General features: G+C 43.3%; 4 protein-coding genes across 8 annotated transcripts; 3 read left to right on the top strand and 1 right to left on the bottom strand.

Annotated features, from left to right (window-relative positions):
* Positions 1–14,002: 14,002 nt before the first annotated feature.
* On the bottom strand, positions 14,003–17,691 carry LOC125902164 (uncharacterized). The gene is made up of 6 exons (XM_049598325.1): positions 16,490–17,691; positions 16,028–16,116; positions 15,708–15,790; positions 15,354–15,551; positions 15,009–15,256; positions 14,003–14,450 (listed from the first exon to the last, which is right to left on the bottom strand). Exons 2-6 carry the CDS (start codon positions 16,031–16,033, stop codon positions 14,161–14,163), a joined length of 825 nt encoding a protein of 274 aa, XP_049454282.1. The 5' UTR covers positions 16,034–16,116; positions 16,490–17,691; the 3' UTR covers positions 14,003–14,160.
* A 30,343-nt stretch (positions 17,692–48,034) lies between these two features.
* Positions 48,035–52,295, top strand: LOC125902159 (uncharacterized). Of its 3 annotated transcripts, XM_049598320.1 has the most exons (11): positions 48,035–48,049; positions 48,588–48,624; positions 49,080–49,135; positions 49,409–49,544; positions 50,279–50,502; positions 50,621–50,696; positions 50,793–51,064; positions 51,200–51,301; positions 51,700–51,782; positions 51,943–52,008; positions 52,082–52,295. In XM_049598320.1, the coding sequence occupies exons 5-11, from the start codon at positions 50,371–50,373 to the stop codon at positions 52,293–52,295; spliced, it is 945 nt and encodes a 314-aa protein (XP_049454277.1). In that variant the 5' UTR covers positions 48,035–48,049; positions 48,588–48,624; positions 49,080–49,135; positions 49,409–49,544; positions 50,279–50,370. The 3 variants fall into 3 exon arrangements, 2 of the variants coding, with proteins under 2 accessions (XP_049454277.1, XP_049454276.1); XR_007451062.1 differs by lacking the exon at positions 51,700–51,782 and having other exon boundaries at positions 52,082–52,161; XM_049598319.1 differs by lacking the exons at positions 48,035–48,049; positions 48,588–48,624 and having other exon boundaries at positions 48,911–49,544; positions 50,621–51,064.
* A 5,944-nt stretch (positions 52,296–58,239) lies between these two features.
* On the top strand, positions 58,240–121,639 carry LOC125902008 (uncharacterized). The gene is made up of 8 exons (XM_049598091.1): positions 58,240–58,862; positions 59,700–60,786; positions 60,880–60,933; positions 61,198–61,275; positions 112,586–112,665; positions 115,434–115,763; positions 118,441–118,578; positions 121,306–121,639. The coding sequence occupies exons 2-8, from the start codon at positions 59,755–59,757 to the stop codon at positions 121,637–121,639; spliced, it is 2,046 nt and encodes a 681-aa protein (XP_049454048.1). The 5' UTR covers positions 58,240–58,862; positions 59,700–59,754.
* Positions 61,514–70,838, top strand: LOC125902165 (uncharacterized). 3 transcript variants are annotated; one of them, XM_049598326.1, is made up of 7 exons: positions 61,541–61,563; positions 61,912–61,959; positions 62,044–62,122; positions 62,205–62,269; positions 64,781–65,027; positions 65,155–65,286; positions 69,904–70,838. In XM_049598326.1, exons 5-7 carry the CDS (start codon positions 65,017–65,019, stop codon positions 70,406–70,408), a joined length of 648 nt encoding a protein of 215 aa, XP_049454283.1. In that variant the 5' UTR covers positions 61,541–61,563; positions 61,912–61,959; positions 62,044–62,122; positions 62,205–62,269; positions 64,781–65,016; the 3' UTR covers positions 70,409–70,838. The 3 variants fall into 3 exon arrangements, with proteins under 3 accessions (XP_049454285.1, XP_049454283.1, XP_049454284.1); XM_049598328.1 differs by lacking the exon at positions 61,912–61,959 and having other exon boundaries at positions 61,514–61,563; positions 62,066–62,122; XM_049598327.1 differs by lacking the exon at positions 61,912–61,959 and having other exon boundaries at positions 61,542–61,563.
* Positions 121,640–121,896: the final 257 nt, after the last annotated feature.

Below are 121,896 nucleotides of genomic sequence, written 5' to 3' on the forward strand. Positions count from 1 at the left end.
AATACTAGTACAGTGACTATGATATGAGGGTATCTTCACCATAGCGAGGGGCTTTGCTGGGGGGAAATGGTGCACGTCTGCGATGTTTTGCTGCCTGAAAAAAGCACATGAAGCAGATTTTTTTAATCAAGAGTTACTGAAAAAATTGGTCACATTTCAGAAGTACACCAGAGGAATAACTCAACACTCACAGTTGCACGCATTGTTGAAGAATGTAGCTGCTTGAGCTCATCGTTCCTCTCAATCTCAATCTGGAGCAGGTTCTTCACCACCTTTAGTTCAGCAGAGAGAAGCTGGCAGTTCCTGCACCCAGGATCAGGGGCCCTCAGGACAGAACGCCTTCTTCTTCGCTTGGCCTGTTGGTCAACTGTTCCTGTGTAGCAGGAAGCCTGGCTGGTTGAGGGAAAAGGATCCAGCATAGCTGGTGCTTCTGGGTCACAAGAAGCCTGGTTGGTTGAGGGAGAAGGATCCAGCATAGCTGGTGCTTCTGGGTCACAAGACGCCTGGCTGGTTGAGGGAAAAGGATCCAGCATAGCTGGTGCTTCTGGGTCACAAGAAGCCTGGCTGGTTGAGGGAGAAGGATCCAGCATAGCTGGTGTCCCTGGGTCACAAGAAGCCTGGCTGGTTGAGGGAGAAGGATCCAGCATAGCTGGTGTCCCTGGGTCACAAGAAGCCTGGCTGGGTGAGGGAGATGGATCCAGCATAGCTGGTGCTTCTGGGTCACAAGAAGCCTGGCTGGTTGAGGGAGAAGGATCCTGCATAGTTTTTGTTTTTGGGTCACAAGAACCCTGGCTGGCAAGGGGAGAATTAGACATGGGGCCCGAAAGAGGAGGCACAGTGGTAGAAGTTGCAGCATGGGAAGCAGCCTCTATCACCCTCCTGACACCCTCTTCGATTGCCGCATCATCCACCTCATCAAGATGTGAGACCATTGGTGGTGTGGGTTTCGAGGCACGTAGGAGGGCCAGTTCTCTCGCAATGTATCTGTCCTTCGCTTTCTGGATGTACAGTTTAACCATTGGCTTCTGCAAAAAAAGCAGAACGTACAATTAGTAAATCATTTCATTCTGTCTGAAAAAGTTGCATTATTAATATCTCATTAACTTTAGCATCATGCATGTATTTAACCAGCAATATTCTTTCTGTGGGATGTGTAGCACTAAATAAATACAGCATTTCTGAATCTATATTAACCACACAAGGATCAAATGAAGACCACAGACCCACCACACAGCAAGGAAGAACAAGAAACACAACAAAGACCAAAGTTGCTGGGCTTAAGATCTCAACCTAACTCAACAATACACATAAATCACACAGAGGGACTACCTTCAGGCTGTGGATCCTTTGCAGATGCTTGTCAAGTCGGTTAATATATTTAGACTGGCAGAAACGCACTGGGCAGTCCAGATTTGCGCGAAAACTGGAGAAGCAAGAAGAGTCTTTGATTTAGTTGGAGAAAACATGTTTGTAAGAAGTGTGAAATGAAACAAAGTACTAAGAAAATATGCACACATTTCTTTGTAACATGTGTGACCACTTAACACTTAAAAATGTTAAAAAAAACATTTGACACTTGCTAATACAGATTATTCATGACCTGCCTTGCATCTATTTTTGAGAGACTTTTGCAAAATCAGTTGTAGCCTCATACATCACAGACCGATATTTACATTTGCATTACGTTATTTGTTACTGAAAAAAGCACTTTTAGTATAGTGATTTATTTAAAAGCAACAACTTACTATACAACACTGATTAACAATATTGTTTTGGACCCTATTTCATTGATAGTGAAAAAGAACCATAAGAAGCGTCTTTAAGAGCATCCTTAAGAGGAAACAGGACACTTACTGTCGATGAGAAAACTTGCTCAGAAGACTCAACTCTGTTTTGTTGACCACCTTTTCTGTGCTTCTCAGGTGCTGGACTACATCAGCATACAGTTCCCCACAAATGAGACACTTGTGCTTGCACCTCTCATACTGCTTGCTTGGAGGGCTGCAGTCAGAAGATTCCTGCTGCTGTGGTCCTGCTGTCTGAGGCTCCTCATCAGGTTCCTGTACATGGACACAAAAATACTGTTCATCAAAGCCCAAAAGTAGATATTGGTGAACCAATTACACCGACAATCTGTGACCTGTTTCCATCATACCCCATGATATTTGCCATACACATACATTCTAGAGTTTAATATTATTACTTTAATTATCTGGGTGTAAGTTTATGCTTTCTTTGCTTTATAAAATAATATTTCCCACATTCCTGGGTAAATTAGTAAATTTAGTTTCCTTTTATTCTTGTTTATCTTATGCAAACAATGAATCGATCCATAATGTCATGATTTGGTCGTTTTGATCTTTTGTTTAATAAACGTATTTAAGTTTTTTATTCTTGCATTTGGGTCCTGCTCCATTGTGTTTCCTTAATCGGACATGACACATCATCTCAACTGAACCCTGAATTTTGTAACCCATTGCACAACTAAAATGATACACTTATTTTTTTTTTTAACAAATTGTATATTTTCTCTTCCTGTGAAAAAAAATAAAAATAAACTGACATATTAAGTTACATTTTAAAAAATTTCAGATCAGTAAAATCTGCAAAAGTAATTCCTGCTGTTCTAATACCTTTGAAACTCAAAAGCATGCTGTGATCTATCAGGGAATAATCAGCTGATAAAAACAACAATTTAAAACCCAGCCTGTTTAGAGGGAGCCTGGGTATATTTAAATTCAAGTAACAGGTTGTAAAATGTTATTTAAGCTATTTTAAGCATGTTTTAGCTAAGCTTATTTAAGTAAAACATGCTAATGAATACTAATTAAGTGCAACAAAAACAACAAGCAGGCATTCATTGCCCAGACTGCACAGATATCCAACATGTCAGTATTTTTGGATTTTACCTGATTGCTGGTTGCTGCGACACCTCTGTCCATGATTCCTTCACAACTTTTCTCTTCCTCTCTCTCTCTCTCTCTCTCTCTCTCTCTCTCTCTCTCTCACCACTGTCTTCCTGCCCTTCACACACGGAGGACATGGGTCTGCTCTGATTGGCTGAAAAGTTAATGACTGCACTGATTGGCTGCTCCAGTGTGTTGGTGATGTTGTGGATTTTCTTCACTTTTCTGAACTGGCCTCAAAGTTTCTGCATCATCCTGCATTGTGTTCTGCTAAATCTGCACAGGGTTTGAAAGGTTTCAGCTCTTCTCCAGGTAAGAGTCAATTTCTGCTTTGTAGCCCACTTTCTGTTTCCTTTTCCTGTTACATTGCTGTAATGCTGCACAATTACACAACACTTTTACACTTTTTCTTGCTAAAATGCTGTTCAGGTGTGGATTTGTGGCACACTTTGGTCTCTTTTGTAGATAAAGTTTTACTTTAGTTGGAAATCTCTGAGCTAAAATTGGCGGAGGTGGAGGTAAAAGTTCCGCAAGTGAATCTGTCCATTTTGTCTGTATAGTAATAACTGAGGACCCACTTTTGCAGTAAAAGATTAAAACTTGTAAAACGTCTGATACAATGTATTCTGCTATCAAGTAGCACAGTACTGTAATATTATAGAGCTGTGGCAATTATGAACCCAACTTACTGTAAAGCTGTCTCTCCATATTTAACAGCGGTCAAATAGATCTCATTTGACATAATCAATAAAACATGTATTACATCATTTACAGAATATGCTTTGCAATATTTTAGATACTTTGTGTATTGATTACCACTCCCGGGGATACTGTGGACTTTTGGTGATTGTTGTAGCTTAAAATGCCTGATTTTGTGGAACTTTTCAAAAAAAAATGTGTTGAAAGTTGTGATATTTGTAGGCTTTATTTCCTTTACATCACAGGAGAAAGGGTATTTTAAACAATCTCACATTCTTGTAATCAACACCATATGACATGAAAATAATATTGTGTACGTATGGGGTCTGGGGGCTAAGAGGATATCTTTCACTCTCTCACTCTCTCTCAGCCAAACTGGTGTGCAGAGGTCTAATATGTATGTTCCCATAAACAGTCCTGCCCTAACTGTAACCCTTATGATTTACAGTGAAACCCAGGCAGTGCAACCTGAATCTGCAGCCGACCTATCCAAGTACATCGTTATGCTTGTGCATCAACATTGCTGCCTCCCAGGATATTTCACCGAGCTATGGATATTTGCCATGATGATATTATTCGCTCTTACCCCAGAACAAGCTTATTCTCTAAAAATAACATCTGACAATAATTACTATTATGGAACTAGAGATCGAAGTGTGTCTCTTAACTGTCAGTTCACCCTTGATTCTGAGGATTTGGAAAATTTGGACATAGAGTGGAACATTGTGCCACCAAACAGGCAGGAAGATTACAAACTTATACTCTGGTATACTCAGAGTATCATTCATAATAACTTATATGCCCCTTTAAAGAACAGGATCTACTTTACATCTCCTGAGCCCCAAGACGGTGATGCTTCTCTAAGCATCACTGACCTTAAGCTTACAGATTCTGGAACATACCAGTGTAAGGTGAGAAACCTAGCAAGAGAACAGATTAAAGACATTTTTCTGATTGTAATGGAGAGGCCAGACAAACCGGTATGTTACATGGATGATGAAGCTGTGTTAAATACAAATATAACGCTCAGATGCAGATCCTCACAAGGCACTCCACCGCTTAAATACAGATGGGCAAAGCTCAGCGTAAACCGGATGCTGGATCCAGATGCCTTTGTTGATGCTCCACAAGGGGACTTATACTTGGATAAGATCACAGAGAGGGACTCTGGAACATACCGTTGTACTGTCCAGAACCTTGTGGGTATGGAAGACTGTGAGCTTATACTCAAAGTCACATCTCCATCAACAGTGACTGACGAACATGGACCTACAGCAGGAACTACAGCTGAAATTACAGCAGGAGTGGGTATTGAAGACTGTGAGCCTGTACTCAATATCACATCTCCATCAACAGTGACTGACGAACATGGACCTACAGCAGGAACTACAGCTGAAATTACAGCACGAGTGGGTATGGAAGACTTTGAGCCTGTACTCAATATCACATCTCCATCAACAGTGATTGACGAACATGGACCTACAGCAGGAACTACAGCTGAAATTACAGCAGGAGTGGGTATGGAAGACTTTGAGCCTGTACTCAATATCACATCTCCATCAACAGTGATTGACGGACATGGACCTACAGCAGGAACTACAGCAGGAGCTATTGTTGCTGTGATTGTGGTCATCACTATAACGCTCACCCCAGTCATTTACTACCGCCTCAGAAAAAGGCGTGAAATGTTAAGGAGGAACGCTTATATATGGGCTCAGAGAAACTCATGCATCTCTCGGCTCATAAGAATAGAACAGGTGAGGAAGGTTCAACTAAAGAAAACTGCATGTGTAAGAGTGTTTTGGTCTTTTGTGCCAACAGAATATTCTTTCATACTGCGCTCATCATTGCAGCTCAGGTGTGAGGAAGAAGACAACCCATATGAGAGAACAGAGACTACCGACCCTGTGAGTAGCTGTCAGATATTCATGTCTCTGTTTTATGATTAACTGCATGCTGTTTAGGATGCTGTATATCACTGTAACCTCTGGAGTAATCTAGTCATTAAGGGGCAAAACCAGTAGTTAGTATACATTTCATAGTGTGGCAGCTGGAAACCTTTGAATGTAATTCTGTTGAATAACAGGACCATCTTAGCATTTAAAGTGTGAGTAAAAACCCAACATCTATCTATCTGTCCCTTGCATAAAAAAATCTCATGACTTGTCTCCAGGTACTGTCTTCCTCTGCAGAGGACAATGAGAAGAATGCATCTATTGAGGAGGGTCTGACAGCCTGTGTTGAAGCTAAGGTGAGGAGTATTAACCTTGGTTTAGTGATGTGTATATACAGTATAGTTATTTTTTAAAGGATTTAAAAAGGACAGGTGAGTGGAAGTAAACTGGTTTGACTTTGTGTGCATGAAATCAAGTCATACATTAACCAATATCTGCCTGTGCCCCATCTTAAGGAGCCATGTTCCTTGCACACAGAAAATGAGAAAAATGCATCCCACGAGGAGATCATGACAGCATTGTGAAACAAAGGTGAGCAGTATGATGAAGGTTTTAGTGCTGTTTACTACATTACAGAAATATTGAAAAACAACATCTTTTTGCATCCTTTCAGGAGCCATGTTCTTCAGAGGAAGAAAAGTCCAAGGATGAAGAATCCCTTAAAGTTCTGTGTTCAGTTTAACATAAATATAAGACCGGTTTATATGTGAAACTTTACAGTAAAGGATGTCCAGGAGCCACATCCATTAGGACACAGTGAAGTTCCTAAATATGTTTTTGATGATTTCATGTTTGTTCAGAGTTTGTCTCAACCTCTTTACTCAAACTTATGTGAAATGTGTGGACGTGTCCCTAATTGATTAAAGACTCAGTCAGGAGGACAGGATATCCAAGTGCCACATCCTTAAGGACAGAATAAATGTTCTTGAATACACATACGTTTTTGAGGGAGAATTCATTTTTGTTTAAAGTCTTTGAAAGGGTCTCCAAGGTAAAAGTTGGGTGTTTTAGCCTTTAGATACTGAGAAAGTGGTCTTCAACGATCTCATGAATGCTGGAGTCATATTTAAGTCACTTCCTGTTGTGTGAGACAAAGGAGTCATGGCTGTATCTCCATACACCCATATTTGGCCAAACAGGTCTCAGTCATTCTCCAGCCAACTTTGTATTTTTAATAAATAAAGAGTCTCCAAGGTACAAGTTGGGTGTTTTAGCCTTTGGATACTGAGAAAGTGGCCTTCAATAATCAATCAATCAATCAAATTTTATTTGTATAGCCCAAATTCAGAAATCACAGTTTGCCTCAAAGGGCTTCACAATCATCAAGAGATGACAACCTCTGTCCTTAGACTTTCGGGTCAAGTGAGGAAAAACCTGCCCACAAAGAACCCTTTTATCGGGGGAAAAAAGGTAGAAAAAACCTCAGGAAGAGCCACAGAGGAGGGATCCCTCTCCCAGGACGGACAGACGTGCAATGACTGACACGTGTACAGAACAGATCAGCAAAATCACATTGCATACAATTATAAATGGTTAACAGTAAAGGTGTAAAATGAAGCAATACATTAACAATAGTGAAACGCATATGACAAGAAAGTGATTAGCACTAACATCAGTAAAGGTTAGCAGTAATGGTAGTGCATAATGTATATCAATGATAAAATATGGTTGATGGTAATAACAGCAGTAGTGGGAGTCAGGCAGGGCCATGGCAGCGGGTGCACAGCCGTGATCCAAGGAAACCTGCAGGACGAGAAAGCACAAGGACTCCGGGGAAGAAGTCAAGTCAGTAGTATACAGCAAAGTGACATGACTGATGCAGTTAGAGAGGAAGATGAGGAGGAGAAGAGAGAGGAAAGGAGAGAGGCTTAGTCTGTCATTTGTCCCCCGGCAGTCTAGGCCTATAGCAGCATAACTAAGAGCTGGTCCAGGACAGGCCTGAGCCAGCCCTAACTATAAGCTTTGTCAAAAAGGAAGGTCTTAAATCTACTCTTAAAGTTGGAGAGGGTGTCTGCCTCCCAGACTGAAACTGGAAGATGATTCCACCAAAGATGAGCTTGATAACTGAAGGCTTTTGCTCCTATTCTGTTTTTTAAGACTTAGTAAGTAAGTAATCCTGCATTCTGAGAGCGTAGTGCTCTAGTCAGATAATAGGGCACTATGATGATAATCTTTGATAATAATCGCATGAATGCTGTCATTCTCGAGCCAACTTTGCATTTTTAATAAAGGGTCTCAAAGGTACAAGTTGGGTGTTTTAGCCTTTAGATGCTGAGAAGTGGTCTTTAATAATCTCACGAATGCTGGAGTCATACTTAAGTTACTTCCTGTTATGTGAAACAAAGAGGTCATAACTATATCTCCATATACCCATATTTGGCCAAACACGTCTCCGTCATTCTCTAGCCAACTTTGTATTTTTAATAAATTAAGTGTCTCAAAGTTGGGTGTTTTTGCAATAAAATATGGGGATGTTGTGTGGTCGTGGTGGAAGTAGCTTTAGAAATAACTAAGGGTCTAGAATCTGGTTTGGACATGTAATATAAGTGCTTCCTGGCAAGTTCAGCTCATTTGGAGCTATATTGGCCTGAAACTGTTGGAAAAATTCAAATGTATTGCAGATGAAAAGACTGAGAGGCTTCAAAACACCACAGGACTGGAGTGCAGAATCACTGACAAAACTTTCAGCCTTCTAGCTTGAGAGGAAAAAAACTCCCCTCTGGCGGGGGAGTACATTTGGAGAAGTAATTATCTCACAATAGTGTTTTCTGTGTATATACATTTCATTATAATCACTATATACTGTCCTTACCATAGCTCTCCGAGGCAAACTGTGATTTGTGAATTTGGTCTATACAAGTTTGATTTGATTTGTGCTATGTATATCATTGCTTTGGAAATTAAAGACCTTTCTTTATTGAAACACCTCACAGGAAGTGAGTGGTGCTTTGTTTCAAGCAAAGCAGGCCCACTACATGCAAAGGCTGAGAGAGTTGAGGGCAACAAACCCAAGGCCACCAATGGTGTCCAGGCTGGACCTTGACCTTAAGGTCAGTGACAATTTATAATGTACACAGTGTGCCAAGTGCACTTGATTCTGTTCATGTGCTATAAGAGTACAGGTGTAAGTACTACTGCACCTAGGTGAGGCACCCTTTCTCTGTGCCCCGTACTGAGGTTTCTTCCATTTCTGTTCCTTGTTAAGGGTTTTTATTTTGGGGGGGAAGATAGAGGTCACCCTCTATGTACAGATTGTACATGCCTCCGAGGCAATCTTTCAGTTTGAGCTATCCAAATAAAGTTTGATTGGAGGTTGACACCAGTGACTTGACTTACTTGTTGCAGTGGCCCAGGTTGGTGTATGACTCATATGTTGCTAAAATGGTTCTCTTCGTTCTTTAGTTGGCCAACTGCATTGAAGACGGCTGGGTATAAACCAACATCAGTCAAGAATATGCTCACCAACGCGAAGACCTTCCTCTCCCACGTAGAGCTCTTTCACCGAAAAGAAAACCACCTGACAGCCACCCAGATTGGCCAAAGACTGCATCAGGGGACTGCAGTCGGACTTTCTGGGGGAGGTGGTGGTTCATAGGCAGTGGATCAGAGGAATAAGAGCCGTAAGTGAAGTAATAAGTAGTTGACGTTTTAAATGCCTAAAAGGTAAATGCCTAATGGTTTGGGAAGAAAGCCTAGTAAATTTGTAAGCTGAAATTGGAAGGGTGATGGCTTTCGAAGGAACACTGCTAAATCTGGAAGCTGAAATTGGAAGGCTTACAAGTCTTTTCATTAAACATTTCCCCAGTTTGCGATCAATAAAGTCAATCTATCTATCTTTCAAGGCAGCGTATTTCATTTACAAAAAACAAAACAAACTGAAAAATCTTCCTATTAATGTCTGCTCAGTGTTTGTCATGTGTATGTCCAGGGGAACTGGTCAGTGCCTCGGAGGAGCAAAAATTCATCATGGTGGCAGCGACGAAGACCCCTGCTCTGCTGAGTAAGTATCCTCCTTATCCTTTGCTTTATTACGGATGGGTTTCTCTTTTGGTGAAGGACAGATTGTAAAGCCCTCTGAGGCAAACTGTAATTTGTGAGTTTGTATTTTGAAATTTGATTTCAGTCAAGCTAATGCACAACTTTAACTGTGGTCCCAAAACACCCATTAACAGTCTTAAGAGCTTTAGGAGATCCCAAAGTATGACAAAGGTAGAAGAGGAGGCTCCTTTCTTGCTTTCGTGGGCCATACAAAAATGGACAGACTTAGATAGTGCCTTTCTCGTCCTTGTGACTATTCAAAGCGCTGTCCAACTCTAGTCAGCACTAACCCCATTCACACACATTCATGCATGTACCAATGGCTATGCCACCAGGAGCAGTTGGGGATTCAGTATCTTGCTCAAGGATGCTTCGACGCATGGACTGCAGGGGCCCGGGAATCAAGCCACCATCTTTCCAGTTGGTGGATGACCACTCTGCCTCCTGAGCCACAGCTGCCCCTAATGAAAGACTAATCATTTTTTTTCTTTTCCACAGTAAATGCAGGAAAAGGTACAATGGGTCACCGTAGAGCTCCTGCAGGGTTACCTTGCCATCGTCACTGGACACTGGCCAGTGGTGTACTGCAGCCTGACAAAGAAAGAGGTCTAGGAGGGAGAAGAATAGGAGGGCTTTTACATGGTGTGGGTGAGTTAAACATGATGGCCTGTGGCAAGGAAAGTGAGTTGACCACAACTAGACTTGGTTATGTCTTTGAAGATGTTTCTCCTCTCATACAAGTTTTATCATCATCATATATGATCATCATCACCAAGTCAAGTTGCATTATTTTTTATGTGTATTTTAGATCGAGAGTCACAAGACCCAGGCCACATATGGGCACGCCCAGATGGTACTTGATTCTTCTGAGCATCGGTGGCTGTGAGGATTCATCAGAGTCCTCGATTGAGTCTACCCAAAAGTGCCTCTTGTTTTCCATAATATGGAGAGAAAAGAGCACCGGAAGCTGGGCCTTCTGCTGAATGCAGCGTGGAGCAACGCAGGCCTCACCAGTAGTGTGACATTCAACCAGATCCACTCCAGCGTGAGCAGTCAGGTGAGCAGCACCTTTCACCCTAACCCACCACCCTCCACCATCAATCAGGGTTAAGTGTTAGCATAACCTTACTCATGTCTAAGGAACATTACTTAATCCAGGAGCTGAAAGTGGAAGTGTAATGTTTTTTGAGGGAACCAGAAGTCTTTGAAAGACTTATAACCAAGTCCATTTGCGTTCGATTGAATTTCCCTAAATCTTTGAAAGAATTCTTAACAAGAACAGTTGCATTCAATTGAATTTCCCTGAGGTTCCTTTGTGTCGGTCCATGCTGCCTTCAACACCAGGCCCAGTCTCCGGTGCACTTTTCCCTCATTGTTGGGAAATATCACAGGTATTTTTGAATATGCACACTAAAGGAGTCTGATGAATCTCCGGAGCCATCCATGCTCAGTAGAATTGAGCACCATCTGGGTGTGCTTCGTCTTAGTCTTATGACTCGCGATCTAAAAAATAGCTTAACAATAGCATAGCATAATTTGAGTGGTGTTGATGATGATCATAATAATAATAATAATAATAATAATAACTTGTATTTATATAGCGCCTTTCAAAATACCCAAGGCGCTTTACATGAGAATTAGCAGGGGTTTGGGGTGGGGTTAAAGGAACAGATTAAGGGAGAGAGGGAAAGAAACACTAAACAGACAAAGGAAAGGCTGAGCAACAGACTGAGCTAAGACTGATGGGGAAAGGCCATGGCAAAGAGGTGGGTTTTGAGGAATGATTTAAAGGTGTCCAGGGTTGGGGCATTGTGGAAATGGGGAGGGAGAGAGTTCCAGAGGGTTGGTGCAGCCACACTGAAGGCTCTGTCCCCGAAGCTTTTAAGTCTGGTGCAAGGGATGGACAACAGGCCCATGTCCAAGGACCGCAGGTTCCGGGATGGAGTGTGTTGGTGGAGAAGGTCGGACATGTAGTTTGGGGTGAGTGCATGGAGGCATTTGTAAGTGAGGAGGAGAAGTTTATAAGAAATACGATATTTGACTGGGAGCCAGTGGAGATGGATGAGGTTAGGGGTGATGTGCTGCCAGTGCTTGATGTAAGTGAGAACCCTGGCTGCTGAGTTTTGCACAAACCGGAGCCTGTCCAGGGTTTTACTGGGAACCCCGACAGGACTCCATGACAGTAGTCCAGACGGGAAAAGATGAAAGCGTGAATCAGGGTTTCAGCAACAGAGTCAGAGAGTGAGGGCCAGAGACGGGAGATGTTCCTGGGGTGGTAGAAGGCAGACCTGGTGATGGATTTGACATGAGACTGGTAGGAGAGGGTGGAGTCCGTGATGATGCCCAGGTTGCGTATTTCGTGGGATGGAGTAATTGAGCAGCCGTCAATGTGGAGGAGGAGATCCCCAGTCTTCTGCAGCACTGGATTTGGGGCCACGACCATGAGCTCTGTTTTGGGGACAAACTGAGATTGGTTGGCTAGATAGGACTGAAACCATGTAAGGGCTGTACCGGTGATGCCAAGGTAATGGGATAGGCATTTGAGGAGGACTGTGTGGGAAACAGTGTCAAAAGCTGCGGAGAGGTTGAGGAGACTGAGGATACTGATTTTGCCAGAGTCTGCAGCGATGAGAAGGTCACTAGTTATTTTGATGAGGGCGATCTCTGTGCTGTGGTGTGCTCTGTAGGCTGATTGCAGGGGTTCGTAGAGCTCATGGTCAGACAGATGTTGGTGAAGCTGGGCAGCCACTGCTTTTTCCAGAACCTTCCTGAGGAAAGGCAGGTTGGAGATCAGCTGGAAGTAGCTGAGATCATCAGGGTCCAGACCAGGCTTCTTTAAGATGGGAGTGATGGAAGCAGTTTTGAAACTGGGGGGAACAACACCAGATGCTAGGGAGGAGTTGATTATGTCAGTGATGAAAGGGCAGAGGGCAGGGAGGCAGGCCTTCACCAATGGAGTTGGCATGGGGTCCAGCAAACATGTGGAAACCTTGGCCTTTGATATCAGACCCGAAACTTGTCATCATATATGATGATGACGATGAAACTTGTATGAGAATCAAAGACTTATAACCAAGTCCAGTTGCGTTCAATTGATTTCCTTGAGATAACTATGAACTGGATGACGGAGAATATTCACAGGCTTGCTTTTGGAAGGAACATTATTAAATCTTTAAGCTGTAGCCTAATTGAAAGCGTAATGGTTCTGGAAGGAAGACTACTAAATCTGAAATATGAAATTGGAAGTGTCATGTCAGATCCACCCCAGGTGGCTTTTAACGCTAAAAAATGAAACAAACATAAAATTTTGACGACTAATGTTCACCCTCTGTTTGTCATCTGTATGTGACAGTGAATTTACAATCCATTTCCTCCTTCCAAGGCACAGAGACAGCTGTCCAAGGATGAGTTTGGTCGGGTTGTGGCCGCCATGTGCCATGACGTGGCGATGGCAGAAAAATATGACTGTGCTCTTCCGTTCATCAAGGAGGCCGTGGAGGTTTGCAGCCTGAGGATGAAAGCCCTCATGGAGGAAACGGAGGACCTGCATCCTGCCTCCACCTCAGACTCTGGGGGTGAGGAACCAATGTATGCTGACAGCATGGACTCTGTGTCTGAGCTCTCTGAAGGAGAGAAAGAGTTAATGAAGATGAGAAGGCGGCTTTTTGGAGCAGCAGGGAGGGAAGAAAAGCAAAGGAAAGAAGGACAAGGGTCAGAAGGATGAGGAGACGTGCCCAAGCCTTTGAATCAGACACCAATCCTGAGCGCCTGTTGATCATGACGGATGCAGCGGAAAAGCAGGGATCAGAAATGGAACAATTTGACTCAAATGAAGAGGAGGGGCAGTGTGCACACGGACCAAGGGAGGCGAAATTGTCCAGGTTCCCAGGCATTAGACAACTGAGGGTTAGCCTTAAGAAAATTGAGGATTTGTAGTTCATGTAGTTAAGCATTGCTGAGTGGAGTTATATATTTTATATCTGTAGATATTGTACTTATGTATATTTTATATCTGTAGATATTTTATATCTGTATACATTATCTATTATTTTATATCTGTATATATTTATTTATTTTATATATTTTGTTGTGCCTGTGCTGCAGGGGCTGTAAGATATGTGGAACTGGGACATTAACACATGCTGCCTCACCTCCTGGAGGTGAAAGGTCAAACTATATAGAAACTTAGTAATCATGTCATTAGAACTTCTCATCTTCGTTGCATGTTAGACCTTGTCAGTTGGGAGCAAAAAACCCACAGAAAATAGTAACAATATGATGCCTGGAAATGTGGACTACAGTCAGACAACTGAAATTACAGTTAAATGAAACAGCTGCAAAGAGTTTTTGGTTTTTTTTAAAGAAAAGTTTTTATTTCCATCAAATTGTAGGAGCAGTGACAGTACAAAAGGTCTCACATTGTATAAATGGAAAAATAGATTAAGATTATGATCAAATTAAAAAAAATCAAATAAAACGCTTGTCGCTCACAGTATTTTAGCAAACAACTGTGTTCAAACGTGTCCTTGTTCACACAGGTCACAAACATTATGACCGATAAATTAGGGGTCCACCATGTTGCTGTTAAGTGATGGGCTGGAGTCAGCTTTGTTATGACAAACTAAGGCACTAATGCCAGACCCATCAGCCACACGCTCACTGTAATTGTCAGCCTGTGTTTGACGTTTTGAAATTGATTCAGTCTCTCGGCTTCTGTGTAGTGCTGGATGGTTTGGTGAGGTCATCGGTCTTTCTTGTAGATGGGAATACACATGAGTTTTGCCTTCTCCTGAATGATGACGGTCACTTAGAGCAGTATCATCACTTGACTTCACACAGCAGAGGGTGGACGCTGCAGTGAGAAAAAGAGAGAAAGTTTACAACACAGAAGAAGAAGACGACTGATTTTGCCTAATCTGAGGCTGGACTGTCACACACAGAGGAGTCATTAACCACAACAAAACATGTGTAACACATCTATTGTTTGTGCTGGGATGTAAGAGCACCACTTCTTTCCCTCTTTCACTATGATGCACATTACATGGAACACAGAGGGAGATCTCAGTGTTAGCCTGAAATAAAATTAGTCATAAAAATCCTGTCTTGAGGCTACTGTCCATGTGATCACTGTCGGACAAAACTCATAACTCTGTATTTATAGATAATTTTCATCTTTTAGTACAAAGGGTAAAACAAAGGACAAATACAAAACACTGAACAATTATACATATTCAAGGTCAGGTATTCAAGGTCAAGGTGATCAGTATCCAAAAGACAAAATATTATACACAACACGTGGATGTCTTGAACATTTGGCTGTCAAACACAGAACATTCAATTTCGAGTTCTTGTCCATACTTGGGAGTTCTACGCGTTACTTTGGATTGTGGAGGAAAGTATTGTCACTTACACAGGAGATGTTTCTCCCGTTGGCCATACTGAAGAGCCCTCCACCTGTCATAGAAGACTGTGTCAGTAGGAAAGCCAGCATCCGCCCTCTGCTTCTTGGTTGGTGGCTGGCCAGTCAGATTAAGTGGAAAGGCCTGTAGGAAAGCTGCAAGGTCCTGTTCAGCTCCAGTCTCCCCGTCGTCTGCATCTTCTCTTCCTCGCTTCGGCGCCCGGTCGCTCCTCTCCTCACCTGAATCCTCAGAAGAGGAGCTGTAAGATTGAACAGGTCAAAGGTTGAACATTGACAAACACCTGCACCAACAGACAGAGTGGTCGACTGACGTGCGTTTCAGATGATGGCACATACTGTCTGAGGTTCCTGAGCACGGTGCAGGTGTCCACGACGTTATCTATGGTCTTCATGCAATAGTGCACATTGGCCATGGGTGTGGAATGGGCCATGTAATAAGCCACGCCAGCTTTCTGCTCCTCCGTGAACTGGGAAGCCACCTGAGTTGCCACAACCCTCCTGATTTCCTGGCTGGTCACATTCGGGAGTTTGTAGCTACAATGCAGAAGACATCTCAGTTGACTCTCACTTACAAATCTGAATTCTGAACTGTTCACTCTATGTGCAAATCAGGATGTCAATTTTGTCCCATTCTCTCTCTCTCCACAGTGCATATAGCAAGGTCATTGCTGGCACTCTTAACGGGCCTACCACTTGAGGCCAGAAAAAAATATCCCATCATCATTGACGCTGATGTAATCAGGGCAGATCCATTGATAGTAGCCCTCCAGCATCTGCAAAGACAAGACATGAGCCAAGTTAATATCTGTGTCGTTAATAATACTGCAATTCACAACGAGCGATTTCAGCCTATTAAAGTACTTACTGCTGCCTCCTCCATACTGAGGGCAAATGTGGGAACCTGCATGGTTGCTTTTGGTTTCAGCATGCAGACCTCAATACTGACTACATGTTATACTGTACTGCAGGCTACGAAACACTCCTGCAAAGCGTCAGGAAAACACACTTACTGCCATTCCTTCCACTGCATCGGGTGTTTGGAAATAACTGAGGATGATGATGGTGTTGCTGCAGTAACAGTGAAACAGCGTCTTCTCCTCTGGAGCCACATAGAATAGAATAGAATAGAATAGAATAGAACAGATTTACTTAATTGATCCCAAAAACTGGGAAATTATCTTGTTACAGCAGCAGAAGTATAAACGTAAAAGTGCAGGTAGTTTAAATAGAATAAAATAAAATAAAATGAAATAAAATAAAATAGAATAAAATAAATAAAATATAAAATAAATCCTAATATATACAGAATATAAAAAAATATCAAATATACAGAATATAAAATATAAAAACTATAAAAACAGGAAAAGAGTGAGAGTGGAAAAACAATGTGGCAGTGAGCAGGTATGCAAAAACAGGACTATACAGCGGAGAGTTGTGAGTTGCCTCTGACAGACAGATGTGAGTTATTGTACATTGTGATAGCTTGTGGCAGAAATGATGACGACACCCAGGTACTTGTAGTCCTCAACCTCCTCCACATCCTCGCCCAGAACACACAGTGGCCGTAAGGCCGTCCTCTTCCTCCTGAAGTCAATCACCATCTCTCTGGTCATGTTGACATTCAGCCTCAGGTGATTGCATCCAGCCCACTCTACAAAGTCACCCACCACTGCTCTGTACTCCCCTTCCCCCACTTATACACCCGACAACAGCCGAGTCATCAGAAAATTTCTGTAAGTGACATGACTCAGAGTTGTATTGAAAATCTGTGGTGTATAAGGTGAAAAGGAAAGGGGACAGCACAGTCCCCTGTGGAGCTCCTGTATCACTGACCACCGCATCAGACAGTACACTGCCCAGACAGACAAACTGTGGCCTGCCTGTCAGGTAGTCAGTAATCCAGGAGACAATGGAGGTGTCGACTCCCAGTACCCGCAGCTTCTCACCCAGCAGCAGTGGCTGGATAGTGTTGAAAGCGCTGGAGACATCAAAGAATGTGATTCTCACAGTGCTGCCACCACTATCCAGGTGCGAATGGGCTCGTTGCAGCAGATAGATGACAGCGTCGTCAACTCCCAGATTGGGCTGGTAAGCAAACTGTAGAGGGTCTAGCAGCTCCTTCACCCGCAGCCTCATGTGGGCCAAGACCAGCCTCTCGCACCTTCATCACATGAGATGTGAGGGCAACTGGTCGGTAGTCATTGAAGTCCGATGGAGTTGACTTTTTCGGGACAGGAACAAGGCAGGACGTCTTTCACAGCACCGGGACTCTCTCCAGACTCAGGCTCAGGTTGTAGAGATGTTAGAGAACAGGAGACAGCTGGCTAGCACAGGTCTTCAGGATCCTGGGGCTGATAACATCAGGTCCTGCAGCCCTCCGTTGGTGGAGTCTCTCCAGCTGTCTCCTGACCTGGCCTGTAGTCACAGTCATGCTGGGGTGGGTGCTGGTGTCAATAGTGGAGGAGACGGGGGGTGTAAACAGTGTGGGTGAGTGGGGGGCTGGAAGGCTGCGAGCTAAACCTGTTAGAGAAGCCATTCAGCTCGTTGGCTCTCTCCAGACCGCCTGATGGTTGGTTGCCCTTCACTTTACATCCAGTGATCTGTTTCATCCCAGTCCACACATCCCTCACATTGTTCTGCTGGAGTTTGGCCTCCAGGTTCCTCCTGTAGCTGTCTTTACACCCCTCAGCATCTCCATGCCTGCATGCTGCACTCTCCTCAGATCCTCTCAGTAACCAGACCTGAAGGCCCTCTTCTTCTTGTTGAGGAGTGCTTTCAGGTCACTGGTAATCAATGTCTTGTTGTTGGGGAAGCAGTGAACAGTCCGGGTTGGTGTGGTGGTGTGTTCACAGAACCTGATATATTCTGTGATGCGGTCCGTCATGTCGTCAATGTCCTCCCCGTGTGGCTCACAGAGTACATCCCAGTCTATTGTCTCAAAGCAGTCCTGCAGTGCCCCTGCAGCCTCCTGAGTCCACATCCTTACTGTCCTTGTGTGAATATACATAAATAACATAAATAAAAAAATTTCAAGCAGCCTCCCATGAATGCCCAGCATGTCTTTCTTTGCCACACACAGGACTTTCTGGCAGTCATCAAGGCTCCTCTGATCCCGAATGAAGCGGTCATACCTAGAATAAAATACAAGACAACAGTGAGCAGGAGAGTTACACATGTGTCTGTATCACATAATCTTGAAATAGCAGCAGTTAAACAGAATCCATGAAAAAGGAAAGAAATAGCAGGCAGATTAACAACTGATCGGACTTTACAGGTAACCCTGCTGAGAGACATTGCCACGGGTTTCCTGAAGACTGCGAGGAGGTCAGTCCGCCTGACACCTCAGGCCTGTGTTAGTGATGCTTTATAACACCTGGCTGACCAGATAATGGACATAGAGCAGAAACATCCAGACTCCCTGCTTATTGTTCTGGTGGATTTCAACAGAGCAAACCTCAGCCATGACCTGCCTAAATATAGACAGCATGTTAAGTGTCCCACCAGGGACACAAACACTCTAGACCACTGCTATTCAACATTAAAGAACGCCTATCATGGGGCGGTGTTTAGCTCAGTCGGCAGAGCGCCGCCCCATGTGCAGAGACTATAGTCCTCTCTGCAGGCGACCCCGGTTCGAGTCCCGCGCCGGGCAGTCATTTCCTGTGTGTCGCTCCCCCCTCTCTGCCTCCCATTTCCTGTCTCTCTCTCAGCTGTCCTATACATTAAAGGCTAAAAAGCCCCCCCCAAAAAAAAAAAAAAGAACGCCTATCGCTCTGTCCCCCATGCAGCCTTGGGGCGCTCTGATCACTGCTCTGATCATGGTTCGCCTTCTACCAACTTACAGGCAGAAGTTAAAATCTGCTACACCTGTAGTAAAGACTGTCAGGAGATGGACCACCGATGCAAAGCTGGAACTACAGGCCTGCTTTGACTGCACAGATTGGAATGTTTTGAGGCTGCAGCTTCCGACCTGGATGAACTCACTGACACTGTGACATCGTACACTATCTTTTGTGAGGACACGTGTGTGCAGACTAAAGCCTTCTGCACATACAAAAACAATAAACCCTGGTTCACTTCAAAACTCAAGCAGCTTCGCCAGGTCAAGGAGGAGGCCTACAGAAGTGGGGACAGAGTCCTGTACAACCAGGCCAGAAACACACTGACAAAGGAGGTCAGAGGAGCAAAGAGGCATTACAAACAGGTTTTCAGCCAACAACCTTGCATCAGTGTGGAGAGGTCTGCAGGGTGTCACCAACTACAGGAGACACACACTGCAGAGAGTCCTCAACTGGCCGTCGAGCTGAATGAGTTCTACTGCAGGTTTGAGAAATCATTCACACCCATCACCGCGTCGCCCCTGAGTGGCAGCAGTTGCAGCAGCTCCTGCTCAATTTGAGTTTCTTTCACTTTTTTTTTTAGCAGTTTTTAGTGACTAATCTTAATTTCTTTTTGTGTGTTCGTTTTCTGTTACAACAGTGCACCTAGGGATACCAAAGTTGCTGTGTTTGCTCTGGTCTTTTTTTGTTTTTTACACTTTCCATGACCGGAGGGCCCTTGCCCAGCCACGGCCCTATTGTTTACAGTCGGGATCAGCTGTTAGCCCTCCGTAACACAGCGGTGCTGCCCCAGGATGGACCAGCGTTCCCTGTGAGTTGAAGAAGAGGAGACGGGGACCCGTGCCGAATTCAACGCCCGTAGGAAGAGTCACTTCTGACCCGTCCTTCCGTCCGTCGTTATGGGGAATGTGAGATCTCTTCCCAACAAGATGGGCGAGTTAACGGCGCTGACCCAGCACCTGAGGGAATATCGTGAGTGCAGCATCATGGTGTTTACAGAGACATGGCTGAACTCACTAACACCGGACACGATCATTTCTCTGAGGGATTTAATTTGCGGCGCACGGACAGGACACGGAGAGTGATAAGAAGAAAGGAGGGCTGGCTGTGATTGTCAACAATAGACGGTGTAACCCCAGGCACATCACTGTCAAAGAGCAACTGTGCTGTAAGGACATTGAGCTGTTACTTGAGTTAACATGAGACCGTACTATCTGCCCAGGGAATTTTCACATGTTCTGGTGGCAGCAGTGTACATTCCCCCCTCTGCTAATGGTGACGCAACCTGTGATGTCCTGCACTCAGCTGTGAGGAGGCTGCAGACACAGCACCCACAGGCCCTCCTCCTCATCTCTGGGGACTTCAACCATGCCTCTCCTTCCTCCACTCTGCCCAAATTTACCCAGTATGTCACCTGCCACACCAGAGACAATAAAACACTGGACTTATTTTATGCCAACACCAAGGAGGCATATTCATCATCACCTCTCCCTCCCCTGGGGAGATCAGACCACAGCCTGGTTCTTCTCCTGCCTATGTATAAACCCTTAGTGCACAGGCATCCAGCTGTGACCCGCACAGTCAGAAGATGGTCTGAGGAGACTGAAGAGGCTAAAGACTAAAGACTGTTTTGAGACGACTGTGTGGGAGGAACTCTGTGATCCTCATGGGGAGGACATCGACAGCCTCACACACTGCATCACGGACTACATAAACTTCTGTGTGGAGAACACTGTACCCACCAGGACTGTACGGTGCTTCTCCAACAACAAACCCTGTATTAACCCCGACATAAAGGCTCTACTTAAGGAGAAGAAGAGGGTCTTTAAGTCGGGCAACAAAGAGGAGCTGAAGACTGTACAGAGGAGCTGAGGAGGAAGATCGGAGAGGGGAAGAACCACTTCAGGAAGAAGATGGAGGACCAGCTGCAGCAGAACAACATCAGCAGGGTCTGGAAAACAAATCTCCGTGCACAAAGAACCAGACTCCCAGCCATCCACCCATCCCCCAGCCCAGCCATTCCTGCTGCAGCTCCCCTCGTCGACACCTCCACCCCTTCCCCCTCCTTGCCTCCTCCAACACTCAGCTCACAGCCACCCCCCACTGTTTCTGCATCTCCTGCCCCATCCACACCTCTACCTTCTCCCACACCTCCTCCTCTCACACCTCCAAATATACAGCCCCCTGGCTCCAATCTGTCCCTCTCTACAGACCAGGTAAGAAAAGAGCTCAGGAAGATAAAGGCGAGAAAGGCTGCGGGTCCAGACGGCATCAGTTCCAGGCTCCTCAAGTCCTGTGCAGACCAGCTGTGCAGGATCGACCTGAGCCTGAAGCTGAGGAGAGTTCCACAACTGTGGAAAACATCCTGTGTGGTACCGGTGCTAAAGGCGCTGCACCTGAAGGACCTCAACAGCTACAGGCCAGTGGCGCTGAAATCGCATCTGATGAAGACACTGGAGTGGCTGGTCCTCGTCCATCTCCGCCCCCTGGTGGAACCATTGATGGACCCGCAACAGTTTGCCTACCAGCCTGGCTTCGGGGTGGTTGATGCCATCATCTTCCTCCAACATAGAGCTCTTTCTCACCTGGAGAAGCCTGGAAGCACTGTGAGGATCATGTTCTTCGATTTCTCCAGTGCTTTCAACACCATCCAGCCTGTGCTTCTGAGGGATAAGCTGGAGCTCACAGGAGCTGACCATCACCTCACATCCTGGATTACAGACTACCTCACCAACTGTCCACAGTATGTGAGGTCAAAGGACTGTGTCTCAGACATGGTGGTCTGCAGCACAGGGGCTCCACAGGGAACAGTTTTGGTTCCTTTCCTGTTTACCCTGTACACTGCAGACTTCAGACACAGTTCAGCCACCTGCCATCTCCAGAAGTTTTCTGACGACTCTGCCATCGTCGGCCTCATCTCAGAGGACAATGACAGGGAGTACAGAGAACTGACCAAGGACTTTGTGGACTGGTGCCAGCGGAACCACCTCCAAATCAATGCAGGAAAAACCAAGGAGCTGGTGGTGGATTTCCGCAGGCGCAGCCACTCCCTCCCGACACCGGTGAACATCCAGGGAATGGACATTGAGAGAGTGGACTCTTATAAGTACCTGGGTGTTCACCCAAACAATAAACTGGACTGGACTGTAAACACTGATGCTCTCTACAAAAAAGGCCAGAGCAGACTCTATATGCTTAGAAGACTGAGGTCCTTTGGAGTGCAGGGAGCTCTCCTCAAGACCTTCTTCGATACTGTGGTGGCATCAGCCATCTTTTTCTGAGTGGTTTGCTGGAGCAGCAGCATTTCCATCGCTGACAGGAAGAGACTGGACAAGCTGATAAAGAGGGCCAGCTCTGTCCTGAGTAGCTCCCTTGACTCAGTGCAGGTGGTGGGAGAGAGGAGGATAATAGCAAAGCTATCATCAGTGATGGAGAACGACTCCCACCCCATGCAGGACACTGTTACCGCACTGAGCAGCTCCACCAGCGACAGACTCCTTCATCCCAAGTGTGTGAAGGAGAGGTACCACAGGTCCTTCCTTCCTGCTGCTGTCAGACTGTTCAACCAGCACTGCTCCCAGTAGACCACTCATACACTCAGACTCAATAATAAACTGTTATGTCCAATAGATACCCAATTTAACATGCAGATTTTTTAATTATCCATTGTGTACTGTTGCCATTGTCTTGCCGTTGTTTTTTTCTCACTGTATGTCGCTCTGTGTCACTGTGGTTGTTTTTTTTTCCTGTTCATATTGTATATACTGTAATATTTATTTATTACTATTCTATCCTCTTGCTGCTGCAATAAGCGGAATTTCCCCACTGTGGGACGAATAAAGGATATTCTATTCTATTCTATTCACCCGCTCTGACCCTGACACCAGACAACCATCACCACCCCCTGCTCCACCCTCACCCCTCCCCACTCACCCCCCACCATCAGCACTCCCTGCTCTACTCACCCCTCCCCACCCACCCCCCACCATCAATGAGGATCTGTGAAGGGGATGTGTACCAGCTCTTCAGGAGACAGAAGACCAGGAAGGCCCCAGGTCCAGACGGCGTCTCACCCTCCTGTCTGAAAGTCTGCGCTGACCAGCTGTCCCCCATCTTCACACGAATCACTGGAGATGTGTGAAGTCCCCTCCTGCTTCAGACACTCAACAATAATCCCGGTCCCAAAGAAACCCTCTATCTCAGGACTGAATGACTACAGACCCGTCGCCCTGACGTCTGTAGTCATGAAAATATTTGAGAGACTGGTGTTGACTCACCTGAAGGACATCACAGGACCCCTGTTGGACCCCCCGCAGTTTGCCGACTGCAAACAGGTCAGTGGAGCATGCAGTCAACATGGGACTGCACTACATCCTTCAACACCTCGACTCCCCAGGGACCTATGCAAGGATCCTGTTGGTGGACTTCAGCTCAGCGTTCAACACCATCATTCCAAAAGTCCTCCGCACCAAACTGACCCAGCTCACAGTTCCAGCCTCCACCTGTGAGTGGATCACAAACTTCCTGACAGACAGGAGGCAGCAGGTGAGGCTGGGCAAAATCACATCCAGCACCTGGACAATAAGCACTGGAAGCCCCCAAAGATGTGTGCATTTCTCTCTCTACACCAACGTCGTCAACAGATCACTTGAGTGCAGAATCACTGACAAAATTTTCAGCCTTCTAGCTTGAGAGGAAAAAAGTTTATACACATTATCTAGGCCCACCAAGGACAATGTCCTGTGAATTTCAGCTTTCTATGTATCAGGACCAACGAGCTGGGGGGCTCGTGAATCAGCCAGTGTAGTTTTAGGTTAAAGGGACAGAGTTGCAGAGGTTGTTTTTTTTTTTTTTAATGTATATACTGAGAGGATGGTCTCCAATGACCTTTGACCTTGACTGAGGCCTCCCCAGACCAGTTGCTCTTTTGACCTCATTTGGTCACCAAAGCAGATGGAGGCCTGAACCTTGAACTAGGAGATCCCTGAGATGTGTAAAATCATGTTATCCAGGAAGCATGTTGATTGCTACTAATAGACTGGAAGTATCTTTAGAAATAACTTAGGGCCTCCAAAGTCTAGAACCTGGTTTGGACATGTAATGTAAGTGCTTCCTGACATGTTCAGCTCATTTGGAGCTATACTGGCCCAGTTATGTGCCTAAAACCGTAGAAAAAATTCAAATGGAGCGACCCCTCATGGGCAGATGAAAAGACTGAGAGGGTTCAAACCACCACAGGACTGGCCCACGTGGACTGCAAAATCACTGACAAAACTTTCAGACTTCTAGCTTGAGAGGAAAAAAGTTTTTCTGTTTGAACCAAGAAAGATCCAGACCCTTAGACCTATACACCTTGAACTAGGAGAAATAACTTAGAAATAAACAACAAACAAACTGTGATTTGTGAATGTGGGCTACACAAATAAAATTTGATTTGATTTGATTTGGTATTTCCTACAGGTTTTTTCCACAAAAGGGTCTAATATGGAGATGTTGGGTTTATACTGCAGATGTTGGTTGTTGGACCCAACATCCCCACATTTTATTGCAGTCATGACACCTCTGTTTCACACAACAGGAAGTAACTTAAGCATGACTCCAGCATTCGTGAGATTATTGAAGACCACTTTCTCAGTACCTAAAGGCTAAAACACCCAACTTTTACCTTTGAGACCCTTCATTAAAAATGCAAAGTTGGCTGGAGAATGACTGAGACCTGTTTGGCCAAATATGGGTGTATGGAGATACAGCCATGACCTCTTTGTCTCACACAACAGGAAGTGACTTAAATATGACTCCAGCATTCATCAGATTGTTGAAGACCACTTTCTCAGTATCTAAAGGCTAAAACACCCAACTTTAACTTTGAGACCCTTTATTAAAAATACAAAGTTGGCTGGAGAATGACTGAGACCTGTTTGGCCAAATATGGGTGTATGGAGATACAGCCATGACCTCTTTGTCTCACACAACAGGAAGTGACTTAAATATGACTCCAGCATTCATCAGATTGTTGAAGACCACTTTCTCAGTATCTAAAGGCTAAAACACCCAACTTTAACTTTGAGACCCTTTATTAAAAATGCAAAGTTGGCTGGAGAATGAATGAGACCTGTTTGGCCAAATATGGGTGTATGGAGATACAGTCATGACCTCTTTGTCTCACACAACAGGGAGTAACTTCAGTATGACTCCAGCATTCATGAGATTATTGAAGACCACTTTCTCAGTATCTAAAGGCTAAAACACCCAACTTGTACGTTCGAGACCCTTTATTAAAAATACAAAGTTGGCTAGAGAATGACTGAGACCTATATGTCCAAATATGGGTGTATGGAGATACAGTCATGACTCCTCTATTTCACACAACAGGAAGTGACTTAAAGATGACTCCAGCATTCATGAGATTGTTGGAGACCACTTTCTCAGTACCTAAAGGCTAAAACACCCAACTTTTACCTTTGAGACCCTTCATTAAAAATGCAAAGTTGGCTGGAGAATGACTGAGACCTGTTTGGCCAAATATGGGTGTATGGAGATACAGCCATGACCTCTTTGTCTCACACAACAGGAAGTGACTTAAATATGACTCCAGCATTCATCAGATTGTTGAAGACCACTTTCTCAGTATCTAAAGGCTAAAACACCCAACTTTAACTTTGAGACCCTTTATTAAAAATACAAAGTTGGCTGGAGAATGACTGAGACCTGTTTGGCCAAATATGGGTGTATGGAGATACAGTCATGACCTCTTTGTCTCACACAACAGGGAGTAACTTCAGTATGACTCCAGCATTCATGAGATTATTGAAGACCACTTTCTCAGTATCTAAAGGCTAAAACACCCAACTTGTACGTTCGAGACCCTTTATTAAAAATGCAAAGTTGGCTAGAGAATGACTGAGACCTATATGTCCAAATATGGGTGTATGGAGATACAGTCATGACTCCTCTATTTCACACAACAGGAAGTGACTTAAAGATGACTCCAGCATTCATGAGATTGTTGGAGACCACTTTCTCAGTACCTAAAGGCTAAAACACCCAACTTTTACCTTTGAGACCCTTTATTTATTAAAGATACTAAGTTGGCTAGAGAATGACTGAGACGTACTTGGCCAAATATGGGTGTATGGAGATACAGTCATGACCTCTTTGTCTCACACAACAGGGAGTAACTTCAGTATGACTGCAGCATTCATGAGATTATTGAAGACCACTTTCTCAGTATCTAAAGGCTAAAACACCCAACTTTTACCTTTGAGACCCTTTATTTATTAAAAATACAAAGTTGGTGAGAGAATGACTGAGACCTATATGTCCAAATATGGGTGTATGGAGATACAGTCATGACTCCTCTATTTCACACAACAGGAAGTGACTTAAAGATGACTCCAGCATTCATGAGATTGTTGGAGACCACTTTCTCAGTATCTGAAGGCTAAAAAACCCAGCTTTTACCTTTGAGACCCTTTATTAAAAATACGAAGTTTGGGGGGTCACGTGATGGCGGTGAGCTGAGCAGACGCTTGTGCCAGAGCTCTGTGCCACTCTGTGCCAATTTTCTCATTATCCTGACAACAACCGGCAATTTTTTTTATGAACATAACAGGCTATGTCCTTGGAATACCTTTGGCCACAGTCTTTCGACAATATGGGAAGAACCAGAGGAAACAAAGACAAAAAAGACGTCCCGACTGAACCTGGCGGCGACACACAAGATGGCGACCAGGCTGAACTTGAAACCGCAGATGGGCTTGACCCTGCCCTTGCTAAAGCTCTGAGCATAATGACCCGCAACATTATTCAAGTTATTGATGATAAACTCTGCCCTCCGACCGAGACCATCTACAAGAATGCCACGGAGATCCAGGCTGCTAGCAAGCATCTAGATGAAGCAGAGGCTAGGCTATTAACAGTTGAAAACTCTGCCGCGACACAAGAGCCGAGGATTGTGGAGCTGGAAAAGCAGGTCAGCGCCCTCACGGAAAGTCTGGACATGGCCGAGAACTATAGCCGGCGCCTAAACATTCGTGGTCGGCCTGCTGGAGGATACGGAGACTGGGCAGCCGGTGGAATTTTTCGAATCATGACTACCTCGCGTCCTAAAGATGACCACAAAAGCCGGCCGCATAAAGCTGGAGAGAGCCCACCGCACCCTCGCACCGAAGCCGGATCCGAACAGGAGCCCCAGGTCGCTGCTGCTATGATTTCATGCATTCAGAAACATTCAGGGTTATGGAAGCGGCGCGCCGGGTGAGCCAGGATGGTGGCTTAATCTACAGTGGAGCCAGGGTCTCTTTTTACAGTGATTTCTCCTTGACGGTGATAAAGAAACGCAAAGCATACAATGCGGTGAAACAGCGGCTGCGAGAGCGAGGGATACCATATGCTATGGTGTTCCCAGCTGCTCTACAGGTGACACACGGGAGCTCCAAAAAGGAGGTTTTCCACGCCGGAGGAGGTACGTGCTTTCATTGAATCCTTGCCCGGATGACAACTTTGCGGAGCACCGAGCTTCGTTTGTCTGGTTTGGGACACTTCTGTAACAGCCATAGTTTTTCTACTTATGCTGGTAGGTCATGAACACCCTGGACATTCTGAACATTTTCTAACCGAGTAGCATGACTGCTCATAACGTGAGTATTATGTTTCCACCTTATTTCGATCACTCCCACAGGGAGGACGCTTTTAGTTTTCTTGGCACGCTATTCATCAGCTGTTAGTTCGCTCTTGATGAGTTTGAAAGGTGCTTGTATGGTGAACAGTCCCTGTTTATTTGGGGAAAGACCCTCAGTTTGTTTTTCTCTGTTGTACATTTGTTATGTTTGTTCAGTGTAGTTCATGTGTTCAGCTCAGGACATGACATGTCAATAAGTTATATGTGGGCTATCAGTGTGGCGTTTTCTGTCCCTGCTAAGTGTAACTGTCCTGTGTATTTGATAATAGTATCTTACGGCCATGTCTAATTTATATAATATCAAGTTCTGCTCTTGGAACATCCGTGGCCTCCAAAAACCCGCCAAGAGGATGGCGGTATTATCATTTTTGAAAAAGGAAGATGTATCTATCGCCTTCCTCCAGGAGACTCACCTTTAGGATAAGGATAATGCTAAGTTGCAAAGGAGTTGGGTGGGGCAGGTCTTTGCTATTTCATATTCTTCTTTCAGTAGGGGCATAGCCATTTTGATCGGTAAAAATCTGGCATTTAGGTCTGTTGACTGTGTTAAAGACAGCCAGGGCTGGTATATAATTGTTAAAGGAATATTCACAGGAAAAGAGGTAAGATTTATGTATCTATATTCGGCGCCACATAAAAGCTATACCAGAATTGATTACATCTTCATCCCCTCATCAAAAATGTCTCTTACTTTATCATGTTCCATAGGCAACATCGTGTTATCAGACCATGCCCCTCTTTATTTGGTATATTCTCTCGCTGAGGACAGGGCATTGTCACGGCGCTGGAGATTTCAACCTTATCTCCTCAAAGATGACAAGTTTATGTCTTACTGTACTTCAGAATTTAAGATTTTTTACTCTGTCAACTCACCATCCACAGATAATCCCTCTGTTCTCTGGGAGACATGTAAATTATACTCCCGTGGACTGATTATGTCTTTTGTCGCATCCAAAAAACGTGAGAAGAATGAACAGCGTAAACGTCTTGAATCCCGACTAGCTGAATTGGAGAAAAATCACACATCTAGCCCAAGTCCTGATTGACTCAAGGAACTGTTATCTGCATGTGCTGCATTGAATACTTTTCTGATTCAGGACTCTGAGCAGTCCCTTAAATTTGCCAAGCAGAAATTATATGAGTTTGAGGACAAACCTGGAAAATACCTTCCCAGTCTTGTCAAAAAGAGGGCAGATTCTCAAAATATAGTCTCTATTACTGACCCTAATGGTGTTAGATCATTTGATACTAGAACCATTAATAAACACTTTGCATCATTTTAATCCAATCTATATAGTTCTGAACAGCCTGACAATGCCCTAACCCTTATGCGTCAGTTTTTTGCAGATTTGAGACTCCCCAAAGCTACGGATGATCAAAAATTACAACTAAATGCCCCAATTACTAGAGAGGAAGTGCTACTTGCTGTGAAATCTATGCCGTCCAGTAAGGCCCCGGGCCAGATGGATTTGGATGTGAGTTTTTTTTATAAGGACTCCTCCGAGAACCGTCACCTTATCGTGGTGGAGGAGTTTGAGTGCCCTAATGACCCTAGGAGCTATGCTGTCGGGGGCATTTTGCCCCTGGTAGGGTTTCCCATGGCAGATTGGTTCTGGGCGAATGGTCAGACGAAGAACGGTTCAGAAGACCCTTCATGATGGAGACAATCAAGGACACATGTACCCGGCCCGGAGGGTTACCGGGGCCTCGCCGTGGAGCCAGGCCTGGGGTTGGGGCCCGTGGGCGAGCGCCTGGTGGTCAGGCCTTCGCCCATGGGGTCCGGCCAGGCCCAGCCCAAACCGGCTACATGGGCTCATCCCCCCTGCAGGCCCACCACCCGCAGAGGGATCCAGAAGGGTTCGGTGCAATGTGGATTGGGCAGCAGACCAAGGTGGGGGCCTCGGCGGTCCGATCGTCGGTTACAGAAGTTGGCTTTTGGGGCATGGAATGTCACCTCTCTGGTGGGGAAGGGGCTGGAGCTTGTGGAAGAGGTTGAGTGTTACCGGCTAGATATAGTCGGCCTCACCTCGACACATAGCTCCGGGTCTGGAACCCTAGTCCTTGAGAGGGGTTGGACTCTCTCCTTCGCTGGAGTTGCTCCGGGTGGGAGGCGGAGGGCCGGGGTGGGCTTTCTGATAGCCCCCAGACTCTCTGCCTGTACGTTGGGGTTCATCCCGGTGGACGAAAGGGTTGCTTCCCTGCGCCTTCGGGTCGGGGAACGGGTCCTGACTGTTGTCTGTGTTTATGCACCGAACAACAGTTCAGAGTACCCACCCTTTTTGGAGTCCCTGGGATGGGTGCTGGACAGTGCCCCAACCGGGGACTCCATTGTTCTGCTGGGGGACTTCAACGCTCACGTGGGCAATGACAGCGGGACCTGGAGGCGTGATTGGGAGGAACGGCCTGCCCGATCTGAACCCAGTGGTGTTCAGTTATTGGACTTCTGTGCGGTCGCAGTTTGGCCATAACTAACACCATGTTCAAACATAAGGATGTCCATCGGTGCACGTGGCACCAGGACAGCCTAGGTCGCAGGTCAATGATCGACTTTGTAGTCGTATCATTTGACCTGCGGCCATATGTTCTGGACACTCGGGTGAAGAGGAGCAGAGCTGTCAACTGATCACCACCTGGTGGTGAGTTGGATCAGATGGTGGGGAAGATGCGCGCGGACCTGGCAGGCCCAAAGCGAACAGTGAGGGTCTGCTGGGAACGCCTGGCAGAAGAACCTGTCAGATGATCTTCAACTCCACCTCCGGGAGAGCCGACCGGCGTCCGAGGCAGAGGGGACATTGAGTCCGAATGGGCCTTGTTCCGCTCTGCCATTGTCGAGGCAGCGGTTGCGAGCTGTGGCCGCAAGGCCGCTGGTGCCAGTCGTGGCGGTAATCCCGAACCCGCTGGTGGACACCAGAGGTGAGGGGAGCCGTCAGGCTGAAGAAGGAGACCTACAGGGCATGGTTGGTCTGTGGGTCTCCGGAAGCAGCTGACAGGTACCGGCGGGCCAAGCGGAGCGCAGCGGCGGCAGTCGTTGAGGCAAAAACTTGGGCGTGGAAGGAGTTCAGTGAGGCCGTGGAGGAAGACTGTCGATCGGCTCCAAAGAGGTTCTGGCAAACCGTCCGGCGCCTCAGGGGGGGAAGGCGGCAACTTCCTCACACTGTTTACAGTGGGGGCGGGGAGCTGCTGACGTCAACTGGGGACATTGTCGGGCGGTGGAAGGAATACTTTGAGGAGCTCCTCAATCCCACCAACACGTATTCCAGTGAGGAAACAGAGACGAGGGTCTCGGGGCGGGTCGTCAATTTCTGGGGCAGAAGTTGCTGAGGTAGTGAAACAACTCCGAGCGGCGGAGCCAGGGTGGGTGAGATTTGTCCTGGATATCTCAAGGCTCTGGATGTTGTAGGGCTGTCCTGGCTGACACGCCTCTGCAACATTGCGTGGACATCGGGGGCAGTGCCTCTGGAGTGGCAGACCGGGGTGGTGGTCCCCATTTTCAAGAAGGGGGACCAGAGGGTGTGTTCCAACTACAGGGGGATCACACTCCTCAGCCTGCCCGGTAAGGTCTACTCCAGGGTGCTGGAGAAGAGGGTCCGGTCGATAGTTGAACCTCGGATTGAGGAGGAGCAATGTGGTTTTCGTCCCGGACGCGGAACCGTGGACCAGCTCTTTACCCTCACCAGGGTGCTGGAGGGGGCATGGGAGTTTGCCCAACCACTCCACATGTGTTTTGTGGATTTGGAGAAGGCTTACGACCGTGTCCCCAGGGGCATCCTGTGGGGGGTGCTCCGGGAGTAGGGGGTTGGTGGCCCCTTGCTAAGGGCCATCCAGTCCCTGTACCGAAGGAACATGAGTCTGGTTCGCGTGGCTGGCAGTAAGTTGGACCTGTTCCCGGTGAGGGTTGGACTCCGCCAGGGCTGCCCTTTGTCACCGGTTCTGTTCATAACTTTTATGGACAGAATTTCTAGGCGCAGCCGAGTGGTGGAGGGTGTCAGGTTCGGTGACGGGAGAATCTCGTCCCTGCTTTTTGCAGATGACGTGGTCCTCCTAGCTCCATCGAACAGAGACCTCCAGCTCTCGCTGGGGCGGTTCGCAGCCAAATGTGAAGCGGCTGGGATGAGAATCAGCACCTCCAAGTCTGAGGCCATGGTCCTCAGCCGGAAAAGGGTGGATTGCCCACTCCAGGTCGGGGGGGAGGTCCTGCCTCAGGTGGAGGAGTTTAAGTATCTCGGGGTCTTGTTCACGAGTGAGGGCAGGATGGAGCGGGAGATTGACAGGCGGATTGGGGCGGCGTCAGCAGTGATGCAGGCGCTTAACCGGTCCGTTGTGGTGAAGAGGGAGCTTAGCCAGAAAGCGAAGCTCTCGATTTACCGGTCGATCTACGTTCCAACCCTCACCTATGGTCACGAGCTCTGGGTAGTGACCTAAAGAATGAGATCGCGAATACAAGCGGCCGAAATGAGTTTCCTCCGCAGGGTGGCTGGGCTCAGCCTTAGGGATAGGGTGAGGAGCTCAGACATCCGGGAGGGACTCGGAGTAGAGCCGCTGCTCCTCCACATCGAGAGGAGCCAGTTGAGGTGGTTCGGGCATCTGGTAAGGATGCCTTCTAGACGCCTCCCTTGGGAGGTGTTTCGGGCATGTCCAACCGGGAGGAGACCTCGGGGCCGCCCCAGAACACGCTGGAGGGATTACATCACCCGGCTGGCCTGGGAACGCCTCGGGGTTCCCGCGGAGGAGCTGACGGAAGTGGCTGGGGAGAGGACTGTCTGAGCTTCTTTGCTGAGGCTGCTGCCCCCGCGACCCGGACCCGGATAAGCGGAGGACGACGAGTACGAGTACGAGTACGAGTTTTATAAGGAGTTTAGTGATATTCTCTTAGACCGTTTGTTGTCTATGCTCAATCATTGGTTTGAAAATGGGATCTTACCTCAGTCCTCCAGGGAGGCCAATATTTCTCTCATCCTTAAAAAAGGAAAATGCCCCGAAAGCTGCGCCTCATACAGGCCAATAGCCCTACTCAACTCTGACCAAAAACTACTCTCCAAAATTCTGGCCTCACGTTTAGAGAAGGTGCTGCCCCATATTGTCAAGGAGGACCAAACCGGTTTTGTCAAGGGCCGGAACTCCTGTGATAATCTGAGGAGGCTCCTTAACATCATCCAACTAACCCAGAGCCGTCAGGACCCGGCCCTCGTGCTGTCTCTCGACACTGAGAAGGCATTCGACCGGGTTGAGTGATCGTATTTGTTCTATGCTTTGGAAGAATTTGGCCTAGGCGATTACTTTGTGAATTGGATTAGGGTTCTGTATAATACTCCGACGGCGGCGGTTCTGACTAACGGGCTGAGATCTGACAATTTCCCCCTCCACCACGGGAATAGACAGGGCAATCCCCTCAGCCCCTTGTTATTTGATATTGCTATTGAGCCGCTGCCCCAAGCAGTAAGGCAAAACACTTTAATTTCTGGTATTTTTGTTGGTGAAAGGGAACACAAAATCACCTTATACGCTGATGACATTTTGATACATCTATCGCAACCCCAAACTTCTGTTCCCTACTTGCTTAAGGTCATTTCGTCCTTCACCGTCTTTTCGGGATATAAAATTAACATTGCAAAATCCGAAGCTATGCCCCTGGGATTGTTAACTTGTGTTCCAGATATGACTGAGCCCTTTCCGTTCCGCTGGTCTTCCGCCGGTTTCATTTACTTAGGAGTGCATGTGTCGCGAAGCTCTAACTTCACGAACACTCAAAATCAGGTTCTCAGATCCCCCAAATCACACAGACAGTAGTTGAGGTGAGGTACCAAAAATATAACAACTTTATTAATATTTCAGTGTATTAAAAACAGTTACACCTAACCCCCCCCCCCCCAGCTCTCGACCAATAACAAGACAGGTAAGTCACTATAGCCACTCTAAGTCTATTGTATCCCAACTCTCCCCTTTCTTCCTGACTAAGGGTGCTAGAGGAGTAGCACAAGAAACAGACACTACAAGAAATTAACCCACATTTTTCCACTACACACACTCATTGAAGAGAGGACATTTCACAGCAGACACTTCCTTTAAATTAATCACTGCACACGGTTGTCAATTTTATAAACCCACACAAGGGGTTGGACACCCCCTTTTTGCACAGCAAACAATACCCAGTAAAACACCCTTATGGCACCCCCTAGCCACTATATGGAAGTATAGACAGTTACAAGCAAAGGGTGAATTTAGCAAGAGGTGGCACTAATTACCTAGCATATAAACATTGTCATGACGAGGTGCATGGGTAGCAGCCGCTGGCTACACAGCGGGATAAAGAAATTAAATGTCCGCTCTCGGTCGCTGGCCACAACCGAGAGAATCTACACAATACTGTCTCTCACCACCCTGGGGCACCACCGGCGGGATCCGGAATGACAGGGCGACAACACGGCTGTCCGTTGGGGCGCAGCGTCTCCACAAGCGGGCCGTTCAGCGATGCTCTTCCAAGGCGTCCCGAGGCCGACGGCTGCCAGGGACAAAGAGGGAAAATCAGCAATGATTTCTTTATCAACAGGGTTTCACTCACACACGCCATGGAGGTTGACATTTCCACTTTCCTTCACCCAGGAACTAGCGAGCTTCATAAAAGGGTCTTTCGGGCCTCGCCACGTTCGCCCCCCGGCTGGTCGGAGTCCGTCTTCGGTCCTATTATTCCAAACAGGCGAACAGCGATCCCTCGCCCCCGCCACCTGCACCGATCAGTCGATGACTTCCTTCGGGCACTCGACTCCTCGTTCCTGTCGTCACCGCTGGCCTGCCCAAAAACACACAAAAAAAAACCCCTTGCCGCGTCTCACGTTGTCCCTTTTTCTCCTCAGGTGAGCCCCTGGCACGCCCCCTGCTCCGCCAATCACCATGGTCCCCTGGAAGGCCTGTCCTGCGGCCGACCAATCAGCCCCCAGTCCTAATCTTTAGGCTCATCCATATCAGCTGTGAACAAAGAAGAGGACACACCACCCCCCACAGTCTCAACAGTCCCCATGCTTCCTCAGTGAATGAGTTCAAGTCCCAATCAGCATCTGTCCATGTACAAAGTTATTTTAACAATGCCAGTCCACAACAGGTCAGTCCATAAAACAGTCGCTTTCTCATTTCTGTACAAAGCCCCAGTCTACTGGTGACACATGTAACACCTACTTTTGGTCAGATGTTTAAGTCCAACTTCCACCCCCTTTTGGATGCTATAAGGGCTGACTTAGACCGCTGGGCCCCTCTCCCTCTTTCCTGGCTAGGTAGGGTGGCTCTTATAAAAATGAACGTCCTGCCCAGACTGCTGTATCCACTGCAGATGATCCTTATATTATTGTCAAACAAGGTTATTAAGGTGCTTGAAGGCTGGCTAACCTCCTTCATTTGGAGCAAGAGGAGGCCCCATCTCAAGATGACAAAACTTCAAATGGCAGGTTGTGATGGAGGGCTGGATGTACCAAATCTTAGATTTTACCAACTGGCTTCACACCTGCGGGTGATTACAAGCTGGCACAACTATGATCCAGCCTCCATTTGGCATGGTATTGAGTCCTCTCAGTCAAAGTGTCCCTTGGTAAATCTATTGTTTATGAATATCCCTGAATCTGTCAAAAAACTCTGCTCTAACCCTATTACTCTCAGTACCATCAGAGCCTGGAGATCCATTCACTCTATAGAAAGCTGGGCTCAGTTGACATCTCCTCTCACTCCCATTCTTGACAACCCGGACTTCCTGCCAGGCTGTAAGGACCAGGGCTTTAAAGTATGGAGCACCCAAGGGCTGAAGAAAATAGGTGATCTATTTAATGGCCAGATTTTACTATCCTTTCAGCAGTTGCAACAACAATTTGGTTTATTTAATCAAGGTGACTTTTACAGATATTTACAAATTAGAGATTTCATAATTAAAAACACCACCTTAATGACTAATAACACCACTTCATGTGTTGAGAAGGCCCTGTCCCTACAGATTAGTAAGAAATGCATTACTGTTTTTTACAGAGCCCTAAACTCTAATTCTCCTCATACCTCACAAGCCACCAAGCAAGCTTGGGAGAAAGATCTTGGCATTGCCATAGATGATGCTGACTGGCGGGAAGTCTGGTCTCAGGCCATGAAAATCTCTTTGTGCAATCGCACCAAATCCATACAGTTCAGAATTGTACATCGCAAACACCTGTTGTCAAGAACAAAATGGACACTAATAATTTCCTGCTTTGCTGGAAATGCAATTCTGAGACTGGTGATTACTTTCACTGCTTCTGGTCATGTGTGAAGTGACAAATGTACTGGTCTAGTATTGTGAATGAACTAACTGCAATCTTTGGTGTCTCAATACGGATGGACCCTATGTGCCTGATACTTGGTCTCCCGGATGATCAGATCACTGACAGTAAACACAGGAGACTTTTCAATATACTAACTTTTGCTGCTAGAAAGAACATTCTGCTCATCTGGATCAAGAATGTTGCTCCAACAAAAAAATCATGGCACAACATCGTTATAGACTGCATTCCTAGTGAATACATCACATGTATGTTTCACTCCAAAATAGATGCTTTCCATAGGGTCTGGAACCCTTACTTGCAGCATATTGGGCCCACGCTGTCATCCTGCTTGCTTTGTGGATTTCCCAAATCAGCCTAGCCTGTTTTCATATCATTGTTCTAAGTGCTCACTTTCTAACAAGCACCTTCCTGCCTTGTTGTGCTTGTATGCTCTGTATTGATTGTCATCTGGATACTGCCGTGTCTTGCTGCAGGAGATTGATGGGGAGGGGGCTGGTCAAAGAATGTGCCCACTGTCACTTATTTTTATTTCCATAACATTTTTCTATTTGCTGTACCCACATTCTGTTTTTTCCTCCTCTTTTCTGTCATGTCTGAGCAGTTCTGTGTGTTTTGAAAAAATGCAATAAAAATATTTTTCAAAAAAAAAAAAAAAAAAAAAACAAAGTTGGCTAGAGAATGACTGTGACCTGTTTGGCCAAATACAGCCCTCATGGGCAGACGAAAAGACTGAGAGGGTTCAAACCACCACAGGACTGGCCCACATGAAGTGCAGAATCACTGACAAAACTTTCAGACTTCTAGCTTGAGAGGAAAAACGTTTCTCTAGTTGGACCAAGAAAGATTCAGGCCCTTAGACCATCTGTAGGTGTTGGTGTTGGATTGTCTTGTTAAGTGAATCCTTGGGGCTACATCCACCAAAGTTTATACACATTATCTAGGCCCACCAAGGACCATGTCCTGTGAATTGCAGGTGCAGATTTTTTAAATTATCCATTATGCACCGTTGCCATTGTCTTGCCGTTGTTTCTGTTTGTCACTGTATGTCGTTGTTGTTGGTTTTTTTGTCTTTTTCCTGTTTATATTGTATATACTGTTATATTTATTTATTATTCTCCTATTCTCTTGCTGCTGCAATAACCAGAATTTCCCCACTGTGGGACGAATAAAGGCTATTCTACTCTATTCTATTCTATTACTGGACTTATGAACTGCGGAAAAATAAATTCCACTATTTTTCAAGTTGAGCAGTTCTATTGAACACATCAAATTCAAGGATCTCTGTATGGTGACTGAACATTTTAATGTTGCATACATTCTGAACAGTTTCTATTTCCTGCCTTCTCCTTTCTTCCCGTCATTCTAGAAATTTCCTTCTCTTCAAAGGCATCTTCCAGGTTTGTGCTGCTCCACTTGATTCTTCTCCACTTTCCCTCTCACTCTTCTCCAGATGCTCCTCTTCTATCTTTCTCTTTTGCACTTCTTTAACTTTACTCCTCGTCATCACCACAGGCTCATCTTGAATCTTTGTTTCTCTCTTCTTTCCCTTTTCACTCTTACTTTCCATGTTCTCCAAAGTCTTCTCTTGAATCTTTGTTTCTCTCTTCTTTCCTCTTTCACTCTTACCCTCCATGTTCTCCAAAGTCTTCTCTTGAATCTTTGTTTCTCTCTTCTTTCCCTTTTCACTCTTGCTCTCCATCTTCTCCAAGGTCTCTTCCTGAATCTTTTCCTTTGTCTTTTGTCCTTCTCTACCATCACTGTGGATCTTTTCCTCTGCCTTTTGTCCTTCATCACTGTCCATCTTCTCCAAAGTCTCTTCCTGTGTCTCTTTCTCTGTCTTTTGTCCTTCTTTTAGCTTGTCTTCTGTCTTATTTCTGTCTTCACCTTCAATCTTTGACATCTCCAAATAGCCCTCATCCACTTCACCTTCTTTTTCTTGTCCTTCATAATCTCCTGGTCTTTCTTCAGGCAGGCTCTTGTGCAATGTTGTGTCTCCCACTGAGACTTCATTCTCCAACAGCCACTCTTTGGACACAGTTTCCCCCATGGATCCTTTATGTTAAGTAAATAATGATTGGTTACTATTGAAAACTGTACCAGTATTATCCTTTGCATTGTACTTTGTATTTACCTGAGGGAATCATCTGTCCAACTGTGGATCCAGCCTGGTGTTTAATGTTGTCACCTTAAAAGTGTATAATAAATACATAAATGTATTACAACATGCAATTTTTCTTGTCCAGGCTCTATTACTTCACTTTGCCATATTTTCCCATAATTACCAGATATTGGCATGATGACTTCAAACAAAGATGACTGGTGGAAAATCATCTTATTCACCATATTGACTCGGTCACACACAGATTTTCTTGAATGAGTTGTCAAAATTTTTGCTGTTTCTGGGCTTACAAAAGCCTGCTGCATCTAAAAAAAGAAAAAGAAATAAGGTGTGAAAATATATTCTAGATCATGTAGTTCGTCTAGCTCGGATGTTCAGGTGTGTTTTAGTGCAGTGCTCTTACACCAGGACGGACTTTGACTGCCACCTTGTCATTCTGTGGGAAAAGGTCAAAGCATGTTGGAAACACTTTAATTCAATTTTATTTATAAAGCCCAATATCACAAATCACAATTTGCCTCACAGGGCTTTACAGCATACGACATCCCTCTGTCCTTAAGACCCTCACAGCGGATAAGGAAAAACTCCCCAAAAAAACCCCTTTAACGGGGGAAAAAAAAACGGTAGAAACCTCAGGAAGAGCAACTGAGGAGGGATCCCTCTTCCAGGACGGACAGACGTGCAATAGATGTCGTACAGAACAGATCAACATGATAAATTAACAGCAATCCATATGATACAGGGAGAGAGAGAGAGAGAGAGAGAGAGAGAGAGCGAGAGAGAGATATGCAGGTAATGACAGTATCTTACAACAACATTAATGGAAGTAATAATATTATAGTTATAGTTCTGGTTACTGCGGTACAATATGTTGAAAGTATGTATTAATACCTGGCAGTATACATGTGTGACAATAATCATATGTGTATAATAACAGAAGAAGTATGACTAATGACTAATGATGGCAGCAGCAGCAGGAGGCATCTGGCGGGACCACGGCAGCAGCACAACCACACACGTCACGCTGTCCAGGCACCGCTGTGATATGAGTTAATCTGAGAGACAGTGGAGCACAAAGGCTCCGGAGAAGAAGCCAAGTTAGTGACATCCGGAATGGCCGGGTTAGCTAGATGCAGTAATAGGATACGAGAGAGAGAGAGAGAGAGAAGGAGAGAAGGGGCCCGGTGTATTATAGAGGGGTCCTCCGGCAGACTAGGCCTAAGTCAGCCTACCTAAGGGCTGGTACAGGACAAGCCTGAGCCAGCCCTAACTATAAGCTTTATCAAAGAGGAAAGTCTTAAGTCTAGTCTTAAATGTGGAGACGGTGTCTGCCTCCCGGACCGTAACAGGAAGATGATTCCACAGGAGAGGAGCCTGATAGCTAAAGGCTCTGGCTCCTGATCTACTTTTGGAGACTTTAGGGACCACGAGTAACCCTGCGTTCTCAGAGCGCAGTGTTCTGGTGGGATAATATGGCACTATGAGCTCTCTAAGATATGATGGAGCTTGACCATTTAGAGCTTTATAAGTTAACAGTAGGATTTTAAATTCAATTCTGGATTTTACAGGGAGCCAGTGCAGAGAAGCTAAAACAGGAGAGATATGATCGCGTTTCTTAGTTCCTGTTAGTACACGTGCTGCTGCATTCTGAATTAGCTGGAGAGTTTTTAAGGACTTACTAGAGCTACCTGATAATAGAGAGTTACAATAATCCAGCCTTGAGGTAACAAAAGCGTGGACCAATTTTTCTGCATCTTTTCGGGTCAGGATAGGCCTAATTTTCGCAATATCACGCAGATGAAAAAATGCAGTCCGTGAGGTTTGCTTTAGAAAGCCACTAATTATTAACAAAAAGCGAGCAGATCTACCTCACAGTCAGAAGTTATCATTTCGATTTGTTGGCCTCATAGAAACAGATTTTATCTGTCTAAGCAAGTCTGTTTACTGTAAAATACTTTTTCTGACATGAGTAACAGCTTTTCTTGTTTGTGTTATATGTGGTATATGGTGGTATATGTTGACATTATACTTACTACAGGTGTCTTGAGAATGACAGGACTCAGTGAAACCAGGGCTGTATTCAGTTTTAGGTCTGGAGATTGGCTCATCAGTGCTCGTGTATCCTGTTAATTTAGCAATATGAATTAAAGAACAAATGAAATAGACAAGTGTGGGTTTTAAAAGCCAAGATTCAAGTTTTTATTTTGCTAATGTGGTAAAACTTTAGTTTTTTGTGATATGATTATTGCTTGTTTGATGTACTGAGGTCACCGTCTGTTTTTTAACGAAAAGTCAAAAGAATATTAAAAGCTTTGTACTATGTGGAAGTACTGAAAACTGTCAAAACTCACCATTTGTTGGTTCAAAGGCACAGATGCCCTTTTCTCACGCAGCTGGTAAGTCCTTTTTGGCACATGTTCCTCATCAGGATCTGGTACTGTTTCAGTTAGTGTGGTTTTCATATCACCTGTATCATCCTCATCAGATGAGCTCACCATCTTTTTTTAAGGAAAAATAAAGTATATTAAGCTCATTTTAGAATGATGTATTTTAATTTGTGTGTGGAAACGCTGCAGCTAGTCACATGTCTCACCTGCTGGTCTGACAGCACAAGGGTCTTGTTGCTGTACAGCTGGTTAAGCCTTTTTCTCACACGCTTCTCTTGGCCCAGTGGTTCCTGCTCCTCCTCTTCAAACCCTTGATTGTCTTCATTTGGTGCAGGTTCGTTGTCCTCCCTTTCATCCTCCGAAGAAGCAATGGTCATGGTGTTGTCTTTCTTGTGTTTCTCTCTGCGTTTCCTTGTCTTTGCAGCATATGTAGAAATTGCCATCATTGACAATCCTCTACACTGGAGTGTGACCTCTGCTGGGTCCTCCGCTGTGCAAAGAAATGGATAAAATGAATACAAGTTGATGGATACTACAAGAAAAAATAGGTTTGGCATTGATTTAGATTGTTTAAAAAACCTTGATAAAATCTTTTGGCTGTGTTTGCATCATGGCACATAAAGGTCGCCACTTTCTGGTAGGTTTTATGGCCCAACTGCCGCTTGGCCTGGAGGAATGAATGTAAAAAAGAAATACACACAAGTGCAAAATTCATTAACTTTTCACCACACTTAATTGTTTTTAAGATACAAAAAAAACATGAGAAGTTATCTCACATAAGTGGCAACAGAGGAGCGCAGCATGTTGAAAGTTGGGGCTGTCCCCAAGCCCATCCCCTCCCAGGCCTCCTTGAAATATTCAGACAGCTTCAGCAGGATGCCTCCACTGGTTGTGTGAAAGAAGGTAGAAGCCTCTTTGCCTCCTTCAATTATGTTTCGAAGCAGGTTGTAACGCTGCAACCAGGAATACTCGCTTGGCTTGAGGGGTACAGCTGCTTCACCAAAGTACCTTTGAGTCTTGTGCTGTCCAACCTAATAATTCAGGAATGCTGACTTTTCACTCTGACCAACTGATATAACAATGTGTATGTCTCTTGTGTCCTTTCAGTTTCTGTAATAATGTTTGCACTTACACGGATGATGCGGGCACCCTGCTTAGTCTTTTCTGCTGCCTTGACCTCCTTTGTGGTCATGTTGATCACAACACCCTTTCGGTGGCCTGTTGTTGCAATAATATATCCACCCAGCAGTCCAAAAAACTCTTTCAGACATGCTCGGTCCTCCGGATGCTTCTCAAGGTCAACTGTAAAAGCAGAGGAAGGACATTGTATGCATTCACTTGCAATGATGATGTTCTTTACCTAAGTACCACACGTTGGCCACACAAAAGCAGCAGAGACCAGCCCATATATAAAAACCCAGTTTGTAGATGCTAATCCCTGTAATGTAAAATCTGCAGAACGGTATCTTCACCCAAAGTTTGAGTCTGAAGAAGCCCCATAACATTAAATAAACCGTATTTTTACAAATCTGAAACTCATGCTGAGCAATGATCCATACCCAGTACTGCAGTGATCTTCTTCGGAGCCTCATCTATAAACCATGCATGTTTCTGTGCCTTGACCAGTCTCTCTGAAATTTTGAATAGCATTTATTATATGCATGTTCCCTGCTTTTAACGATGTGATGTTAATGTTTGGAGGTGGGGTTATGAATGTTAAACATACCAGATTTACTTCGCCTCACACTGAGCTGGTGCTCGACCACATCCCGGCCAATATCTCTGATCCGGGCCTCAGCTCTACCAAGATGGCGTTGATATTTTTTGTTCCGAGTCTGACAGATGGTGGTGCCATGTTTGAAATATATTTCATAAAGGCCACAGCATCCATCAGATAACATCTCTGGGTTGTTGGTTTGAAGCCTTTTTCTTGAAGGACTGCAACAAAACTTGAAGACAAAAATACAAATACAGTCATGTCCTCTACCCTTCGACGCACTGATGCTTCTTACAGTGTAATACTTACCCACGGATTCTAGCATGGTTACTCAGGAAAAGAAGGTCAACATTTGGGATTGCTGAGTCTGCCATGTACTCTAGAAAATCGACAACATGTTTGGCTCGCTGCTTCGCATTTTCAGAAGTTTTTCTACCAGGGTTGGCACCTTCTGTGTGGCCCCTAAATTCCTCGACCAATCTTACTGAAGAAGAAAGAATATAAAGCAAATCAAATATTTTTGCATGGATCTGCACATTAACACAACATCCCCTATCTTTCAAGTTCAATACTAGTACAGTGACTATGATATGAGGGTATCTTCACCATAGCAAGGGGCTTTGCTGGGGGAAAATGGTGCACGTCTACGATGTTTTGCTGCCTGAAAAAAGCACATTAAGCAGATTTTCTTAATCAAGAGTTACTGAAAAAATTGGTCACATTTCAGAAGTACACCAGAGGAATAACTCAACACTCACAGTTGCACGCATTGTTGAAGAATGTAGCTGCTTGAGCTCATCGTTCCTCATCTGGAGCAGGTTCTTCACCACCTTTAGTTCAGCAGAGAGAAGCTGGCAGTTCCTGCACCCAGGATCAGGGGCCCTCAGGACAGAACGCCTTCTTCTTCGCTTGGCCTGTTGGTCAACTGTTCCTGTGTAGCAGGAAGCCTGGCTGGTTGAGGGAAAAGGATCCAGCATAGCTGGTGCTTCTGGGTCACAAGAAGCCTGGCTGGGAGAACAACACATGGGGACAGAAAGAGGAGGCACAATGGCAGAAGCTGCAGCATGAGGAGCAGCTTGTGGTCTGGCCTCTATCACCCTCCTGACACCCTCTTCGATTGCTGCATCATCCACCTCGTCAAGATGTGAGACCATTGGTGGTGTGGGGTTCGAAGTACGTAGGAGGGCCAGTTGTCTCGCAATGCATCTGTCCTTCGCTTTCTGGATGTACAGTTTAACCATTGGCTTCTGCAAAAAAAAGCAGAACGTACAATTAGTAAATCATTTCATTCTGTCTGAAAAAGTTGCATTATTAATATCTCATTAACTTTAGCATCATGCATGTATTTAACCAGCAATATTCTTTCTGTGGAATGTGTAGCACTAAATAAATATAGCATTTCTGAATCTATATTAACCACACAAGGATCAAATGAAGACCACAGACCCACCACACAGCAACAAGAAACACAACAAAGACCAAAGTTGCTGGGCTTAAGATCTCAACCTAACTCAACAATACACATAAATCACACAGAGGGACTACCTTCAGGCTGTGGATCCTTTGCAGATGCTTGTCAAGTCGGTTAATATATTTAGACTGGCAGAAACGCACTGGGCAGTCCAGATTTGCGCGAAAACTGGAGAAGCAAGAAGAGTCTTTGATTTAGTTGGAGAAAAAATGTTTGTAGAAAGAAAATATGCAGACATTTCTTTGTAACGTGTGACCACTTAACACTTAAAAATGTTAAAAAAACATTTGACACTTGCTAATACAGATTATTCATGACCTGCCTTGCATCTATTTTTGAGAGACTTTTGCAAAATCAGTTGTAGCCTCATACATCACGGACCGATATTTACATTTGCATTACGTTATTTGTTACTGAAAAAAGCACTTTTAGTATAGTGATTTATTTAAAAGCAACAACTCACTATACAACAGTGATTAACAATATTGTTTTGGACCCTATTTCAATGATAGTGAAAAAAGAACCATAAGAAGCGTCTTTAAGAGCATCCTTAAGAGGAAACAGGACACTTACTGTCGATGAGAAAACTTGCTCAGAAGACTCAACTCTGTTTTGTTGACCACCTTTTCTGTGCTTCTCAGGTGCTGGACTACATCAGCATACCATTTCCTACAAATGGGACACTTGTGCTTGCACCTCTCATACTGTTTGCTTGGAGGGCTGCAGTCAGAAAATTCCTGTTGCTGTGGTCCTGCTGTCTGAGGCTCCTCATCAGGTTCCTGTACATGGACACAAAAATACTGTTCATCGAAGCCCAACAGTAGAGAATTATTACTTTATTATTACTTTAATTATCTGGGTGTAAGTTTATGCTTTTTTTTACTTTACAAAATAATATTTCCCACATTCCTGGGTAAATTAGTAAATTTAGCTTCTTTTTTCCTTGTTTATGTCATGTAAACAATGAATCGATCCATAATATCATGATTTGGTCTTTTTGATCTTTTGTTTAATGAATGAAGTTTTTTATTCCTGCATTTGGGTCCTGCTCCATTGTGTTTCCTTAATCGGACATGACCAGTGTTGGGCACATTACTTTAAAAAAGTAATTAGTTATAGTTACTAGTTACTTCTCCCAAAAAGTAACTAAGTTAGTAACTGAATTACTCTACTATAAAAGTAACCAGTTACCGGGGAAAATAACTATTGCGTTACTCTTTCTTTTTTTTCAAAGTTTAAATATGTCTAAGAATTTGGCTGCGTCGTTCACCGAAGATTCACGAGTGAGTCACAGAACAGTTCCACTCCCGGCTGGCACGCTCGCTGCTGAGCTCAACTGAACTAAGAAAGGAATGAATCAGTTCATGAAGTGCAAAAACATCTAAAATGCCATACCCAAATTAAAATGATTGTAACTTCTGAACTGCTCTGGCTACATGTACGTATGAGGTCTTGCTAGAAAGAAAACTCTCTGTAGTTTCTTGTGCAATTGAAACTGAAACTGCAACAGAAACACTCTAGGTGACACAGAGACAGAGTAATGGCGCTCTGAAGTCAGTAAAAATGTAAAATTTTGGGCCGCCTAAAATCAAAAATGTTTTTCAGGATGAATAACTGTCTGTGGTTTCATCTGAGGGGATAAATGACAGTATGGGGCTGTAGGCACAGTATAAGTGAACACATGTTTCAAATTCGAAGAAGATAGCACAAAGTGTGACCATTCTACAGTGTTTTTCCATGAAGACATCCAGGCCGAGCTCCAAATGGACACATGGTAACCAAATGATATTCTGAGACAATAAAGGTGTTTTTTATTTACATTTTGACGTATTTTATCAGATGTTGTTATCACAAACCATATACCAATGTCCATAACTGCTCTGCGTTACTGCGCATAGGCAAGACTGAACGGCCACACCGTTACGCTCAGGTATACACTGCTCTGGCGGGGGGTCAATTAGCACATTCCATACGTCATTCGAAAGGTTGAAACCTCGTCCAGAAGATGGAGATGACAAATCTAAACTCTTCATGACAGTCTAGCAATGAAATGCAGTTGAACAAAAGCACCCCAAATTCGAGAAGAGGAGTTAAACAGGAAAACAAGGATTCAAGGATTCTTTATTGTCATACCAGACATGTTCACATGGCATGATACGAAAAAACTGTTCTAAGGTCCCGGTAGTGAGCAATAAATAAACTATGCTAAAATGTAAAAAATATATAAAATATAAATAGAGCAAGAGCAATAAAATAAAAACAGGAAATAGCAATACTACAGTAGTTCCGGGCAGCCTAATAAGAGAGACATTATTGTGCAAATAGAGACATTTTTGTGCAAATGGAGACATTATTGTGCAAAGTCCAAGGTGCTGTACGCAGGTAAAAATGCAAGTGTCCATGGCATGAGACAAGTGACACTGTGCAAAAGGTCCGTGGGGTTGTACAAGGTGACAGGTGTGCAGTGCAAGTTCTGAGATATTGTGCAGTTTGTGTGTCTGCTCCTCCTGTCCACGATCATCTCCTTCGTCTTCAAGGAAATGGAGGTCATAAAACTGCGAAAACTTTCTCATAAGGAATGAATGGGAGGAGGTCAAAAAACGAACAAATCATTGGACTTTTTGTACTGCCTACTGCTGTCTACTGCTCCGGCATACTTTCACCTAGAGACTCCATTTAAACTTTAAACAGTAGACACAAGTCTTGTGTATTAGTGTATTATTCCACGTTTCGATGGGTCATATAGTTTTTGATCAATCACTGTTCAATGACCATGATCATTTTTGGAGAAATTTTGAGATTATAATGGGTGTGTATTGCGCGGAATGTTCGTGTCAGAGTGCGTGACATCATCGGTCAGAGGGGGAGAGAGCCCGAAAACATTCCAGTTTTTTTCTCTTTCCACACTCCCCCCGGCCGCAATTTACACTCTACACACATGATTTTTTCCAAACTTGTAGACAAACTTGTTCTGTCTCTCACAATCTGCTCAAAATATCTGAGAGACATACAGAATTTGAATTGGCAGCCTCTAAGTGCGGCCACATCTGTCTCTGCTCCTCATTGACTCCAATACAAAGATTTTCTGAGAGAAGCAGAACGGACCCCTGTTTTAAACTCGCAAGTGTCTCCAAAACATTTACTGTAGAAACATCAAAATCATACCAAATTGTTCAGGAAGTCCTTACGGCGATGATGGTCTGTTTTTTTTCTGATTGGAGCTACCGTTTTGTCAGAGTAAGCCTAAATGTGAGACCAGTGTTCAGCTTTTTTGGCTCTTTCAGCCTTGTGCTTTTCAGCTTTTCAACTCTTCAACTTTTTCAGAAATTCAGCGTTTTCAAAAAATAATTTAACATTGATGCTTATGGGAAAATCTTCAAATCCTCTTCAAAACTCACCGCCTTTCAACCTCTTGTTGTCCCTCATACTTTGAGCTAGAGACACCATTCAAACTTTAAACAAGTCACAAGACCTTGAACTATTGGACTTGTATTCAGTTTTAAAAAATCTTGGACTGTTTTGAAAAAATAACAGTTTTAGTTTTAAGGATTTTTAGCTCGTCTTCTGAGTTTATAATGGGTGTGAATTGCGTGAGCTAGAGTGGGTGATGTCATCACTAGAGTGAAGAGAAGCTGTAAACTCATCAAGAAATTTTCTCTTCAACTCGCTCATATGGCCACAATTTTCACTGTACATACACAATTTATACCACAAAACGTACGAAAATTTGTCCTGCTCACAGAAATGTTGACATGGAATCTGTCACACGTACACATATTTGCTGAGTGGCTCCAAAGTGAAGGGAGCGTTGATTTTTTCCTCATTCACTCCCATGTAATCTGAGAGGAGAAATGGAAACAGCTGAGGTGCAACACATTTGTAACTCGCTCTGGTGACCCCATTTTGGACTCGAGAAACATAAAACACGACCTGTGCGTTCACAAGAAGTGGCTGTCTCTCAAAATCACTTTATTTTCATGATGGGCCCAACAGTTTGGGTATGGGAAGAATTTATTAGAGGAGTTAAATCTCCTCTAAAAGAGCTCTCTTATCTGTGTTCTGTCTGTCTCTCTCTGCTCTTCTGCCAGGTGCACCTAGTTTATTATGGAGTTAATTTTGTGTCTTTAATATGCAATCAAAAAGAATGGATTTGAAAACAAAAAAAAATATTTTGCAAACAAAATTATGATTTCAAAAATACAAAAAAATGCCCATGAATGAATGAAATCTATTTGTGATTAAAATTGTATCTTGATAAATCCACAAGTTTTGTTTACAAACCAAAATATTGTTCTCATGAACCACAGATTCGTTTGTATTTCCTGAGTTTTCGTTTGCGTTTCTTGAAGTTTTGCTTGCGTTTCTGCATGACTCTCATGGGCGGGACCTCCTCTGAAAACTGTAAGAAGCCTCCTGATTGGTCAGTCTCACTCAAAGAGACGGGGTGACAACTTCCGCCCTCACAGTGAGCTGGCGGTAAGGGAGACACGGAGAGTTAGCCGACGGTGACAAACATCGATCATAACAGGTATGTTTTGCGTAACTTTACTGTCTTATTGATGCTATTAAGTTTACACTTGTCGCTCTTCTGGTGCTTTTTATTCCTAACCAGTAGAGATAGCATTATCAGACATTAACACTCATAATTCAGACAAACTAGCTTAGCGCTCTGCGCTCGTCAGAAGTGACTGACAAGCTTATTACTGCCCTGGCTTCAGTGACAGTTTGATTCATGTCACAGATAGCGGCTTATTTATGTATAAATAAATACACTTTAATTAGATATACTATCAGAACAAATCATCAGGTGTGTGTGTGTGTGTGTGTGTGTGGATCGTTTAGTCATTCCTGCAATACATTAAGTAAAGAGTTATATAACGGGGCATACTTTCACTGATCTTCATCCATTAGTGTTTGATCATAATCCACTTGGTCTCCTGAAGTTGCATAAATGACAGACACTGTATTAATCACTGTTACTGGTACCTGAAAGCAGTTCGGTTACTGAGGTACCTGTTACTATAACAGTTTTTACTCATGGAGATTAATTTTCCTTGTCTTCACAGGAGGATGGAGAACCATCCTGATGGACCTCAGGGTCAGGTAGTTTTTTTCCCTCCTCAATTTCATGTACATTTTATCACAGTATTGTCATTGTGGGTGGTGGGGGGTGGGGGGTGGTAAGAAATAAACTATTACCTTCTCTGCATTGTTGCCCAGTAGTATAACAAGCACGGCAGGAATAGATCCTTCATGACACATGTACTCTGCATGATCACATAACAATGCCATGTGTAGCAGGGAAACTCTCAGGCCAGAGGCTGCAGACTGCAGCCTCTCCAAAACTAGGTCAACTCCTCCCCTTTCCTAACCCCCCTAATTGGGCAGGGCCTATTTAATGCACCTGTGGCATGAAGGCTGCCTCTCTCTCCCTTTGTCTGTGCCTGGTCTCTGCCACATGGTCATGTCTGAGGTAGGTAGTGGGGCTGGAGGCTACTTTAGCCGATTTTAACATTAGTAGTGGCCGTGATTTTAACAGGAGCTGCATTGTCTGTTAGGTTCCTTTCCTGTACTGATGGCTGGTCGTTTTGATGTCCACGAACATTGAGTTGAGGTTTGTTAATTTTTCCAACCAACCCTTCACTTCCCCATCCCACAATTGTGTTAAAATTGTACTTGCCCTTTTTAGCGGTGAACTGTGCGGAACGGGTTAAAGGACATCTGGTTTCGTTTATTTTTAGTTTACTTGAGTTAGCCACCAACTTTTAATCCTAGCATTTTATTGAAATTGTTATTAAAAATCACTGTTTTAGCTGAACCAACTGGTTTAATACATCTTACCTGTTTTCTTTGTTTAACATTTTCTTTCTTCTCCTTTACCGTGCAGTGGTTGCTGGCTAGTGGCGAAGGCTAGGCACTCTAGGTGGTCCCCCATACCTTGTTTTGTTGTAGTGATAAGGGCACTGGGACACGATTTTCTGCACCTGTTTGCCGTGTGTTTGCTGTGAGTTCACGAGTGGTGGGTAAGTGCACTCCTGGGACACATCCTCTGGTAGTTTGCCTCCCCCTTGCTAGCTTCCACTCACTCCCCTCCCCCTTTTTTTGATAGTTTTAAATAATTTACACTGGAAGTGTGTTTACTAAAGTTATTGTTAAAGAATAAATTGTAATAAATTTTCTTATACATTCTTCCATAACTTGAACTTGCAATCATTTCCAGTTACTAATCTTTTCCCTTTACCTCCACAGACACTTCCAGTTTAACAGTCATTTCTTTTGCTCAAACAATTAATAAATAAATCTTGCTTTACTTTGGAACCACGTCTCTGCCTGTAGTGTTTTGAACCTGTGTGTGCCTTATGGTTTAACATTGGGTAAAACTCCTTGGGTGAAAGTCCCTAGGTGGCGTTGTCTGGCTTACAATTGGTGTCATTTTTGATAATATAAAACAAACACCCCCCCACTACGTTGCCACACATGCATCTTAAATTCTTTTACAGTGTGATCGGCGTGCAGTTACCGAAGCTGCTCAGCATTTCATGTCTCTGCTCAGCAGAATAATACCAGAAGGACAGGGTCAGAGCACCAGTATGGAGAGGCCAACAGTGGAGTCTGAGATGGCCAGGTGTAAAAAAATAAATTATAAAAGGGGCCAGTTTAGTTGTGAAACATTGTCACTTACATTATAATTTCATATCCTTGTAAGGGATTTTTTTATGAAGTGTAAACATATTTTTTGTTTAACAACATCCTTCAGATCCTTCCCTGGGTATTTCAAACAAAGAAACAAAGGTCCACCCACCAGAGACTACAAACAGGCAAGAACTGTGAAGAAGTGGATTCCATTTGATGTTTGTTTTTTTTTTTTTACTTTCCTCCAAAACGGAGACAACTCCATCCCCTTCTGAGGAGCTGGAGCTCATTCAAGCAGGGCTTAGAAAGCGTACGCTGTCTATTACATCAGATGTAACTCATGCAGAGGTGGGATATTTAATGAATTGAAGCATACATATATGGTTCAAGTAGTATATTAAGAATGTTAATTGCATGACAGTAGATTAATGCTGTTTAAGTGAAAGCTGCTGTTTTTGTTTGTTAGTTATCTAGTTTACTTGAGGCAGCATATCCAAAGATGAATGTTCTTGAGGACAGATGGCTTCTTTTCAAGGCAGCAGGTGCAATTTCGGTTAAGAAAAAATATATATTAATCAAGAAATTTACAGAACGTCATGGTTATTTACTATTTCAATATTGTTTTAACTGTTTTGAAGGCGGAAATGGAAGAAGAAAGATGTCTGCAATTGCATTAGACGCAGAAGGTTACACCGGTTCTGTCATCAGAAGAGCCTCAAGTGGAGGAAAACTTTTGTTATATGTGGTGCCCCTCCAAGATGAGCTAGATTTATCACCTCTCCCAGCAGATGCACCAGAGTTTGCTCTTATGCCAAAAACAACATGCAAACAATGCAAGGCAGTGATGCCACTCCAGATGTTGGCACTGCACATTGATCAGTGCTCCAGCATATCAGACTTGGAAGATGAGGTAAACTTTTTTTCTCTGTTTCTTGGAAATGTAGGCTTAACTTTTACAGCTTTGATCTTAAATGCCTTACTTAAGAGTTATCTGTCATGGTAAGCTTTATCCCAAACCATGTTTTTTTCCAACCTCTTTGCTCAGGAGTCAGAAGTGGTGTTCTTGGATGAGGCAACATCTTCAAGCACAGCTCCAGGGACAAATTCAGATGTGCCACAGTCCTCTGAGAAACATTGCTTTCAGCAGGTACAGTAACTCAGTCAGTTAACATGGAGAAGGGTTTGCAGGGTGACATCAAAAATGTATCAAGTATGTATCTGAAGTTATTAAATAAGACATTATACATACATAGTTTCTAGTGTATTATTTATTAACTTCTTATTCATACTTTTAAAATATGTGTTTTAAAATTGTCTTTGGAGCTCATATTCAATTAATGATACTTCAATGTATGCAAGCACAAAGATGTAAATGAGTTAAAACTTAGTAAGTGGAAAGGGAAATTTGGAGGAAAAAGTTCGTATTGAATCAACTTTTGACGATTGGTTCTTCCTGACAAACTTACTCCTTTTGATAGCCTGAAGTATTTTACCACATTGCAGACTCATATACCCTCTTCTGAACTTTATTGTGTCTACACTTAGGAAAGTGAGGTCAAATGTCCAATTTGCATACAAACATTTCCAGTGTCAGACATTGAGGTCCATGCAAGCCTCTGCAGTGAAAGGTAATTTCTGTTAGATAATCTATTGTATCTCTATTTCTTAAGGTTGCTTGACAATCGTTACATGGGCAGTTCCTAGATGAGGTTGTGTTACTAATGGTTTTAATACAAATTGAAAGCACTAAATCTATCATTTTTAAATTATCTTCTGTTTTTACATTAGCATGGAGAAGAACATTTGCCAGCTTAACACTGCTGAACCATGCTCCAGCCTGGATCAAATATCATGGTAACTATTCAAATTGAATTTGTAATTGGTAAGCTAAAGTGGATTGTGAACATTATTTTTTTTCATTTAACAGTGAAGAGGATGTTCTTCAGTGGGTAATGACACAGGTTGACCGCAGCAGGAACTTTGAAATCTGTGTGTCCAGAGAAGGTATGGTTGACAGAGGTCTGAAACTCTGGAAGCGCAGAAAGAATGGCGGTCCACTGAACCCTTTGAAAGTTTCCTTCCTGGGGGAACCAGGAGTTGACACTGGTGCACTAAGAAAAGAGTTCCTGTCCAGTGAGTAGTATATTTTTGTTATTCCTGTGGCAGACCTGTGTTGTGTATTGCAGAATAGCCCAAATATTTTTTTAATTAGTTTCTGTCAAACTAAAGCAACAATATTCTCAAATGAAATAGATCATCAACCTCCTGCATGCTTCTTCAGGAGGCAGTATCAGAGATGGTCAGATACTTGTTTGTGGTCCATTGTTGCAATGTTGAAGCAGAGTAGGGATAAAACACCATGTTGCCCTCTTGTTGAAAAATATCTTGATCTTGATATCTCCTTTTTTAAATGACCAAAAACTCCATCTCTCTTTTAAACACACATTTTTGAGCACTTGCCTGGATGGCCACCCGTGTTTCTGCACCCCCTCCATGAAAAATCCAAAAGCTGTTTCTGCTTTATTGTTCCCCGCTGTATCCAAGTAAAAGATCTAGAACAAAGCACAGCCTTTGTATAGTACTTCAACAAGACATAGACTAAATTATAGATTGAAAAAGAGAAAAATAAATACCTTCCGTGAAAAGCCATCGATTGCTCCAAAAACTACAATGTTGTACCTAAAAAAGTTAATGGTTCAGGCTGTATATTGACTGAATTAAATAAAATCAAAAATACCCTTGAAATAGGTCAGTTGGAGAATGAACAATATACCTTATCAACTTGTGGTTTGTGTCAATATGGACGAGAGACAGGGGAGCAGGAACAGAGTATGTCCTTCTGGTGATGCAAGACAGCTGGATCATCCTGGAAATGACTCCGGCACCATCCACACGCTGCAATGACCTCTTAACCCGTCTCCATGGAATGCGATGCCCCGATGCTTCAAGAGAACCTTTGATAAGTCTATAACCTGCATGGGGCATTTGTGCTTTGATAGACCTAACTTTCTGATCAAGCACATCATCTGTTATGTCAGAATAACATTTCCTGACAGAAAGGTTATGGTCTTTCATCCTCCTGTAAAGAGTTGACCTCGAAATTCCATGGAGGTCGGACAAAGAAGTCAGGGGTAAGCCAGTGCTAAGCATATCTAATAGAGTCTGGCTTTCTATGGTTATCTGAGGTCGTCCGACACTGCCTCTTAATCCAGTCACAGCTACATCATGAAATAGTGGTGGGATGACCCTCTGTGACAGATAGCTGCTAACAATGTCAGACAGCCGCTGAAGACTAAGTAAAACACTATCAGGAATGTCCATATATGATGCTCCAGCTTGAAGAAACTGCAGCTCCTGAGCACAAACAAAGTGCAGGTATTCGTAGTCAATGGGTTGTCTGTTAAGGATAGAGGCAACTCTATCCCTGACCCTACGCAGAAGGTGCCACTGCATGGCTTCTTGCAACACAAGAAAACAAACTTCAGATGGTATGCTTCTGAAACAACAAAAAATAAAGATTAAAAGTAGATTACATAAAAGTTAGCAACGACGCTTTTAAGAAGTAACCTTGATAGCGGTACATTGATTTAATTATTCTCTATATCCAACTGTGGCTACCATATCTGACTGTGCCTACCGGGATGAGGATCAAGAATGGGGCCCAGGTCAGAATTGTTTTCAAATGGGAACCGCAATTAATGTAATTTTCCTTTGTGCTTAACAATACCCTTATAAATGACTATTGTCTAGATCTGCGTGCTGAGGATGATCTCAGGATGGTGATTGTGTGTTTTTAAGTAAGAGTGAAAACAGCAGCAACATACTGAAACATTTGTCAACCTAGCCCAGAATTTGATATCATTTGTACAAATTGATGATGAAGGCTGATTCAGTACAACAGGAGGATTCAATCATACAACTGCAGAGCTGATATTCATTTTACTTGTTGATCAGAGCACAAATACTAAGGACTTCTATCTTCTAAACATAAATCAGGAAACATCTAAAAGGGAATCGGTTTAGAATTAAATTGATAAGCAGAATCTATAATTGCGATGGTATACATAAAACTGTATCAATTCCCACCCCTATGTCTGTGATCATGCAGAGTACATGTGTCATGAAGGATCTATTCCTGCCGTGCTTGTTATACTACTGGGCAACAATGCAGAGAAGGTAATAGTTTATTTCTTACCACCCCCCACCCCCCACCACCCACAATGACAATACTGTGATAAAATGTACATGAAATTGAGGAGGGAAAAAAACTACCTGACCCTGAGGTCCATCAGGATGGTTCTCCATCCTCCTGTGAAGACAAGGAAAATTAATCTCCATGAGTAAAAACTGTTATAGTAACAGGTACCTCAGTAACCGAACTGCTTTCAGGTACCAGTAACAGTGATTAATACAGTGTCTGTCATTTATGCAACTTCAGGAGACCAAGTGGATTATGATCAAACACTAATGGATGAAGATCAGTGAAAGTATGCCCCGTTATATAACTCTTTACTTAATGTATTGCAGGAATGACAAAACGATCCACACACACACACCTGATGATTTGTTCTGATAGTATATCTAATTAAAGTGTATTTATTTATACATAAATAAGCCGATATCTGTGAGATGAATCAAACTGTCACTGAAGCCAGGGCAGTAATAAGCTTGTCAGTCACTTCTGACGAGCGCAGAGCGCTAAGCTAGTTCGTCTGAATTATGAGTGTTAACGTCTGATAACGCTATCTCTACTGGTTAGGAATAAAAAGCACCAGAAGAGCGACAAGTGTAAACTTAAAAGCATCAAAAAGACAGTAAAGTTACGCAAAACATACCTGTTATGATCGATGTTTGTCACCGTCGGCTAACTCTCTGTGTCTCCCTTACCGCCGGCTCACTGTGGGGGCGGAAGTTGTCACCCCGTCTCTTTGAGTGAGACTGACCAATCAGGAGGCTTCTTACAGTTTTCAGAGGAGGTCCCGCCCATGAGAGTCATGCAGAAACGCAAGCAAAACTTCAAGAAACGCAAACAAAAACTCAGGAAACGCAAACGAATCTGTGGTTCATGAGAACAATATTTTGGTTTGTAAACAAAACTTGTGGATTTATCAAGATACAATTTTAATCACAAATAGATTTCATTCATTCATGGGCATTTTTTTGTATTTTTGAAATCATAATTTTGCAAAATATTTTTTTTGTTTTCAAATCCATTCTTTTTGATTGCATATTAAAGACACAAAATTAACTCCATAGTTTATTACCATGGCAACCGCTGTGCCACACAAACTCACAGAAACATGATGTGTGTGTGTGTGTGTCTACATCTTACATGCAGACATGACAGGGGCAGCATCTCCATTTTAACCCTTTAGTTGCCAGAGTTATTTGAGGAAAATATTAATTTCAACATTTCAAAAGGCTGTGGCTTTAAAGTGGTGACAGATAAAGGCATACTGTAAATGAGAAAACCATTCATCATGACCCAAAGTTTGTGATGGGAGTAAATTAACTCATCTAATTTGCATATCGTGGCGTCACTAGGCGGCGGCCATATTGGATTTCATAAATCTCAGTAAAACAGCATTTTTAACATGTTTACACAGCAGATTTGTTTTGTGCTGCCCCATAAGCCTCAATGTTAAATTTGAGCCTAAATTTCTGGAGGAGAGCAGACAGTACTCTCGCTCTCCCACCCTCATTTTTCACTCTACAGAAATAAAAACGACATGACCGCGTTCAGCAATGTCTTCTGTCACTCAACATGTAAATATTTTGGCCATAACCATTACAGTTTTTTCAAAAATCGCAGGGGTTTGGGAGGCGTTTTCCCATTCATTCCTTATGGAGACATGTTCAGCTTTGGATCTGCTCCTGCTGCAGCATGTGTGCAGCCATTTTTAGCTCTTTCTGCCTTAAATTTTCACCTTTTCAGCCTTTTTTCACTTTTCTAAGCTCTTTCTGCCCTCTACTATACAACTTTTTGGCCTTTTCGATATTCATCTTTTTGCCTTTTCAGCTACTTCAAACATTGAACTTCATGTTCAGCAATTAAAATGTTTAACTTTCTCAACTCTTTGAGCCTCCTTCAGCTTTTCTGCCCTTTCAGCTTTTTAAAATATTCATCTTTCTGCCTTTTCAACTCCTTCAAACATTCAGCTTCATGTTCAGCTACAGAAACCGTTCAGCTATCAATATGTTCAACTTTTTAAGCTCTTTCAGCATTTAACTTTTCATCTTTTTCAGCTTGTCTGCATTTTCAGCTCTTTCAAACATTCAACTTCATGTTTAGCAATTAAAATGTTCAACTTTTTCCAACTCTTTCAGCCCCCTTCAGCTTTTCGGCCTTTTCAGCTTTTCGGCAGTACATTCAGCAGATTTCGCCTCAGCATTCACACTGTATTTTCGCAGGAAATGCAATTTTTCTAGTTATTATACCTGATTCCGTACACTTTTTGGCTCGCTTCTCCTCCTACAAATTTTGAGCTACAGAAACCATTCAACTATCAAAATGTGCAGCTTTTTTAGGACATGATTGCGTCTATTTTTCTTGTTTCTACCTTTTATACTTTTGGAAATATTCAGCTTTTTCTGCAACATTTTTACCATTCATCCTTATGGGAAATTTTTCAAATTTCATTCTGCTATAACTTCAGCATACCTTCAGCTATTGAAACCATTCAACCATTAAAATGTTCAGCTTTTTCGGCTCTTTCAGCCTTGTGCTTTTCAGCTTTTCAACTCTTCAACTTTTTCAGAAATTCAGCTTTTTCAAAAAATAATTTAACATTGATGCTTATGGGAAAATCTTCAACCTCCTTTCAACCTCTTGTTGTCCCTCATACTTTGAGCTAGAGACACCATTCAAACTTTAAACAAGTCACAAGACCTTGAACTATTGGACTTGTATTCAGTCACCACGCAATACAAACCAATCAGAAGCAACGTAAGGCGGGTCTTGGCGTCTCTAACTATCTTTCACACACAACAGCGCCGACATTCAAAACCCACTCGACGTTCTCCTGCTTGGTACTTCCTCAGTCAAATGCTGATGCAGAACGAGTTTTGTCTGAACAAAACCAAAACCCGAACCAGTTTGGCTCTTAAGGGAACTCTATCATCCATCATGACAGTGAAGATGGCGAGCCTTGAGCCACAATGTTTTAAGTGGGAGCCCCCTGCCTCTGTCATCAAGGCATCAAAATCTGCGACAAACACCTACAACATGAGACATGTCCCCAGCTAAATGATGGAGAGTTGGTTGAAATGAAATATTGACAATCAAATGTATTTTGTCAAAATTCTTGTTACAATTTTCATTTCTAATTTCTGGTTAATTAAGACTAGCATTAGGAGGCCACAGTGAAGGGAGAGCCGCTGGTATGGAAGTTTTTCTGTGCCATCTGAGTTTGAATATGAATTTGACCCGGCCCTCAATATTATTATTATTAATACACACACACACAGATGTAGAGCACATCTTGAGCTGAGTAGAATTAATTAATATTGATCAGAGCAGTGTTGAAACGGCATTATGGACCAAAACACTGCAGGTGTACACAGTATGGGTTTAATATATTAATAATAATAATAATATTGAGGGCCGGGTCCGGGGATCGAACCACTGACCTTATGGTCAGTGGACAACTTGCTCTACCTTTTGAGTACGGTATGGCTTTTTTTTTTCCTAGGGACTGGTACATCTGAATGCGTGTGTGTCTGTTGCACTGAGAGCGGGCGCGTGCGTGTGCGCCTGTGTGTGCGTGTGAATCTGATCACTCTCTGCCGCTGTTGTTAGGCAAACAAGAATGACAGATATCCGTCATCTGATTTGACAGTTGATACAAGAGGACTCCTATTTATGCTGCTATTTATGCCGGTGTCTGTGTCATCAGGTTGTGAATGATGAATCAAGACAAGAATTGATTGCTTCTCCCTGGTTACCCGGATGTGAGTCTGCTTCTTTTGACACTGAATCTTTTGAAGTTGAATTTTTTGAGATGTTGAATTCTTTTTAACTGAATTTTTTTACACTGATTTTTTTTTTAAATGTTGAATTTTTTTTACATGTCGAATTTTGAAAAACTGAATATTTTGAGACTGATTTTTTTTTTACACTGAATTTACATTGAAAAAAAATCAGAGGCAAAAAAAATTTCAGTGCTAGAAATTTGATGGTTTTTAAAATTCAAAGTCTGATTTTGATGCTGAAAAAATTCAATCTTAGAAATTCATATTCAAACTCAGACGGGCACAGAAAAACTTCCATACGTTGGCATGGAGGTGAGGACATCAGTCTTAAGGTATAAATCGATGTTAAAAAAGGCCAAATTTTTTTCGTCGCCAACCACAGGTCACCAGCCAAACGCGTCCTGTTACTAGAGTCTCACTCTTGTCATTTTCTGAAACTTGGCAGCCCTGCAGATATCCAACATTTCAGTATTTTTGGATTTTACCTGATTGCTGGTTGCTGCCACACCTCTGTCCATGATTCCTCCTCAACTTTTGCTGTCTTCCTGCCCTTCACACATGGAGGATATGGGTCTGCTCTGATTGGCTGAAAAGTTAATGACTGCACTGATTGGCTGCTCCAGTGTGTCATGTGGATTTTCTTCACTTTTCTGAACTGGCCTCAAAGTTTCTGCATCATCCTGCATTGTGTTCTGCTAAATCTGCACAGGTTTTGAAAGGTTTCAGCTCTTCTCCAGGTAAGAGTCAATTTCTGGTTTGTAGCCCACTTTCTGTTTCCTTTTCCTGTTACATTGCTGTAATGCTGCACAATTACACGACACTTTTACACTTTTTCTTGCTAAAATGTTGTTCAGGTGTGGATTTGTGGCCCACTTTGGTCTCTTTTGTAGATAAAGTTTTACTTTAGTTTGAAATCTCTGAGCTACAATTGGTGGAGGTGGAGGTAAAAGTTCTGCAAGTGAATCTGTCCATTTTGTCTGTATAGTAATAACTGAGGACCCACTTTTGCAGTAAAAGATTAAAACTTGTAAAAAGTCTGATACAATGTATTCTGCTATCAAGTAGCACAGTACTGTAATATTATAGAGCTGTGGCAATTATGAACCCAACTTACTGTAAAGCTGTCTCTCCATATTTAACAGCGGTCAAATAGATCTCATTTGACATAATCAATAAAACATGTATTACATCATTTACAGAATATGCTTTGCAATATTTTAGATACTTTGTGTATTGATTACCACTCCCCCTGGGATACTGTGGACTTTTGGTGATTGTTGTAGCTTAAAATGCCTGATTTTGTGGAACTTTTCAAAAAAAAATGTGTTGAAAGTTGTGATATTTGTAGGCTTTATTTCCTTTACATCACAGGAGAAAGGGTATTTTAAACAATCTCACATTCTTGTAATCAACACCATATGACATGAAAATAATATTGTGTATGTATGGGGTCTGGGGGCTAAGAGGATATCTTTCACTCTCTCACACTCTCTCAGCCAAACTGGTGTGCAGAGGTCTAATATGTATGTTCCCATATACAGTCCTGCCCTAACTGTAACCCTTATGATTTACAGTGAAACCCAGGCAGTGCAACCTGAATCTGCAGCCGACCTATCCAAGTACATCGTTATGCTTGTGCATCAACATTGCTGCCTCCCAGGATATTTCACCAAGCTATGGATATTTGCCATGATGATATTATTCGCTCTTACCCCAGAACAAGCTTATTGTCTAAAAATAACATCTGACAATGGTGTCTATTATGGAACTAGAGATAGAAATGTGTCTCTTAACTGTCAGTTCACCCTTGATTCTGAGGATTTGGAAAATTTGGACATAGAGTGGAACATTGTGCCACCAGTCAGGCAGGGAGATGAAATACGTATACTCCGGTATAGTCAAAGTACCATTCATAATAATTTATATGCCCCTTTAAAGAACAGGATCTACTTTACATCTCCTGAGCCCCAAGACGGTGATGCTTCTCTAAGCATCACTGACCTTAGGCGTAAAGATTCTGGAACATACCAGTGTAAGGTGAGAAACCTAGCAAGAGAACAGATTAAATACATTTTTCTGATTGTAATGGAGAGGCCAGACAAGCCGGTATGTTACATGGATGGTGAAGCTGTGTTAGATACAAATATAACGCTCAGATGCAGATCCTCACAAGGCACTCCACCGCTTAAATACAGATGGAAAAAGCTCAGCGGAAACCGGATGCTGCCTCCGGATGCTTTTGTTGATGCTCGAAGAGGGGACTTATACTTGGATCAGATCACAGAGAGGGACTCTGGAACATACCGCTGTACCGTCCGGAACCGTGTGGGTATGGAAGACTGTGAGCTTATACTCAAAATCACATCTCCATCAACAGTGACTGACGAACATGGACCTACAGCAGGAACTACAGCTGAAATTACAGCAGGAGTGGGTATTGAAGACTGTGAGCCTGTACTCAATATCACATCTCCATCAACAGTGATTGACGGACATGGACCTACAGCAGGAACTACAGCAGGAGCTATTGTTGCTGTGATTGTGGTCATCACTGTAACGCTCACTCCAGTCATTTACTACCGCCTCAGAAAAAGGCATGGAAGGTTAAGGAGGAATCCATGGGCTCAGAGAAACATCTGTCAGCCCATAAGAATAGAACAGGTGAGGAAGGTTCAACTAAAGAAATCTGCACACAGAGTGTTTTGGTCATTTGTGCCAACAGAATATTCTTTCATACTGCGCTCATCATTGCAGCTCAGGTGTGAGGAAGAAGACAACCTGTATGAGGTAATGAAGACTATCAACCCTGTGAGTAGCTGACATATTCATGTCTCTGTTTTATGATTAACTGCATGCTGTTTAGGATGCTGTATATCACTGTAAACTCTGGAGTCATCTAGTCATTAAGGAGCAAAACCAGTAGTTAGTATACATTTCATAGTGTGGCAGCAGGAAAACTTTGAATGTAATTCTGTTGAATAACAGGACCATCTTAGCATTTAAAGTGTGAGTAAAACCCCAACATCTATCTATCTGTCCCTTGCATAAAAAAATCTCATGATTTGTCTCCAGGTACTGTCTTCCTCTGCAGAGGACAATGAGAAGAATGCATCTATTGAGGAGGGTCTGACAGCCTGTGTTGAAGCTAAGGTGAGGTGTATTAACCTTGGTTTAGTGATGTGTATATACAGTATAGTTATTTTTTAGAGGATTTCTGTCCATGACCTCTAAATCACAAAATCTCCTCTTTAGGATTTGGGCTCCTCACAGATAGAAAAATCAGAGGACAATGATACTGAAGGACTGGTGAGTGGAAGTAAACTAGTTTAATTTTATGTGCATGAAATCAAGTCATACATGAGCCAATATCAGCCTGTTCCCCATCTTAAGGAGCCATGTTCCTTGCACACAGAAGATGAGATTGATGTTGAAGGACAGGTGAGTGGAAGTAAACTGGTTTAATTTTATGTGCATGAAATCAAGTCATACATGAGCCAATATCTGTGTGTTCCCCATCTTAAGGAGCCATGTTCCTTGTACACAGAAGATGAGATTGATGTTGAAGGACAGGTGAGTGGAAGTAAACTGGTTTAATTCTGTGTGCATGAAATCAAGTCATACATGAGCCAATATCAGCCTGTTCCCCATCTTAAGGAGCCATATTCCTTGTACACAGAAGATGAGATTGATGTTGAAGGACAGGTGAGTGGAAGTAAACTGGTTTAATTCTGTGTGCATGAAATCAAGTCATATATGAGCCAATATCAGCCTGTTCCCCATCTTAAGGAGCCATGTTCCTTGCACACAGAAGATGAGATTGATGTTGAAGGACAGGTGAGTGGAAGTAAACTGGTTTAATTCTGTGTGCATGAAATCAAGTCATACATGAACCAATATCTGTCTGTTCCCCATCTTAAGGAGCCATGTTCCTTGTACACAGAAAATGAGAAAAATGCATCCCACGTGGAGGTCACGACAACAGCATTGTGAAGCAAAGGTGAGCAGTATGACGAAGGTTTTAGTGCTGTTTACTACATTACAGATATATTGAAAAACCACATCTTTTTGCATCCTTTCAGGAGCCATGTTCTTCAGAGGAAGAAAAGTCCAAGGATGAAGAATCCCTTAAAGTTCTGTGTTCAAGGTTAACATGAATATTAGACTGGTTTATATGTGATCCTTAACCTCAAAATAGTTCAGATTAGGTCACAAAGGAGAACAGGATGTCAAGGAGCCACATCCATTAGAACACAGTGAAGTTCCTAAATATGTTTTTGATAATTTCATGTTTGTTCAGAGTTTGTCTCAGCCTCTTTACTCAAACTTATGTGAAATGTATGGACCTGGCCCTGATTGATTAAAGAGGAAGAAAGGACATCCCAGTGCCACGTCGTTGAGAACAGAATAAACGTTCTTGAAAACATCAAGTGTTTTAGCCTTTAGATACTGAGAAAGTGGTCTTCAACAATCTCATGAATGCTGGAGTCATGAGTGTATCTCCATACACCCATATTTGGCCAAACAGGTCTCAGTCATTCTCTAGCCAACTTTGTATTTTTAATAAAGGGTCTCAGAGGTACAAGTTGGGTGTTTTAGCCTTTAGATACTGAGAACATGGTCTTCAATAATCTCATGAATGCTGGAGTCATAGTGAAGTTACTTCCTGTTGTGTGAGACAAAGAGGTCATGACTGTATCTCCATACACCCATATTTGGCCAAACAGGTCTCAGTCATTCTCTAGCCAACTTTGTATTTTTAATAAAGGGTCTCAGAGGTACAAGTTGGGTGTTTTAGCCTTTAGATACTGAGAAAGTGGTCTTCAATAATCTCATGAATGCTGGAGTCATGACTGTATCTCCATACACCCATATTTGGCCAAACAGGTCTCAGTCATTCTCCAGCCAACTTTGTATTTTTAATAAAGGGTCTCAAAGGTAAAAGTTGGGTGTTTTAGCCTTTAGGTACTGAGAAGTGGTCTTCAATAATCTCACGAATGCTGGAGTCATGCTTAAGTTACTTCCTGTTGTGTGAAACAGAGGTGTCATGACTGCAATAAAATGTGGGCATGTTGGGTCCAACAACCAACATCTGCAGTATAAACCCAACATCTCCATATTAGACCCTTTTGTGGAAAAAACCTGTAGGAAATACCAAATCAAATCAAATCAAATTTTATTTGTGTAGCCCACATTCACAAACCACAGTTTGCCTTGGAGGGCTTTACAATCTGCACAGAGACGACACCCTCTGTCCTTAGACCCTCAGTTCGAGTGAGGAAAAACTTGCCCCCAAAAAACCCTTTTAGCAGGGGAAAAAAGCTGGAAGAAACCTCAGGAAGAGCCGCAGAGGAGGGATCCCTCTCCCAGGATGGACAGACGTGTAATGAGTGGCGCGTGTACAGAACAGATCAGCAAAGAAATAGGGTCTAATAAAGAAATGTTGGGTCTATACTGTAATGTTGGATCTGACCAATAGTGCAGAATCACTGACTAAACATTTCTAAACCAGGTTCTAGAAGTTGGAGGCCCTAATTTATTTCTAAGTTATTTCTCCTAGTTCAAGTTTCAGGCCTCCAACTCCTACCTCACCTCTTTGGTGACCAAATCATGTCAAAAGAGCAACTGCTCTGGGAAGGCCTCAGTCAGTGTCAAAGGTCATTGGGGATCATCCTTTCACTGTATACATTAAAAAAAAAAAAAAAATATGCAACTGCAATTCACAGGACATGGTCCTTGGTGGGCCTAGATAATGTGTATAAACTTTGGTGGATGTAGCCCCAAGGATTCACTTCACAGGCCAATCCAGCACCAACACCTACAGATGGTATAAAGGTGTATAGGTCTAAGGGTCTGGATCTTTCTTGGTCCAACCAGAATAACTTTTTTCCTCTCAAGTTAGAAGTCTGAAAGTTTTGTCAGTGATTTTGCACTCCACGTGGGCCAGTCCTGTGGTGGTTTGAACCCTCTCAGTCTTTTCATCTGCCCATGAGGGGTCGCTCCATTTGAATTTTTTCTACAGTTTTAGGCACATAACTGGGCCAGTATAGCTCCAAATGAGCTGAACATGTCAGGAAGCACTTATATTACATGTCCAAACCAGGTTCTAGACTTTGGAGGCCCAAAGTTATTACTGAAGCTACTTTCAGTATGGTAGTAGCAATCAACATGCTTCCTGGATAACATGATTTTACACATCTCAGGGATCTCCTAGTTCAAGGTTCAGGCCTCCATCTGCTTTGGTGACCAAATGAGGTCAAAAGAGCAACTGGTCTGGGGAGGCCTCAGTCAAGGTCAAAGGTCATTGGAGACCATCCTCTCAGTATATACATTAAAAAAAAAAAACAACCTCTGCAACTCTGTCCCTTTAACCTAAAACTACACTGGCTGATTCACGAGCCCCCCAGCTCGTTGGTCCTGATACATAGAAAGCTGAAATTCACAGGACATTGTCCTTGGTGGGCCTAGATAATGTGTATAAACTTTTTTCCTCTCAAGCTAGAAGGCTGAAAATTTTGTCAGTGATTCTGCACTCAAGTGATCTGTTGACGACGTTGGTGTAGAGAGAAATGCACACATCTTTGGGGCTTCCAGTGCTTATTGTCCAGGTGCTGGATGTGATTTTGCCCAGCCTCACCTGCTGCCTCCTGTCTGTCAGGAAGTTTGTGATCCACTCACAGGTGGAGGCTGGAACTGTGAGCTGGGTCAGTTTGGTGCGGAGGACTTTTGGAATGATGGTGTTGAACGCTGAGCTGAAGTCCACCAACAGGATCCTTGCATAGGTCCCTGGGGAGTCGAGGTGTTGAAGGATGTAGTGCAGTCCCATGTTGACTGCATGCTCCACTGACCTGTTTGCAGTCGGCAAACTGCGGGGGGTCCAACAGGGGTCCTGTGATGTCCTTCAGGTGAGTCAACACCAGTCTCTCAAATATTTTCATGACTACAGACGTCAGGGCGACGGGTCTGTAGTCATTCAGTCCTGAGATAGAGGGTTTCTTTGGGACCGGGATTATTGTTGAGTGCCTGAAGCAGGAGGGGACTTCACACATCTCCAGTGATCCGTGTGAAGATGGGGGACAGCTGGTCAGCGCAGACTTTCAGACAGGAGGGTGAGACGCCGTCTGGACCTGGGGCCTTCCTGGTCTTCTGTCTCCTGAAGAGCTGGTACACATCCTCTTCACAGATCCTCATTGATGGTGGGGGGTGGGTGGGGAGGGTGAGTAGAGCAGGGAGTGCTGATGGTGGGGGTGAGTGGGGAGGGGTCTGGCTGGAGCAGGGGGTGGTGATGGTTGTCTGGTGTCAGGGTCAGAGCGGGTGAATAGAATAGAATAGAATATCCTTTATTCGTCCCACAGTGGGGAAATTCCGCTTATTGCAGCAGCAAGAGGATAGAATAGTAATAAATAAATATTACAGTATATACAATATGAACAGGAAAAAAAACCAACCACAGTGACACAGAGCGACATACAGTGAGAAAAAAACAACGGCAAGACAATGGCAACAGTACACAATGGATAATTAAAAAATCTGCATGTTAAATTGGGTATCTATTGGACATAACAGTTTATTATTGAGTCTGAGTGTATGAGTGGTCTACTGAGAGCAGTGCTGGTTGAACAGTCTGACAGCAGCAGGAAGGAAGGACCTGTGGTACCTCTCCTTCACACACTTGGGATGAAGGAGTCTGTCGCTGATGGAGCTGCTCAGTGCGGTAACAGTGTCCTGCATGGGGTGGGAGTCGTTCTCCATCACTGATGATAGCTTTGCTATTATCCTCCTCTCTCCCACCACCTGCACTGAGTCAAGGGAGCTACTCAGGACAGAGCTGGCCCTCTTTATCAGCTTGTCCAGTCTCTTCCTGTCAGCGATGGAAATGCTGCTGCTCCAGCAAACCACTCAGAAAAAGATGGCTGATGCCACCACAGTATCGAAGAAGGTCTTGAGGAGAGCTCCCTGCACTCCAAAGGACCTCAGTCTTCTAAGCATATAGAGTCTGCTCTGGCCTTTTTTGTAGAGAGCATCAGTGTTTACAGTCCAGTCCAGTTTATTGTTTGGGTGAACACCCAGGTACTTATAAGAGTCCACTCTCTCAATGTCCATTCCCTGGATGTTCACCGGTGTCGGGAGGGAGTGGCTGCGCCTGCGGAAATCCACCACCAGCTCCTTGGTTTTTGGAGATGGCAGGTGGCTGAACTGTGTCTGAAGTCTGCAGTGTACAGGGTAAACAGGAAAGGAACCAAAACTGTTCCCTGTGGAGCCCCTGTGCTGCAGACCACCATGTCTGAGACACAGTCCTTTGACCTCACATACTGTGGACAGTTGGTGAGGTAGTCTGTAATCCAGGATGTGAGGTGATGGTCAGCTCCTGTGAGCTCCAGCTTATCCCTCAGAAGCACAGGCTGGATGGTGTTGAAAGCACTGGAGAAATCGAAGAACATGATCCTCACAGTGCTTCCAGGCTTCTCCAGGTGAGAAAGAGCTCTATGTTGGAGGAAGATGATGGCATCAACCACCCCGAAGCCAGGCTGGTAGGCAAACTGTTGCGGGTCCATCAATGGTTCCACCAGGGGGCGGAGATGGACGAGGACCAGCCACTCCAGTGTCTTCATCAGATGCGATTTCAGCGCCACTGGCCTGTAGCTGTTGAGGTCCTTCAGGTGCAGCGCCTTTAGCACCGGTACCACACAGGATGTTTTCCACAGTTGTGGAACTCTCCTCAGCTTCAGGCTCAGGTCGATCCTGCACAGCTGGTCTGCACAGGACTTGAGGAGCCTGGAACTGATGCCGTCTGGACCCGCAGCCTTTCTCGCCTTTATCTTCCTGAGCTCTTTTCTTACCTGGTCTGTAGAGAGGGACAGATTGGAGCCAGGGGGCTGTATATTTGGAGGTGTGAGAGGAGGAGGTGTGGGAGAAGGTAGAGGTGTGGATGGGGCAGGAGATGCAGAAACAGTGGGGGGTGGCTGTGAGCTGAGTGTTGGAGGAGGCAAGGAGGGGGAAGGGGTGGAGGTGTCGACGAGGGGAGCTGCAGCAGGAATGGCTGGGCTGGGGGATGGGTGGATGGCTGGGAGTCTGGTTCTTTGTGCACGGAGATTTGTTTTCCAGACCCTGCTGATGTTGTTCTGCTGCAGCTGGTCCTCCATCTTCTTCCTGAAGTGGTTCTTCCCCTCTCCGATCTTCCTCCTCAGCTCCCTCTGTACAGTCTTCAGCTCCTCTTTGTTGCCCGACTTAAAGACCCTCTTCTTCTCCTTAAGTAGAGCCTTTATGTCGGGGTTAATACAGGGTTTGTTGTTGGAGAAGCACCCGTACAGTCCTGGTGGGTACAGTGTTCTCCACACAGAAGTTTATGTAGTCCGTGATGCAGTGTGTGAGGCTGTCGATGTCCTCCCCATGAGGATCACAGAGTTCCTCCCACACAGTCGTCTCAAAACAGTCTTTAGTCTTTAGCCTCTTCAGTCTCCTCAGACCATCTTCTGACTGTGCGGGTCACAGCTGGATGCCTGTGCACTAAGGGTTTATACATAGGCAGGAGAAGAACCAGGCTGTGGTCTGATCTCCCCAGGGGAGGAGAGGTGATGATGAATATGCCTCCTTGGTGTTGGCATAAAATAAGTCCAGTGTTTTATTGTCTCTGGTGTGGCAGGTGACATACTGGGTAAATTTGGGCAGAGTGGAGGAAGGAGAGGCATGGTTGAAGTCCCCAGAGATGAGGAGGAGGGCCTGTGGGTGCTGTGTCTGCAGCCTCCTCACAGCTGAGTGCAGGACATCACAGGTTGCGTCACCATTAGCAGAGGGGAATGTACACTGCTGCCACCAGAACATGTGAAAATTCCCTGGGCAGATAGTACGGTCTCATGTTAACTCAAGTAACAGCTCAATGTCCTTACAGCACAGTTGCTCTTTGACAGTGATGTGCCTGGGGTTACACCGTCTATTGTTGACAATCACAGCCAGCCCCCCTCCTTTCTTCTTATCACTCTCCCGTGTCCTGTCCGTGCGCCGCAAATTAAATCCCTCCAGAGAAATGATCGTGTCCGGTGTTAGTGAGTTCAGCCATGTCTCTGTAAACACCATGATGCTGCACTCACGATATTCCCTCAGGTGCTGGGTCAGCGCCGTTAACTCGTCCATCTTGTTGGGAAGAGATCTCACATTCCCCATAACGACGGACGGAAGGACGGGTCAGAAGTGACTCTTCCTACGGCGTTGAATTCCGGCACGGGTCCCCCGTCTCCTCTTCTTCAACTCACAGGGAACGTCGGGTCCATCCTGGGGCAGCACCGCTGTGTTACGGAGGGCTAACAGCTGATCCCGACTGTAAACAATAGGGCCGTGGCTGGGCAAGGGCCCTCCGGTCATGGAAAGTGTAAAAAACAAAAAAAGACCAGAGCAAACACAGCAACTTTGGTATCCCTAGGTGCACTGTTGTAACAGAAAACGAACACACAAAAGAAATTAAGATTAGTCACTAAAAACTGCTAAAAAAAAAAGTGAAAGAAACTCAAATTGAGCAGGAGCTGCTGCAACTGCTGCCACTCAGGGGCGACGCGGTGATGGGTGTGAATGATTTCTCAAACCTGCAGTAGAACTCATTCAGCTCGTCGGCCAGTTGAGGACTCTCTGCAGTGTGTGGGGGGGGGGGGGTCTCCTGTAGTTGGTGACACCCTGCAGACCTCTCCACACTGATGCAAGGTTGTTGGCTGAAAACCTGTTTGTAATGCCTCTTTGCTCCTCTGACCTCCTTTGTCAGTGTGTTTCTGGCCTGGTTGTACAGGACTCTGTCCCCACTTCTGTAGGCCTCCTCCTTGACCTGAAGCTGCTTGAGTTTTGAAGTGAACCAGGGTTTATTGTTTTGTATGTGCAGAAGGCTTTAGTCTGCACACACGTGTCCTCACAAAAGATAGTGTACGATGTCACAGTGTCAGTGAGTTCATCCAGGTCGGAAGCTGCAGCCTCAAAAACATTCCAATCTGTGCAGTCAAAGCAGGCCTGTAGTTCCAGCTTTGCATCGGTGGTCCATCTCCTGACAGTCTTTACTACAGGTGTAGCAGATTTTAACTTCTGCCTGTAAGTTGGTAGAAGGCGAACCATGATCAGAGCAGTGATCAGAGCGCCCCAAGGCTGCATGGGGGACAGAGCGATAGGCGTTCTTTTTTTTTTTTTTTTGGGGGGGGGGGGGGTTTAGCCTTTAATGTATAGGACAGCTGAGAGAGAGACAGGAAATGGGAGGCAGAGAGGGGGGAGCGACACACAGGAAATGACTGCCCGGCGCGGGACTCGAACCGGGGTCGCCTGCAGAGAGGACTATAGTCTCTGCACATGGGGCGGGCGCTCTGCCGACTGAGCTAAACACCGCCCCATGATAGGCGTTCTTTAATGTTGAATAGCAGTGGTCTAGAGTGTTTGTGTCCCTGGTGGGACACTTAACATGCTGTCTATATTTAGGCAGGTCATGGCTGAGGTTTGCTCTGTTGAAATCCACCAGAACAATAAGCAGGGAGTCTGGATGTTTCTGCTCTATGTCCATTATCTGGTCAGCCAGGTGTTATAAAGCATCACTAACACAGGCCTGAGGTGTCAGGCGGACTGACCTCGCAGTCTTCAGGAAACCCGTGGCAATGTCTCTCAGCAGGGTTACCTGTAAAGTCCGATCAGTTGTTAATCTGCCTGCTATTTCTTTCCTTTTTCATGGATTCTGTTTAACTGCTGCTATTTCAAGATTATGTGATACAGACACATGTGTAACTCTCCTGCTCACTGTTGTCTTGTATTTTATTCTAGGTATGACCGCTTCATTCGGGATCAGAGGAGCCTTGATGACTGCCAGAAAGTCCTGTGTGTGGCAAAGAAAGACATGCTGGGCATTCATGGGAGGCTGCTTGAAAATTTTTTATTTATGTTATTTATGTATATTCACACAAGGACAGTAAGGATGTGGACTCAGGAGGCTGCAGGGGCACTGCAGGACTGCTTTGAGACAATAGACTGGGATGTACTCTGTGAGCCACACGGGGAGGACATTGACGACATGACGGACCGCATCACAGAATATATCAGGTTCTGTGAACACACCACCACACCAACCCGGACTGTTCACTGCTTCCCCAACAACAAGCCATTGATTACCAGTGACCTGAAAGCACTCCTCAACAAGAAGAAGAGGGCCTTCAGGTCTGGTGACAGAGAGGAGCTGAGGAGAGTGCAGCATGAACTCAGGGAGATGCTGAGGTGTGTAAAGACAGCTACAGGAGGAACCTGGAGGCCAAACTCCAGCAGAACAATGTGAGGATGTGTGGACTGGGATGAAACAGATCACTGGATGTAAAGTGAAGGGCAACCAACCATCAGGCGGTCTGGAGAGAGCCAACGAGCTGAATGGCTTCTCTAACAGGTTTAGCTCGCAGCCTTCCAGCCCCCCACTCACCCACACTGTTTACACCCCCCCGTCTCCTCCACTATTGACACCAGCACCCACCCCAGCATGACTGTGACTACAGGCCAGGTCAGGAGACAGCTGGAGAGACTCCACCAACGGAAGGCTGCAGGACCTGATGTTATCAGCCCCAGGATCCTGAAGACCTGTGCTAGCCAGCTGTCTCCTGTTCTCTAACATCTCTACAACCTGAGCCTGAGTCTGGAGAGAGTCCCGGTGCTGTGAAAGACGTCCTGCCTTGTTCCTGGCCCGACACAGTCAACTCCATCGGACTTCAATGACTACCGACCAGTTGGCCTAACATATCATGTGATGAAGGTGCGAGAGGCTGGTCTTGGCCCACATGAGGCCGCGCGGGTGAAGGAGCTGCTAGACCCTCTACAGTTTGCTTACCAGCCCAATCTGCGAGTTGACGACGCGGTCATCTATCTGCTGCAACGAGCCCATTCGCACCTGGATAGTGGTGGCAGCACTGTGAGAATCACATTCTTTGATGTCTCCAGCGCTTTCAACACTATCCAGCCACTGCTGCTGGGTGAGAAGCTGCGGGTACTGGGAGTCGACACCTCCATTGTCTCCTGGATTACTGACTACCTGACAGGCAGGCCACAGTTTGTCTGTCTGGGCAGTGTACTGTCTGATGCGGTGGTCAGTGATACAGGAGCTCCACAGGGGACTGTGCTGTCCCCTTTCCTTTTCACCTTATACTCCACAGATTTTCTATACAACTCTGAGTCATGTCACTTACAGAAATTTTCTGATGACTCGGCTTTTGTCGGGTGTATAAGTGGTGGAAGGTGAGTACAGAGCAGTGGTGGATGACTTTGTAGAGTGGGCTGGATGCAATCACCTGAGGCTGAATGTCAACATGACCAGAGAGATGGTGATTGACTTCAGGAGGAAGAGGACGGCCTTACGGCCACTGTGTGTTCTGGGCGAGGATGTGGAGGAGGTTGAGGACTACAAGTACCTGGGTGTCGTCATCATTTCTGCCACAAGCTATCACAATGTACAATAACTCACATCTGTCTGTCAGAGGCAACTCACAACTCTCCGCTGTATAGTCCTGTTTTTGCATACCTGCTCACTGCCACATTGTTTTTCCACTCTCACTCTTTTCCTGTTTTTATAGTTTTTATATTTTATATTCTGTATATTTGATATTTTTTTATATTCTGTATATATTAGGATTTATTTTATATTTTATTTATTTTATTCTATTTTATTTTATTTCATTTTATTTTATTTTATTCTATTTAAACTACCTGCACTTTTACGTTTATACTTCTGCTGCTGTAACAAGATAATTTCCCAGTTTTTGGGATCAATTAAGTAAATCTGTTCTATTCTATTCTATTCTATTCTATTCTATTCTATGTGGCTCCAGAGGAGAAGACGCTGTTTCACTGTTACTGCAACACCATCATCATCCTCAGTTATTTCCAAACACCCGATGCAGTGGAAGGAATGGCAGTAAGTGTGTTTTCCTGACGCTTTGCAGGAGTGTTTCGTAGCCTGCAGTACAGTATAACATGTAGTCAGTATTGAGGTCTGCATGCTGAAACCAAAAGCAACCATGCAGGTTCCCACGTTTGCCCTCAGTATGGAGGAGGCAGCAGTAAGTACTTTAATAGGCTGAAATCGCTCGTTGTGAATTGCAGTATTATTAACGACACAGATATTAACTTGGCTCATGTCTTGTCTTTGCAGATGCTGGAGGGCTACTATCAATGGATCTGCCCTGATTACATCAGCGTCAATGATGATGGGATATTTTTTTCTGGCCTCAAGTGGTAGGCCCGTTAAGAGTGCCAGCAATGACCTTGCTATATGCACTGTGGAGAGAGAGAATGGGACAAAATTGACATCCTGATTTGCACATAGAGTGAACAGTTCAGAATTCAGATTTGTAAGTGAGAGTCAACTGAGATGTCTTCTGCATTGTAGCTACAAACTCCCGAATGTGACCAGCCAGGAAATCAGGAGGGTTGTGGCAACTCAGGTGGCTTCCCAGTTCACGGAGGAGCAGAAAGCTGGCGTGGCTTATTACATGGCCCATTCCACACCCATGGCCAATGTGCACTATTGCATGAAGACCATAGATAACGTCGTGGACACCTGCACGTGCTCAGGAACCTCAGACAGTATGTGCCATCATCTGAAACGCACGTCAGTCGACCACTCTGTCTGTTGGTGCAGGTGTTTGTCAATGTTCAACCTTTGACCTGTTCAATCTTACAGCTCCTCTTCTGAGGATTCAGGTGAGGAGAGGAGCGACCGGGCGCCGAAGCGAGGAAGAGAAGATGCAGGCACGGGAGACTGGAGCTGAACAGGACCTTGCAGCTTTCCTACAGGCCTTTCCACTTAATCTGACTGGCCAGCCACCAACCAAGAAGCAGAGGGCGGATGCTGGCTTTCCTACTGACACAGTCTTCTATGACAGGTGGAGGGCTCTTCAGTATGGCCAACGGGAGAAACATCTCCTGTGTAAGTGACAATACTTTCCTCCACAATCCAAAGTAACCCGTAGAACTCCCAAGTATGGACAAGAACTCGAAATTGAATGTTCTGTGTTTGACAGCCAAATGTTCAAGACATCCACGTGTTGTGTATAATATTTTGTCTTTTGGATACTGATCACCTTGACCTTGAATACCTGACCTTGAATATGTATAATTGTTCAGTGTTTTGTATTTGTCCTTTGTTTTACCCTTTGTACTAAAAGATGAAAATTATCTATAAATACAGAGTTATGAGTTTTGTCCGACAGTGATCACATGGACAGTAGCCTCAAGACAGGATTTTTATGACTAATTTTATTTCAGGCTAACACTGAGATCTCCCCTCTGTGTTCCATGTAATGTGCATCATAGTGAAAGAGGGAAAGAAGTGGTGCTCTTACATCCCAGCACAAACAATAGATGTGTTACACATGTTTTGTTGTGGTTAATGACTCCTCTGTGTGTGACAGTCCAGCCTCAGATTAGGCAAAATCAGTCGTCTTCTTCTTCTGTGTTGTAAACTTTCTCTCTTTTCTCACTGCAGCGTCCACCCTCTGCTGTGTGAAGTCAAGTGATGATACTGCTCTAAGTGACCGTCATCATTCAGGAGAAGGCAAAACTCATGTGTATTCCCATCTACAAGAAAGACCGATGACCTCACCAAACCATCCAGCACTACACAGAAGCCGAGAGACTGAATCAATTTCAAAACGTCAAACACAGGCTGACAATTACAGTGAGCGTGTGGCTGATGGGTCTGGCATTAGTGCCTTAGTTTGTCATAACAAAGCTGACTCCAGCCCATCACTTAACAGCAACATGGTGGACCCCTAATTTATCGGTCATAATGTTTGTGACCTGTGTGAACAAGGACACGTTTGAACACAGTTGTTTGCTAAAATACTGTGAGCGACAAGCGTTTTATTTGATTTTTTTTAATTTGATCATAATCTTAATCTATTTTTCCATTTATACAATGTGAGACCTTTTGTACTGTCACTGCTCCTACAATTTGATGGAAATAAAACATGCAACGAAGATGAGAAGTTCTAATGACATGATTACTAAGTTTCTATATAGTTTGACCTTTCACCTCCAGGAGGTGAGGCAGCATGTGTTAATGTCCCAGTTCCACATATCTTACAGCCCCTGCAGCACAGGCACAACAAAATATATAAAATAAATAAATATATACAGATATAAAATAATAGATAATGTATACAGATATAAAATATCTACAGATATAAAATATACATAAGTACAATATCTACAGATATAAAATATATAACTCCACTCAGCAATGCTTAACTACATGAACTACAAATCCTCAATTTTCTTAAGGCTAACCCTCAGTTGTCTAATGCCTGGGAACCTGGACAATTTCGCCTCCCTTGGTCCGTGTGCACACTGCCCCTCCTCTTCATTTGAGTCAAATTGTTCCATTTCTGATCCCTGCTTTTCCGTTGCATCCGTCATGATCATCAGGCGCTCAGGATCGGTGTCTGATTCAAAGGCTTGGGCACGTCTCCTCATCCTTCTGACCCTTGTCCTTCTTTCCTTTGCTTTTCTTCCCTCCCTGCTGCTCCAAAAAGCCGCCTTCTCATCTTCATTAACTCTTTCTCTCCTTCAGAGAGCTCAGACACAGAGTCCATGCTGTCAGCATACATTGGTTCCTCACCCCCAGAGTCTGAGGTGGAGGCAGGATGCAGGTCCTCCGTTTCCTCCATGAGGGCTTTCATCCTCAGGCTGCAAACCTCCACGGCCTCCTTGATGAACGGAAGAGCACAGTCATATTTTTCTGCCATCGCCACGTCATGGCACATGGCGGCCACAACCCGACCAAACTCATCCTTGGACAGCTGTCTCTGTGCCTTGGAAGGAGGAAATGGATTGTAAATTCACTGTCACATACAGATGACAAACAGAGGGTGAACATTAGTCGTCAAAATTTTATGTTTGTTTCATTTTTTAGCGTTAAAAAGCCACCTGGGGTGGATCTGACATGACACTTCCAATTTCATATTTCAGATTTAGTAGTCTTCCTTCCAGAACCATTACGCTTTCAATTAGGCTACAGCTTAAAGATTTAATAATGTTCCTTCCAAAAGCAAGCCTGTGAATATTCTCCGTCATCCAGTTCATAGTTATCTCAAGGAAATCAATTGAACGCAACTGGACTTGGTTATAAGTCTTTGATTCTCATACAAGTTTCATCGTCATCATCATATATGATGACAAGTTTGAGTCTGATATCAAAGGCCAAGGTTTCCACATGTTTGCTGGACCCCATGCCAACTCCATTGGTGAAGGCCTGCCTCCCTGCCCTCTGCCCTTTCATCACTGACATAATCAACTCCTCCCTAGCATCTGGTGTTGTTCCCCCCAGTTTCAAAACTGCTTCCATCACTCCCATCTTAAAGAAGCCTGGTCTGGACCCTGATGATCTCAGCTACTTCCAGCTGATCTCCAACCTGCCTTTCCTCAGGAAGGTTCTGGAAAAAGCAGTGGCTGCCCAGCTTCACCAACATCTGTCTGACCATGAGCTCTACGAACCCCTGCAATCAGCCTACAGAGCACACCACAGCACAGAGATCGCCCTCATCAAAATAACTAGTGACCTTCTCATCGCCGGTACAGCCCTTACATGGTTTCAGTCCTATCTAGCCAACCAATCTCAGTTTGTCCCCAAAACAGAGCTCATGGTCGTGGCCCCAAATCCAGTGCTGCAGAAGACTGGGGATCTCCTCCTCCACATTGACGGCTGCTCAATTACTCCATCCCACGAAATACGCAACCTGGGCATCATCACAGACTCCACCCTCTCCTACCAGTCTCATGTCAAATCCATCACCAGGTCTGCCTTCTACCACCCCAGGAACATCTCCCGTCTCTGGCCCTCACTCTCTGACTCTGTTGCTGAAACCCTGATTCACGCTTTCATCTTTTCCCGTCTGGACTACTGTCATGAAGTCCTGTCGGGGTTCCCAGTAAAACCCTGGACAGGCTCCAGTTTGTGCAAAACTCAGCAGCCAGGGTTCTCACTTACAACAAGCCCTGGCAGCACATCACCCCTAACCTCATCCATCTCCACTGGCTCCCAGTCAAATACTGTATTTCTTATAAACTTCTCCTCACTTACAAATGCCTCCATGCACTCACCCCAAACTACATGTCCGACCTTCTCCACCAACACACTCCATCCCGGAACCTGCGGTCCTTGGACATGGGCCTGTTGTCCATCCCTTGCACCAGACTTAAAAGCTTCGGGGACAGAGCCTTCAGTGTGGCTGCACCAACCCTCTGGAACTCTCTCCCTCCCCATTTCCACAATGCCCCAACCCTGGACACCTTTAAATCATTCCTCAAAACCCACCTCTTTGCCATGGCCTTTCCCCATCAGTCTTAGCTCAGTCTGTCGCTCAGCCTTTCCTTTGTCTGTTTAGTGTTTCTTTCCCTCTCTCCCTTAATCTGTTCCTTTAACCCCACCCCAAACCCCTGCTAATTCTCATGTAAAGCGCCTTGGGTATTTTGAAAGGCGCTATATAAATACAAGTTATTATTATTATTATGATCATCATCAACACCACTCAAATTATGCTATGCTATTGTTAAGCTATTTTTTAGATCGAGAGTCATAAGACTAAGACGAAGCACACCCAGATGGTGCTCAATTCTACTGAGCATGGATGGCTCGAGATTCATCAGACTCCTTTAGTGTGCATATTCAAAAATACCTGTGATATTTCCCAACAATGAGGAAAAGTGCACCGGAGACTGGGCCTGGTGTTGAAGGCAGCATGGACCGACACAAAGGAACCTCAGGAAATTCAATTGAATGCAACTGTTCTTGTTAAGAATTCTTTCAAAGATTTAGGAAATTCAATCGACGCAAATGGACTTGGTTATAAGTCTTTCAAAGACTTCTGGTTCCCTCAAAAAACATTACACTTCCACTTTCAGCTCCTGGATTAAGTAATGTTCCTTAGACATGAGTAAGGTTATGCTAACACTTAACCCTGATTGATGGTGGAGGGTGGTGGGTTAGGGTGAAAGGTGCTGCTCACCTGACTGCTCACGCTGGAGTGGATCTGGTTGAATGTCACACTACTGGTGAGGCCTGCGTTGCTCCACGCTGCATTCAGCAGAAGGCCCAGCTTCCGGTGCTCTTTTCTCTCCATATTATGGAAAACAAGAGGCACTTTTGGGTAGACTCAATCGAGGACTCTGATGAATCCTCACAGCCACCGATGCTCAGAAGAATCAAGTACCATCTGGGCATGCCCATATGTGGCCTGGGTCTTGTGACTCTCGATCTAAAATACACATAAAAAATAATGCAACTTGACTTGGTGATGATGATCATATATGATGATGATAAAACTTGTATGAGAGGAGAAACATCTTCAAAGACATAACCAAGTCTAGTTGTGGTCAACTCACTTTCCTTGCCACAGGCCATCATGTTTAACTCACCCACACTATGTAAAAGCCCTCCTTTTCTTCTCCCTCCTAGACCTCTTTCTTTGTCAGGCTGCAGTACACCACTGGCCAGTGTCCAGTGACGATGGCAAGGTAACCCTGCAGGAGCTCTACGGTGACCCATTGTACCTTTTCCTGCATTTACTGTGGAAAAGAAAAAAAATGATTAGTCTTTCATTAGGGGCAGCTGTGGCTCAGGAGGCAGAGTGGTCATCCACCAACTGGAAAGATGGTGGCTTGATTCCCGGGCCCCTGCAGTCCATGCGTCGAAGCATCCTTGAGCAAGATACTGAATCCCCAACTGCTCCTGGTGGCATAGCCATCGGTACATGCATGAATGTGTGTGAATGGGGTTAGTGCTGACTAGAGTTGGACAGCGCTTTGAATAGTCACAAGGATGAGAAAGGCACTATCTAAGTCTGTCCATTTTTGTATGGCCCACGAAAGCAAGAAAGGAGCCTCCTCTTCTACCTTTGTCATACTTTGGGATCTCCTAAAGCTCTTAAGACTGTTAATGGGTGTTTTGGGACCACAGTTAAAGTTGTGCATTAGCTTGACTGAAATCAAATTTCAAAATGCAAACTCACAAATTACAGTTTGCCTCAGAGGGCTTTACAATCTGTCCTTCACCAAAAAAGAAACCCATCCGTAATAAAGCAAAGGATAAGGAGGATACTTACTCAGCAGAGCAGGGGTCTTCGTCGCTGCCACCATGATGAATTTTTGCTCCTCCGAGGCACTGACCAGTTTCCCTGGACATACACATGACAAACACTGAGCAGACATTAATAGGAAGATTTTTCAGTTTGTTTTGTTTTTTGTAAATGAAATAAGCTGCCTTGAAAGATAGATAGATTGACTTTATTGATCGCAAACTGGGGAAATGTTTGATGAAAAGACTTGTAAGCCTTCCAATTTCAGCTTCCAGATTTAGCAGTGTTCCTTCGAAAGCCATCACCCTTCCAATTTCAGCTTACAAATTTACTAGGCTTTTTTCCCAAACCATTAGGCATTTACCTTAAAACTTCAACTACTTATTAGTTCACTTACGGCTCTTATTCCTCTTGACCCACTGCCTATGAACCACCACCTCCCCCAGAAAGTCCGACTGCAGTCCCCTGATGCAGTCTTTGGCCAATCTGGGTGGCTGTCAGGCGGTTTTCTTTTCGGTGAAAGAGCTCTACGTGGGAGAGGAAGGTCTTCGCGTTGGTGAGCATATTCTTGACTGATGTTGGTTTATACCCAGCCATCTTCAATGCAGTTGGCCAACTAGAGAACGAAGAGAACCATTTTAGCAACATATGAGTCATACACCAACCTGGGCCACTGCAACAAGTAAGTCAAGTCACTGGTGTCAACCTCCAATCAAACTTTATTTGGATAGCTCAAACTGAAAGATTGCCTCGGAGGCATGTACAATCTGTACATAGAGGGTGACCTCTATCTTCCCCCCCAAAATAAAAACCCTTAACAAGGAACAGAAATGGAAGAAACCTCAGGAGGGGGCACAGAGAAAGGGTGCCTCACCTAGGTGCAGTAGTACTTACACCTGTACTCTTATAGCACATGAACAGAATCAAGTGCACTTGGCACACTGTGTACATTATAAATTGTCACTGACCTTAAGGTCAAGGTCCAGCCTGGACACCATTGGTGGCCTTGGGTTTGTTGCCCTCAACTCTCTCAGCCTTTGCATGTAGTGGGCCTGCTTTGCTTGAAACAAAGCACCATCCACTTCCTGTGAGGTATTTCAATAAAGAAAGGTCTTTAATTTCCAAAGCAATGATATACATAGCACAAATCAAATCAAACTTGTATAGACCAAATTCACAAATCACAGTTTGCCTCGGAGAGCTATGGTAAGGACAGTATATAGTGATTATAATGAAATGTATATACACAGAAAACACTATTATGAGATAATTACTTTTCCAAATGTACTCCCCCGCCAGAGGGGAGTTTTTTTCCTCTCAAGCTAGAAGGCTGAAAGTTTTGTCAGTGATTCTGCACTCCAGTCCTGTGGTGTTTTGAAGCCTCTCAGTCTTTTCATCTGCAATACATTTGAATTTTTCCAACAGTTTCAGGCCAATATAGCTCCAAATGAGCTGAACTTGCCAGGAAGCACTTATATTACATGTCCAAACCAGATTCTAGACCCTTAGTTATTTCTAAAGCTACTTCCACCACGACCACACAACATCCCCATATTTTATTGCAAAAACACCCAACTTTGAGACACTTAATTTATTAAAAATACAAAGTTGGCTAGAGAATGACGGAGACGTATTTGGCCAAATATGGGTGTTTGATTTGATTTGATTTGGTATTTCCTACAGGTTTTTTCCACAAAAGGGTCCAATATGGAGATATTGGGTTTATACTGCAGATGTTGGTTGTTGGACCCAACATCCCCACATTTTATTGCAGTCATGACACCTCTGTTTCACACAATAGGAAGTAACTTAAGCATGACTCCAACATTCGTGAGATTATTGAAGACCACTTCTCAGTATCTAAAGGCTAAAACACCCAACTTGTACCTTTGAGACCCTTTATTAAAAATGCAAAGTTGGCTAGAGAATGACTGAGACCTGTTTGGCCAAATGTGGGTGCATGGTGATACAGTCATGACTCCAGCATTCATGAGATTATTGAAGACCACTTTCTCAGTATCTAAAGGCTAAAACACCCAACTTGTACCTTTGAGACCCTTTATCAAAAATACAAAGTTGGCTAGAGAATGACTGAGACCTGTTTGGCCAAATATGGGTGTATGGAGATACAGCCATGACCCCTTTGTTTCACACAACAGGGAGTTTTTTAAGTATGACTCCAGCATTCATGCGATTATTATCAAAGATTATCATCATAGTGCCCTATTATCTGACTAGAGCACTACACTCTCAGAATGCAGGATTACTTACTTACTAAGTCTTAAAAAACAGAATAGGAGCAAAAGCCTTCAGTTATCAAGCTCATCTTTGGTGGAATCATCTTCCAGTTTCAGTCTGGGAGGCAGACACCCTCTCCAACTTTAAGAGTAGATTTAAGACCTTCCTTTTTGACAAAGCTTATAGTTAGGGCTGGCTCAGGCCTGTCCTGGACCAGCTCTTAGTTATGCTGCTATAGGCCTAGACTGCCGGGGGACAAATGACAGACTAAGCCTCTCTCCTTTCCTCTCTCTTCTCCTCCTCATCTTCCTCTCTAACTGCATCAGTCATGTCACTTTGCTGTATACTACTGACTTGACTTCTTCCCCGGAGTCCTTGTGCTTTCTCGTCCTGCAGGTTTCCTTGGATCACGGCTGTGCACCTCTGCCATGGCCCTGCCTGACTCCCACTACTGCTGTTATTACCATCAACCATATTTTATCATTGATATACATTATGCACTACCATTACTGCTAACCTTTACTGATGTTAGTGCTAATCACTTTCTTGTCATATGCGTTTCACTATTGTTAATGTATTGCTTCATTTTACACCTTTACTGTTAACCATTTATAATTGTATGCAATGTGATTTTGCTGATCTGTTCTGTACACGTGTCAGTCATTGCACGTCTGTCCATCCTGGGAGAGGGATCCCTCCTCTGTGGCTCTTCCTGAGGTTTTTTCTACCTTTTTTCCCCCGATAAAAGGGTTCTTTGTGGGCAGGTTTTTCCTCACTTGACCTGAAAGTCTACGGACAGAGGTTGTCATCTCTTGATGATTGTGAGGCCCTTTGAGGCAAACTGTGATTTCTGAATTTGGGCTATACAAATAAAATTTGATTGATTGATTGATTATTGAAGGCCACTTTCTCAGTATCCAAAGGCTAAAACACCCAACTTTTACCTTGGAGACTCTTTATTTATTAAAAATACAAAGTTGGCTGGAGAATGACTGAGACCTGTTTGGCCAAATATGGGTGTATGGAGACACAGCCATGACCCCTTTGTCTCACACAACAGGAAGTGACTTAAATATGACTCCAACATTCATGAGATCGTTGAAGAACACTTTCTCAGTATCTAAAGGCTAAAACACCCAACTTTTACCTTGGAGACTCTTTCAAAGACTTTAAACAAAAATGAATTCTCCCTCAAAAACGTATTCAAGAACATTTATTCTGTCCTTAAGGATGTGGCACTTGGATATCCTGTCCTCCTGACTGAGTCTTTAATCAATTAGGGACAGGTCCATACATTTCACATAAGTTTGAGTAAAGAGGTTGAGACAAACTCTGAACAAACATGAAATCATCAAAAACATATTTAGGAACTTCACTGTGTCCTAATGGATGTGGCTCCTGGACATCCTTTACTGTAAAGGTTCACATATAAACCGGTCTTATATTTATGTTAAACTGAACACAGAACTTTAAGGGATTCTTCATCCTTGGACCTTTCTTCCTCTGAAGAACATGGCTCCTGAAAGGATGCAAAAAGATGTTGTTTTTCAATATTTCTGTAATGTAGTAAACAGCACTAAAACCTTCATCATACTGCTCACCTTTGTTTCACAATGCTGTCATGATCTCCTCGTGGGATGCATTTTTCTCATTTTCTGTGTGCAAGGAACATGGCTCCTTAAGATGGGGCACAGGCAGATATTGGTTAATGTATGACTTGATTTCATGCACACAAAGTCAAACCAGTTTACTTCCACTCACCTGTCCTTTTTAAATCCTTTAAAAAATAACTATACTGTATATACACATCACTAAACCAAGGTTAATACTCCTCACCTTAGCTTCAACACAGGCTGTCAGACCCTCTACAATAGATGCATTCTTCTCATTGTCCTCTGCAGAGGAAGACAGTACCTGGAGACAAGTCATGAGATTTTTTTATTGAAGGGACAGATAGATTGATGTTGGGTTTTTACTCACACTCTAAACGTTAAGATGGTCCTGTTATTCAACAGAATTATATTCAAAGGTTTCCAGCTGCCACACTATGGAATGTATACTTCAGAGTTTACAGTTATACACAGCATCCTAAACAGCATGCAGTTAATCATAAAACAGAGACATGAATATCTGACAGCTACTCACAGGGTCGGTAGTCTCTGTTCTCTCATACGGGTTGTCTTCTTCCTCACACCTGAGCTGCAATGATGAGCGCAGTATGAAAGAATATTCTGTTGGCACAAATGACCAAAACACTCTGTGTGCAGATTTCTTTAGTTGAACCTTCCTCACCTGTTCTATTCTTATGGGCCGAGAGATGCATGAGTTTCTCTGAGCCCATATATAAGCGTTCCTCCTTAACATTTCACGCCTTTTTCTGAGGCGGTAGTAAATGACTGGGGTGAGCGTTATAGTGATGACCACAATCACAGCAACAATAGCTCCTGCTGTAGTTCCTGCTGTAGGTCCATGTCCGTCAATCACTGTTGATGGAGATGTGATATTGAGTACAGGCTCAAAGTCTTCCATACCCACTCCTGCTGTAATTTCAGCTGTAGTTCCTGCTATAGGTCCATGTTCGTCAGTCACTGTTGATGGAGATGTGATATTGAGTACAGGCTCAAAGTCTTCCATACCCACTCCTGCTGTAATTTCAGCTGTAGTTCCTGCTGTAGGTCCATGTTCGTCAGTCACTGTTGATGGAGATGTGACTTTGAGTATAAGCTCACAGTCTTCCATACCCACAAGGTTCTGGACGGTACAGCGGTATGTTCCAGAGTCCCTCTCTGTGATCTTATCCAAGTATAAGTCTCCTTCTGGAGCATCAAGAAATGCATCCGGAGGCAGCATCCGGTTTCCGCTGAGCTTTTCCCATCTGTATTTAAGCGGTGGAGTGCCTTGTGAGGATCTGCATCTGAGCCTTATATTTGTATTTAACACAGCTTCATCATCCATGTAACATACCGGTTTGTCTGGCCTCTCCATTACAATCAGAAAAATGTCTTTAATCTGTTCTCTTGCTAGGTTTCTCACCTTACACTGGTATGTTCCAGAATCTGTAAGCTTAAGGTCAGTGATGCTTAGAGAAGCATCACCGTCTTGGGGCTCAGGAGATGTAAAGTAGATCCTGTTCTTTAAAGGGGCATATAAATTATTATGAATGATACTCTGAGTATACCAGAGTATAAGTTTGTAATCTTCCTGCCTGTTTGGTGGCACAATGTTCCACTCTATGTCCAAATTTTCCAAATCCTCAGAATCAAGGGTGAACTGACAGTTAAGAGACACACTTTTATCGCTAGCTCCATAATAGTAATTATTGTCAGATGTTATTTTTAGAGAATAAGCTTGTTCTGGGGTAAGAGCGAATAATATCATCATGGCAAATATCCATAGCTCGGTGAAATATCCTGGGAGGCAGCAATGTTGATGCACAAGCATAATGACGTACTTGGATAGGTCGGCTGCAGATTCAGGTTGCACTGCCTGGGTTTCACTGTAAATCATAAGGGTTACAGTTAGGGCAGGACTGTTTATGGGAACATACATGTTACACATGGTGCAAGAAAACTGGTCTATTACAACACATTAGACCTCACACCATTTTTGCTGAGCGGGAGAGTGAGAGGTATCCTCTTAGCCACCCGGACCCCATACATACAACCTCATGAACATCATCAGAGTCACTTTCATGATGAATGAGGGATGCAGAATTTACTAAATAAAATATCTTAAAAAAAAAAGATCAAGTGTGGTTAAGGAGCTTTTTTGAAGTATTCAGGTGTAAAATGAAATCACGGATTCACTGTGTGTATGTTTCTTTTTAATGTTAATGTATCTGTTTGAGTAAAGATGTGTGTGAAGGTCCTTAGTCATCCAGATCATGGTAAAGCAAAGGCTCATCTAAAGTCTGAAGGCAACTGGACTGTTTGAAAATCTTGAGTAAAGTCATGAGTTTTTTCAGAAAATACAGATTTAGAATCATTAGTCACATAGCTGAATATTAAAAATATTTCAAGGGTCATGAGCTGATGTAAACTAAGTGTCTAAATAATTATAATTAAAAATATTATTTACATGTCATATGGTGTTGATTACAAGAATGTGAGATTGTTTAAATTACCCTATCTCCTGTGATGTAAACAAAATAAAGCCTACAAATATCACTTTTGAAAAAATTCCACAAAATCACGCATTTTAAGCTACAACAATCACAAAAAGCCCACAGTGGTAATCAATACACACAGTATATAAAATATTCCAAAGCATATTCTGTAAATGATGCAATACATTTTTTATTATGTCAAATGAGATCTATTTGACCCCTGTTAAATATGGAGAGACAGCTTTACAGTAAGTTGGGTTTATAATTGCCACAGCTCTATAATATTACAATAGTGTGCTACTTGATAGCAGAATACATTGTATCAGACGTTTTACAAGTTTTAATCTTTTACTGCAAAAGTGGGTCCTCAGTTATTACTATACAGACAAAATGGACAGATTCACTTGCAGAACTTTTACCTCCACCTCCACCAATTGTAGCTCAGAGATTTCAAACTAAAATAAAACTTTATCTACAAAAGAGACCAAAGTGGGCCACAAATCCACACCTGAACAGCATTTTAGCAAGAAAAAGTGTAAAAGTGTCGTGTAATTGTGCAGCATTACAGCAATGTAACAGGAAAAGGAAACAGAAAGTGGGCTACAAACCAGAAATTGACTCTTACCTGGAGAAGAGCTGAAACCTTTCAAACCCTGTGCAGATTTAGCAACATCACTAACACACTGGAGCAGCCATTCAGTGCAGTCATTGACTTTTCAGCCAATCAGAGCAGTCCCATGTCCTCTGTGCGTGAAGGGCACGAAGAGAGCAAAGGTTCAGGAGGAATCGTGGACAGAGGTGTTGCAGCAACCAGCAATCAGGTAAAAACCAAAAATACTGACATGTTGGATATCTGTGCAGTCTGGGCAATGAATGCCTGCTTGTTGTTTTTGTTGCACTTCATTAGTATTCATTAGCATGGTTTTAGATAGCTTAAATAACATTTTAAAACCTGTTATATGCATTTGAATATACTCCAGGTTCCCTTTAAACAGGTTGGTTGTTTTTATCAGCTGTTTTTTCCCTTACAGATCACAGCGTGCTCACACTGGAAACTTTCAGATAGATAGATAGATAGATAGATAGATAGATAGATTTACTTTATTGATCCCAAACTGGGAAATTGTTTGGTTCCAGCAGCAGAAGTACAAAACGTAAAAGTACACTATACAGTATAAAGCAGGTAGCTTAAATAGAATAAATCCAAATACATACAGAATATAAAAAATATCAAATATAAAATATGAAATAAAAACTATAAAACAGGAAAAAGAGTTAGTGCAAAAACAAATATGACAGTGAGCAGGTAGCAAAAACAAATATGGCAGTGGCCAGGTATTTTATTACTATATAGCAGAGAGTTGTGAGTTATCTCTGTCAGACAGATGTGAGTTATTGTACATTGTAATGGCTTGCGGCAGGAATGATTTCCTTTATCGGTCTCTATCTTTAGTGTTTGCATACACCAGATCCAGGGTCTTGTTTTCTCTGGTGGGGCAGTCAACATACTGGTGGAAGGTTGGCAGTAGTTTATCCAAAGTGGCATGATTAAAATCACCAGTAATGACGGTGAAGGCATTGGGGTATCGAGTCTGAAAACTGCCAACAGTGGAGGTGACGACATCACAGGCAGCCGCTGCATCAGCTGATGGAGGGATGTAAACAGCGATAACAATGACGCACGTGAATTCCCAAAGCAGATAGTACGGGCGCATTCCCACAGCAAGCAGCTTGTCCGGGTTACAGAGACGTTCTGTCACATGCACATGTCCAGGATTACACCACTTCTCACTCACATACAGCACAATCCCTCCTCCCTTCTTCTTACTGCTGCTTACAACTTCTCTGTCCGCCCGGACGATGCTGAAGCCGGGTACCGCCACGCTGTGGTCCGGGATGTGCGAGTGCAGCCATGTCTCGCTGAACACAACACACTACACTCGCGGTATTCCCACTGAGTCTAAATCAGCACGGCAAGCTTATTCCCCAGGGACCTCACGCTCCCGTGATTAACACTGGTACAGCAGTGCAAAATCTCCTCTTCTTCGCCCTCAGCTTGGCTCCAGCTCTGCACCCCCAATGTCTCCACCACCGCTCCGCCAGGATTTCAGGCCTCGCTCTGGGCAGCAGTACAGGTTTACACAATGTAATCAGCTGGTCGTGAGTGTAAACAATGGCCCCGCCGTCCCGTCTCTGACCCTCCATTGCCACAGATAACAAGATGGCCAAAAAAGTTTTAAAAAAGAGAGAAGTCATTGCCTTTAGTGATTAGACACAGTTGATAGGACAGGTAGGACAGAACAGAATACGTGCTGATGTGCTACGGTGAGCGTGTTACCTCATTTCCTGTTGCTGTGTTACTGGTAGTGATAGCGTATTTGTGCTGCTCCGGATTTTCCGAACAGATTATTGTTATTTTCATTGTTACTTCTGCTAAATCCACGATTGAAATTTAAGCATCTTGTAGTCTCACTCATTCAAGAACACTGTTATTTGTAACTTGTTCACTAGCTAGCCTAGCTTAACCCAGTTCCCGTTTGCTAGCTATGTCTTCTCTCTCTCTCTTGTTCTCCTCCTCTCTACTGCATTTATCAGGAGACAGCTGGAGAGACTCCACCAGCGGAAGGCCGCAGGACCTGATGGTATCAGCCCCAGGATCCTGAAGACCTGTGCCAACCTGCTGTCTCCTGTTCTCCAACATTTCTACAAACTGAGCCTGAGTCTGGAGAGAGTCCCGGTGCTGTGAAAGACGTCCTGCCTTGTTCCTGTCCCGAAAAGTCAACTCAATTGGACCTCAATGATTACCGACCAGTTGCCCTCACATGTCATGTGATGAAGGTGCTGGAGAGGCTGGTCTTGGCCCACAAGAGGTCGCAAATGAAGGTCCTGCTAGACCCTCTACACTTTGCTTACCAGCCCAATCTGGGAGTTGATGACACCGTCATCTGGCTGCTGCAACGAGCCCATTTGCACCTGGATGGTGGTGGCAGCACTGTGAGAATCATATTTATAGTACTTTATTTATCTACATATACGAGAATTAATTTTTGTTTAAAGTCTTTGAAAGAGTCTCAAAGGTAAAAGTTGGGTATTTTAGCCTTTAGATACTGAGAAAGTGGTCTTCAACAATCTGATGACTGCTGGAGTCATATTTAAGTCACTTCCTGTTGTGTGAGACAAAGAGGTCATGGCTGTATCTCCATACACCCACATTTGGCCAAACAGGTCTCAGTCATTCTCCAGCCAACTTTGTATTTTTAATAAATGAAGGATCTCAAAGGTATACAAGTTGGGTGTTTTTGCAATGAAATGTGGGGATGTTGGGTCTAACAACCAACCAACCATATCTCTGTATGGACCCACAAACTCTGCCTTAGTGCCTTATAATTTTGTAGTCATGGGGAGATAACACCCTGGACAAGGTATACTCTAACATCAAACTGGGCTACAGGGCCAGAGCACTACCACACCTGGGCCAGTCCGACCACTTGTCCTTGCTTTTATTCCCCGTATATGCCCCCCTCAGGAAAACTGCTTCTGCCATCACAAAGACTGTTGCCACATGGCCAGAGGGTGCCTCCCAGCAGCTGCAGGACTGCTTTGAGAGGACCAACTGGGGGGTCTTTGAACACCAGGACCTGGAGGTGTTCACACACAGTGTTCTGTGTGACATTAAGAACTGCACAGACACTGTCACAGTGGACAAACTCATCTGTGTCTATCCCAACCAGAAGCCCCGGATGACGGTGCTAAAAGAGAGGAACACTGCATGGGGGTCCGGCAACAAAGACCTCTGCAGCACAGCCCGAGCCAACCTGAAGAGGGGCATCAGAGAGGCCAAGGCCATTTGGAGTTGATTGGAAGTGTGTTTTTTGTGTTTCCCAGGTAGCGCTATACGACTTGGATTCGCATTTGGAGTGGTTAAGGTTAGTAAAACATCACCCCTTTTGTACACCTTCCCAAGATTTTGTTTTTAAATGTTGTAAAACTTTCCCTTGTATTATTTTAACCAATTAATTCACTATCTCCCATGAAATTATATACTTTTAATCCTCTAACCTACAGTATAATGATGAAATTAAATGATTTACGAGTTTTTCAATGTAATTTTATTGAAATTGTAATTTATTTATTATTTTGATGAAATTAATGCACAATTTCTTTTCTTTTTTTATTGTAACCTTTAGTCATAATGGAAACTGGTATCTAGTGTGAATACTGTGGGTTAGGATAGGGGATTTGTTGTTTATTAATTATTATTATATATTATTATTATTATTATCAATTAACTTTGTTTACAGTGTCAGTACTGAATGTGTCGGGTCACATAGACGATGACTGAATGCACACATGTATGTAGCTTATTTCTGTTTATCAGTGAATTGTTCATAAATGTTATGTTCAAGAATCTGCAGTGAGCAGAAACCTCTCTCTACTCAGTTTACAAGTGGTACAAGTCCCAGCAGGATTGGACTACCCAGAGAAGCTCCAGTGTGATAAGGTTGTAGCGTCTCTGGGCGGTTCATCCATGCTGATGATGCAAGCAGTTCCATCATTCCATCAGGGACCAGGATTATGGAGCTGCATGAGGGATGGACCCGGCACCTACACTCCAAGTACACTTAACCCACCTCCAGTATTCTAAGTCTAGTGACCTATCAGGGCTGTTTGAGAGTTGAATCCAAACAGTCAAGATAGGTACAACAACTGCTCAGTCCCAGAAGAGGTAAGTCTACTAGCACAGGTAAGGAACTTTTTTTTTTCTCCACAGGTTTTCCCATGTAACTGAATGGACTCTTTGGCTGTGTCTCACCCAGTGACTCTCCAGCATGGGTGTCACTGTCAAGATGAGCTCCTGTGTGGTAAGGCAGGAGCCCATCTTGGTAGTGACACCCATGCTAACTGTAAATACTTGATGTTAATGTGTAAAAAGCTAACATGTTTGTGTAACTGTATATAGTTTATTTGTGTTCATCAGTAAATTGTTGATAAATGTTATGTTCAAGACGGTCCAGTGAAGGAGAAACCTCTCCCTGCTCAGTCTATAAGTGGTACAAGTGCCAGCATGGATGGAGTGTACAGGCATGCTTCTGTGTACTAAGGTGGAAGCTTACCTGTACACTCCCTCCCTGCTGGTGACGCAAGCATATCCATCACTCCATACCAGGATTATGTAGCTGCATGATGGATGGACCCAGCATCTCCACTTCAAGTACACTTAACCCACTCCCAGTGTGCAAAGTCAGTAAGCTCTCATGGCACTTTGAGAGCTGAATCCAAACTATCCTGAGAGCTTACACACTTGACACACAGTATCACATCTTGAAACCAGACTCCAGCTATCCCAAAAGTCCGAAGCCATCATCAAGGTAAGTGGCTCACCCTAATATCCAGTGAAGGAGAAACCTCTCTCTAGTCAGTCTACAAGTGCTACAAGTCCCAGCAGGATTGAACAGTTCAGCTAAGCATCTGTGTGCCAAGATAGGTACCACACTTGGCACTGTTGTTTATTAAATAGCAATGATGTGAAGATGATGAAGAAGTCTCCGCTGACACCATCTTGCTTATATATAGAAAGGTTTATTACAAGAAGTATAGCATCAAATCAAGCATCTAGATTGCCTGAGAGAGTGTTCGAAGCCAATATGAACTGCTCTGAATAACGGCTCACTTTAGCCTGCATATATAGGTCAGCTGTTTTGATGGACTTTGAGACAAAATGTGACAAGTGACAGAGAGACAATCTAGAGGGAATCCAACCTTTCATCTTACTTATCTATCCTTGACCTGAGCCATAATAAAATCTTGACCTGGGCCCCTCACTGATCACATAAGACCCTGGTCATCACATAACATGTGGCACGTCAGATACTACATATTTCCCCCCTTCGAGACTACACAGAGTCTCGAAAAATACAAGAGTAATACATACACACTTGCAGTTGTGACAAAAATAACAGTTCCTCCTACAATGCTTCCTACAGCGTAACCCTAACAATTTAGCAACTTTATGGAGTGCGAGAGCGAAAACCTGTCAGGCAGCTATCTTTCCTGAAATGTCCATCAAACAATCTAGACAGGAAAAATTCTCTCACGGCCCCTCTGCCTTAGGCGACCACATATAGTACTCCAGACCAATTTAAAAAGGAAGAATTTTAACATTTTGTGTAGAGATATGACCTAAGCAAAACATATGGAAACCTCAGTAAATAAAATCATAAAATGTCCAAATTCAGGCTGGTCGACCCATCGCACCTTCCAGCGGACCTTTTCCCGCCTAGCACCAATATCCCTAAACACCCGAGAAAAAAGAAAACATCTGAGGTCCCAATGTATTTACCCCATATCAGAAACCATCATTCTCCAAACAATCAAAATAACGAAAATATTATAAAATGTAAGTATAACTCATGCAGTAAAAGAAAACTCAGAAACTAAGTCAAACTATTATGTTTTACTAAGATTATCACTACCATATAATCATCCTCTATCAATATTACAGATTACAATTTAATAGAACAAGATCCAAAAATATATGTAAGAGAAGACATAAAAATGTATCACACTGCAACTCCTCAGCAGCGTCGACTCTCAGTGTAGTGTCGATGGTGTTTTTAAATCTGGACATTTTATCACAGTGTCCTTGTTCAGAGCCCTCCAGTCCATTTTATTGTCCATGTTTGAGTGTCTGAATCCCTTCAGAACATCGGGGTCCCTGAACAACCAATCACCCTCACGGTGGTCTTCCCCCAATATCGTCCTAGGAGGAAAGAAAAGAAAACACCAACCAGTATCTTTGCAAAGACAGCCGATGCAAATTAATTAAAACATCAAATGCAGTTTACAATATCATACTTTCACAGTATTACAAATTATAAGTCACATTTCCATTTCCCCCCTTTAATCATACCACCCCATAGTATGAAACTACTAAATAACAAAATAATAAATGTTGAGACTATAATATAATTAAACATTCAAAATGGATATTTCTCCACCAGTTCACCAGTCACTTCTTCTTCGTCAACGTCTGTGTCAGTCCTCTGTAATAATGGCATCTGAACATGATCTCCAGGCATTACAACTCCAACCCATCTCAATATCATAGCCTTTGCAAAGGTCAATAGCAGCTTGCAAAAACAAAACATCACACATAATGATAGAAGAACTGCTCCCAAGATCTGAACCAACATTGCTCCCAACGGTCCTAATTTCTCCTGCAATCAAGCATTCATAGACCATCCAGATCCTTCTGACGAACCAAACGCATCCCTTATATTCTTCAATGCATCTATGACATTAGTCTTATTGTCAGAACTATCAGGAATCAAAGTATAACAAGCATCCCCAGTTAAATTCAAAGCCACACATAGGCCACTTTATTTGGCCAAAATATAGTCAAGAGGCATGTCATGCTTCAGCAACGTCAGTCTGTGACTTCTTTGAGTATTTGACAAGTATTCAAAACCTCTTATAGTCTCATTTGCAAAACCCTGTAGGGTGTAGGTAATATTATCAATGTGATCTGCCAAAAATGTCACACCATACCATGGAAATAATCCTATACCCCACTTCTCTCCTAGACTTATCCTCCAATGGTAGGACTCCAGATTATGAAATCGTGCCATGTCCCTTTTCGTCCTTCTTCCAAAAACAGCATTACATTGATCCTCATCAGGTACTTTCCCCTTCTGGACAGCAAGAACCTCATATGGGAGTCTCAACATTTGCCATGTAACAACATCCTGTCCACCCATACGCTGCCGTCATATGACGCCACCGGTGTGTTATGGTCTTAGTTGTTACAATCTGAGATTACCATAAACATTCTATACCCATTATGAGTATCATTTGAACAAAAACAATCTTTAGCCCTTACAGATTTCACTTCCATTGCATCAGGGACCGCTGTCATTATATTTTCATGCTGATCAAGTAAATTCACATATGGTAATTCCCTCAACCAAGAACAATCACGTCTAGGTTTAAACAGATTGACTGACAAAGCCATCACTGTATCTTCTGCTGATTGCTGCTTATACAACAGCCATTATAGTGCATAAGATTGGCATACAGTAGTTAGTGGTTCTGATACCCTCTCTAAAATTGAAAGCCACGTGCCTGGTGATGGAACTTTCACCACACATGGACTGTTCATTCTCCTAACCGATCTTACAGAATGAGTTAACTGCTGAAACCATAAGTTCCTACCTGCCCATGGGTCTGCGATTTGTAACACCTAGGAATCAAATCCATATGCCTTCCACTTAGTGTCTCTCTTCTGTAATGCATGGTGATGGTCAGTCATGTCTTCTGATGTCCAATCAAAGTCAAAAAACTCATCTTCCACATCTGAAACAGTCCTCTGAACTGTCAAAGATTAACCTGCATCATTCTCTGTCTCCATCTATTTCTTAAGTCCAAAAATCTCATTACTACTGTTCACACTAAGCTCTATCTTTAACATAGGCTTCTGGGTTACATTTACTATCTCCTTAAATTTCAAAAATATCCTATCAGGTGTCTGCGTTATATTTACAAATTTCATAGGCATCAGAGATGTCACCACTGTTTTATTGGCAAAGGTTGCTCTTATCACAACCTCACTTATAAAATTTCCAGAAGTGACAAAAGTAGAAGTTGTCACCATCGCTGTTGTAGCATTTATCCCCTTCAAAGTCATAACAAGAGTAGTAGCCTAATTCCTGTTTTCAGGTGATTATACCTCAAAGAAAACATACTGATTATATTGTATCTCCTTTCTACTAATATGTCCTCTAACTCCCACACACTAGAACTTTAATCCATTATTTAGATGTTTATTAATCAATCACTTATCAAGGTTTTTAAACCTGGACTTCTATGACCCTGTCTTAGAAGTATTTTACTGATGTGCATGTAGTAAAGACTTAATGGTAAAGGAAAATGTTTTTTTTCTCTTTTTTGTTTTAAACCAAATAAATACATGAATAAACATCTCTGTTAAATGCCAGAATAATATAAACACAAGCTGAACAGCTGTCACTAACAAACCTTTCAGTCTCTCAGACTAAATCAGCTACAGTTTCTGCTCGCTCCTGTGAGTGTGAGCCTTGTGCTAACATCAGCTGCTGTTAGCTGCTGAACAAGAGGCTATCATTGTGTAATGGCATTAGCTCTTTGACTCAGGGTGTGTGTCCTGTGCTATCAGACTGTGTGTGCAACTGAGTTAAGTTTAAAAAGAATCTGTCGCTGCACGATAGCTCATTCTTTAGCTCCTGGGTGGAATTTTATTAATTATCTAACGCATTCTGAGTATCTCCACCCCAGAATGTTCTTGATCACCCATCTCTGACTCCTAACTCACCAAAACTGGATAATGCAGGCTCTGCTGATTAATCATCTGTTTTAATGAACTCTCCCACTATTTGCTCCATGGTCATCCCAGTTATTATTAGTAATAGGCTAGGTTTGAGTGCTCCCCAAGCATGCACTGTTAACAATGACAACCTAGACAGACCTACTATTCATCGTCAGCCAGCCTATCATCTTCCTCTGTTAAAATGTGTCTCTTAAATGTCAGGTCCTTGTCCAACAATTCCTACATCTGTCATGATTTCATTTTATCAAATAATATCAATTTCTTTATGATCACCCAGACGTGGCTTAGCCCAGAGGACAATGTTCCTCTTAATGAAACCTCCCCTTCTAATTTCTCTTATTTATTTAATTTATTTATTTTATTTTATTTTTATCCTACCAAGACCAGCAAGAATGTTCATAAATGTTCTCCCATCTCCTTTGGAAATTTTTACCACCTTTGAAATCTTTTAGTTTTGTAATTAACAGTAGAGACCCAGTACTCTGTGTTTTAGTTTATAGACCCCTAAAACTGAATCCTGGCTTTAGTACAGAATTTTCTGAACTTCTGTAACTCATCACTCAGCACTTTAACAATATTATTATACTTGGAGACTTTTACATCCACGTCTGTTGCCCATATTAAGACAACCATGCAATCTTATTTTATGCACCTAAGAAACATTTCTCAAATGAGATCGTTTTTATCTTTCCATGACCTCATCAAATTTTTAAATGCCCTTGTGTCCTCCCACTTCAACTACTTCAAAGTCCTCTACACCTGTCTTAGCCAGAATTGTCTCCACCACCTGTAGTTGGTGCAAGACGCTGCTGCCAGACTGATCACCAGTTCAAGGAGATTTGAGCACATAACTCCAGTTTTAGCTGCTCTGTGCTCCTTTATCTTTCCAAAAAGGCCATGCTTGGACTCTTTCCACTTGTGCGCAAACAAGGTGTTGGCATCTGTCTTCCCGTAACCAACTCATGAGGTGTCATATGCAAATCACGCAGCTCACTCGAGCGACACACCATTAGCACCAGTGCTGCTATCCAATTTAAACATGTGTGTTGGCAGATTTTAACAATGTGATTTTTCAAAACACCATTCAATTTTTTTCACAAATCCCTTGGCTTTGTGAATGATAGACTGCCCCAAGACGCTGTTTAATTCTCAGTTTTTTGCAAAATCAATTTTACTTGTTTTATCCACGAACTCTTTCCCATTGTCCCTAGGATATCTGATCTGGAAGACCCCACCTGCTTATGACCTCTCTACACAAAAACTTAGCAACAGACTGAGCATCTTTCCGCTTGGTTGGACAAGCCTCAGGCCATCGCAAAAATCTGTCCACAACAACTAGCATATACCTCTTACCTTCAACTGGTTTTATCATGTCGACAAAGTCCACAACTAGCTCACACATAGGACCCCTCGGAGTTGGAATGTGACCAGAAGGAACCATACCCCTCCGAACATTGTTTTTCAGACACATAGTGTACCTGCCTATAACATAAACAATCTGTTCAAACAAATATAGTGCCCAAAAACCATACTCCTTCGTAATCTTTCTCCTAACTTCCCCCCTTGCAACATGAGCTAACCCATGTGCTTTCTGAATCATTAGACCTAACAGGTCTGGAGGTATTATTTTCAGCCCCTCATGATTTCTCCATAGGCCAGTAGAATCTTGGGTGGCACCTCGGCCTAGCCACAACTGTTTATTCATTTCAGGTGCAGCTTCCTGCATCAAAATCCCATCCCTTAGCGTAATTTTATCTTCCAAGTTCACTTCATGAGTAACCAGAAGAACTTTGCCCAATTTGTCTGCTCCTGTGATGGCCTTTGCAGCTTCATCAGCCACTTTATTACCTTGTGTAACCTTTGACACATCTTTTTTTATGTGCTGCACATTTGGCTATTGCTATTTCTTTAGGCTTCATCATAACATGCAGCAGTTTCATTATTTGAGTGTGATGCTGTATTGGAGAACCATCTGTTTTCTTAAAACCTCAGTTCTTCCACACTGATCCAAATAAGTGACACACATTATGTGCATATACAGAGTCACATTTTCCCTTCTTTTGATCAGCTTTATAAGTGGACACAAGCACCTGCATTGTTTTAATTACATCTGGGTTAGGGGTCCCCTCCACTGGCCATGGTTGGTCAATTTCAGGCCAGCGCTTATACCATTTCTCCAATATCTTTGCAATGCCCTTAACTAAAGGATTATTCTTCTATACTACATCAACAGGAGTAGTTACTTTTGGAATTTTAGTGTCCTTTCTCGGCATTGTAATGGCTCCCTTATGTTTCCTTGTTGTAATTAAGACTAATTACTAGAACTAAGACTAATTAAAAGTTATGTAGATTCTTTATACGCCACTGGTTTACCACAGTCAGTAAGATGACAAATGAAATAGATTTGCCAACTTCAAAGGAATAAAAAAAACTTACTAATATCACAACACTAAGTCCACATATAATATCAACTAAACAAACAATTAATTTATGGAATTTTAAATAAAATTCCCCCAAATATCCTGCAAATATAAGGAAAATCCAATCATATATAAGGGCTCAAAAAGGTCACATGCTCCCACAAGGGACAAACTATCACCAAATGTGTTTGCAGCAAGACAATTATCTAATTATCACCCAATGCTCACACCCATTCACCTTAAGATTATCAAATTAATCTCAATATTGAATCCCTAATGCAGTTCAGATCAAAATAAACCATACACAGACAATGAAACATCTGCAACTCTCCACAATATTTAACCAAATAATTATCTTCCATTAATTAATAAAATGCATCAACTGGTCAGTCTGTTGCCAAGCCTCTCTTCTAAATGACTACAACATAGAGTGTCTCATGTATATGTAGACCAATGGATGTATTCTATTAACCCCAAACTAAGAAATATTCTTATGATAACCTATACGTGAAAGCAAACTAAAAGTGTATCAACAATAATAGCTGTAAATGAGTGTACACACATTCATTTAAACACAGGTGTTTGTTAAAAGAGTTTGTGGATAAAACAGCACTAGCCTTGATCAGACTGGATTCAGGAGCTGCCCACTTGTTGTCAGCAATCCTCAATCCGTGTGACACACTGGCCAGCCTTCTCATCTGCACTTTGGAAGATCCCAATTCAGACGCACTCCATCTCCTCTGTCTCTTCCCCAAACTCTTGCACACCATAGGTGGATAAGGGAAGAAAAACAGACAAGAGTTCAGTATCTTATGAACCCACTAGGTCCTCATAAACTATGCAACAAATAATTCAGTGTGATTTAAGCACTTTATCTGCCAACACTTAGCTCATTCTATCTACAACACATGTTTTTCTCCTTTAAACTACAACTATTAACAAATACCAAGTTATATTACATATAATACATTATCAATTTAGAAAATTTAATTTGTTTTACTCTAATAACATCTTAAATCTTCCAATAGTACATTATTACCCCCAGGCTGTACTTCTTAATGCTCTTTTTACACGCTCTTATTAGGAGAGACGGCATTCATCCCACTTTGGATGGAGCTGCTCTCATTTCTAGGAACCTGGCAAACTTTATTAGTAATTTAAATCCCTGACAACCCAGAGTTGAGACCAGGACTCGGAGATGCAGTCCTATACACCTCTCTGAGCTTCTAGTTCAGTTACCCAGCCATAGTTTTCATAGTTTTATACAAACGGTGTCTGTCCCCCGACCACCTAAATTATCTAAATCTAAAATTAAACAAAGAGGAGTTGTGCATAACAACCTCATAAAAATTAAAACCTCTTCTGTGACAGAAAGACAAAACAGGAGAATTAAATGCGGACTGTTAAATATCAGGTCTCTATCGTCTAAAGCAGTGTTAGTAAACGAATTAATATCAGATAATCATATTGATTTACTCAGTCTCACTGAAACCTGGCTGTATCCAGATGAATATGTTAGTCTAAATGAGTCCACTCCTCCCAGTCATAATAATACCCACATTCCTCGAGGCAGCGGCCGAGGAGGGGGAGTTGCAGCCATTTTTAACTCTAGTCTGTTAATCAGCTCTAAACCTAAACTAGATTATAATTCATTTGAAAGCCTCGTTCTCAGTCTTTTACATCCGACCTGGAAAACCTCACAGCCACTTTTATTTGTTATAGTGTACCGTGCTCCTGGCCCGTATTCTGAATTTGTATCTGAATTCTCAGAGTTTTTATCCAGTTTAGTTCTTAAATCAGATAAAGTTATTATTATAGGCGATTTTAACATTCATGTCGACGTTGATAATGACTCCCTGGCTACCGCGTTTATCTCATTATTAGACTCCACTGGCTTCAGTCAGGGTGTACATGAACCCACTCACTGTTTTAACCATACCCTCGATCTAGTTCTGACGTATGGAATTGAAATTGATAATCTAAAAGTCTTTCCACAGAGTCCCTCGCTATCGGATCATTATCTGATTACTTTTGATTTCTTTTTACTTGATTACACGCCACTCAGCAACAGTTACTATACTAGATGTTTATCAGATAGTGCTGTCGCAAAATTTAAGGAAAAGATTACTCCATCGTTAAATTCAATACCAAGTCCTTCAGTAACAGAGGTATCCTGTACCGACTTTGATCATTTTGTCGATAGCGCTGTAGGCTCGCTGCGAACAACACTTGACTCTGTAGCTCCTCTTAAAAAGAAGTTTAAAAAGCAAAGAAAGTTCGCTCCTTGGTATAACTCTCAAACCCGTAAGTTAAAACAAATATCGCGAAAATTTGAAAGGAATTGGCGATTAACCAAACTGGAAGAATCTCGTTTAATCTGGACAGACAGTCTCAAAACTTATAAGAGGGGCCAGAGCAAACTATTACTCAGCATTAATAGAAGACAATAAGAACAACCCCAGGTTTCTTTTCAGCACTGTAGCCAGGCTGACTGAGAGTCAAAGCTCTATTGAGCCTTGTATTCCTTTAGCCCTTAGCAGTAATGATTTTATGAGCTTTTTTAATGACAAAATTCTAACTATTAGAGGCAAAATTCATGACCTCCTGTCCTCAGATAGTACCTATCTAACCTCAAACACAGCTGTAAAACCTAATATATATTTAGATTGCTTTTCCCCAATTTCTCCTCAAGAATTGACCGCAGTGATTTCTTCATCCAAATCATCAACGTGTCTCTTAGACCCCATCCCAACTAGGCTACTTAAGGAGGTCTTTCCTTTAGTTAACACTCATATATTAGATATGATCAATATATCCTTATTAACAGGCTATGTACCACAGTCTTTTAAGGTAGCTGTAATTAAACCTCTACTAAAAAAGCCCACCCTGGATCCAGAGGTGTTAGCCAACTATAGACCAATATCTAATCTTCCCTTTATGTCAAAGATCCTTGAGAAAGTAGACGCAGACCAGCTGTGTGATTTTCTCCATGATAATAATCTATTTGAGGAATTTCAGTCAGGATTTAGAGTGCATCATAGCACTGAGACAGCACTAATTAAAATTACAAATGACCTTCTGATTGCTTCAGACAAAGGACTTGTCTCTGTACTTGTTTTATTAGATCTTAGTGCGGCGTTTGACACAATTGACCATCAAATTCTACTGCAGAGACTGGATCACTTAATTGGCCTAAAAGGTTCTGCACTAAGCTGGTTTAAATCTTATTTATCTGATCGTTTTCAGTTTGTTCACGTTCATAATGAATTGTCCTTACGTACCAAAGTTTGTTTTGGAGTTCCGCAAGGTTCTGTGCTCGGACCAATCCTATTTATTCTATATATGCTTCCTTTAGGTAACATCACTAGAAATCACTCTATAAATTTCCATTGTTATGCGGATGATACACAGTTGTATTTATCGATGAAGCCAGAAGAAAGTAATCAATTTACTAAACTCCATAACTGCCTTAAAGACGTAAAAACTTGGATGAGCACCAATTTCCTGATGTTAAATTCAGACAAAACTGAGGTTATTGTTCTTGGCCCCAAACAACTCAGAGACTCTTTATCCTGATGACATAGTTTCTCTAGATGGCATTGCTCTGGCCTCTAGCACTACCGTAACAAACCTCCGAGTAATATTTGATCAAGATTTGTCTTTTAATTCTCATTTAAAACAAACCTCACGGACTGCATTTTTTCATCTGCGTAATACTGCGAAAATTAGGCCTATCCTGACCCGAAAAGATGCAGAAAAATTGGTCCACGCTTTTGTTACCTCAAGGCTGGATTACTGTAACTCTCTATTATCAGGTAGCTCTAGTAAGTCCTTAAAAACTCTCCAGCTAATTCAGAATGCAGCAGCACGTGTACTAACAGGAACTAAGAAACGAGATCATATTTCTCCTGTTTTAGCTTCTCTGCACTGGCTCCCTGTAAAATCCAGAATTGAATTTAAAATCCTACTGTTAACTTATAAAGCTCTAAATGGTCAAGCTCCGTCATATCTTAGAGAGCTCATAGTGCCATATTATCCCACCAGAACACTGCGTCCCTACAGTCTCCAAAAGTAGATCAGGAGCCAGAGCCTTCAGCTATCAGGCTCCTCTCCTGTGGAATCATCTTCCTGTTACGGTCCGGGAGGCAGACACCGTCTCCACATTTAAGACTAGACTTAAGACTTTCCTCTTTGATAAAGCTTATAGTTAGGGCTGGCTCAGGCTTGCCCTGTACCAGCCCTTAGTTAGGCTGACTTAGGCCTAGTCTGCCGGAGGACCCCCCTATAATACACCGGGCACCTTCTCTCCTTCTCTCTCTCTCTCTCTCTCTCTCTCTCTCTCTCTCTCGTATTCTATTACTGCATCTTGCTAACCCGGCCATTCTGGATGTCACTAACTCGGCTTCTTCTCCGGAGCCTTTGTGCTCCACTGTCTCTCAGATTAACTCATATCACAGCGGTGCCTGGACAGCGTGACGTGTGTGGTTGTGCTGCTGCCGTGGTCCTGCCAGATGCCTCCTGCTGCTGCTGCCATCATTAGTCATTAGTCATACTTCTACTGTTATTATACACATATCATTATTGTCACACATGTATACTGCCAGATATTAATACATACTTTCAACATATTGTACCGCAGTAGCCAGAACTATAACTATAATATTATTACTTTCATTAATGTTGTCGTAAGCTACTGTCATTACCTGCATCTCTCTCTCTCTCTCTCTCTCTCTCTCTCTCTCTCTCTCTCTCTCTGTCTCATTGTGTCATATGGATTACTGTTAATTTATCATGTTGATCTGTTCTGTACGACATCTATTGCACGTCTGTCCGTCCTGGAAGAGGGATCCCTCCTCAGTTGCTCTTCCTGAGGTTTCTACCGTTTTTTTTCCCGTTAAAGGGTTTTTTGGGGAGTTTTTCCTGATCAGCTGTGAGGGTCATAAGGACAGAGGGATGTTGTATGCTGTAAAGCCCTGTGAGGCAAATTGTGATTTGTGATATTGGGCTTTATAAATAAAATTGATTGATTGATTGATTGATTTTTACTTTAAATTAATTTGAATATCCTAAAAACTGTCAAACTATCAGAATCAGATCATAATGATCTAACATTTTTCTTTTTTTTCTTTTTTTTTTTTTTGCTTATACCTTACAAAGAGAAAAGGGAATGGAGCACCTTCAGCACTCCCCCTATTAGAAAGATCAATCTTATTTGCATTCTACATGGGGTGTCCCCCCTTGCTCCACCTCTTAAATTTAGCAAGAACTGCCAGTATATTCTAGTTCTCAGAGAGTGAACATCTCGCCCAATCTCCTAAAGATCAGATGAACTCCATATAACAAGGTACAAAGTCTGAAACAAAGAACACACACACACAAACCGGCCGGAGCACACACACACACACACACACACACACTCACACAGACTCACTGAAAATATTCTCACTGATCTGATCTTCACACTTCTCTTCAATATCATAAACATCCTTCTTGGGGCTCATACGTTCTTAACAGATTCAAAAACGTCCCCTCATAGCTCATAGCTCTTTATCAAAGTCCCCCTCAAAGGCTCATAAGTTTTAGTCAATATTTCTAAAGTCCTCTTTTTGAGGCTTTTTGAGGCTTGTTCTCAGTCACAACCTATATATGCCTATTCAAATATGAAATCTATCACATTAACCATACAATCTAACCCATTCAACGACCTTTAACACACAACCGGAACACAGCTGAGACAGCGCTTCACACACACACACACACACACACACACACACACACACACACAGAGATCAATCATCCAACAAACAAGGACACAAAGCAAACTTACAAAATAAAAACACACAACAAATTCAACATCCTCCCAAAAACACAAACAGCTTTCAATCCTCAATTCTCACAATTGACTCATTCATACTGTCCTATAGCATGCTCTTTTTTTGCCGCTTGTTTCTTGTTTTCCTTTTTCCTTTATTCTTTCTAAATTTATGCTACGTTATGAGGTGTAAAATATTCAATGAGAGGCTGCTTCAGAACATTGTGCGTCAACTTTAATGTTCAGAGTGGGAACTTAGAGTTGAATTTTTCATTCTACACCTCCAGTTCCCTGAACTGACCTGAAACTCACCTAGTGATGTTGCAGGATTTTAGGCCCATCTAAAATCGCCTCCTTGAGGGCTTTTGTCAAATCTGCGGCTTTTTCCTCTTTACCTTATTCCTATTTTTCCTTCATTCCTATTTCTCTTTAGTTTATCTTTACCTGTATCCTTATCTCTTTTAACTTATCTCTTTTTTCATGCGTCCAATTTTCCTTGGGCCCAGGGTTGTTACTGTCCTTTTTTGTTTTTAGCCAAATTCCGACTATTTCTTAAAGCCAACTTTCACGCAGTGACTGATATACACGTCTTACCATTATGAAGGTACAGGGCCCACCTCTTCATCAATTGCGCATGGTGTTATTTAGCTCACCTTATCGTTACTAATCAGGCTATTCTACATTTTCTCATTACTTCACTGTTATGTCTTCTTTCCTTAGTTTACTTAAAAGTTTATTCTCTATCTTTCCTAAAACAAATGCCTTATATCAACATTTAGCCTATTCTCTGTCTCCCTTAAGACAGGTGATCTCTGTCTTCTCTAAGACAGGTCTCTCCCCCCTTTTGCGCTTCACACAGCACAACCAAAAACAAATTTAGAAGGAAAAACACCCCAATCACTTGCAAATCATGGCACAGACACACACACACACACACACACACACATATGCTTCGTTACGGTGTGACCCAACAGAAAAACACACAACAGCCCCGAAAGAGCGAACCAGCACTCAATCATGTGAAATGCTCACCGTATCTGCATGCCTGGCGCGGGAGCAGAAGCACTGAAGCTGTCTTGGACGCTGTATGCCACAACACGTCCGGAGTTCATGACGCCAAAATTGTTGTTTATTAAATAGCGATGATGTGAAGATGATGAAGAAGTCTCCGCTGACACCATCTTGCTTATATATAGAAAAGTTTATTACAAGAAGTACAGCATCTAATCAAGCATCTAGATTGCCTGAGAGAGTGTTCGAAGCCAATATGAACTGCTCTGGATACCGGCTCACTTTAGCCTGCATATATAGGTCAGCTGTTTTGATGGACTTTGAGACAAAATGTGACAAGTGACAGAGAGACAATCTAGAGGGAATCCAACCTTTCATCTTACTTATCTATCCTTGACCTGAGCATAATAAAATCTTGACCTGGGCCCCTCACTGATCACATAAGACCCCGGTCATTACATAACATGTGGCACGTCAGATACTACAGCACGCAGTAGCCCATCTTGGTAAGGAACCATTTTTTTGTTCTCCACAGGTTTTCCCAGGTAAGTGTATGGACTCTTTGGTTGTGCCTCAGTGGTCCTGTGGACTCTAGGGATTGGGTCTACCCAGCTGGTTTACTACTGCCTCACCAAACAGCAGTAGACCAGCTGGGTAGACCCAAAGCCCACAGTCCACAGGACCACTGAGGCACTTAAGCCCCCACGCCACGACAAGGCAGAGTCCATGTGGGGGGGATTTTCTTTTTCTTTTTTTTTTTTTTGTTTTTGCAGGAACTGTGTACAAGGTATGTGTCAATAAAAGTGTAATATGAGTGGGTGCAGTGTCTGTGAATGTAGGTGTGCGTGTGTTCGTGTGGATGCAGAAAAGGAAAAAAAAAAACAGAACTAAAAGACAGGCTCCAAAAGGGAACTATGGGGTAGGGAGAATCACCTACTTGCTCTCTCTCTGATGCCCTTGCAGTGCATCCAGAAGGCCTTCTTTGACCTATGTGGGATGTCCAAGCCCTTGGCTTTATGTTTTTTTTGTTGTTTTTTTTGTTTTTGCAAGAACTATGTACAAGGTATGTGTCAATAAAAGTGTAATATGAGTGGGTGCAGTGTCTGTGAATGTAGGTGTGTGTGTTTGTGTGGGTGCGGAAAAGGAAAAAAAACAGAACTAAAAGACAGGCTCCAAAAGGGAACCATTGGGTAGGGGGATTCACCTACTGGTCAGCCCTCAACCGCCAGTGCATTGAGGTGAATGCCTTCTTGGAGCGGTGGGGGATCTCCTCTGCCTGGCAGCCTGTCACATAATAGGCATAATCTGCCTCCAAATCCCCTGTGTCTCTCACCAGCTCCAGCTCCTGTGGAGACCACTTGCTTTTCCCCCCAGTCGGCCTGGCCATGCTCTGAGACCTCTGCTGCTTGCTCTCCTCCTCCACCAGCAGCTGTGTCTCCAAATCCTCCACAGCTGGCTGATGGGGGGTTTCCTCCTCATCGTCGTCTTCCTTTTTCTCAGGAGGAGGAGGATTCTTGGCAGGCACCTGGACAAGTGTGGGGATGTCGTCAGCGAGCTTGTATAGGACAGTGTCCCGGCACATGGTTCTCAGAGAGAAGACAGACCTGAGCCAAAGATCCAGCATCTGCCTCTGGGAAACAGGGAGGCTTTTGAGGAACACCGCATGGAGGTCCGGCAACAAAGACCTCTGCAACACAGCCCGAGCCAACCTGAAGAGGGGCATCAGAGAGGCCAAGGCAGACTACAGGAGGAGGATAGAGGATCACCTGAGCAGTAACCACAGCAGGCAGGTGTGGCAGGGAGTTCAGCATCTGACCAACTACAGGACCAACCTCGGAGCTGCTGAAGGTGACCCCGCGCTGGAATAGGAGCTGAACATCTTCTTTGCCCGCTTCGAGGTCTCAGCACCAGAGACAGCACCACTACACCACACGGCCCATAGCAGCGTAAACCTCACAATCGAAATTTATGCTGTTTTTATTTTACGAAATAATATTTCCCACATTTCTGGGTAAATTAGTAAATGTAGTTTCTCTTTTTTGAGTTTATCTTATGCAGACAATGAATTTGAAAGCTGAACACTTTGGAGGCAGTGACAGAGCAGAGAACATTGTCCAGATTCAGGTCAACACTGGACAACACCAACCACCCACTGCACTTCAGTGATAGACTGCTGTCCCAGAGGTGCTCCACAGACAGACTGGGGAAGTCTTTTGTCCCCCATGCAATTAGGTTGCACAACTCTCTGGCTAACTATTGATCCATAATGTCATGATTTGGTCGTTTTGATCTTTTGATCGTTCAAGTGAGGAAAAACTTGCCCCCCATAAAACCCTTTTAGCAGGGGAAAAAAGGTGGAAGAACCCTCAGGAAGAGCTGCAGAGGAGGGATCCCTCTCCCAGGACGGACAGACGTGTAATGAGTGGCGCGTGTGCAGAACAGATCAGCAAAACAAAGGGGTCATGACTGTATCTCCATACACCCACATTTGGCCAAATAGGTCTCAGTCATTCGCTAGCCAACTTTGTATTTTTAATAAAGGGTCTCAAAGGTAAAAGTTGGGTGTTTTAGCCTTTAGATACTGAGAAAGTGGTCGTCAACAATCTCATGAAGGCTGGAGTCATATTTAAGTCACTTCCTGTTGTGTGAGACAAAGGGGTCATGGCTGTATCCCCATACACCCATATTTGGCCAAACAGGTCTCAGTCATTCTCCAGCCAACTTTGTATTTTTAATAAATAAAGGGTCTCAAACGTACAAGTTGGGTGTTTTTGCATTGAAATGTGGGGATGTTGGGTCTAACAACTAACATCCCTAATTTCCCTTGTATAGGGCACAATACCAGCAAGTATGGTCTATAGTGCTCTTTTGGATCTGCAGGATAAACCCAACATCTCCATATTAGTCCCTTTTGTGGAAAAGCCCTTTGGCAAATAGGGTCTAACAAAGACATGTTGGGTCTATACCGCAATGTTGGATCTGACCCAACATCTCAGTAAAGACCCATCAAGTCTGTATAATCCACTTGTGATAAAGGAGCTAATATGGAGTTGTTGGGTTTATAGTGCAGTGTTGGGTTTGACCAATATCTCTGTATGGACCCACAAACTCTGCCTTAGTGCCTTATAATTTTGTAGTCATGGGGAGATAACACCCTGGACAAGGTACACTCTAACATCAAACTGCGCTACAGGGCCAGAGCACTACCACACCTGGGCCAGTCCGACCACTTGTCCTTGCTTTTCTTCCCCGTATATGCCCCCCTCAGGAAAACTACTCCCGCCATCACAAAGACTGTTGCCACATGGCCAGAGGGTGCCTCCCAGCAGCTGCAGGACTGCTTTGAGAGGACCAACTGGGGGGTCTTTGAACACCAGGACCTGGAGGTGTTCACACACAGTGTTCTGTGCGACATTAAGAACTGCACAGACACTGTCACAGTGGACAAACACATCCGTGTCTATCCCAACCAGAAGCCCCGGATGACGGTGCTAAAAGAGAGGAACACCGCATGGAGGGCCGACAACAAAGACCTCTGCAACACAGCCCGAGCCAACCTGAAGAGGGGCATCAGAGAGGCCGAGGCAGACTTACAGGAGGAGGATAGAGGATCACCTGAGCAGTAACCACAGCAGGCAGGTGTGGCAGGGAGTTCAGCATCTGACCAACTACAGGACCAACCTCGGAGCTGCTGAAGGTGACCCCACGCTGGAATAGGAGCTGAACATCTTCTTTGCCCGCTTCGAGGTCTCAGCACCAGAGACGGCACCACTACACCACACGGCCCATAGCAGCATAAACCTCACAATCGAAATTTATGCTGTTTTTATTTTATAAAATATTATTTCCCACATTTCTGGGTAAATTAGTAAATGTAGTTTCTCTTTTTTGAGTTTATCTTATGCAGACAATGAATTTGAAAGCGGAACACTTTGGAGGCAGTGACAGAGCAGAGAACATTGTCCAGATTCAGGTCAACACTGGACAACACCAACCACCCACTGCACTTCAGTGATAGACTGCTGTCCCAGAGGTGCTCCACAGACAGATTGGGGAAGTCTTTTGTCCCCCATGCAATTAGGTTGCACAACTCTCTGGCTAACTATTGATCCATAATGTCATGATTTGGTCGTTTTGATCTTTTGTTTAATAAATGTATTTACGTTTTTTATTCTTGCATTTGGGTCCTGCTCCATTGTGTTTCCTTAATTGGACATGACACATAATGTCAACTGAACCCTGACTTTTGTAACCCATCGGCCCACTAAAATGATACACTTTTTTTTGTTTTGTTTTGTTTTTTGTTTTACAAATTGTATATTTTCTCTTCCTGTGACAAAAAAAACATTAAAAATACACTTAGTTACATTTTAAAATGGTTCACACTAGTAAAATCAGTAATCAATCAATCAAATTTTATTTGTGTAGCCCACATTCACAAACCATAGTTTGCCTTGGAGGGCTTTACAATTTGTACAGAGACGATGCCTTCTGTGCTTAGAACCTCGGTTCAAGTGAGGAAAAACTTGCCCCCCATAAAACCCTTTTATCAGGGGAAAAAAGGTGGAAGAACCCTCAGGAAGAGCTGCAGAGGAGGGATCCCTCTCCCAGGACGGACAGACGTGTAATGAGTGGCGCATGTGCAGAACAGATCAGCAAAACAAAGGGGTCATGACTGTATCTCCATACACCCACATTTGGCCAAACAGGTCTCAGTCATTCGCTAGCCAACTTTGTATTTTTAATAAAGGGTCTCAAAGGTAAAAGTTGGGTGTTTTAGCCTTTAGATACTGAGAAAGTGGTCGTCAACAATCTCGTGAAGGCTGGAGTCATATTTAAGTCACTTCCTGTTGTGTGAGACAAAGGGGTCATGGCTGTATCTCCATATACCCACATTTGGCCAAACATGTCTCAGTCATTCTCCAGCCAACTTGACATTTTTAATAAAGGGTCTCAAAGGTAAAAGTTGGGTGTTTTAGCCTTTAGATACTGAGAAAGTGGTCTTCAACAATCTCATGAATGCTGGAGTCATATTTAAGTCACTTCCTGTTGTGTGAGACAAAGGGGTCATGACTGTATCTCCATACACCCATATTTGGCCAAACAGGTCTCAGTCATTCTCCAGCCAACTTTGTATTTTTAATAAATAAAGGGTCTCAAAGGTAAAAGTTGGGTGTGACAGCCTTTAGATACTGAGAAAGTGGCCTTCAATAATCAATCAATCAAATTTTATTTGTGTAGCTCACATTCACAAACCACAGTTTGCCTTGGAGGGCTTTACAATTTGTCCAGAGACGACACCTTCTGTCCTTACACCCTCGGTTCAAGTGAGGAAAAACTTGCCCCCCATAAAACCCTTTTAGCAGGGGAAAAAAGGTGGAAAAAACCTCAGGAAAAGCTGCAGAGGAGGGATCCCTCACCCAGGACGGACAGACGTGTAATGAGTGGCGCGTGTACAGAACAGATCAGCAAAAGAAAGGGGTCATGACTGTATCTCCATACACCCACATTTGGCCAAACAGGTCTCAGTCATTCTCCAGCCAACTTTGTATTTTTAATAAATAAAGGGTCTCAAAGGTAAAAGTTGGGTGTGACAGCCTTTAGATACTGAGAAAGTGGCCTTCAATAATCAATCAATCAAATTTTATTTGTGTAGCTCACATTCACAAACCACAGTTTGCCTTGGAGGGCTTTACAATTTGTCCAGAGACGACACCTTCTGTCCTTACACCCTCGGTTCAAGTGAGGAAAAACTTGCCCCCCATAAAACCCTTTTAGCAGGGGAAAAAAGGTGGAAAAAACCTCAGGAAAAGCTGCAGAGGAGGGATCCCTCACCCAGGACGGACAGACGTGTAATGAGTGGCGCGTGTACAGAACAGATCAGCAAAAGAAAGGGGTCATGACTGTATCTCCATACACCCACATTTGGCCAAACAGGTCTCAGTCATTCTCCAGCCAACTTTGTATTTTTAATAAAGGGTCTCAAAGGTAAAAGTTGGGTGTGACAGCCTTTAGATACTGAGAAAGTGGTCTTCAACAATCTCATGAAGGCTGGAGTCATATTTAAGTCACTTCCTGTTGTGTGAGACAAAGGGGTCATGACTGTATCTCCATACACCCATATTTAGCCAAAAAGGTCTCAGTCATTCTCTCACCAACTTTGTATTTTTAATAAATGGTCTCAAAGTTAAAGTTGGGTGTTTTAGCCTTTAGATACTGAGAAAGTGGTCTTCAACAATCTCATGAAGGCTGGAGTCATATTTAAGTCACTTCCTGTTGTGTGAGACAAAGGGGTCATGGCTGTATCTCCATACACCCATATTTGGCCAAAGAGTTCTCAGTCATTCTCCAGCCAACTTTGTATTTTTAATAAATAAAGGATCTCAAAGGTATACAAGTTGGGTGTTTTGTTTTCTTGTTACAACAACAAACAGCAAGTATGGTCTATAGTGCTCTTTTGGATCTGCAGGATAAACCCAACATCTCCATATTAGTCCCTTTTGTGGAAAAGCCCTTTGGGAAATAGGGTCTAACAAAGACATGTTGGGTCTATACTGCAATGTTGGATCTGACCCAACATCTCAGTAAAGACCCATCAAGTCTGTATAATCCACTTGTGATAAAGGAGCTAATATGGAGTTGTTGGGTTTATAGTGCAGTGTTGGGTTTGACCAATATCTCTGTATGGACCCACAAACTCTGCCTTAGTGCCTTATAATTTTGTAGTCATGGGGAGATAACACCCTGGACAAGGTACACTCTAACATCAAACTGCGCTACAGGGCCAGAGCACTACCACACCTGGGCCAGTCCGACCACTTGTCCTTGCTTTTATTCCCCATATATGCCCCCCTCAGGAAAACTGCTCCAGCCATCACAAAGACTGTTGTCACATGGCCAGAGGGTGCCTCCCAGCAGCTGCAGGACTGCTTTGAGAGGACCAACTGGGGGGTCTTTGAACACCAGGACCTGGAGGTGTTCACACACAGTGTTCTGTGCGACATTAAGAACTGCACAGACACTGTCACAGTGGACAAACGCATCCGTGTCTATCCCAACCAGAAGCCCCGGATGACGGCGCTAAAAGAGAGGAACACCGCATGGAGGACCGACAACAAAGACCTCTGCAACACAGCCCGAGCCAACCTGAAGAGCAGACTGCAGGAGGAGGATAGAGGATCACCTGAGCAGTAACCACAGCAGGCAGGTGTGGCAGGGAGTTCAGCATCTGACCAACTACAGGACCAACCTCGGAGCTGCTGAAGGTGACCCCGTGCTGGAATAGGAGCTGAACATCTTCTTTGCCCGCTTCGAGGTCTCAGCACCAGAGACAGCACCACTACACCACACGGCCCATAGCAGCATAAACCTCACAATCGAAATTTATGCTGTTTTTATTTTGCGAAATAATATTTCCCACATTTCTGGGTAAATTAGTAAATGTAGTTTCTCTTTTTTGAGTTTATCTTATGCAGACAATGAATTTGAAAGCTGAACACTTTGGAGGCAGTGACAGAGCAGAGAACATTGTCCAGATTCAGGTCAACACTGGACAACACCAACCACCCACTGCACTTCAGTGATAGACTGCTGTCCCAGAGGTGCTCCACAGACAGACTGGGGAAGTCTTTTCTCCTCCATGCAATTAGGTTGCACAACTCTCTGGCTATCTATTGATCCATAATGTCATGATTTGGTCGTTTTGATCTTTTGTTTAATAAATGTATTTACGTTTTTTATTCTTGCATTTGGGTCCTGCTCCATTGTGTTTCCTTAATTGGACATGACACATAATGTCAACTGAACCCTGACTTTTGTAACCCATCGGCCCACTAAAATGATACACTTTTTTTTGTTTTGTTTTTTTTTGTTTTACAAATTGTATATTTTCTCTTCCTGTGACAAATAAAATTAAAAAAATACACTTAGTTACATTTTAAAATGGTTCACACTAGTAAAATCTGCAAAAGTAATTCCTGCGGTTCTAATACCTTTGAAACTCATTGAAGGTTTCCAGTGTGAGCAAAAGCATGCTGTGGTCTGTAAGGGAAAAATCAGCTGATGAAAACAACCAGCCTGTTTAAAGGGAGCCTGGGATATATTTAAATGCATGTAACAGGTTGTAAAATGTTATTTAAGCTATCTAAACCATGCTAATGAATGCTAATAAAGTACAACAAAAACAACAAGCAGGCATTCATTGCCCAGACTGCACAGATATCCAACATGTCAGTATTTTTGGATTTTACCTGATTGCAAAGTGGTCTTCAACAATCTCATGAATGCTAGAGTCATATTTAAGTCGCTTCCTATTGTGTGAGACAAAGGTGTCATGACTATATCTCCACACACCCATATTTGGCCAAACAGGTCTCAGTCATTGTCTAGCCAACTTTGTATTTTGAATAAAGGGTCTCAAAGTACAAGTTGGGTGTTTTAGCCTTTAGATACTGAGACAGTGGTCTTCAACAATCTGATGAATGCTGGAGTCATATTTAAGTCACTTCCTGTTGTATGAGACAAAGAGGTCATGACTATATCTCCATACACCCATATTTGGACAAACAGGTCTCAGTCATTCTCTAGCCAACTTTGCATTTTTAATAAAGGGTCTCAAAGGCACAAGTTGGGTGTTTTTGCTTGAAATGTGGGGATGTTGGGTCTAACAACCAACATCCCTAATTTCTTGTATAGCACAATACCAGCAAGTATGGTCTATAGTGCTCTTTTGGATCTGCAGGATAAACCCAACATCTCCATATTAGTCCTTTGTGGAAATTTGGGAAATAAAGTTTTCTAACAAAGACATGTTGGGTGTATACTGCAATGTTGGATCTGACCCAACATCTCAGTAAAGACCCATCAAGTCTGTATAATCCACTTGTGATAAAGGATAATATGGAGTTGTTGGGTTTATAGTCAGTGTTGGGTTTGACCAATATCTCTGTATGGACCCACAAACTCTGACTTAGTGCCTTATAATTTTGTAGTCATGGGGAGATAACACCTGGACAAGGTACACTGTAACATCAAACTTGCCTACAGGGCCTTTAGATGAGCCTTTGCTTTACCATGATCTGGATGACTAAGGACCTTCACACACATCTTTACTCAAGCAGATACATCTAAAACTCATGCATATATAGGCACATAAGAATAGAACACGTGAGGAAGGTTCAACTAAAGAAATCTGCACATGTAAGGGTCTTTTGTGCCAACAGTTAGAATATTCTTTCATCCTGTGCTCATCATTTCATGATATGTCTCCAGGTGCTGTCTCCCTCTTCAGAGGGCAATGAGAAGAATACATCTACTGAGGAGGGTCTGACAGCCTGTGTTGAAGCTAAGGTGAGGTGTATTAACCTTGGTTTAGTGATGTGTATATACAGTATAGTTATTTTTTAAGGGATTTCTGTCCATGACCTCTAAATCACAAAATCTCCTCTTTAGGATTTGGGCTCCTCACAGATAGAAAAATCAGAGGACAATGGATCCATGGGAAACAGAGATCAGGTTGATGTGAAGGACAGGTGAGTGGACGTAAACTGGATTGATCTTGTGTGCATGAAACCAAGTCATACATGAACCAATATCAACCTGTTCCCCATCTTAAGGAGCCATGTTTCTTGCACACAGGAAATGAAAATAATGCATCCCATGAGGAAGTCACGACAGCAAGGTGAGCAGTATAAAGGACATTTTAGGGTTGCTTACTACATTACAGATATATTGGGAAAAAAACATTTTTTTTGCATCCTTTCAGGAGCCATGTCCTCCAGAGGAGAAACGTCCAAGGAAGAATCCCTTAAAGTTCTGTGTTCAAGGTTAACATGAATATTAGACTGGTTTATATGTGAACCTTTACCTCAAAATAGTTCAGATTAGGTCTCAAAGGTGAACAGGATGTCCAGGAGCCACATCCATTGGGACACAGTAAAGTTCCTAATCATGATTTTGATGATTTCATGTTTGTTCGGAGTTTTTCTCAACCTCTTCACTCAAACTCATGTGAAATGTATGGACCTGTCCCTAATTGATTAAAGACTCAGTCAGGAGGACAGGATATCCAAGTGTCATGTCCTTGAGGACAGAATAAATGTTCTTGAATACACATATGTTTTTGAGGAAAAATGCATGTTTGTTTAAAGTTTTTGAAAGGGTCTCGAAGACAAAAGTTGAGTGATTTAGCCTTTAGATACTGAGAAAGTGGTCTTCAACGATCTCATGAATGCTGGAGTCATATTTAAGTCACTTCCTGTTGTGTGAGACAAAGGGGTCATGACTGTATCTCCATACACCCACATTTGGCCAAACAGGTCTCAGTCATTGTCTAGCCAACTTTGTATTTTTAAAAAAGGGTCTCAAAGGTAAAAGTTGGGTGTTTTAGCCTTTAGATACTGAGAACGTGGCCTTCAATAATCAATCAATCAAATTTTATTTGTGTAGCTCACATTCACAAACCACAGTTTGCCTTGGAGGGCTTTACAATTTGTCCAGAGACGACACCTTCTGTCCTTACACCCTCGGTTCAAGTGAGGAAAAACTTGGCCTCATAAAACCCTTTTAGCAGGGGAAAAAAGGTGGAAGAAACCTCAGGAAGAGCCGAAGAGGAGGGATCCCTCTCCCAGGACAGACAGATGTGTAATGAGTGGCGCGTGTGCAGAACAGATCAGCAAAACAAAGGGGTCATGACTGTATCTCCATACACCCATATTTGGCCAAATAGGTCTCAGTCATTCTCAGCCAACTTTGCATTTTTAATAAAGGGTCTCAAAGGTAAAAGTTGGGTGTTTTAGCCTTTAGATACTGAGAAAGTGGTCTTCAACAATCTCATGAATGCTGGAGTCATATTTAAGTCACTTCCTGTTGTGTGAGACAAAGGGGTCATGGCTCTATCTCCATACACCCATATTTGGCCAGACAGGTCTCATTCATTCTCCAGCCAACTTTGCATTTTTAATAAAGGGTCTCAAAGGTAAAAGTTGGGTGTGACAGCCATTAGATAGTGGGAAAGTGGCCTTCAATAATCAATCAATCAAATTTTATTTGTGTAGCTCACATTCACAAACCACAGTTTGCCTTGGAGGGCTTTACAATTTGTACAGAGACGACACCTTCTGTCCTTACACCCTCGTTTCATGTGAGGAAAAACTTGCCCCCATGAAACCCTTTTAGCAGGGGAAAAAAGGTGGAAAAAACCTCACGAAGAGCCGCAGAGGAGGGATCCCCCTCCCAGGACGGACAAACGTGTAATGAGTGGCGCGTGTACAGAACAGATCAGCAAAACAAAGGGTCATGACTGTATCTCCATACACCCACATTTGGCCAAACAGGTGTCAGTCATTCGCTAGCCAACTTTGTATTTTTAATAAAGGGTCTCAAAGGTAAAAGTTGGGTGTTTTAGCCTTTAGATACTGAGAAAGTGGTCTTCAACAATCTCATGAATGCTGGAGTCTTATTTAAGTCGCTTCCTGTTGTGTGAGACAAAGGGGTCATGACTGTATCTCCATACACCCATATTTGGCCAAAAAGGTCTCAGTCATTCTCTCACCAACTTTGTATTTTTAATAAATGGTCTCAAAGTTAAAGTTGGGTGTTTTAGCCTTTAGATACTGAGAAAGTGGTCTTCAACAATCTCATGAAGGCTGGAGTCATATTTAAGTCACTTCCTGTTGTGTGAGACAAAGGGGTCATGGCTGTATCTCCATACACCCATATTTGGCCAAAGAGTTCTCAGTCATTCTCCAGCCAACTTTGTATTTTAATAAATAAAGGGTCTCAAACGTACAAGTTGGGTGTTTTTGCATTGAAATGTGGGGATGTTGGGTCTAACAACCAACATCCCTAATTTCCCTTGTATAGGGCACAATACCAGCAAGTATGGTCTATAGTGCTCTTTTGGATCTGCAGGATAAACCCAACATCTCCATATTAGTCCCTTTTGTGGAAAAGCCCTTTGGGAAATAAGGTCTAACAAAGACATGTTGGGTCTATACTGCAATGTTGGATCTGACCCAACATCTCAGTAAAGACCCATCAAGTCTGTATAATCCACTTGTGATAAAGGAGCTAATATGGAGTTGTTGGGTTTATAGTGCAGTGTTGGGTTTGACCAATATCTCTGTATGGACCCACAAACTCTGCCTTAGTGCCTTATAATTTTGTAGTCATGGGGAGATAACACCCTGGACAAGGTACACTGTAACATCAAACTGCGCTACAGGGCCAGAGCACTACCACACCTGGGCCAGTCCTACCACTTGTCCTTGCTTTTATTCCCTGTATATGCCCCTCTCAGGAAAACTACTCCCGCCATCACAAAGACTGTTGCCACATGGCCAGAGGGTGCCTCCCAGCAGCTGCAGGACTGCTTTGAGAGGACCAACTGGGGGGTCTTTGAACACCAGGACCTGGAGGTGTTCACACACAGTGTTCTGTGCGACATTAAGAACTGCACAGACACTGTCACAGTGGACAAACGCATCCGTGTCTATCCCAACCAGAAGCCCCGGATGACGGCGCTAAAAGAGAGGAACACCGTATGGAGGGCCGACAACAAAGACCTCTGCAACACAGCCCGAGCCAACCTGAAGAGAGGCATCAGAGAGGCCAAGGCAGACTTACAGGAGTAGAATAGAGGATCACCTGAGCAGTAACCACAGCAGGCAGGTGTGGCAGGGAGTTCAGCATCTGACCAACTACAGGACCAACCTCGGAGCTGCTGAAGGTGACCCCGCGCTGGAATAGGAGCTGAACATCTTCTTTGCCCGCTTCGAGGTCTCAGCACCAGAGACAGCACCACTACACCACACGGCCCATAGCAGCATAAACCTCACAATCGAAATTTATGCTGTTTTTATTTTATAAAATATTATTTCCCACATTTCTGGGTAAATTAGTAAATGTAGTTTCTCTTTTTTGAGTTTATCTTATGCAGACAATGAATTTGAAAGCTGAACACTTTGGAGGCAGTGACAGAGCAGAGAACATTGTCCAGATTCAGGTCAACACTGGACAACACCAACCACCCACTGCACTTCAGTGATAGACTGCTGTCCCAGAGGTGCTCCACAGACAGACTGGGGAAGTCTTTGTCCCCAGCAATTAGGTTGCACAACTCTCTGGATGACGATTGATCCATAATGTCATGATTTGGTCGTTTTGATCTTTTGTTTAATAAATATATTTAAGTTTTTTATTCTTGCATTTGGGTCCTGCTCCATTGTGTTTCCTTAATTGGACATGACACATAATGTCAACTGAACCCTGACTTTTGTAACACATCGCCCACTAAAATGATACACTTTTTTTGTTTTGTTTTTTTGTTTTACAAATTGTATATTTTCTTCCTGTGACAAAAAAAATAAAAATAAAAATACACTTAGTTACATTTTAAAATGGTTCACACTAGTAAAATCAGTAATCAATCAATCAAATTTTATTTGTGTAGCCCACATTCACAAACCACAGTTTGCCTTGGAGGGCTTTACAATTTGTACAGAGACAAGGCCTTCTGTGCTTAGAACCTCGGTTCAAGTGAGGAAAAACTTGCCCCCCATAAAACCCTTTTAGCAGGGGAAAAAAGGTGGACGAACCCTCAGGAAGAGCTGCAGAGGAGGATCCCTCTCCCAGGACGGACAGACGTGTAATGAGTGGCGCGTGTGCAGAACAGATCAGCAAAACAAAGGGGTCATGACTGTATCTCCATACACCCACATTTGACCAAACAGGTCTCAGTCATTCGCTAGCCAACTTTGTATTTTTAATAAAGGGTCTCAAAGGTAAAAGTTGGGTGTGACAGCCTTTAGATACTGAGAAAGTGGTCTTCAACAATCTGATGAATGCTGGAGTCATATTTAAGTCACTTCCTGTTGTGTGAGACAAAGGGGTCATGGCTGTATCTCCATACACCCATATTTGGCCAAACAGGTCTCAGTCATTCTCCAGCCAACTTTGTATTTTTAATAAATAAAGGGTCTCAAAGGTAAAAGTTGGGTGTTTTAGCCTTTAGATACTGAGAACGTGGCCTTCAATAATCAATCAATCAAATTTTATTTGTGTAGCTCACATTCACAAACCACAGTTTGCCTTGGAGGGCTTTACAATTTGTCCAGAGACGACACCTTCTGTCCTTACACCCTCGGTTCAAGTGAGGAAAAACTTGCCCCCAAAAAACCCTTTTAGCAGGGGAAAAAAGGTGGAAGAAACCTCAGGAAGAGCCGAAGAGGAGGGATCCCTCTCCCAGGACAGACAGACGTGTAATGAGTGGCGTGTGTACAGAACAGATCAGCAAAAGAAAGGGGTCATGACTGTATCTCCATACACCCACATTTGGCCAAACAGGTCTCAGTCATTCTCAGCCAACTTTGCATTTTTAATAAAGGGTCTCAAAGGTAAAAGTTGGGTGTTTTAGCCTTTAGATACTGAGAAAGTGGTCTTCAACAATCTCATGAATGCTGGAGTCTTATTTAAGTCGCTTCCTGTTGTGTGAGACAAAGGGGTCATGACTGTATCTCCATACACCCATATTTGGCCAAAAAGGTCTCAGTCATTCTCTCACCAACTTTGTATTTTTAATAAATGGTCTCAAAGTTAAAGTTGGGTGTTTTAGCCTTTAGATACTGAGAAAGTGGTCTTCAACAATCTCATGAAGGCTGGAGTCATATTTAAGTCACTTCCTGTTGTGTGAGACAAAGGGGTCATGGCTGTATCTCCATACACCCATATTTGGCCAAAGAGTTCTCAGTCATTCTCCAGCCAACTTTGTATTTTAATAAATAAAGGGTCTCAAACGTACAAGTTGGGTGTTTTTGCATTGAAATGTGGGGATGTTGGGTCTAACAACCAACATCCCTAATTTCCCTTGTATAGGGCACAATACCAGCAAGTATGGTCTATAGTGCTCTTTTGGATCTGCAGGATAAACCCAACATCTCCATATTAGTCCCTTTTGTGGAAAAGCCCTTTGGGAAATAAGGTCTAACAAAGACATGTTGGGTCTATACTGCAATGTTGGATCTGACCCAACATCTCAGTAAAGACCCATCAAGTCTGTATAATCCACTTGTGATAAAGGAGCTAATATGGAGTTGTTGGGTTTATAGTGCAGTGTTGGGTTTGACCAATATCTCTGTATGGACCCACAAACTCTGCCTTAGTGCCTTATAATTTTGTAGTCATGGGGAGATAACACCTGGACAAGGTACACTCTAACATCAAACTGCGCTACAGGGCCAGAGCACTACCACACCTGGGCCAGTCCTACCACTTGTCCTTGCTTTTATTCCCTGTATATGCCCTCTCAGGAAAACTACTCCCGCCATCACAAAGACTGTTGCCACATGGCCAGAGGGTGCCTCCCAGCAGCTGCAGGACTGCTTTGAGAGGACCAACTGGGGGGTCTTTGAACACCAGGACCTGGAGGTGTTCACACACAGTGTTCTGTGCGACATTAAGAACTGCACAGACACTGTCACAGTGGACAAACGCATCTGTGTCTATCCCAACCAGAAGCCCGGATGACGCGCTAAAAGAGAGAACACCGTATGGAGGGCCGACAACAAAGACCTCTGCAACACAGCCCGAGCCAACCTGAAGAGAGGCATCAGAGAGGCCAAGGCAGACTTACAGGAGTAGAATAGAGGATCACCTGAGCAGTAACCACAGCAGGCAGGTGTGGCAGGGAGTTCAGCATCTGACCAACTACAGGACCAACCTCGAGCTGCTGAAGGTGACCCCGCGCTGGAATAGGAGCTGAACATCTTCTTTGCCCGCTTCGAGGTCTCAGCACCAGAGACAGCACCACTACACCACACGGCCCATAGCAGCATAAACCTCACAATCGAAATTTATGCTGTTTTTATTTTGCGAAATAATATTTCCCACATTTCTGGGTAAATTAGTAAATGTAGTTTCTCTTTTTTGAGTTTATCTTATGCAGACAATGAATTTGAAAGCTGAACACTTTGGAGGCAGTGACAGAGCAGAGAACATTGTCCAGATTCAGGTCAACACTGGACAACACCAACCACCCACTGCACTTCAGTGATAGACTGCTGTCCCAGAGGTGCTCCACAGACAGACTGGGAAGTCTTTTGTCCCCCATGCAATTAGGTTGCACAACTCTCTGGATGACGATTGATCCATAATGTCATGATTTGGTCGTTTTGATCTTTTGTTTAATAAATATATTTAAGTTTTTTATTCTTGCATTTGGGTCCTGCTCCATTGTGTTTCCTTAATTGGACATGACACATAATGTCAACTGAACCCTGACTTTTGTAACCCATCGGCCCACTAAAATGATACACTTTTTTTTGTTTTGTTTTTTTTTGTTTTACAAATTGTATATTTTCTCTTCCTGTGACAAAAAAAATAAAAATAAAAATACACTTAGTTACATTTTAAAATGGTTCACACTAGTAAAATCAGTAATCAATCAATCAAATTTTATTTGTGTAGCCCACATTCACAAACCACAGTTTGCCTTGGAGGGCTTTACAATTTGTACAGAGACAAGGCCTTCTGTGCTTAGAACCTCGGTTCAAGTGAGGAAAAACTTGCCCCCCATAAAACCCTTTTAGCAGGGGAAAAAAGGTGGAAGAACCCTCAGGAAGAGCTGCAGAGGAGGGATCCCTCTCCCAGGACGGACAGACGTGTAATGAGTGGCGCGTGTGCAGAACAGATCAGCAAAACAAAGGGGTCATGACTGTATCTCCATACACCCACATTTGACCAAACAGGTCTCAGTCATTCGCTAGCCAACTTTGTATTTTTAATAAAGGGTCTCAAAGGTAAAAGTTGGGTGTGACAGCCTTTAGATACTGAGAAAGTGGTCTTCAACAATCTGATGAATGCTGGAGTCATATTTAAGTCACTTCCTGTTGTGTGAGACAAAGGGGTCATGGCTGTATCTCCATACACCCATATTTGGCCAAACAGGTCTCAGTCATTCTCCAGCCAACTTTGTATTTTTAATAAATAAAGGGTCTCAAAGTCAAAAGTTGGGTGTTTTAGCCTTTAGATACTGAGAACGTGGCCTTCAATAATCAATCAATCAAATTTTATTTGTGTAGCTCACATTCACAAAACACAGTTTTCGGTTCAAGTGAGGAAAAACTTGGCCTCATAAAACCCTTTTAGCAGAACAGCTCAGCAAATCAAAGGGTCATGACTGTATCTCCATACACCCACATTTGGCCAAACAGGTCTCAGTCATTCTCAGCCAACTTTGCATTTTTAATAAAGGGTCTCAAAGGTAAAAGTTGGGTGTTTTAGCCTTTAGATACTGAGAAAGTGGTCTTCAACAATCTCATGAATGCTGGAGTCTTATTTAAGTCGCTTCCTGTTGTGTGAGACAAAGGGGTCATGACTGTATCTCCATACACCCATATTTGGCCAAAAAGGTCTCAGTCATTCTCTCACCAACTTTGTATTTTTAATAAATGGTCTCAAAGTTAAAGTTGGGTGTTTTAGCCTTTAGATACTGAGAAAGTGGTCTTCAACAATCTCATGAAGGCTGGAGTCATATTTAAGTCACTTCCTGTTGTGTGAGACAAAGGGGTCATGGCTGTATCTCCATACACCCATATTTGGCCAAAGAGTTCTCAGTCATTCTCCAGCCAACTTTGTATTTTAATAAATAAAGGGTCTCAAACGTACAAGTTGGGTGTTTTGCATTGAAATGTGGGGATGTTGGGTCTAACAACCAACATCCCTAATTTCCCTTGTATAGGGCACAATACCAGCAAGTATGGTCTATAGTGCTCTTTTGGATCTGCAGGATAAACCCAACATCTCCATATTAGTCCCTTTTGTGGAAAAGCCCTTTGGGAAATAAGGTCTAACAAAGACATGTTGGGTCTATACTGCAATGTTGGATCTGACCCAACATCTCAGTAAAGACCCATCAAGTCTGTATAATCCACTTGTGATAAAGGAGCTAATATGGAGTTGTTGGGTTTATAGTGCAGTGTTGTGTTTGACCAATATCTCTGTATGGACCCACAAACTCTGCCTTAGTGCCTTATAATTTTGTAGTCATGGGGAGATAACACCCTGGACAAGGTACACTCTAACATCAAACTGCGCTACAGGGCCAGAGCACTACCACACCTGGGCCAGTCCTACCACTTGTCCTTGCTTTTATTCCCTGTATATGCCCCTCTCAGGAAAACTACTCCCGCCATCACAAAGACTGTTGCCACATGGCCAGAGGGTGCCTCCCAGCAGCTGCAGGACTGCTTTGAGAGGACCAAATGGGGGGTCTTTGAACACCAGGACCTGGAGGTGTTCACACACAGTGTTCTGTGCGACATTAAGAACTGCACAGACACTGTCACAGTGGACAAACGCATCTGTGTCTATCCCAACCAGAAGCCCCGGATGACGGCGCTAAAAGAGAGGAACACCGTATGGAGGGCCGACAACAAAGACCTCTGCAACACAGCCCGAGCCAACCTGAAGAGAGGCATCAGAGAGGCCAAGGCAGACTTACAGGAGTAGAATAGAGGATCACCTGAGCAGTAACCACAGCAGGCAGGTGTGGCAGGGAGTTCAGCATCTGACCAACTACAGGACCAACCTCGGAGCTGCTGAAGGTGACCCCGCGCTGGAATAGGAGCTGAACATCTTCTTTGCCCGCTTCGAGGTCTCAGCACCAGAGACAGCACCACTACACCACACGGCCCATAGCAGCATAAACCTCACAATCAAAATTTATGCTGTTTTTATTTTGCGAAATAATATTTCCCACATTTCTG

The sequence above is a fragment of the Epinephelus fuscoguttatus genome, linkage group LG15 (assembly GCF_011397635.1).
Source record: "Epinephelus fuscoguttatus linkage group LG15, E.fuscoguttatus.final_Chr_v1".
Classification (NCBI taxonomy): domain Eukaryota; kingdom Metazoa; phylum Chordata; class Actinopteri; order Perciformes; family Serranidae; genus Epinephelus; species Epinephelus fuscoguttatus.

Coding starts and splice junctions, on each gene's coding strand:
- LOC125902164 (XM_049598325.1), bottom strand. Junction 15,552..15,707: donor TTTTTTTCTGGCCTCAAGTG/GTAGGCCCGTTA, acceptor TCTGCATTGTAG/CTACAAACTCCCGAATGTGA. Junction 14,451..15,008: donor ACGGGAGAAACATCTCCTGT/GTAAGTGACAAT, acceptor TTCTCACTGCAG/CGTCCACCCTCTGCTGTGTG.
- LOC125902159 (XM_049598319.1), top strand. CDS start 50,371: ATGTTTGTTTTTTTTTTTTTACTTTCCTCCAAAACGGAGACAACTCCA. Junction 51,065..51,199: donor TATCAGACTTGGAAGATGAG/GTAAACTTTTTT, acceptor CTCTTTGCTCAG/GAGTCAGAAGTGGTGTTCTT. Junction 51,302..51,699: donor AGAAACATTGCTTTCAGCAG/GTACAGTAACTC, acceptor GTCTACACTTAG/GAAAGTGAGGTCAAATGTCC.
- LOC125902008 (XM_049598091.1), top strand. CDS start 59,755: ATGCTTGTGCATCAACATTGCTGCCTCCCAGGATATTTCACCAAGCTA. Junction 61,276..112,585: donor CAGCCTGTGTTGAAGCTAAG/GTGAGGTGTATT, acceptor TCTCCTCTTTAG/GATTTGGGCTCCTCACAGAT. Junction 118,579..121,305: donor GTGTTCACACACAGTGTTCT/GTGCGACATTAA, acceptor TGCCCCTCTCAG/GAAAACTACTCCCGCCATCA.
- LOC125902165 (XM_049598328.1), top strand. Junction 65,287..69,903: donor TTCTGTCTCCTGAAGAGCTG/GTACACATCCTC, acceptor ATTTTATTCTAG/GTATGACCGCTTCATTCGGG.